The sequence below is a fragment of the Vulpes vulpes genome, chromosome 4 (assembly GCF_048418805.1).
Source record: "Vulpes vulpes isolate BD-2025 chromosome 4, VulVul3, whole genome shotgun sequence".
NCBI classification, from domain to species: Eukaryota; Metazoa; Chordata; class Mammalia; order Carnivora; family Canidae; genus Vulpes; species Vulpes vulpes.
The window spans coordinates 81,036,626-81,145,100 of record NC_132783.1 but is presented as its reverse complement, the minus strand read 5'-3'; the positions used below and the strand labels follow the sequence as shown (position 1 = coordinate 81,145,100).

The following is a 108,475-nucleotide window of genomic DNA, read 5'->3' as shown; positions in this document are numbered from 1 at the left end:
CCTCCAGAAGTTGTCCTGTGAGTCACTCAACCCATGGAAACCTCACCCCACCCTGACCTCAGGTAAGACAAAGGATGAAGACCCTGGCCGCTGGGCCCACCCACATCTCTCCCCCGATTTGTTCACCCACCCACCCTGTGGCTGCCACCTCAGGCCAGGGGGGGCTGATGTGGCCACCTGTTCTCCGCACAAAAGGGGGGACCGGAAACCATGTCCTGGGGTACGTTGTTTGGGGTCCAGAGCTGGGATGCAGGTGTGGGTAGGAAGTGGGCCAGGAGGTTGATTTCTCATGAGCTCACACTTGCTGAGGGCCAGGAGCTGTTCCAAGCACTTCACAGGTAGTAAGTCTCTCATTCTTCACAACCAATAGGGTCTACACTCTTATTATCCTCCTTTTTAGCTGAGGAAACTGAGGTATAGAGAGGCTAAAGAAGTGCACCAGGCCACACAGCTAGGGCCCAACAGAGCCGGCCCAAGCCCAGGCAGTGGGCTCCAAAGCCCCCGCGGTGAGCTCCCACGCTGCGCCACCTCTTATGTCTCACGTGTGTGGTGCCATAGATCAGAAGCAGGGGAACGGCCCTTGCGGGACTGCCCATCAAGCCCAGAACTGAATCTCAAAGTCCCCAGACCCCTGTGTTCACTCTACACGGAGCCTCACCTGTCTGTCCAGGTCCCCACGCCCCAGGGAGCTCTGCTTGTGGGATGAGACCCTGGCCCCCACAGCTTGCTTCCTGGAGGGTTGTCAGAAGGGCCGGATGAAGAGGTGAGGACAGGATGGGTGCTGGTGGGAGGGGGAGAGCAGAAGGGACCTGTGGCCACAGCAGGAGGGGCGGGACAGGAAGCAGAAGTGATATAAACAGTGGTCTGGGTGATGAGCTGGGTGGTGAGCCTGCCGGGGTGCTGACACCATTTCAGGAGCGTCTTCTGCGAAGAGAGAGCATCTGTGAAGAGCTTCTCAACACGGGACCCCAGGTAGGGAAGAAGGCGGGCGTCGGGGAAGCTGGGAGCCCCTGGGTGGGCACAGAGGGGCATGGCAGTGGGGCTGCTCCATGTCGAGAAGAGCCTGATGGAGCAGGAAGTGCTGTGACCCATGAGACTGTGCCTTGTCACTGACTCTCTGGGTGGCCTCATGCCCGCTCTGGGCCTCAGTGTCCTCATAGAGATAGTGGAGACATTATAGGGCATTGTCAGATGTGGACAGGGAAAGGCCGCTAGTAAAGCTAGAAACAGACTGCCTGGGAGATCGTATGATGAGGACCAGGTAGAGACAGCTCTGTGATTAAGGTCATGAACTGTGCTGGCCTCCCAAATGGGATGACCCTAACTGGGATGACCCCAGGGCCTTCTCCTCTCGACTTCCCCAGGGCCTGCGTGTTGCCTGGAATCCTACCACCCAGTCATTCCTTCGGGTGAGGCACAGGGTGCCCCAGCTAGAACACAGGGCTCCTGCTTTCCAGAGCCCCCCGTGCCTCAGAGAAGCTGTGATCCCTGGAAGGTGCTAGAAAGGACCAGCCTCCAAGGGGTCTGGTTTGGATAGGGGTAGAGTGTGGAGACTCCAGATGATAAACAGGTCTGGGTGAGGCTCCAGAGCCACCTCAAAATAAGGAAGAAATTTCAATTATTGTTCAACAGTAGGCCTCAGGCAGCTCGCAGGCAGTGCCAAAATTCTGCAGAGCATGGCAGAGAATGCCAGAGGAGGCGCAGGCATCAGGAGCCCTGGAGAGGGAACGTAAAGCCCTCCCCACACAGGTGCAAGGGCATAGGCACATGTCCAGCTTCCGGGCGGGAACACGGGCTGCTGTCCTCCCATGAGACTCAGAGAGCGAGCCCCAGCGGGAAGGTAGGGACCATAAGGGCAATGTGTTCTTTCTTTCCCAATTCTGCTAAGGGCTTCGTGGGAGAGAGACAGAGAATGGGAGAGGAAGGGTGGGAGAAGCATTGCTTGTTCTGGGGCTCCAGAATCCAGGCCTCTCTATGGTCGCAGATGCCTCCCTAAATGTGTGATGTCCCTCTGCTATACGCAGAGCCCTGGCCCCACCAGCAGCGTCTGTGATCCTGGGGCCAGAGCCATCTCCCTGGATCCCCATTACGCCTTAAATAATGAAATCCCAGCAACACCCGGATGACTCAGCAGTTGGGCGCCTGCCTTCAGCTCAGGTTGTGATCTCAGGATCCAGGATCGGGTCCCACGTTGGGCTCCCTGCAAGGAGCCTGCTTCTCCCTCTGCCTGTGTCTCTGCCTCTTTCTCTCTCTGTCTCTCATGAATAAATAAATAAATCTTTAAAAAAAAATCATGAAATCCCAGCAAGGGGCACCTCCTGCCTGTGTGACCCCCTTGGGCAAGTCACTCCGCCCCTTGGGCCCGTTTGCACGGGGGAGGGATGGGCCAGGTTTGTCAAGGCCAGCGCAGCTCTGACATTCGGTGACTTGGGAGATCTCCCCTTCCCTCTCCGCTCCATGTGCCACGATGGCTCAGCCTCCGCACCTCTCCTCTGCCCACAGCTTCTGGAGCCCAGACACCCCCTGTTTCCGCAGCTCCATGGGTGCCCACCTGTTCCTCCCGGGCCTCGTCCTGCTGCTGCTGCCCACGCCCACCCCAGCCCCCTGCCACACGGCCACGCGCAACGAGTGCCGGCGCAACCGCTGGTTCGTGCCCGGCTCGATGCTGGCCGGGGAGGGCATGGACGTGACCAGCCTCAAGCGCTCGGGCTCCTTCCCAGTCGACACAGAGAGCTTCCTGCGGCCCGACGGCACCTGCACCCTCTGCCGCAACACCCTACGGGGGGGTGCCCTCCAGCGCCTGCCCCTGGCACTGACCGACTGGCGCGCCCAGGGCTCCGGCTGCCAGCGCCGCGTGGTCAAGGCCAAGGCCAGCTCCACCGAGGGTGTGGCCAGGGAAGCAGCCAGCAACATTCACAACGACTGGCGCGTGGGGCTGGATGTGTCTCCCAAGCCCAACATCAATGTGCATGTGAGCATGGCCGGCTCGCACTCCAGGGTGGCCGACTTCGCTGCCCAGAAGACCCACCAGGACAGGTACAGCTTCAGCACTGACGTGGTGGAGTGTCGCTTCTACAGGTGAGTGTAGCAGGTGGGGGTGGAGGGGCTTGGGAAAAGGTGTGGGGAAACTTGGAGTGGTCTGGGAGCACTGGAATGGCAGGGTGGGGACTCAGTGCCCCAGGAGGAGACACAACCCTGGTTCTCACACACTGGGTGGGACAGTGCTCCCAGGTCTCCTTCCCGGGGTCCCTAAACAGGAAAAGCCTCACAGAGAACAGGTGAAGGAGAAGCGAGCAAGGCTGTGCTGAGATCCCCAACACGGTGCCATTCAGATCTACGGAGTGCCGAGTCCCCTCTGTCTTGTGGGCAGGTCACCTGGCAGGAGACTTCCCATCACTGGGCCTCATGCACCCATCCGCCCACGATCATGTCTGCCACGTATCAGGCTCTGTGCTGGGAATTAGGGCTACAGTGCCAGACAGCAGCATTATACCCCACCCTCAGGGATCTGGGTCTCACACCCCAGAAACACATGGTGTCCATGGAGGACCCAAGTCACCCACCCTGATTTCTTCCACAGTGAGACAGGGTAGCCAGAGCCGTCAGGATCTCAATCTAGAGGCCAGATGGACCAAGGCCTTAGGATGTAGGTTCCAAGCCTGGAAGGTCACCATCAGTGTAGCATCATCACCTTTATAACTAAAAAAGAACAGAGAAGAAAAAACTATTTTGAAATGGAAAAGGAGAGATTTGGCACACGTAGGTCACCATGGAGTGACAGACAGAATGGGTTTCCCTGGCGGCTCAGCGGCTAGAGCTTGGGCTTGGCGCCAGGCCACCTGGTTCAAGTTCTCTTTCTGTCACCTACCCGTGACCCTGGGCAATCCTGCGGGAAGGCTGATGGGGAATGCTAACCAACTGGTGTTCCTCTCCTCCTTCAGTTTCCACCTGGTACACTCTCCGCCACTGCACCCCAATTTCCAGAGGGCCCTCAGCGACCTGCCCCCCAATTTCAACACCTCCACAGAGGCTGACTACCTCAGGCTCATCTCCAACTATGGCACCCACTTCATCCGGTCCATGGAGCTGGGCGGCCGGATCCTGGCCCTCACTGCCCTGCGTACGTGTGAGCTGGCCCTGGAAGGGCTCACAGCCGATGAGGTGTCAGACTGCCTAACAGTCGAGGCCCAGGTCAGCATAAGTGACCACGCCAACCCTTCATCAGAATTCAAGGCCTGTGAGGAAAAGAAGAAGAAGCACAAGATGACAACCTCCTTCCACCAGGCCTACCAGGAACGCTTTTCCGAGATAATTGGTGGCCACCATACCTCCATGAGTGACCTGCTGTTTGGGAACCAGGCCGGGCCGGAGCAGTTCTCAGCCTGGATGGCCTCACTGCTGGACAGACCCGGCCTGGTGGACTACACCCTGGAGCCTCTGCATGTGCTCCTGGAGAGCCAGGACCCACGGCGGGAGGCGCTGAGGCAGGCTGTGAGCAAGTACGTGATGGACAGAGCCCGTTGGAAGAACTGCAGCAGGCCCTGCCCCCCGGGGCAGCAGAAGAGCCCCCACAACCCATGCCACTGTGTGTGCCACAACTCAGGGATCACCAACCAGGACTGCTGTCCCCGGCAGAGGGGCCTGGCCCACTTAGAGGTTATGAACTTCCAGGCAATGGGCCTGTGGGGAGACTACTTCACGGCCACAGATGCCTATCTGAAAGTCTTCTTTGGAGGCCAGGAGCAGAGAACCTACACGGTGTGGGACAATAATAACCCCACGTGGATGACGCGGCTGGACTTCGGGAACGTGCTCCTGTCCACGGGAGGGCCCCTGAGGGTTCAGGTCTGGGACCAAGACTATGGCTGGGATGATGACCTCCTTGGCACCTGTGACCAGAAAGCACAGTCTGGCTCACATGAGGTCAGGTGCAACCTGTCCCACGGTCACCTGAAATTCTCCTACATTGCCAAGTGTTTGCCTCACCTGACGGGGGCAACCTGCCTGGAGTATGCCCCCCATGGTCGTCTGGGAGAGCCTCCAGGAAACCGGAGTGGGCCAGTGTGGTGAGAAGAGTGGGCCTTGAGAGGACCTAGGGTGCCTAGGCCTGGACTGAATGGGGTTCTCACAGAGGGAGCCAGGGCCTATCTTCATACCCCCATTAGACAGATGGAAAACTGAGGTCTTTTTTTTTTTTCCAATGAAGTGCCTGAAAGGCCAGCCCCAAGTTTCCAGTCCAAGGTGCCTTAGCTCTCTGATACACTTGTGCCCCCGAAACGAGCTGGGGCCAGGCCACAGCCTCCAGCCCCTACTACACAGGGTCAGGAGCTGGGCAGAAGGCCAGGAGGCCTTTCCTCCTAGGCTGCCTCATGTCATTGAAGACCTTCCCTTGGGGATCCCTGGGTGGCTCAGTGGTTTAGTGTCTGCCTTCAGCCCAGGGTGTGATCCTGGAGTCCCGGGATCCAGTCCCACATGGGGCTCCCTGCATGGAGCCTGCTTCTCCTTCTGTCTGTGTCTTTGCCTCTCTCTCTCTCTGTGTGTGTGTGTGTGTGTGTTTCTCATGAATAAATAAATAAAATACTTAAAAAAAAAAAAAAAAAGACCTTCCCTTGCGGCCCTTGGTAGTACGGGCAATCCTTCACCCTCTGGAGTCTAACCCTGCCTGCCCGGATGTCTCTGCCTTCCCTGTCTTCTTTGCACCCCCCCCACCCCCCAGCTTTGCCCCTGAGCCAAAACGAGAACTGTCTGAACCTGCCTGGTGCGTGCACTGCCTGAAGGAGGACTAATAAACGCGATGTGACAGTGACGGTCATGGCATGGTTGTGGCAGAGGAGAGAATGGGGACAAAAGACGGCCCTGGAGACCAACTTCTCCATCAGCAACCCTGCACATGTGGGACAGGTGGCTCACCCCGGGGTGGGCTGGGTAATAAACAAACTGGCTTTCCCCCTTTTATTGGAAATGCGGGGACCCAAAATATTTTACCTCCCTCGTAAGTCTTGATTCAAGAAACAGCAGCACAAATTCGATGACCAAAGGCAACAGACGTTCAGCTCCCACCTGGGTGGCCACAGGGAGCGGTGGTGAGGACTACGGTGAGCTGACGGGCACGTGATTCATCTGTGCGTGTCGGGGGCGGGAGGGGGGCGGTGGGGGCTGTAGCTCTGCACCCACCGAGCATTCCCAGGCAGGAACGTTGAGTCAGGGGCTGGCAGGTCTTCTAACTTCTGCAAGTAGCCAGAAACCCCAGATCAATGTCTCTAATTGTTGGCAATGCAGTGCACTTTGCAAAAATAAACCCACGTGGGCGCAGTAAAAGCCAAAGGAGAATGTGTGTGCAGGCTACGGTCCACCCAGAGCCATCAGCTTGAGAGCTGTAATTTCAACAGAACCCGTCCGATGGGTTGAAGAGCTCTCCCCTGTCCCACGGCGTGAGGGGGGGAGGCGGTGGCTCCAACAAGGTGTGCGAGGGGGAAGGCTGTGGCTCTAACAAGGTGGCATCTGAGGCCTCCTGGCCTTGGCATGAAGTAAGCCCTGGAGCCTCGGGTTCTGAAATCAAATGAAATGGTCTTTGTTTCAAGGGCTTGGGACACAGGCCTTAGAACACAGGCCCACAGGGGGTGGGTGGCAAGATTTGGGCAGCCTCCTGGAACTGGCAGGATTTGGCCGTGCGGGGCTGCCTTCAGAGGGGCTCCGAGTTGCTGGCGTGGCTTCCTGACTCTCTTTGAAACTCCCTGCAAAGTCAAGTCAGCCTTTGGAGGTCCGCGTGGACCTGACTCTCCAACGCCCAGCAGTCACATTACACTGAGCCCGGATCCCCAAGTGGGGCGGGAGGGACTGGTTGGCTCTAAAAGCCTGGTTGCAGCCCATGTTCTTACACCTTTCCTTTCACAGCCACGCACACACCCAGGAACACAGGAAAAACATTGCAATGTCATGCTGGCCGCTGCTCCAATCAAAAATAAACATGGGTGTGGGCCGCACCCCTCTGGGAAAGCAGGGGCAGGGCGGGCCTGGCTGGGGGGCCCGCTCTGACCAAAGAGGGGAGCTTTGTTCATGTGCCCACAGGACCAGTGACCTCCAGCCATCGCTCCTTGCCCGGGGCCTTGGTTTCCCCAAAGGCTACTCTTGATTTTTCTCCCTTCTCAGGACTGTTTGGAAGGGGGGCCGTGAGCCTTTCTAGAAGGTCAGTGCTACACACGGGGTACTGAAAGGTCATCTCGTTGCCCCTCCTGGTTTGACACATAGGAAAGCTGAGGCCCAGGACATACCTGTGGCTGCAGAAGTTACCGGCAGAGCCAGGTCTTTGGGTCCCGGCGATGCCACCCGACAGCGCCATCGAGAGCCCAACAGGCTCGAGAGAAAAGGCCCCTCGGCCAAAGGGGTGTGGGATGGCCCAGGTGGAGGAACGGCCGAGGCCGTGGAGGGCGGCTCCCCCCCCCCACCCCGATGGAGACCCAGTATGACACCACCACTTCTGCCCACACTTGAGAGACTGTGAGCCCCAGACCCCTTGTTTTATTTGTTTTGTTTTGTTTTAAAGATTTTACTTATTTATTCATGAGACACACACACACACACACACACACACACAGAGAGGCAGGGACACAGGCAGAGGGAGGAGCAGACTCCATGCAAGGAGCCCGACACGGGGACTCAATCCTGGGTCTCCAGGATCACAACCTGGGCCGAAGGCGGCGCTAAACCACTGGGCCACCGGGGCTGCTCATGGTTAGTGATTTCTAATGCAATCGTGCAAACAGACCTCCCTGAAATGATTATAATTCGAATGCCTCATTGGCTTCCGTTATGGTCTGAGTGTTCGCGTACCCTCAAAATCCATATGCTGACGTCACCAGGCCCAAGGCGGTTGTATCAGGACGGGGTGCCATGGGAGGGCTGCCGAGGTAAAAGAGGCCTCAGAGACATCCGTATGAGGACTCACGGAAGAAGGTGCTCTTCAAACAGCAAACAGGCCCGCTGAGTCCACCCACACCTTGACCTGGGGCTTCCTGCCTCCGGAAGTCAGAGAAATGTATTTCTCCTATTTGTAAGCCCCCCGTCTGTGATATTTTGTCAAAGAAGCCCCAGCAGACCCACAGGGGCTCCGGTGACACACCACCTGTGAGTCCCGTGGAAAGCAGAGCCACCCTACCCACACTCAGCAGCTGAAAATGCCTGACTCTTGCTTCCCCATCGTCCCCTGCAACCAGGAAAGGACACGCGATGGGGTTGGCCCATAGGAGGCACCTGCCCCAGGTGTGGGGGTCCCTTCAGAAGCAGAGGTGAGCCCAAGATTTGAGAACAGGTGATGTATGTCACAGGCAACTCCACGAAGCCTGGCAGGGGAGAGGAGGAGTGAGCCAGGGAAGGGGTGGTGGCCCCATTCAGCAGGTCGCCACTGTAGGCCACCAGAGCCAACGAGGAACACGAACCCCGAGTTATCCCAGCTCAGCGTGGAGAGAGCTGGGTGTCAGCACACCGCCTCCCATCGGTCATTGGTTGGAGCTAAATCCTTTTTCTGCTTATTTTAAATCCAGACTTGAGGGACGCCTGGGTGGCTCAGCGGTTGGGTGCCTGCCTTTGGCTCAGGTCGTGATCCCCGGATCCGGGTTCGTGTCCTGCATCGGGCTCCCTGCGAGGAGCCTGTTTCTCCCTCTGCCTGTGTCTCTGCCTCTGCCTCTCCTCTCAATCTGTGTCTCTCATGAATAAATAAATGAATCTTTAAAATAAATAAATAAATAAATAAATAAATAAATAAATAAATAAATATAAATAAATCCAGGCTTGGCTTCTGTTTCTGGCAAAACCCTGGCTGATGACACCACCCCATCTTCTCCCTCACGGCTCAGTTGTCCCCAGCACCTGCCTCCCCCCGCCCAAGCGCATGGAGCACGGAACGGCTGGGACCCCTCACAGGTCCCACGGTTCAGCAGGTGGTTACGGAGCACCTCCTGTCAGCCACATCCCACAGATGCGCCATGCAGAGCACCTGCCCTCTTGCGGCCTGACAGACGGGGAGACAGATGTGCCCACGGACTGGGACCAGGGTGGCATTCAGGTCGGGGAGCTGGGGGATCTCGGCTGCATTGCTTTTCTCTCATCCCTTCCCCTAGGTCCAAGGGATCTCCCTCTCCTGAGACCTGGGGCTGGCACTGAGCACAGCCCAGTTTGGGGGCTTTGCTGGAGCAGCTCCTTCCCAGACCCTTCATCTCCCTTCCAACACACTGAGTGACCTCTGGGGCACGGCCCCCGCTGACGCAGAGGAAGACCCGCTGGAGAGCCAGCAGCGTGGGGGTAGGGAGAGCCCTGGGGAGGTGCCGGGGCCCTTGCAGCTTCGGGAGGCTGTGCATCCTCTCCACCATGTGCCTGATTGCCCCACGTCCGTCACCCACATCCTGCCATCTGTCCCCTTCTGCTCATAACCACAGCCTCACCCGGACAGCGACATCTCCCGGACACGTCTTCCTGTGGCTTCTTCACGGATCCCTGGCTCCTGTCTGCCTCTCGGGGTCCCTGCAGCCCACGGTCACTGTGGTGCTGGCACGCAGGCCACCTTCCCTCGGCCCACTCCCAGCCGGCCCCCACCCCCTGCCTGAGGCCCTGAGTGAGGCCCCCTCTACCTGCCCCACGGGGAAGCCAGAAGTGCCCCCGCCACCGGCCCAGAACAGCCTTCACCCAATGGCTGATGGGAGGTGGGTGGTGCAGAAACCTCCAGCCCCCTCCCCGTCATGGGGGGGAATAACTCTGAGGGACGCAGTCAACCCTGACTCCCAGGGCCCCCCACAGGGGAAGCTCCCGTGCCCACAGTGGTGACTTGCTTGCCCACACGTGCTCTCTTGGCTGGCCTGCCTCCTGGTCTCAATCCCTCCTTCCCCTACTGGTAGTTTCTGGAACCACTCCCCACATAGACTACCTGCCCGCGAATCCCTGCCTCAGGCTTTGCTTCCAGAGGAACCAGCTAAGGCACACATCTGACTGCGTCATTGCCTTGCCTAAAACTCTTCACTGGTTCCTTGTGGCTCCCAGAAGAAAGCTCAGACCCCCTAACGTGACCCACATGTCGGCTCCCTCTCAACTGTGCCCCTCAGCACGCCCTGCCTCACTGAGCCGCCCACTCCTCTGCCGGCCACGTCTCTCTCGCCCTTCCCACGGCTGCCTCCTCTTTCTGCAACTTCTCTTCAGCTTCCAGGTCTAGGTCACGGCCCACTGTCAGACCAAGGGTCATCTCTGTCTTAGTCACCGTTGCACCAACCAGCGCAGCAGTGGCCTAACTTTGATGCTTGAAAAACACTGAATGGGGCAACCCGGGTGGCTCAGTGGTTGAGCATCTGCCTTCAGCCCAGGGCCTGATCCTGGAGACCCGGGATCAAGTCCCATGTCGGGCTCCCTGCAGGGAGCCTGCTTCTCCCTCTGCCCGTGTCTCTGCCTCTCTCTCTCTCTCTCTCTCTCTCTCTCTCTGTGTCTCTCATGAATAAATAAATAAAATCTTTAAAAAGAAAAAAGAAAAACACTGGATGGGTGATTAGCTGGGAAATGGATAAATAAATGAATGGAACCCACCAAAGAGTCTTCCGGTCTATGCTTGAACTCTCCCACAGGCAGGGGACTCATTACCTACAGAAGCAGCCCTTCTACACGTGGCAGGCTCTAAGCACAAGCCATCACGTTAGCCGGAAACCTGCCTTCTTACAGTGCACAGCCCTCGTTAGTGGATCAGGGGTTCTGTGGACCTAAATCTCTGGTCCTGTCAGTGACTTAGTTGGGTGGAGGGACCAGTGCGGGCCATGGCTGCCTCTCATGCCTCCCTCTGTGAGGCCACCAGAGGGACCACACGCTGCGCAGTGGCGGTGCTGGCCCGGCCGCCACCCCTGCTCCTGCCAACAGACACGGGAGCCTCTCCTGGACGGGGATGGATGGCTCTTCAGTTACCTATGGCCTCTCATTCTTTTTAGTGGCCCCAGGCATAACCAAGTCGTTCCCAGCTGTGGCCGTCCTGTCTCTGGACACAGCTGGGGCTCACTTGGCCTAGGCAAGGTGTGATCCCAGGAGGGCAGCCCCACCCCATGGGATCCCTCTCCATGACCTGCATCCTGCTCTCGGATGAGGCCTTTCCCAGCCAAGGCTTCCATAGCCCAAGCGGGCCCCCCCAGGGACTAGGACAGACTGAGCCCCTGCCTGGCTTCATTCAGTTCAGGACGGGGCTGGGGGCTGGGGTGGGGAGTGGGTCTGGCACAGCTGAGAGTCCCACCAGGTGGCTAGGGTGAGTGTCACGCACCACAGGAGATCAACCCCATCACAGACAGGACCCTCGAGAGCAGCCGAGGACTGACATCCAAGCCAGGCCACAAATGAAATGATCCCGGCCACACATTCACCCCAGATGAGCCAGAGACAGATCATATGAACCTTGATTTTGATCTAAGGCTGAGTCCCAACCTCAATTAGTTCCCTGTAGCACACTGCAATCACACACACATACACTCCCGCCCCATCCTGGGGTTCCTGGCCATAAAACGGGGGCTAGAACACTGATGTCTACACCACCTTCCAGCTTGGGCCTCAGTGGGCATGGCCGGATGGACCCAACACCTGGACCGCCCCCGGGCACACCCCCTGAGCACCACTCTCCCCCTGCTTGGAGGAAGCCCTGCCCCGCTTGCCTGCCTCTTCCCAAAGGCCCAGACACACCACCCAGCCAGCGGGACCCAGAACAGCTGCTGTTGTTCTGCAGACTGTGCTGGAATCTGCGTACGGCCGGGCTCCCTCTGCACATCTGGGACATCTAGGACCAGCGTTAATCTGCACAACAGCTGGTCCCCAGCTTCCTCTTAAAAGGGCAGTGACGTCAGCTTGCTGGCAGGACACTGGCTTTTCCCTTGGGAAACCCAAACTCCCTGTGACACTCAACCATCCTGCTCCCCCCACCCCCGGAACACGTCCTGGCCCCCCTTTTGTCCATGTTCACAGGAATCAACACCTCTAGGACCGGGGACCTTTGCCCAAGGTCCCATCGCTGCTGGCAGAGGCGGTGACCCAGGGAGGGCATCGTACTGTCCACACCCACCGTTCTCCCAGGGGGACGGGGGACTTCGTGTGATTTCATTCTGGAAAGCATTTTTCCAAGCCACAGGAATTGAGAGACTCACTGCCTTCCCTCGCCCCTTCCCTTCCATTCCTTCCCCGTCACCAACACCACAGATGAAATGCTAACAACATTTCTGCAGCGCTGGCTGTAGCGTTTGAAGGACCAGACACGTATTGGTGCATTTAATCCCCATCTGAGAAATGATGTCCCTTCCCCCACTTGTCCTGAACCTTCTCCGCTCGTGCCACTGTCGGACTCCTGGGATGTCGAGCGCACATTTTGCACTGTCTCCCCGTCGTCGTCGTCTTCACCACCACCTCCATGCCTCAGAGTGGCTGGACGGGATGCACTTTAGGGGGATGCCCACAGGGGGATGAATGAATCTCTCTATGCCAATCGCTTTTTACAAATGTCATAAAATATACAGAGTATGGCATCTATCTTTCTAACCATCTGTGGGTGCACAGTTCAGTGGTGTTGAATACAACCACAATGTTGTGTAAGCCTATTTCTGCTTAGAACTTTTCCATTGGGGATCCCCGGGTGGCTCAGCGGTTTAGCGTCTGCCTTCGGCCCAGGACCTGATCCTGGAGACCCAGGATTGAGTCTCGTGTCGGGCTCCCTGCATGGAGCCTGCTTCTCCCTCTGCCTGTGTCTGTCTCTGTCTCTCATGAATAAATAAATATTTTTTAAAAAAAGAACTTTTCCATTATCTCCAGCAAAAACTCTGCGCCCTGTGAACCGTGAGCCCCCCTTCCCGCCACCCAGCCTCTGTAACCCCTAGTCCATTTCCTGTCTCTCTGCATTTGCCTGTTCTAGGTGCCTCGTATAAGTGGCATCACACAACGTTTGTCTTCTGTGTCTGGCTCCTCTCACTAAGCAGTGTTTCCAAGATCCATCCACGTCACAGCTCGTGGCAGGACTTTGCTCCTTTTATGGCTAAATAATATTCCACCCAACGTGTCCATCACTTCGTTTGTTCAGTCATCTGTCCATGGACACTTGGGTTGTTTCCACTTTTTGACCATTGTGAACAACGCCGCTTAGGAACCCTGGGGTATAAGTATCTGTTTGAGTCTCTGCTTTCACTTCTTTTGGTACATACCGAGGGGTGGAATTGCTGGGTCACGCAGTTGTTCTATGTTTAACCTTTGAGAAACCACCAAATTGTTTCCATAGCCGGCCACTGGCGTCTTAGCCAGTCTCTGCCCTGACCTTCCTGTGTTCGAATCAGGACTCGAACACAGATCCACCAATGGGGAGACCGTCCTCACACTCACGCAGGGGCAGGGGTAGGAACCTGAATGGGTGGGCGCCTGTTCCTGGGTGGCGGGGTTCTCTTACCCAGTATGCTAAGTCGTCCTGTCTTATCATAACTGGCTCCATAGCCCTGAGCACGGGCCTGGCATATAAGCATTGGTGAGTGAATAGATGTTGACATACATTTCTGCCCCCAAAGGACTTATGAGCCAGGAGTGGGTGAGACGGTGAACACAGGCGCCCAGCTCCTGAGAAGGCAGGCAAGGAATGCTGAGGCTGGGCTGGGCTGGAGGGAGAGCTGTGGGTTCCCCCATCCTCACCTTCTAAGGCTTCCCCTTGTAAAGGACCAGGTTCCCTGCTGTCCCATGGTGGTGTGGGGAGCTGATATACTTGGAGAAAGGAACCCCCCAGAGCCAGCCAAGGTGCCCCTGGTCACAGACATAGGTGCATAAGAGGCACAAACGTGAGGATGGGACACTAGGGGTTTCTGTTTGCTTTTACCTTCATCTACCATGACTGAAATGGCCGCTATGGGGCAGGCCCTGTGTAAATATGCATTATTTCATTTTGTTTTCCTAAAGCCTCACTTACAGATAAGGAAACTGAGGCTCAAGAAGGCATGGTAACTTCTTCACATTCCTGCATTGTTGGATGCCGGAAAGGGTGAGATTTGAACCAGAAGCTGTGCTGCCAACGGTCCAGAGTACACGTCCCGCACCAGCCCCCAGACCTTTGCAGGGCAACAGACCCCTAGCTGCTGCAGACCTGAGGCGATGCCCACCGCCCTAAATCTCTCCTTTCCTCCCAGACAGAGCTGAGGGCTCATGGGGGGCCCCTCTTTCTTCTCTGGCTCCCCACTCCTTCGGCCCAGGTCCATCCTGCACTGCAAGCCTACCCTGGCCACCCCCTCTGCTCTCCACGGCATTTGGAAATGATTCACACAGGCTGCCCACAGCTCTCCGGGGGCTAGAACTAGGGGCATCCTTGGTTCCCCACCCTGGGGCACTCAGTGAGCCATATACCCTCAGCTCCCACACTCGCTCTCTGGACCAGAAGACCATGGGGATGGCTGAATTGGGAATTCCAGAAAGCTTGAAGGAAAAGTGGGGAGCACGCATTTGCAGAGCATCTCTCTGGAGTGGCCTGCGGACACTCCTCTGTCACTCTGACCTCAGCTGGTAGGCAAAGACTCCGCAGGCAGGACAGGACAAGGGCTTGTTCAAAGCCCTGCAGACTGGCCTGGCAAGCCCACTCCCTTTCTTCCCAAGGGCCATCCCCTCCCGGACAGGAGCTGTAAAGGGAGCAGCCAGGCGCTGGAGGCAGCTCAGGGGAGGGGCCGGGACCGGACTGCAGCCTGGCCGGAACCCCACTTCCCACCCCTGATGGAGTGAGCTGGGCAGAGGAGAAGTAGAAAAGCCTGTGTTTAACTGGAGCCGGCAGTCTAAACATAAACATCTGTTTGTGATTTCAAAAACAAAACAAAAATACAGTTTGCAGAACCAATTCACGGGCAAATGAGATGGCAGGGAATTCTATGACTTTGTTAAGAACCCAAAATGCTTTCAAGTCCTTTGGAAACCATTTAAACTGTGCAAATGTGCTTATTAAGCAAACCGTGCAAATTAGCTTATAAACTCTGAGTGACTCCTTGTGACTCCTCTCTGGTACTTGAAGCAGGTGCTGCAGGGACCCCAGCCAGGGCACACTGGAGCTTATTCTTGACTAGAATCTGTAGCATATGTGAAAATAATACTAGGGCTTTCCTTGGAAACAGTTCAGTGATATAGACATCATGGTCATTTCTTCCCTAATATGTCTCCCCAACTATTAAAAAAAAAACACATTTGTTTATGGTCTTTGTTTTATCAATGAAACTGGGCAAAAGGGCCTTTATGGGTACCATCGGGAGGGAAAAGCATCCCCAAGCCCTCCCAGACCAGATGTGTATGGCAGGCTATACCCTTACTTGCTAAGTGACCTGGGACAACTGGCTTCTCCAGCAACTACCCAGCCCACTGTGCATCACCTGGACAGACTAACAGCTAAATCGCACGTGTGCTTCCATGGGAAAGGACCTAACGTGGTGGCGCCTACAAACATGCCGAGTACAGCAGCATCAGAAAGGGACCCCGCTTATGGGCGGATGCCCATACTGCCTCTGGTTCCACAGACAATTGGGGAATCCTGCTGGAGCTCAAGGAGAACATCTGGGGCAGGGGAGCGTTAGCAACTCCATTTTAGAGATGCAGAGACTGAGGCTGGGGCCATTGAAGCAATTGATCGGGCACATATTAGGTGCACAATAGCACCTGTCAGCTGAGGACTCACCCATGGAGACGCTGCACACTCATGGAGACAGAAGGACCCAGGTCCTCAGCCCACTGCTTTCCCCTCCCCTCCCAGAGACCTGTTCCCTCCTCAGCAAACCTGCCCTGGAAAAACCTCTGTAGGAAGCCAGGTCCTCAGCCAAAGAGAGAAGGGGCCTAGCAGAGGAGAACCAGCCAGTGTGCTGATGCTGACTTGACAGGGAGTCGCAGGCAGGACAGACCAGGGCCTGTCTGGACTGCAGTAGCCGCGTGCAGGAGGGAGGGAGGGACCCTGGCAACCACAAGGGAGTGGGGTCATTACACATGGCCAGCTCCTCCTCTCCCTGGAGCTTTCATAACCCCCCCAACCTCCCTCCCCAATCACGGTTTCCGTTTCCCGTCCAAGGGGGTTAGATCCAGCAGGTTGCTTGGGCCACTCAGAGCCCACGTTCTTCAGATTCTCTCCCAAAACCCTTAAGAGGAAATTGAACCCAATGCACAAGGACATAACCTCCCTCTGCGAAATGCATAAACACACCTGTGTTCGTTCCCCTCTGGAAAGCTGGGGAAACCGCCACCCCCACCCACCTTGCTAGAAACACCACCCAGGCACCCAGCAGAGCCCATGCCCAGGCCCCTCCAGCAGGTGCCTTTCAGAACTGTCTGCAGCTTCTAGGACACAAGCTCTAAGCAGCTGCTTCTTTGGGTAGATGGAGCAGAGCGAGGCTTCCAGAGGCAGGTCCACATTGACATTTTCAGTCGAGGACAAAGGAACAAAATAAGGACCTGGACAGTGTGTTACAACCCCTTTGTCTACTTGAAAACCTGTCATTAACCCCCACTCCATGAATTTGTCCTTGATTTGGGGGGTTAAAATGTCCCCAGATTTCCCTGAAGATACCTCCAGCAGGCTCAGGGAATGCATGCTGCCCCCATCTCTTACAGGTCCAGGGGTGGTTACCACTTGCCCCCATACTAGCTCCTGGCAGTCTCACTATTCCTAGCTGGTCCCCTTAACCTGCGCACACCTCTGTAAATGGTCCTTGCATTAAATTCTCATGGCAATCCAAGCTAAGGTTACCATTCATTCTCTGCCAGAACCCTGACGGCCACAGGGTCTGGCATACAGTATAAACTATTTATATTTAAAAATTAAGATTAAAAATATGCTCTGATTTTCCTTTTCCAACCCAAAGTCCTTAAGATGCCATAAATAGTATACAGTTTTAAAATTCTATGCCAGTTCTGGAGTAAGAAGAGGTCGGTTGGAAACTGTGACGAGTCCCTGAAAGATAGAAGACCCGTGAGATGGGTCAGGCAAGGGGGAGGGCAAGCCCACAGACCGTGTGGGTAAGGCCTCTGTGAGAGGATGAACCTGCTTTAAGGAAGCTTCCAGCTCAGAGATGCCAAGCCAGGAAGCAGGATGAAGCCTGGGCCCCCATTGTGGCATGGCTAGGAACATTCCGGCAGAGGCATCTGGAGAGTCTGACTCACCCTGGGCCCCCTAAGTAGCCTGGATCAAGTCAAGGTAGCAGTGGAGGTTACCCCATGTAGTAGCAGGGAGCAAGGCACGGAGGGCAGCACCCTGGAGTACACCTAGCACAAGGGGGCATCCCTGCCAGAAGGGCAGCCACTGGCCCGCACTGGTATCAGCATGTCCCATCCCTCCCCTGGAGTTGCCAGTTCAGGCTGTGCTAAGTAGGCATGGATCTTACAATCAGGCTAGTCTGAAATCTCAAGACAAAGATGAGCGCACAACCAAAATTCACCAGCCGCTGGGGACAACCAACAACACGAAAGACAAGCGCCCCACTCACTGAAGAACGAACACCCAAGGAACCAGGACTAACCAAATCAGCCTTCAGATAACAAGATCTTCAAAGAGATGAGGCTTTATCCAACCCCAAAAAAGAATGAACTAGAAATGTTATACATTTAAAATGTGACCAGAGGGCGGGGATGGGACTAGATCCACCACATACCTCTCAGAACGGCTAACGTTACAGATACAGATGATACCAAGTGTTGGTAAAGATGTAGAGGTACTAGAACCCTCACACTCTGTTGGTGGAGATGAAACTGCTCATGAGCGTGGCAATCTCTTAAAAGGTCTAACACACACCTGGCGTGTGTGTCACTCTCCTCCTAGTTATCTAACCAAGAGAAATGAGAGCATATGCCCAGGGTGTGCCTGGGTGGCTCAGTCAGTTAAGCATCTACCTTTAGCTCAGGTTATGATCTCAGGGTCCTGGGATCAAGGCCTGCATCAGGCTCCCTGCTCAGCAGGAAACCTGCTTCTCCCTCTCCTTCCACCCCTTCCCTGACCTGTGCTCTCTCCCTCACAAACATATAAATAAAATATTTTTAAAATAAAATAGTGACTAAGACCAGATAGACTGGGTGAAAGAACTTGCTGTACATCTAGCCAACTACCTATCTATGAACTAAATAGATCATATTAAACATTTATACCTATTAATCTTTTTTAAAAGATTTTGTTCATTTATTCATGAGACACAGAGAGAGAGAGAGGCAGAGACACAGGCAGAGGGAGAAGCAGGCTCCTCGCAGGGAGGGCGATGTGGGACTCATCCTTGGACCTCAGGACCACACCCCAGAGCTGAAGGCAGATGCTGAACCGCTAAGCCACCCAGGTGTCCCTAGGCCTATTAACCTAAGAAAGACAACCTGATAGAAAAATAAACCCATAAGAGAATAAATTCAAAGGGCCAATAAACATATGAAAAGACATTCCAATCTCAATAGTAATTGGAAAAGTCACATTAACATAAAAATAAGACTACTTTTTTCCTCATCAGATTGGCAAAAGTTAAAAAGATGGGTGACCTCAAATGTCAGAGTAAGGAGGGGGAAGTGGGTATTGTCATAAACCGGTGGTATTTAATTCAGCCCAGAAGACGGCCTCACGTAGTTCAAAGAGAATGACAGTTCCTTCAGGAGGGTGTAGACATGCTGTCCCATAGGCTCTGTGCATGGGTGACGTGAGCAGATGGTAGGAAAAGGAAGGAATCCACTAAGAGGAGATATGAAGTCAGACTTAAAAGGCCCAAGTCTTAGAAAATCTGTCACTGTGACTCATAGGAAACAAGCATTTCTTGTGGGCGTTGAGGGGAACCTCTTGAAAGAACATACGGGTTTGAACAACATCGAGTCCGAGAACCACAAGACCTTGAGGGAGGGTTTTCAGAGAAATCATCTGTCCCCCACAATGCCTGCCCCACCCAACCAGAGAGAGCTAGGGCTGTCCTCCAGAAGGATTCCAATCCTTGAAAATGTCAAAGAGGATTCCACTACCAAAGAGAATCCCAATATTGCTAGCTCCGACACCCACCTCTGAAATGAGCTGGGCCTGGAATCAGACACTCTCTGGGCCTCAGTATCCCTATCTGTCAAATGGGAATCCTAAAACTACCTTGGGGTCTTGTTGGAGTATCAAATGGGACGTGACTATAAACAAAGCCAAATATAGCACCTGACTAAGTCATAGAGAACCTAATAAAATAAGCAAAGGTCATTGATCTAAGAACCAATAGGCTGAGGGCATAGAAGGACGAAGGGGACAGGCTCTAAGAGAATGCATGTGTCTGATGACATTGTGAGGCTAAAAATAATGAAACATATATGGGAAAGCAAGCGTTACCATCTTTATAAATCAAGAAGGAAAAGACAAACGCCCCAAAGAAAAAGTCAGCAAAAGACACAGACAATTCATAAAAAACACAAGTGGCCAATACACACGAAATTAAGTTCCTATTAAAAGAAACACAAAAGTGAACAAAATTATGAGATTCTATTTTGAGCCACAAAATGGCAAGAACTTTTTAAAAGTGTAGAAAGCAGTGCTAGCAAGAGTGGGAAACAGCATGCTCACGTAGGACAGCAAAAAGGACCTTTCTAGAGCACACACGGGAGGTGCATATTGAAAACCTTTAAAATGGGGTATTCCCTTTATTTAGAAATAATCAGAGGTTTGCACTGCCACATGCAGATTTGGGGGTATCGACTCCTTCTGTCCTCGTCTCTTCTCCACCCCTCTTATCCACAAGGCAGACAGAGCAGCGGTGTCCTGGCCACAGTCCATACGACCTGTGGCCCCTCCTGGAGAAGGGAGGGCAGGGCAATTTTCTGGAAGCCGGGTTGTCTGCCCTCATCCAACTGCCAACAAATTTAAGAAACACTCTCTGGTCAGTTCACCCAGGGATCCGCCCTGACGCCGGCTCCCTCTGGGCCAGGCTGCCCCACACCTGCGCTGGTTGTTAGAGACGTCAGCATGGCTTCCCTAACAGCCACCTGAGACACTGAGGAGTGCCTTCGTCCCCTCTAACTGGCTCCTCCGGGAGGGAAGGAGCCCTGGGGGGAGCTCGGCCTCCCGGGGAGCTGGGGGCACCCATGGGCCTCTGGCTCCCCAGCATTACCCGCCTACTGGCTCAAGCTTCCCCGACTTCCAGGGAGTCTCCCATGTCCACGTCACTACTGTGGTGTCACCTCAGCCGGACTCCTTTGCTCCGGGTCTCATATTAACAAACTCGGCAGAGACCATTCCTGCAGGAACTCCCCTGCACTAAGGCACGGCACTGGGCCCCTACATCAGGTTTGATCTTCCCCTACAGAATAAGTATTTTAATCTCACTTACAGTGGGGATGCTTGAGACTCAGAGAGACAAGGTGACTCACCCACAATCTCAAATGTCAGGGTACACAGGCTGAAAGCATTCTGGCTGCCGGAGCAGAGAGGGGTGTGCTTCTACAGCCAGAGGGTAGAGCGGGGGTGGGGGCTGGGGGGATAAAGAGACTGGTTGAATTTTCCTAACTGGCTGCTGACCATGCCTTACTTATGTGAGAAACAGATAAACAGCCTATTGTAAGGTAAAACCAATGTGAAGATCTGATGGTGCGGGTTCTGCTGGGGGTGAGGCTGGGGGACCCGAGGTTGGACCTCGCAAGGAAGACCTGTCAGGTAACATCTGGGTGGGCGCTCCATTTTTCCAGCTCATCCTAAACTGGTTCTTGGGATGAGCAGAGAAGCCAAAGGCCCTCTGAGGGGTCCCCCTTCCACAGAATATGGCCAATTCCTGGAGTCTGGTCCAGGCAGGGAGAGTAAGCAGGGTCAGAAAGAACGCTGATCATTTGTGCTGTGGGGGTTCTGGGTGAGGTGGCCTGACTCCAGGCCCCAAGTTCCATGCCCTTGGTGTTTTTTCTTTGTTCTAGAAGTTATGTCAGACAACAGCAATGGAAGCCAGGACCCCGGGCTGAACTCTGACCTTGAACTATACTCACTGCTCTGTGTACGGGCAGCCTGGGCTATCTCAGTTCTCACCATACCCAGTGTGGATGACTTGTTGACTGGCTTCCCCGAAATACCACAGGCCCTGGAAGGCGGGGCTGTCCTTGTCACAGCCCAGTTGAATCACTGCCCACAGCCCACCTACGTGCCGTCTCCAACCTACACCCTTAGATACAGAAGGCTGCATGTGCTCATTAGCACCCACAGGTATGCCCCTAAGTCGGGTAGGGTCCCAGGGAAGGCCCATCTGGTCTGGGCCCAGGGGCAAACTGATGTGGCAAGGTCCCCAGAAGATTCAGAAGCCTTTGGGAAAGAACACAGGGTAAGAGAGTGGCAGTGGGCACATCGAGGCTGCTGGCCTAGGTGCTGGGCCCTCAGGGGGCTGGGGGAGGATAGGGTGACAGCTCAGCCAAGGGACCTAGGCAGGTTCCTCAACTACAAGTAAACGCAGACCCCAGGCCCTGTCCCACATGACACCGCCTAACCTGGGCACTTGAGCAGGGGAGGGCTTCAGTGATGTCTGAAGTTCCGGAAGCAGTAGGGATGCCCCCACAGCGATGACCAGACACAGGATAAGTGAGAGACTACTCCTGAGCACCCCAAAAGGATCTGCAGGGAGACTTTGCAAAGTTGGCTAAAACTGACTGCAAGCTTACGGCATGTCAGGGGCTGTTCTAAGGTCTCACGTGTATTCACTCATTTAGTTATTATTTTTTGTATTCACTCATTTAACAGAGGCTTCCGATGCCCTGGACCACAAGAGCTACGGGCATGGGATCCAGTACTGCCACCTACCTGCCAGATGCCCTCCCACGGGCTGGACAGGCCCAGGGAGCCTGAGGGAACACACCCGTGAACACAGCATACGCTCTGCTATATCCCTACCCAGACCCTCTGACCCTGGGCCAAGAAGCGTCCCCTCCAACACCACGCACACCTACGCACACACGCCGGTATGCATGTCTCTGCGTTCCCATTCAGAAGCCACGTGGAGCATCCTTGGGCTCTGTCGTGCTGGGAAATAACCCCAGGAGGCCTCCCCTCCCAAGCTGGGAAGATCACCAACCCTAGCACATGGAGCTCTGGGTTCCATTCTGACCACCTCCAGCTGACCGTGGAAATACAACCCAGGGGGTCTTATTCCCCTAACACTGGGAGAGCATGGAGAGGAGCCTGGGGTCGGTGCTCTCTGCCTCTTTACACACCAACCTCTCGATGCCATTGTGTCCAAGCATTTGGGGGCTAAAAGAGGCCAAGCAAAGCCTGCAAGAGTGAGAGGAGGGAGTAGAGCCTGAGGTTCACCCTCCGTCACAGCCCCTGAATTTTCATGTTGCTCCATGTCCCTGAACAACACGACAGTCCTTCACACTTCAGCATGAATTAGCCTGTTACATGGCTTTCTTCAAGGAGAGGTTCAGCCCTGGGCATCCAGAGTGAGACAGTCATGAAGGATGTGAAGAAAAAGAGGGATGTCTGGAAAAACCTACCTTCTCTGAAAACTGGTGCTTTCAACTCACCTTGCCCACCCATTACTCTGAAGGAGCATCAGTTCTAAAACGTACTACAGACATTAGAGCAGACGGGCACACTTCACATTTAGCCATTTTTAATGCTCAAAAGCTCTGTACAAAAAAAAAAATCACAAATGAATCCTCACAACACCCCTGTGAGGTAGGTAGGCAAGTATTATTCTCCCATTTTACAAACGGGGAAACTGAGGCAAAGAGGCGCAGCAACCGGCCAGTGGTCCCAGCACCGCTGAAAGTCAGGGCCACCCGTGAGAACACAGAGGATCCCTCCCAGTTCAGCCTAATCTCTGACCCCTCATCTAGACCTTGTCTGCAAAGAAATGAAAACTCTCTAATAGATGCAAAAATAAAAACAAAAACAAATGGGAAAAGGTAGTGAACAAACATACAGTAGTTTTGCAGAAGACTTCAGCCAAGAAGGCCAAATGTTTTCCAATAGTAGGTAGATGTGAACAACTCTGGCCTCTTCTCCCATGACCAGAGACACGTCCACCCACCTGTTTTTCTGCAGAAGTGCACGCACCCACCCAGGGAGGGCTTCCGGGCCGCCACGAGCCAGGCCAGGAGGGCGGCCTCTGCACCGGCCACAGCCCCCCCAGGGCTTTGGCGGACAGTGGGCCCCAGAGGAAGAAGCGCAAGACTCAAGGCCCAGCAGCCTTCCCACCGTGGGGACAGAGCTGCTCCCAAGGCTTCCCGCTCACCATGCCTCGGCCCCTCTGCTCCCTCTGGAGTGAAGCTCAGGGGTCCTCAGCAGGAATGGCCTGGAACTTCCCTTGGCCTGGAGACTCACATACTCCACTGTTCACTCGGGGTCACCCAGCAGTCCTCGGGGCTCCTGCTGCAGCAGCGGGGGACCTGGGGCCCAGCGGGGCTCCAGGGCAGGGAAGACGTGCACAGGGACCTGCCTCTGGGGGCTTGGGCTCTCTCTGCACCTCCCGCCCTGGCTCCCAGGGAAGTGGAGCAGGCCTCTTCCACGGGGCTGCATCCACCTAGAAGGGCCCTCCCCCTGAGAGGGACTCCTCCCTTCTAGCTCCTTGGGGACCTCCATGGTCCCGCCGGCCCCAGGGGAGGGACAGGGGGAAGGGAACGAGAGGCAGAGCCTCTGCCAGACCCAGCAGGACAGTAGTTGTGCTTCTTGGAATCTCCAGGTTGGAGACAGGGCACGAGAGGCAAGAAAACTGGTACAGCTGCCAGTGAGGTGACAAATCCACCACAGCCTGTCCACTCACTGGGGAGCCAGGGGCCCCTGAGGCAGCAAGTGGGGAGAGGCCGAGCGGGGAGGGCAGCAAGAGAACACAAGATGGGGAAAGCAGCTCTGCACCCGAGGCTGTGAGGACCTCACTGAGTCGGGAGAGGAGGGCGTGCATGGACATGGCGAGAGCTTTGGCTGGCACTGAGCTCCTTGGAAACCGTCTGCAGCCTGCAAGGCACACACGAGGCCTTCCCAGAGGTCCACGCGGCTGCTGTTTACAAGTATAACTGTGCGCTACTTGTCCTATAAAAAGCTGGTTTTAATAAAGGGTTCCCACCCCACCCCAGGCTCTCTGGGAAGCTGAGGAATGGGCTCCTCGGGACCGCTCCCCCTGAAGAGCACCTGGTGTGCCCCCAGCCTGCACGGGGCCCTGTAAGAGGGGGCGGCAGGGCCTGGGGCAGCACGTCCTACAGGAAGTCTCCGGCAGTCGAGGGCTCGGGGCTGCGGCTCTGCTCCTGCCACCTGCAGCGCAGTCTGGAGAAGGGCTGGGCCTGCACGCTCTCCAGCTCCGGGAAGCCCAGCTGATTGAGGATCTCGTAGACACCGGCCTTTGATGCCACCTGGGGGAAGGCAGCAGAGATGGGCGCGGTACTCTCGGAGGAAGGTCACCCTGCCCCCTGCCACGTCACCACACCCTCCTCCCCTCATCAGGCTGCAGAACACACAGGTGAGCCTGGGGCCCCGCACGGCCTTCCACCAGCTCTGCGACCTGAGCAAGTTTGCCTTTTGGTGACCAGGAGCTTCAGCTTCTTTATAACGGGGACAACAGTGTCTATGCCCCAGGACGATGATGGAGGGCTCCAGAAGCCCAGAAAGCACCCAGTAGACAGTAAGGAAGAAGAAGAGTGGTACAGGAGGCCAAGTACCCCTGTGCCCATGAAGCCCGGGTATTCCCACTGAGATGCTCAGGGTCGCAGGCCCGGCTGCTCTGGGCATTACAGCCAGGACCCCACAGAGGGCTAGCGAAGGCGGCATGGGCGTGGGAGCCAGCAAGAGCCCTGTGGCTGGCAGTTGCAGTTGGGGACCAGGCAGGCAGGCTGGGGCTCCCTGGACATTCTCCATCAGCCCTGTTGCCCGGTGGCCCCAGGCCTGGCACTAGATGCAACCCATTCAACAATCAGTCCCCTTCTCTCTCCAGCATCCTAGAAGATGGGGAGGATGTGCTCCACTCAGATCAGAGGTCCCAAGGCAACCCTCACCCCCACCCTCCATTCATCTCCGGGAGGGAGGGACTGAGAGCCCCTGAGGCTGGAGCCCATGCTCCTGGCTGACAAAGCTCTCTCCTTCCTTGACATCCCCCAACATGCACCACCCAGGCTCAGCTGGGGAGGGTATCGCACTCCTGCCCAGCCTCTGGTTCCCCCAATTTCCACTCTCCAAACAGAACCCAAGCATAAGTGTCCTAAGCTCCCAATACCCAGGGGTCCAAAGAGGAAGCTGAGCCCAGGCCTGCCCAAGAGGATGGCCCTGATGTGGCTTTGGTGGGATCCAGCCCCTAACAGGCCTCCTGACTCTACACTCATCTGCCCAGGGACAACCCTCAAGGCTGGTCCTCAGTATAAACCACCACCCACTGCAGTGGCCCCCCGCCCCGCCTCTGTTCCCTGGCAGCTCTGACCCCACCCACACACTGCCTAGGCCCAGTGCCCCTCCTTACCCACTCTGGCTGGGGTCACCAGTCCCACCCTCCCACCCACCTGCCCCACAGGAGCTAACTCCGGCCTTGAGTGCAGATTAGAACTATCAGGACAGGCTGGCAAGGCCAGGAGACGCCAGCATCCTGGTGGAGGGGCAATTATAGGCCGCTCTGCCAAGGGGGGAAGGAGGCCTGTCTCCTGACCTGGAGGTGCCAAGGCAGCAGCTCTGCCCCTGTAACCACCAGCTGAGCCAGAGAAGAACTAGAAGAACCAGGAGGCAACGTGGGGTGGGGATGGAACAAAAGGCCACATCTCAGGCCACACGTGGTGGGCTCGGAGCTGAGTGCCTAGCTCTGCTGCTGACCGAGGACAAGTACCTCACTGGTCTGTGCTCAGTCTCCTCCACATGAGGCAGACCTGCTCACACGGGGCCTGGCAGACGGCCCCCCACGTATCTCATGGAATCCCCATCACGTCACTCGGAGGTGGCGCTGACAGAGTCAAGAGGATCTCCCCCCTAGCGCTGAGGGTCAGCTGATCCAAGGTCACAGCTGGAAGGCAGCAGGGGCCAGGCCACCATGCCACCTTGCGCCTCGCAGGGCACAGTGAGGGGTGAACACAGCGATCACAGGAAGCACCCAGAGAACGTCAGTCCCGGGGTGGGGGTGCCCAGAGCAGGACCCAGCCTGACGCCCTGCCCTGTGCTGCTCCCCACAACCCCCCTCTCCCTTTGTCCACTCATCCCACTTTGCTCAGCCACCGGCCAGGTGCAGACGCCGGGCTGGACACCCACAGCTGAACGAGACAAGACCTCGTCGGGGAGCCTCCTGTGGAGAGAAACGATCGCCCCGGCCACCGGGAGCCTGCGCCTCTCACCTCCCGCATCCACGAGCTGAAGGGCCTCTGCCAGGAGTCCGTCTTCTCCAGGTGGAGGTAAGCGTTGAAGAGCACCAGGTACACGTAACGCTCCAGGTACTGCAGACTCCGCAGCTGCAGCCTCCTGGCCTCCTGCTCCGATTTGGCCGCTCTCGCCTGCAGGACGGCATGGGGTGGGAGTCGGGGGGGGTCCTCCCCACCCAACACGCAAGGACACACCACACACGCTCTACACACCGACACACTCACACCCCCACCGCCCTCAGCACGAGGCCGGGACAGGAGGCAGGGATTGGGACAGCACAGTCAAGGGCATCGCCCTGGCTCAGGTTACAGGGGAGCCCAGCGGATGGCAAGGCGAAGCCATCGGGGCTCCGACTGTGGGCACAGCACGGCCTCCCCACCACCCCCGCGGCCTGGGCTCCCAGGCTTCCAGCTGCTCACAGGCAGGGCGGTGTGTCTCTGCCAGGAAGGGGACCCCCATCTTGGCCTCTGACCCCGACTGGTCCTTCACTGACTTCATTGCCCTTTTCTCAAATGGCTCAAGGGCAGGGGCAGGAGGGGGTGAATGAATACAGCCCTCCGGCCCTGGCCCTCTTCCCCCAAGGCTGGAATAGATCCTAGAAAGGTCACCAGGGCAGGGGATCAATAAGAGATACAGTGGCTGAGGAAGAAAGAGAGGGGGGTGTGTTGGGGTGAGGAGGGAGGCATCGATCTTTTTAACAAGCCATCTTGGGCACCTTCTAGGAGACTGGTGCCAGGTGACACACTAGAGAGATAAAGGACTGCCACATGATTAAAGACAGGCTTCCCAGAGAGGGTGGGATTTGGCGGGGCAGTGTGGGCCCGGGGTTTGGGGGCAGAGAGCAAGCAGCCCATGGGCCAGTGCAGACATGAGGACGGTGCCCAGCAGGCGGGGACCTGGAAGGGGCTGGCCTGGCCAGAACGAGGCTGGGAAGAGACAAGAAAGGGGCCTGGGCTGGCAGCCAGCTAAGGAAGCCCACCCTCTGCCCTAGCCCGGCTTCCCACCCCGGCACACAGATGCCAGGCCCCAGCCCAAACCAATCAGAGGGGAGCCCGTGAGACACGGGATGCTCCTGGGGAGACTGTGTGCAGCCTGGGGTGACTCTGTGCAGCCAGAGTGCAGCAGCATGGCATTAGCTTCCAAGAACCATTGAAGGTTTAGGGGTAGGAGTGACCAGTTAATAGAAGGCTCACAGGAAGCTAATACTCAAGAGGAAAGGGATTTAGATGGGGTCCTCTTGGGGCTTTCTCAGTGTGGACATCACAGGCACCCCAAGACGCACAGAGTCAGCTTCCCCGCTGCACGGGTGTCCCTGCACCATGCCCGAGATGCTCCTCTGACCCAACACAGACGTGCAGCTCACCCAGACGGGGAGCCCAGGAAAAGGAACGCCACACTTCACCTCACACTCGCCCCTTCTCACCGCACACCCTCCAGGCCTCCATCCGGGCCCCCAGCAGCTCTCTGTACTCCAGGAAGAAGACGGAGCACAGGGGCTGCTCCCTCGGGCACCCGGAACATCCTCAGGAGGGCTAACAGCCAGCCCTGGGCCTCCCAGAACCAGGAAGGACCCCACTCTTGCCCCCACCCCAAGCTAGGCAGCAGCTGAAAGCCTGCCTGGATGGGCACACCTCAGCCCAGTGCATGTCCTCTGGGCCACTGCCCCCGACATGACACGACCCACAGCCGCAAGAGCCAGGAGCCGTACTGGGACTGTCTGCAGGGCCCGTGGTCCCCCCTCTGTCTTCTGCCTCAGGTAAGAGCCTTCCTGGGGTTTGAGTAAGTGCATGGGAACCTGCACAGCCGGTCTACCCACACCATCCAGAAGGGGCTCTGGGGCACTGGGGATGGGGCGGGGGTGGAAGATGGGCAGCGATGGGGCCCAGTCGGAGGGCTCCCTGACTGGGCTCTGGGCCTGGTTCTGCCATTTAAACTCTCAGCTCCCGTGTTCCCGGAGGTAGGACTGCTCAGGTGCAGAAGGTACGAGGAAGCACCTGTAAACCACGAAGAGTCACAGCAAGCCACGGAACAGCAGGGAGAGCTACAACACAAGGACAAAGAGGGCACAGGCCCCATGTCCATGGGATGTTTCTTGAGCGCTAATTGAAAGTAGTTTAAAATGGCTCTTTCCTGGCCAAACTGTGGGGGAGATTCCCTCCTTCTTTCAAGAAAAATGTTCAATAAGCTCCAGGGATGGAGACTGTTCAATAAGCGGGCAGTGGAAGAGAAGGGGGTGGAAGGGCCTCGTGCAGGGCAGCACTGGCCTCCTTAGGGATAGCGGAGCGGTGGTGTACTGGCCATACTTTGTCTCTCAGTAAAACCTTTTGTTTTTATCCATTGCCTAATTTCTAAACAAAAAAAATTTTTTTTGAGCACCTGGTTGGTTGATCCTTAAGACAAGAGGCACCTGGCCATGCTCCAGTCATCTCCTGCAGCAGCCATGGGGCCATTGCCACCCTCATCTCTGCCAGAAGCCCTCACTGGCCCCTTTGTCTGTAGGATCAGGGCCTCGCTTGCCTTCCATACCCTGTCCGGGCCCCGGTCTCCCCCTGATTGCCTCCTCCTCTGTGCCCCCTCTCCTGTCAGTCTACCTTGGATACACCCACTCTTGGCCCCTTCCTCCCCTCCTCAGATCACCTTTCTGCCCCCTCCCTCTTCCCACCCCACCTCAAATACCACCGCCTCTTTGATGCCCATCCTGGTCTGGTTACCCCCCCGTCTCAATCCCCTGGCCTGGCTACTCTGGGTGCTCTGCAGTTGTCCTCTGCGCCACCCCCCTCCCCCAGCCCATGAGGGTCGCAGCAGGTGAGGGCTCTGGGGCTGGCCCAAGAGCACAACCACCTCAGCCTTGTCCTCTCCAAGCTCCAGCTCTCATGGGGACAGGGGCCTGCTCCTCCCAGAGACACCAGAGAGGACTGGGTCTGAGGAATATTCAGGGCAGAGAGGCTGGGTGATTCCTTCAGAGCCCTACCGGCAAGGTAGGATAGAATTATCTCTAAATTCGGACCCCGAGTAAAGGTGACACCTGACACCCCCTAGAACGTTCCATGGACACATCCTGCACGATCATAGTCTGTGATTTGAGATGATGGCCCATCTTCCTATTAAGGCCCTGGTTTCCTTAAAATCACCCCATGTGGGCACTGTCTGGGGAGGAGGCTAGGCCAACCTCCTCCTGTTGATAAAAATAGTGGAGCTGTTTTTAAATGGCCTGGCAGGCTAGGCTGTCATTAGCTGTGGTGGAGCTGGACAAGCCTTGCTCATCCATTGGGACTGGGCCCTAAAATAGAAGGGGCCTAGGAAAGGTGACCAGGGTGCTGGGCATTTCAGCTTGAGAAGCCTGCGGTCAGCCGGTGTCAACGTGGGCCGAGCATCGCCGGCGGTGGCTCTCCGGAAGCGCTGCTCTTTCTTGGCCACACGGAAGAGACCCACTGAGGCAGGGCTGATGCACCTCCCCAGGTGTGTCCAGGGCCTAGCGCATGCCACGTGCCAGAGTGAGCATGTCACATCCAGGACTGACTGTTAGATCCCAACATGCTCTCCTGGCAACCCTATGCAGAAGAGGGACACCCAGTTTGCAGATGAGGCTAGACAAGGTTAAGTTACTGCCCGGTGTCAGAGTCCCCAGGTGAGACACAAATTCCAAGTGCCCAGCTTGCTGACCACCCTGAGCCCCTTCGCCGCGGTCAAGCTCAACCACACCCTGCCTCACTCTTGCCTCTATACCCTTCCCCCCAGCCCTCCTCCTGCCTGGAAAGCCCTTCCCCTCCACCAGGTCGGGCTCTGCTCCACTTGTCCCTCCAGACCCAGGCCAAGCCCCGGCTTTCCTGAAGCCTGCTCTGAGTGCTCCAGCCTCTTCTCGGCCTCTTCTGCTCAAGAAGGAGTGATCAGTCTTGAAAATAAGCCTGGGGTCAGGCCCAGATTATAAGGAGGTTTACATCTTCCCTCCTCCCCACCACCCCAATGTCAGCGCCAGGGCGCAGACTAGGTATGCGGCAGGCACCCGGCTGGTGGATGAGCACGGACCCCCCAGGCTGGGAGGATCTCATGCTTCTCATGCTTCCAATGCCATCTGGAATCTAGATTCCAGATGGGACACTGGGGACCCCACATGGTACCTCTACCCCTGGGGAATCCAGACTATGATGTGCTACTGCCTGCCTAAGGGCTCCCGGTAGGTATCAATCCAGCTCCTCAAACTCACAAAACACGTCCCAGGAGAACCTCCTGAACTCTCCCCAAACCTGCCCAACCCCATGTCTGCCCATTTGAATGTCCCTCCTTCCCATTGCTCAGGCCAAAATCCGGCCCTCCTCCCTGACTTTGCCCTTCATCAGCCCCACAGCCAACCAGTCAGGGCATCTCGTCAACCACTTCAAACATTCCCAGAGGCCGCTCACCTCTTACCACCTCAGGCCAAGCCACCTCACCTCAGTGACAGCCCCTGGCTGGCCTCCCAGGCCACCCTCATCCCCAATTCGTGCAGCCTATTCTCAACAGAGCCCCAGAGGGAGCCTGCTAGAACCTGGCTCCTCTGCTCAACCCGCTGCACAGGCCCCCACTGGCACTCAGAGTAGAAGCCACGTCTGTGAAATCATCCGGGCAATCCCAGACCGGGCCCCATCCCGCCTGCCTGACCCCTGACCTATGTAGCCTCTGACCTCCTCTCCTGCCTCTCCCTGCCCCTCAAACATACTGGGAAGCCCGCCCACCCCCATCTTAGGGCCTTTGCACATGCTGTATCCCTCTATCTGGATGTGAGCATGGCTCCCCCATTCGCCTCCTCAGGTCCGTGTTCAAATGCTACCTTTTCACCAAGCCCCTTCCTGACCCAGACCATTTGTAAAACTGCAATCTCGCTATCCCCACAGATGTATCTCGATGTGACACGACATGACTTTGACTTCTGTATTGTTCCTTGTGTGTCTCCCTCACTGCAGTGAGGGATCCATGGGGGCAGGAACTTCCCTGTTCCGCTCATGAGGCATCTCCAGAACTAGCACAGTGCCTGGCACTTAGGAGGGACACGGTAAATATTAGCCAAATACTTCTGTCTCCCATTTCTGTTAAACCCTGCATCACAGACTGCCTGGGGTTACTCAGATCAACCCTCTGCTTTCCAGAAGGGGAGACTGAAGTCAAAGAGGTGAGCCAACCCACCAGGGTCCCATGGAGAGCTGGACGCAGCACAGGCTGTGCGGAAAGAGAACCCAAGGAGAGAAACAAGAAGAGCAGGTGAGGCCAGGCTCAGGGCATGAGTCCGTCCAAGCCAGACGACACCCCCATTACTGGAGCCTGCCTGCTGCCCTCTCCCTGACCCGCTCAGTAGGAAGGAGCAGGGCCCGGCGGTCTCTGCCATCCAGCTGGGGAGGCAGCTGACAGCCCTCGGAGATGGCCAGTCTCTAGGGGTGAGGGGCCAATCTCTAGGGCCAGTCTCTGGAGCACCGACCTCAGCATCCTTCCCAAAGTGCAGTGCCACCCCCTCCTTGTCAGACCCAACCAATCAGTACCAGCTGCTTCCAGGGGCTTCCTACAAGTCCCCGCAAACCCTGTCCTGGGTCCTGTCCTGGGGCCTCCAGCACAAGGAAGCTTTCTGTACCTCATCCCCAGAGGAGAGAAAATGGCCCTTGGCCCATAGAAAAGTAACCGGTTTTCCAAAGAACACATCTCATTCAGTACTTTCAAAGCACGAAGGGACTAAGGCTGGCACCACGGGCTTCTCTGTGTCCCATTCATCCAACAAACGTTGTTTACCCGTAGGCCAGGCTCTGGGATTCAGTGCCAAGACATGGGCCTCAGGAGCCCACTGCCCTGCACATAACCCGGTGAGCCAGCCAGGTGTCCCAGCGCCCCAGCCCACCGCACCGACACCCACTCCCACCTCACCTGGTGCCCAGGCTGTGCTCACCACCACCCTTCAAGCCAGGTGGAGAGCATCAGTGACCCCAGGTGCTAGATGGGCAAGAAGAGGCCCACGCAGGCCAAAGCAATTCGCCCAGGGTTGTGGGGGGAGTCAGTTACTAGCAGAGCCAAGGCTAGAACGCGGGGTTTCCACCCCAGAACCTGGGTATTTTTGGTTGCTGGACAAGAGCGCCCTCTCCTGGCAGACCAACAACGTGGCTGAAGAACAAAAAGGCCTAAGGAAGGTAGGAGTCAGTTTTCCTGTTTCATCACATGGTGACTTATTCAACCTTCTGTCCATTCATCCACTCACCAGACAGACGTCTGTAGAGCCCTACTTGTGCCAGGCAGGACCTGGGAGTCAGGGTCCCAGAGAGGAGCCCTTGCACAGCAGAAGAGAGACGAGCAGCAGACAGAGGCACCCCCGGTGACAACCACAACCCTAACAAGGTCAGCAGTGAGCACACAGGCAGGGTCTCGCTGATGGGCGGTGTGCCGCGGCAGAGATCTATACCCCTCCCCAACCACTGAGACTCCCAAGCCTGATGCTGCACACTTAGAAACAAGCCTGGCCCACTGCAGGTGCTCAGTGGATGTCTGCTGTGGAATAAACCAGAAGGTCCCCCTGGGGTGTGGAAATTGTTTCAGCTCAGCCACACAAAGGGAAGGAGAGGAAAGCAAGACGTCTCAGCCACTGACAACATGTGCTCTACACACAGATGCGTGCACACACACATATGCATGCACAAGCATGCATACAACATACGCACACACATGCGTGCACACAACGTGCACATGCATGCACACATATGCATGGACGTGCATGAGCACAACACAGGCACACAACATACACACATGTGTGCATATATGCATGCACACAACACACACACACACACACACACACACACACACTGTTCTGACAGCCACTCGTCCACCCACTAGCTCTATTTTGGGCTGGGTGTGAAAGAGCCTCGGGAAGCAACCCTTTCCTCCCATCATATTTTATGTGACAGCTCACAGAGCCCCAGGGCTGCTCTAATTGCATGACGCAGGCCCTGGAGACACATTACCTACTGGAATGAGGTCTCCAGGGAATGACTTTGGCCCAGCCAGAGCTGTGGAGAGACTGACAGGGACCCCGCCTGGGGCTCAGAGCCAGCGCTGTCTCACTCTATATTTTTCTTAAAATAATAACCTTAGCCTTTGGGGGCACCGAGCTGAATCTCTGACCTTTGGCAACTCTGCACCAAGCCAGACCGGCGTGAGCAGTAGAGGCCCCCTGGCTTCCTCACTGGCCCCTTCCTTTTTCCACCACAACAAAACTGGCCCCCTGGGTCGTGGCCATCAGAGAGAAAAGGAACATGGGCCGAGGAGCTGGGAGGGAAGTTCTGGTCCTGCCTCAAGCTGGTCATGATGTCATTGGGCCTCTGCGTCTTCCTCAGTAAAATGGTCTGGTAAAGCCCACCAACATCTCCTTACCAGCCACTCTGAGGACCAGAGGAGACTAAAACTCTAAAAGCACTGCTCAAAGTTCAAGATTGTCTAGGAAAAAATCTCCATTTGAGACCAAAGGACATTTCATTTCTCTCGGTGTGGCTACGTTTATCTCAGTTTTGCTTCAAACACTTTCTGAAGGGACAGACGGGAGACCCATCAGACTGTTTTAAACACAGAACGCTAAGGATGAGCGTCACCAGCCAAGGCTAAGGGAAAGGCTCCTGGCATTAATGACTCTAGCAGGCCTTCCTCCAGGAGCTCTGACCTTGGTTTGTGTCACAAATATTTTCCCCCTCCAGGCCCAGCAGGAAACAACTAATCCACCAGATGGTGTCACCACTGTGGGCTGGTGGCCATCCCAGATTCTCCTCAGCCTGGGGCCCAACCTTGTCACCTCTATCACAACCTCACCGAGTGGCTTAGTTCAAAGAGCTTTCTCTTTCTTTTTCCCTTTTGAGGTGGTTTTTTTAAATGCTCTGAGCATGCTGGCGCCCTCGCACATGCAGGGTTGATCAGGTCCTGGCCCAGTCTCACTGACGCTCCAGAGAGTGGAGGACACAACCCTGGGCTGCAGCTCACAGAGGCCAGGCAGCCTGGGACGGGCCCAGGCAGACAGAGGAGCCAAGACTGTCCTACCAGGGAAGGCCTGTCTCCGTGGAAGACGTGTGTGCACGTTGGGTCCCATCTCCCCATCTCTACCTATGACTTGAGTCTGGGATGTGCTCTTGACCTCTGGCCTCCTCAGGCTGGGAAGACAAGAGGCACAGATCGTGGCTTCTAGTTCTCATTTTCTCCCACAGCAGCAAGGGCTCGAGGTGGGAGGGCAGTGAAACTGCCTCCTCTATCCGGGGAAGCACAGAGGGCCTGATCTGGGTATCACACTCTGGAGTCCCGCTCTCCTTCTGCCCTCCACCAGCTGTGGGCTGTTGGGCAAACCCAGCGCCTCCCCTTCCTCAAATGCAAAAATGATGTCACAACCTGCCCTTCACCGGGGGCAGGTACGGAGTAAGGATGGAGCCAGACCAGGGATGTGAAAATGCAGTCAGCCTGCTGGGGGCATCTCCCATGCTGGTTCTGAGTTAGGGCTGGGTGTGGGGGCTGGGTCCCCTGGCCTCCAGCACTGGCTGCCAGCAAGTCCCAGCTTCCCCTCGGGAGCCCCTATGTCCTCCTTCCCCCAGCCCACCCTGGTCACCCAGACCCGCCTCACAGACCCCAAGTCCATCCAAGTCTGGAGGAGACGTGGGGCTCACCACATCAAACACGCTCCCCCTGGGCTTTAGAGAAGCACCTCCCACACCTCCTTTGAACATGAGCAAGTCAAATGAAAAACCAAGCCCTGCGCCTGCCTTCCTTCCTCCATCACACCTCGGGGAAGTACCTTTCTGGAATTAATGGAGAGGGAATGAGAGCGCCAACATATCACCATTTATGCAAACCCTCAATGAAATAAAGGATCCAGGGGAGGGACGCCAGCAGCTGCGAGATTGCAGGGCCTTCTGTACCCCTGTGGCAGCACACAGCATCACCGTGTCTATACCAGCCAAATACCAAGCTGGATCTGATCAAGCCTCTGGCTCTACCCATTGACAGGAAACACAGGAGCTGTGGCACAGCGCAGTTAAACCCAGGGATGTGGGATGCCACAATGGATGAGTGCCTGGCTTTGGCTCGGGTCGTGATCCTGGCATCCCGGGATCGAGTCCCACGTCGGGCTCCCTGCATGGAGTCTGCTTCTCCCTCTGCCTGTGTCTCTGTCTCTCTCTGTGCCTCTCATGAATAAATAAATAAATAAATACAATCTTTAAAAAAAACTCAGGGGTGCAATTAGCCGGTCCAGACTATAGGATGCCTAGTGAGCAACCCGATCACCTCAGGGGCTATGCGTCAGGAGAAGACCTGTTCTAGACTCCACAGGCCACACCAGCCAAATGTGATCTGTGGCTCTTGTTTGGATCCTGATCCAACTGCAAAGACTTTGTGAGACCACTGAGAAAATCTAAACACTGCCCAGGTATTGAGTGGTAAGAAATAACTTCTAGGTTTTAGGGACAATAATGGCTGATAATGCTCTTTTTTTAAAAAGGTTTCCTCCACCTTAAGGTATGTACTGAAATACTGACAGAGGAAGGAACTGAGGCCTGGAACTTGCTTCAAAATGATCCGGAGGTTGGGGCTGGGGGCTGGATAGGCTTTAGATGAACTAAGTCTAGCTCTGATTGGTCATTCCAGAAGCTGGGAGGCAGGCACACAAAGGTTCGTGAAATTATTCTCCCAAGTTTGAAGGCTTCTGTTCGAAATTTTCCAAAATAATTTAAAAGAAAAGTAAGATCTGACCTTTCAACGTTGTCAATAATCCTAATTCCACGCATCAGCCTACAGAAATTGTCTGCACCAGAGACAGAGCAACACGCAGTATGATGCTCACCACGCATCACCTGGCCAGAGAATGACAGTGAGCCATTGGGCCGCCTCTGTAGGAACAGCACGTGGCCACGGGCACTTCTGCTCGGCAGACGCCATGACCGGTAAATAGGATGATGGAAGGCTCTTTGGCAAACAGGATAAAGTGTCCCTGAGCTGAAACTATGGTCTGATGTTGTCTTTATAACAACCAACAAGCTCAAAACAGCCCCCAACCTCACCATGCAAGCCCACAGGCACAGAGGCTCCTGCACTCCGAGCCCTCCTTTCTCTTCCACAACAGGGAAGGGACCTCAAATGCTCCCACTCTTCTCTGCCAGGGACCCTGAAATCATTTTATTGCTGGAAGAAGCACACACGTCGAGTTCCAAGAACTGTTTGCTTAACTGCTAATTATTAAAGTTTAAGTTCCCCGCTGGACCTGGCAGGGGCCAGGGAAGGGAAATTCAGTATTTGGGGAGCCTGGGGGGTTGCGGGCCAGGAATCTGAGGTACCACATACTGACGAGGGTTTCAGAATCCCATGGCTGTGGACTCCCAGGAGGAAAACTTCAGATGGGCAGAATGTGGACAGGACCTAGAATGTTCCCAAGCAAACAGAGCCGATGTGGGTGATAAATCCCTGCCCGGCCTGCTCTGGGCAGACAGCTACAGGCTCCATTGGGCACCGAGTGGAGACTTCCAGCCCTCTGGTTAGAGGGCAGGGGTTTAAATAAATAGTCAGGTACCAAGGGCGAGAAACAGCTGACAATTTCAAGAGAAGTCAGTTCACTGGAGGGAAAGCAGGTGCCTTTCTGGAGCCTCAGGAAATGAGGCCCACAACCCACCAGACGACAGGGATCAAGACCCTCAGGTAAAGGGTGACATGGTCAGGGAAGAGGTTTGGGGCTGGGAGTGAGGATCGTTGCCTCTCATCCCTGCTCTGAGAGCAACCCACATGGGACTTAAGACAACCAGCTCTCTGGCTCCTCTGTAAACAGAGGGGACAAATGCCCAGTAAGCCCTTGAGCACCAAAATCTGAGGGTCTCTACGGAGAACATCACAGAACACCCTGGCCCTACAGTGACCCTCAGAGCTCTCCCATTAGTTTAACATGTGTCATAGGCCAGCCCCATGCTTCCTGTCCCTCATGTCCTTCCCACACACAGCCCTGCCCGGGAGCAGTACTGGTCTAGCCTAGCAGGTGGGGACATGGGCAGTCAGAGAGGATGAAGGCTGCTGTCCGAACCCAGGCTCCTCCAACTCCCACATCCGCATTCCTTCTGCTTGTCAGCCCACAACAATCCAACCATTCCCAGAGTCCACACACCCACACCAAGCAGGCCAGTAGTTGGGATTAGAAACATTAACCTACTCAAGGACTCTACCCTGAGATAATGTCCATTCTACTTTTCTGGTACTAAGATATCCTTTCTTTTATTTATTATTTATTCATGAGAGACACAGAGAGAAAAGCAAAGACACAGGCAGAGGGAGAAGCAGGCTCCCTCTGGGGAGCCCGATGTGGAACTTGATCCCAGGACCCCAGGATCACACCCTGAGCCAAAGGCAGACGCTCAACCGCTGAGCCACCCAGGTGTCCTAGTAGTGAGGTGTTTGAATGTTTGCTTCTTTCTTTCCTTCTTTCCTTCCTTTCTCTAAAATGGACACACTGAACAAGGTTATACACTAGCAATGCTAGGAAGGTCCTTCCCCTTTTTAAAAACTGGCCTGTGACATCCCAACTACTGGGCTTAAGGTTGCTTTTACCTCTTTCTTTGTTTTCTATCAGCAGTTCCAAGACTTCTAAGATTAGTGTCCTTAGAAGAAAAGATACCAGAGGGCCCCTTCCTTCCTTCTCTCCCTCTCCACTATCTGTCCACATACAGGCACTGAGGAAAGGCCCTGAGAGGACACAGTGAGAAGGTGGCCATATGCAAGCAGGATGACAGCACTCACTAGAAACCAAGCCAGTCAGAACATTTGCCTTGGACTTTCCAGCCCCCACTATATGAGAAAATAAATTTCTGCTGTTTAAGCTATGCGGTGGCGGTATTTTGTTGTGGTAGCCCGAGCTGACTATTGCACTTAATGATGACCTCTCTCCTCTCGAGGTTTTGGTTTCATCTGCAAAAAAGTGAGCCAGTCACATTCTGTGAGGCCAGCAAGACCCTAACACCAAACCAAAGATATCAAAGAAAAAAGAGAACTACAGACCAGGGCAAGGTCTCCTAAGAATCCGATGTAAAAATCCTCCAACAAACTGAATCTAGCAATGTAAAAAATACACACCATGACCAAGTAGGATTTATCCCACTTGGATAAATGCAAGGTTGGTTTAACACCCAAAATTCAGGGACGCCTGGGTGGCTCAAGTGGTTGAGTGTCTGCCTTTGGCTCAGGATGTGATCCCAGGGTTCTGGGATCGAGTCCCACATCAGGCTCCCTACATGGACCCTGCTTCTCCCTCTGCCTGTGTCTCTGCCTCTCTGTCTCTGTCTCTCTTGAATAAACTAATAAAATCTTTAAAAAAATAAAACACCCAAAATTCAATGAAAGTAATACACCATATCAATAGAATAACGGACAAAAACCATATGATCATCTCAACAGACATGAAGAGGCATTTGGCAATATTCAGCATATCCTCACAGAAAAAAAAAATTCAATAAACTAAAAATGGAAAGGAACTTTCTCAAGCTGACAAAGAACATCTAGCCACAGTTAATATCATACTTAATGTGAAAGGCTGAAGGCTTTGCCTCTAAGATCAGGAACAAGTCAAGGATATCTGTGCTAGCTACTTTTACTTAACATTCCACTAGAGGATCTAGCTAGGGTGATTAAGCAAGAAAATTAAATAAAAGGCATCCAAATTAGAGAGGAAACAGCAAAACTATCTCTATTTGCATATGACATGATCTTGTAAATAGGAAATTCTAAGAAAATCACTAAAGAAAGTATTAAAACTAATGAATTAATATCACAAGGTTGCAAGATAGAAAATCAATATGTAAATATCAATTGTATCTCTCTATGGTAACAATGAACAAACTAAAAAATTAAATTGAGAAATCAACTCTATTTACAACAGCACAAAAGCAGTAAGCTGCTTACGAATAAATTTAACATAAGAAATATAAAACTTACACTCTGGCAACTTTCAAATATCTTGTAAAAAAGTAAAGAAGAGGGGATCCCTGGGTGGCTCAGTGGTTTAGTGCCTGCCTTTGGCCCAGGGCGTGATCCTGGAGTCCCGGGATCGAGTCCTGCATCAAGCTCCCGGCATGGAGCCTGCTTCTCCCTCTGCCTGTGTCTCTGCTTCTCTCTCTCTCTCTCTCTTTCTCTCTCTCTCTCATTCTGTCTCTCATGAATAAATAAATAAAATCTAAAAAAAAAAAAAAGTAAAGAAGACCTACAGAAATGTCAAGACATCTCATGTTCATGGATCAAAAGAGTAACTATTGTAAAAAAAAAAAAAAAAAAAGAGTAACTATTGTTAAGATGGCAACACTCCCTAAATTGATCTGCATAGTCAATGTAATACCTATCAACTCTCAGCTGGGTTTTTTTTTCTTTCAGAAATTAGCAAGCTAATCCTAAATTTCATATGGAAACACAAGGGACCCAGGATAGCCAAAATAAATTCTGAAAAAGAAATAGTTGGGAGAACTCATTTCCTAATTTCAAAATTCACTACAATATCACAGTAATTAAGACAGTATTCTTCTGGCCTAGAATAGACAAATAGATCAATGGAACAGGATTGAGATCTCAGAAACAAACCCTCACATTTACAGTCAATGGATTTTTTTAGAGGTGTCAAAACAACTCCATGAGGAAAGAACAGTCTTCTCAACACATGTGCTGGGACAACTGGATATCTACATGCAAGAGAATGAAGTCGGATCTCTACCTCACACCATATATAAAAATTAACTCAAGATGAATCAAAAACTAAATGCAAGAGTTACACTATAAAACTCTTAGAAGAAAACTACTTACTTTTTAGAGGTAAATTCTCAGGACCTTAGATGAGGCACGACATCAAAACCAGAAAGTGATATAGCCATGTAACAGGTCATAAAAAGGAGTGAAATAATAATCCCTGCTAGAACACAGATGTAACTTGAAAACATCACACTGAGGTAAAAGAAGCTGATCACAAGGACCATATATTGTATGATTCCATTTTTATGAAATGTCCAGAATAGGCAATTCCATAGAGGCAGAAAGTAGATGCACGGTTGCCTAGGGCTGGGGGAGGGGGAAACGGGGTGATGAAAATGTTCTGTATCTGGCTGTGGTGACGGCCACACAGCTCTGTGAATGTACTAAAAACCACTGACTTGCATACCTTAAATAACTGGATTGTAAGGTATGTGAATTCTATTTGCATAAAGCTGTTATTAAGAAGACAGCAAGAGGGTGAGACAGGACTGCACAGATCCCCCAGTAGGGCCCCCCACCAGGAGCACCCGTGTCATCTAAGAGCTCACCCAACATCCAGACCTATGGAATCAGAAACTCAGACCTGGAGCCCAGCAACGGGGCCCTCCAGGTGACCTTGAAATTCACCACAGCTGGGGACTCCTGCTTAGACTAGATGGTTCTCAACTTTGACACTGCATTGCAATCACCTAGGGAACTTTTAAAAAAAGACCCACACCTTAGCCCCCAAGTAACCTACTAAGTCAAAGTCTTTAGGGATAGAACTCAGGCATGGTTATGTTTCAAAGCTCCTGTGTGAAACTAGGGTGCCACCCGGGTTAAAAAGGCAGAGAGAGTGAAGGCCTTCTGCTCTTCAGCCTCTTTGAGAGTTTGGCCCAGGCCCAGCTCACTAAGGCCACCTGGTGGCCATACTGAGGAATGACTGTATTTTGCTTTTGCTCCACCCCCACCCCACCTGCCACCCCCACCACGAAGGAGAGCTGGACCCACAGGGTTCAGGGATCCCTCTCCTCCCACCCCTGAGGTCAGCAACATCCTGGCCTCTGGAATGGGGGCGGGTGAACTTTTCCCAGAAGGTCATATCACGGGGCCAGGAGGGCTGTGTATGACAGTGCTCTGCTGACAACTAACAGAAAGGCACATTTTTTTTCCTACACAGGATGAAATTCTCGATTTTTACATAAAACTTGTACTTTTATGGAAACCTTTTAATGTTTATAACTGAATGAGTTATCCAAACACAATTTTTAACTGAAGAGGTCAATCTGGGGGCCAGCGCCAGCCCCCAGGCAGCATAGACATACGTGTAGGTCCTGAGTGGTAGGCATGGATCAATCATCAGCCATTAAAACACTGAACGGCCATTAAACAGCCACCTGCCAAGACCTTGGAGTGGCCAAGGCCAATATGACTCCTGCCAGGGACCCTCAGCACCCCCACGACCCAGAAACTGAAGGGTTAACACAGGGCAGCACTGGAGTCTAGGACAGGGTGTTCATTCTGACTGGCCACATGGCTGGCCAGTCCCAGGGCTGCCACAGCTGTCAAACACTCTGAACATCACTGTCACCAGAGCATGCAGCTCGTCAAGCACTCCCAAATCAAGCCAGGATGAGTTGGGGATGGGCGTGTTTCCATTTCACAGATCACTTCCAGAAGGTGCAGAAGTAACAGAACCGATGAGTGACCCCTGGCCACCTCACATCCAGTCAGCCACAAGCTAGCTGTGCACTAGGGGAGGGGCACCTGGGTCGGGGCAAGGCTCACCTGGCGGTAGGTGCAGATGATGATTTCACGCAGGTGGTAGTGCATGGGCGTCATGGTCTCACTGACTGTGTCCAGGGCTGCATCTACCTCCTTCTTCACACGGTGCCCATCGGGCAGTAGCTGCACCACCTTCATCACCACCTGGGGCCCAAGGAGCACAGAGAAAAGTGGGGGGTAGGTTGGACCCCCAATCCCAGCAACAGGCTCACCCCACACTAAAGGCCACCTCAAGGCCCATTTCAACAAGTGGTGCTGGGAAAACTGGATCTTCACATACAAATTTAACTCAAACCAGATCAAAGACCTAAACACAGAGCTAAAACCATAGAACTTACAGAAGAAAATAGAGGGAAACCTTATGACATTGCATTTGGCAACGACTTCTTGGATATGACATCAGAAAGGTAACAAGAGAAAGGACACCATCCACAGTGTAAAAAGGCAACCAACAGAAGGAATGGAATTATTTGCAAATCACATTATCTAGTAAGGCATCAATTTCCAGAATATATTTAAAAATTTCCATAACTCAACAACAAAAAACTGAATCAAAACTGGGCAAAGAACTTGAACAGAAAACATAATAATAATATTTTAAAATTTTGGGATCCCTGGGTGGCTCAGCAGTTTAGTGCCCGCCTTCAGCCCAGGGCGTGATCCCGCAGTCCAGGGATCGAGTCCCACATCGGGCTCCCTGTGTGGAGCCTGCTTCTCCCTCTGCCTTTGTCTCTGCCTCTCTCTCTCTCTCTCTCTCTGCGTCTCTCATGAATAAATAAATAAAATCTTTTTTAAAAAATGAAGCAGATTATCATATGATCCAGCAGTTCCACTTCCAAAAGTGCAAGGAGATATTTGAACAGGCATGTGTACTCCCGTGTTCACAGCAGCATGATTCACAATCGCCAGGAGGCGACAATAACCCAAGTGTCCACTGGCAGATGAGTGGATAAACAAAATGTGGTATGTCCAACACAACAGAGTCTTACTCAGCCTTCCAAAGGAGTGAACTCTAATAGACATTCAACATGGATGAATCCTGAGGACATGATGTTGAGTGAAATAAACCAGACACAGAAGGACAAATACTATATGATTCTACTTATATGAGGTATGTGGAACGGTCAAGCCCATAGTGGCAGATAATAGAACCATGGTCACCAGCGACTGGGGGCAGGGAGGGATAAGGAGTTACTGTTTCATGGGTATGGTCAGTTTGCAATGAAGAGAAAGTTCTGGAGGGCTGGAGGGTGGTAACGGTTGCACGACAAAGTGAATGTACTCAATGCCACAGAACCATACACTTAAAAAATGGTTAAAATGGTAAATTACATGGTATGCGTATTTTACCACAATTTAAAAAATAAAAATCTAAGAATCAGCCAATCAGCAGGGATTAGGAAGAGAGGAGTTTCAGGGGAGGGAAGAGCATATGCGAAGGCCAAGAAGCCGAGGAAGCTTGGCAAGGTTGAGGGAGAGTGCAGAGGCCAGGGTGATAGGACGGCAGGGACAGCAGGGGAAGGGAATGTGATGAGGCCAGCCAACTGGGGCAGGAGCCGACCACGGCCTCGACACCAGAGAGCCACATGCCAGCTCTGAGCTCCACATCCCCCGGCCGTAGGACAGGGTCCCTGCCGCCCACTTGCAGGGTGTCTGGGATGATGGCATGTGGCAGGCGCATAGTACAGGAAGTGTCAGTGGCCGTCCATCCAGTGCCCTGGACTGAAATGAGGGTGGAGTGGGACATGCCACGGCCCCACATCAAGGTCACCAGCCACAGCTGGGGCCCAGGCACCTGTTGGGCAGTCGTCAGCGTTACCCAGACAAAACGTGGCCAGAGGCCTCCTCCAGGGCAAGGGGCAGCCAAGGGCAGGGCCAGGCAGGGGGGTCAGTCGAGTCCCCCCTTCTCCAATAGCCATCTGCCAGGGCCCAGGGCCACGCTCACCTGGCTGCGGTGTGCTCATCTGTGAAATGGGAGCAGGGGAGCACTCAGAGGACAAGGAGGAAGATGGTGATACGAGTAAGAAGAGCTCTGAAGACCCCCCAGACCTGCAGCAACACTTGCCCTCTCCCCTCACCCAGCTATCCCCGCAGGGCCCCAAGGGGCACGCTCACCTCAAACTCGCCCTTGGTGAACTTGGCATCGGGCACACTCACGAGCTCCTCCTCGCCCACCTCGGGGAAGCCCTGAGGGAGGACAGCGGCTGGGACCGGGAGCACCTCCGTCCAGGTCGCGCCCTCCCCCGTGCACCACCTCTGTCCCAGCGGCGTCCCGGGCCCGGGTGCCCCCTGCCCTGTCCACACACACCTGGATGTGCCAGAAGGCAAGCACGGCCACCACCATGGCTGTCGTGGTCCGGCCCTGGCCGCTGAGGCAGCTGAACACGAAGCCGGTGCCCGCGTCCAGGGCGAGGGCGGCCCGCAGAGCCTCGAGCAGTCGGTCAAAATCCTGGGTGGGGAGACCAGGGTGTGAGTCGGGCAGCGGGCGCCCCGGGCGGCCCCCACGCACCTGCCGCTCCCAACGGCAACCCCAGCGCAGCTGTCCTGGGCCGGCCAGGGCCCCGGCTGGGTCACGCTCACGGCCCAAGTCCGCAGGTCATGCCAGACCCCGTGCTTATAAAGTCACACGCCTGTGGACTGTCACCCGCCCCCAGGCCCCGGTCACACACGTGAGCGCGCACGCACACACGCTGACACCCTCCACCGGGCAGGACACAAAACGTGCGTATGCCACTCCCATGTGCGGTGTCCCCAGGGGACCCCTGGCGGCGATGGTGCCTGCGAGGGACCCAAGGCCACACACACACACACACACACACACACACACACACACACGCACACGCACACACACAGCCGATCACTACAGCACAGGTCCACCAGGGGGCGACAAACAACCGGCAACCAGAGGATCATACCCTGCACCTCCAAATCCCCGCACAGAACCACACCCGCGTAGACACACCACCCAAACAACCGGGGCATCACACAGGCACACAGCGACCCACGTGCCGTAAGTGAGGACACACACACCACGGACGTATCCATGGACCTTGAGACACCCAAACAGCCCAGACTCCCACAGAGGCACGGGCCTCCAGAGACCACACACATAACACACAAACGACCTTGGTCATACGCAAGCACTCCACGGCTCCCTCCACACACACACACCACACGGTTCCCCAGCCACGCACCTTTCCCCTGGTAAAGACAAGACGTGCATCACAGACTCCACACCAGTACACCCACCACACACGTACACGCTCCACAGGGACCCCACACACCCTCCAAACATGCTTCCCCAACAAATACACATTCACACAAACACCAGGGACGTGCTTCCCCCACACACACACACCTACCACATGTAATGAACACACAGGTGCATACGTGCCCTGCAGACACGAAGCTAGGAGTGCTGTGAATTACCCACTCGGTCGAATCGGAAGGTTCGTGGAACAGGCTCCCAGTCCCTCGGGGGAGCTGCGCCCAGGACCAGGGCCCAGGCAAGAGCAGGGGACGGCAGGAGAAGGCCTCCTCCCCCTCCCCAGAGGCCCGGCCTGCACAGCCCCCTCACCTTCTCACAGGGGGCACAGAAGTCTGGCACGGGGATGCGGTGGTACGTGAGGCCGGGGTAGGTCCCCCGGTGCTGGCTGAAGACCTCCTGCATGGTCAGGCATGTCTGGAACCTGCGGGTCGGTGGACCGCCCGTGCCTGAGAGAGGTGTGCTCAGGTGGGCCTTCAGCTGGGACTCCAGGTGCTAGAGGAGGGTGGGACAGAGGGCTCAGGCCACTGAGGTAGCTGCCAGGCTGACATGAGCCTGACATGACCAGGACCAGTCTTGGCTACTGGGTGCACCCCTGCCCCTTCCTGAGCCTCAGGGATCCAACTGAGAGCAAGGGAGACAGCTAAAGTGGGAGTCCTGATTCAGTCACTCCCTGAGTCTGCTCCTCTTGCGGCCTCAGTTTCTCCAACTTACAAGAGGGGCATGGGGCTTCTGAAGATCCTCCCAGGCCAGTTTCCCAGAAGGCCTCCGAGGCAGGCATGTGCAGAAGGCAGAGGGGGGATGCCTCACCTCAAGCTGGTCGGAGGCCATGGGGGGCCCAGGACACCGCAGGCTGTGGGTGTGCCCATCACACTCCAGCACGGCCTCCTCCCTCAGGTTGACCCACACAACATGCCGTAGCTTCCTCTTGGCATCAGTCAGGTAGGCCAGGACACTCCCCAGGGCCTGGGGGGACAAGAGGGCCATCAGTGAGTGACAGGGCTCACTCAGGCTCAACCTTCCCCCCCAGCCCTACCCCGACCCTATGAGTGGACCTAGGGCCCCTAGGGTGGTCACCTTGGCGCTGGGCTGGGCCATGCCATAGATAGGCATGCGGGGCACCCGTCGAAAGTTGGCCACATCCATCTCTCTGATGGTGCTGAGTGCATCCGGGGAGACAAGGTCGTCTGCCACCTGTGGGGAGAGCAGCTGACTGAGGTTCAAAGCCTGGCCCAAGGTGGGGCAGAGGAGGCGCTTTACAGTTTACAAAGTTACGCTTGCACTCTTGCAACTTCATCACTGCGCTGGCGAGGAGAAAAGCGACAGCGCCCACTCTCCAGATGAGGAACCTGACGCTCAAAAATGAGAGGCTGGTGACAAAAACATCAGAACCAGGACTCCCAGGGCACCTGGGTGGCTCTGCGGTTGAGCGTCTGCCTTGGGCTCAGGTCACAACCCCAGGGTGTCGGGATCGATTCTCACATCGGGCTCCCTGCATGGAGCCTGCTTCTCCCTCTGCCTGTGTCTCTGCCTCCCTCTCTCTCTGTCTTTCATGAATAAATAAAAATAAAACCTTTACAAAAAAAAAAAAAAAAAACAGAACCAGGCTTCCCGCCTCCTTGCCCAGAGCACACGGGTTTGAGAATGAGGAGAGCGACTACACCAGTGGCCAAAGCTACAAATGCTCCTGGGGGCCTGAGATCAACTCCACATCACTCACAGGAAGATCCTGCCGCCCCAAAGGCCATCGCCCCTTTGCCTTCTGTGAAGGAGGGCAATGCCTAACCCGACCCATCAGGCGTCAAGGGCCCGCCAGCCCCGGGCCCACACCCATTCCCACTCCCCCAGCCAGCCAGCCACACTCACCAGAGAGCCCTTCGTGATGAGGTCCCCTGGGGCCACGGGGCCCGCGGAGTTCAGCGTCACAGGCAGGCGGTACAGCTCAGGATGGGCACACAGCCAGCGGCTGAAACTGAGGGCAAAGGCCAGCGGGTACTGCAGCCCGAGGCAGAGAGACGTGAGTTCAGGGGCACGAGGCCATCCCAAACTCTCCCAGCCTGCCCTGTGGCGGGGGAGCCCCCAGAGACACCCATCACAGTCCAGGGCAGGGATGAGGAAAGAGGGCCAGGAGGTCTGAAGCAAGATCCTTCCAGGCCCCAAAGCCCCGGCAAAGGGTACAGAGCTTGGGGCCAGGGGAGAGAGAGCTGGGTGCTCCCTCGGCCCGACCCACGGCTCTGGGACCACCACTCTAACTGGGTCTCTCCACGCGCCCCCCACACCCACCTTCCTCTGGAACCAACACAGATGTCCCCACTCCCCTCCCCAGCTCCACGGGGGACCCCGGCAGCCCCATGCCAGTCACCACGGGGGACAAGGCCGGAAGGACCCCAGGAGGATGGCTGTGGCCCTCCCCTTCCCCCAGCCCCACCTGTTCATGCAGATAGTAATTAAACAGGATCAGGTAAAAGTATTGCTCCAGGCTCTGCAGTGCCCTCTGCCGGACACCATGCTGGCTGCTGCGGCCCTGCGAGGAGGTGACAGGGAGGGACACCGGTGGTAAAGGGCTCCTGGCACCACCCCATCCCCATCCCGTCCCCGTGCCCATCCCCGGACGGGCAGGAGGTAAGCCTCAGAAATCCCCCGGAACACAGTCTACCCCTCCTTCATAACACAGTCCTGCGAGGTTGGAAATTCTCCCAAGTGGCTCACTCTATCCCCTTGGCTGTGATTAGTCTGTGGCACAGCGAAAGCGTTGGTGGCTACCCCAGCACTACTGCTATCGGATTGGGGACCGCCTCGCCCACAGGTTCTGAGCCCAGAGATAGGCTGGGACCCCCTCACCTCCACGCCCACTCTGTGCACCAAGTCGTGGGCTTGTATAATCAAGGTGAGCAAGCAAGTCTATAAACACCCACCTCTGAGCCAGAGGCCCCCCCCCCAGAACTGTGACCCCACCACAAGGAAGACCCTCCTCACGGTGCTCCAAGGGGGCCATTATTTTCACCCTCACTTCTGAGAAATGAAGTGACTTGCTCAATCAGGCCGCTGATGGCAAGGAGAGCTGGGTCCCCAGACAAATGTCCTAACCCCAGCCCAGTGTGCTCTGCGGGTAAGGAGCCATCAGAGAGGATCCCAAGCTCCCTCTCTCCACCTTCGCATCTCAGGGTTCTCCTGTGGGGTCACAACCACCTTCTGGAGGGCAAGTGAGGCTCATACAGGCCTGAAAGGAAGGTTATGCTCTTTGATTACATTTAACCCCATCGTTGGGAATCCAGGCTAGAGCTCAGCAAACTTCTACTTCTTTCAAAGGCCAGGTAGTAAATATTCCAGGGTTTCTGCTGTACCTGCCTCACTCTGCCACTGCAGCCTGAGAGAGCCACAGACGGGACTGAAATGAATGGGCAAGGCCATGTTCTAGGAAAACTTCTTTACGAAAACAAGGTGGCCGGGCTGGATTTGGGTCACAGTTTGCCAACCTCTAATCTAGCTAAGAGAAAAAAAAATCCTAAATATAAAACAGCTTTGCTTTCATGAAATTATCTTGAGGCAAAGGAATTTACACAGACGAGAAACTGGAAGCAACTCAACTGTCCAAGGCCCATCCAAGGGAACATGATTAGTGAGTGAATCATGGCAGGTGACATTCCAAGGACACCTGCTCTGTGCCAGGCTCCCATCGAAGGGCTTCATGGCTCATATCTCAGCTGATCCTCACAACAATTCTACAGGGTGGCAACTGTTACTGGCCCTGTTTTACAAGTGGGGAAACTGAGGCACGGAGCCGTGAAGCAGGTTGCCCACGTCCACTCACCTATATAGGTGGCAGAGGCAGGACCAGACCCCAGGTGGTCAGGCCAGAGCCCATGCTCTTAACCTAGCAGGCCAACGACAGCTGACGTCACAGAGCCAGCAAGCATGGCCATGACGAAAGCAGGGGTGGCACGGGAAGCTGAAGAGAAGGGCTACCAGCAGGCCGCAAACGTGCCCTGGAGCACCCGACACAAGATCGTCACAAAGCACGTGGGAAGAAGCCAGCCCCGGATGCTCACAGCAGCTACGCTGGCATTATGGGTGACTTTCTTCCCTCTCCAATTTCTCATTTTTCCATACCAGACTACTGCTTTTCAAAGTTATTTTTTTTAAGTGTTAAAGAAGAAAAAGTCTCTGCCGGCCTTAGATTCCTTCCATGCACTGTCATGCGCAAACACTGTCAAGACAACTGCCTCTCCCCAGAGCGCAGGGACAGGGCGCTGAGACAGCCCAGAGCCCATCACTCTTCCAGACGCAGCGGGCTGGACCAAACCCCAGCCGACCCAAAGCAACAGCAAAGCACTAATTGGCAGGAGGAGGGGAGCCAGGAGCGATCTGGGAAGTCTCTGGACCCAGAGGCCCCCCAGCACCCCTGCCAGCAGCCCCTTCCTCCATCCTGTTTATTCTGCAGCGAGGGGACTGGGCCAGGGAAAGTAAACTTCCCCTCTTCCCTGTCCTGTCCTTCCTGCAGGCCTCGCTCCTGCATCTCCCCTTCCTCTGAACACCTCTCTCCTCCGGGAGAAGCAGCAACCAGAAGAGTCGGTCGGACAGAAAGCAGCCAGCAGGCCTCACGGAATGAGGTCGCAGGACTCAGCAGCCGCAGACCATCCGGGCCTCACCTGGGCTGGGCCCTCTGGCCGGGTGCCTTCCAGCTTCTTCTGGCGTTCCAAGACTACCTCCTTCAGGTCATGCAGCTCCGCGCAGGCGGTGAGGGCTCTGTCCACCTGGCGCCCCACCAGGGCAGGAGGGCAGCAGGGAGGGAGCAGGGCCGGGTGAGGATGGTGGGAGGTGGAAGGGAAGAAAGGTTTGTCAAGAAGCGGCAGCAACGGGGAGGAAGCAAAGCCCACCGAGGACCCCCACCCCCAGACCCCTGGCTCACCTCCTCCACCATCTTCCTCCCCTGAGGCACCATGTGGAGAAAGCTCTGGATCACCTGGAGCTGCTCCAGGGGCAGTGGCTTGGTCTGCAGGGGGACAGCCCTGACAAGGAAGGGGTCAGTAGCATAGGCAATGCCCCCAAAGGCCTCTACCTCTGTCCCCCTACCACGCTGACGCTCCCATTCTCATGGCTGCCGAGAAGCCCTGGACTACAGGGTCCAAGTCTTCCTTCCCATTCAGGTTGGGGGAAGCAAAGGGCATGCTCCCCACTGGGGAAACTGAGGCCCAGAGAGGTCAAGTGACTTTTTCCACGTTACTCAGCAAGTCTGTGGCAACCCAGGAGATGAACACCACCTGCCCCACCCCCAGTGCCAGCCCTGGGCTCCTGCCATGTCCCCAGACTCCTTCCAGCCCTGCCCGCTCCGCTCCTCATCCCCACACTCACTCGGGCCTCGAGGCAGCCCCACTGTGGTGAAACAGGACGAGGGTACCCAGGGTCATTCCCAGGTTGGTCCTGCCCACTCCCGTCTGGCAGCTGAAGAGGAGAGCAGGGGGGGGGCCGTGGGCATCTCGGAGCAGCAGCAGGCTGGGGGTTTCCTGGGAAAGACCAGAACCATCAGCAACAGCATGACCTGGAAACCCCTCTGCTGGGACCAAGCCGGGGAGGTTGGGGGGATCACGACGTGGGCCTACCTGTGCCCTGCAGTCTTTGGCAAGGATGGGGGGTGGGGTGCCTAGACAGGTGGCTCAGCCTCTCTTACCAAACTTCAAAGCCTAATCTGCCCTATCCGCCCCAAGGAGCACAGCCCTGCCTCCTTCCCAGGCCCTGGCAGAGCTCAAGGAGTTGGTCTGAGAAGTAAGATTGCTCAGAGGGGACAGGCTTGTATTTAACAACCCCCAAGCCCTGAAATACAAATTAAATAAGGTGGCTCTTTTGCAGGAGATGGGAAAGAAACACCACCCGCACTCAGGAAACACCAGCCCCGGGGTCTACGCATAAGAATTCTTTAGCTCCAGTAACTTGGTGTCTAGACAGGTGATTTGTCCAAAGATCACACAGCAAGTTAACAACTGAGCCTGCCCAGAACGCAGGCCTTCAGACCGTCAGCGCTGGGCTCTGGCAGCGGAGAATGTACAAATACACACTCCCACAGAGATACGGACATTCCACCTCCTACACAACACTTTGCTCTGAGGAAAGCCAGAGGCCACACTTGCCCTGAGCTTCACCATGGAGACAGGGCCCAGACCCAGACCCGCTCTGCAGGCACCTGTCCCTACTCTGTGCTCCCACCAGCCCCTCCTGCCCTGACTTACCCGGAGGACACTCACAAAGGCATCAAACTGGGCTTCCAGGGGGGCCCCTTGCTCTGGCAGGGGCAGGCGGTGGTACCTGCCAGGCAAGGGGGAGAGACCCATCAGGCACAGCCCAGGCATCCCCCCTCACCCCTGCATTCCTGTGGGGAACTAGTCCACCCTGCACACAGTGAAACTGAGGCCACAGCTGGAGAGCAGGGCCAGAGAGCACCCATGCCCAGCACACTGGCATCCCGTGTGGCCCAAGTCACCTGGTGACCCCGGGTGGGACTGGCGCTCAGTACCTGTAGGTGGGCTGCAGGAAGAGGGGCCGCTGGAACACCTCCTTGGTCACAAGCACGTCGTCCTCACCCCGGATGGTGACAGCATGAGGCTCCCCCAGCAGGTCCTCAATGTTGTGGTAGACGTGATACGTGTTCTCACTCAGCTGGGCAAAGTCGTGGATCTATAGGAGGAGTTGGGGTGAGGGGCCATGACTGACCTTCAGGCCCCTCCTGGCCTTCCTGGCTGAGCTCTAGAGGGACTGGACCCCACAGAGGCCACCGGTGGGCCGCTCTGCCTCTAGGGGAAAGCACCTGGCCACAGGGAAGTACTCTGTGCCCTGGGAGTCCTGACAGGACAGAGGTGGCCCATGGCCTGAGGGCAGCCACCCATGTACAAAATGACATGGCCCACACTGGGGCCACGGAGGAAGTGCCCCGCCCTGTGGACAGCAGGAGCCAGCTAAGCCATCAGACCAAAGGACAGGGGAAGCTCCTTCATCTGGGCACCAGAGGAGACAAAGGAGGTTCCTGCCCGGGGAGTCTCTGGGGGCCCCGTGACCACACACTCCAGGTACACACCCCCACGGTGTGTCAACGGCCTCAGGAACTTGGCAGGCCTCCCATGTTGTGGAGGAGGAGAAGAGAGGCACCTCAGAAACAGAGGCCCATCGGGAGCAGTGGCGGCTCATAGAGGGCTGACCCTTAGTGTTGGGGCTCCTCGTCTGATGCTACTTCCACTCCCTCCTAGACAAGGGTGCTGAGTGTGAAGGAGGTATGCAGGGGGGGAAAGGGGCAGAGGCAAATAGAGCTGGGCCAAACAGAGGCAAAAAAAGTCCTTCCTGGGGTGCTGGGTGGCTTGGTCGGTTAAGCTCAGGTCATGATCCCGGGGTCCTGGGATCGACCCCCATGTTGGGCTCCCTGCTCAGAGGGGAGCCTGCTTCTATCTCTGCCTCTGCCACGACCCCCTGCTTATACTTCCCTGTCAAATAAATAAATAAAATCTTAAAAAAAAAAAAGTCCTTCCTCTGGCTTCCCATGAGCTGGCCTTCCAGCCAGCTGCTCGCCCAAGCCAGGGAGGGATGTGAGTGGGCATGGGCCAGTGAGGGCTGATGAGCTGCCCGCGGCCTGCCAGCAAAGGGGGGCCCCCCCACCCACATCAGTGACCCTCACCTCTTTCCGGATGGCCAGCTCTAAGCTCTCTACTTGGATCCCGGGTCCAAGGCCCTGGAGGTTCTCGTGAAGATTCTGCTTATCTCGGGGTGTGTAGGGCACGAAGTCCTCGTCGGCGCGCAGAAAGAGCACGGGCTCCTCCCGCACACAGAAGATGATGCACCCCTGCCAGGAGCCCAAGGCGGAAGAAGCTGTCACCACTGTCCAGCACGGACGCTCGACCTTCTTAGCTCTGGGCCTTTGTTCAGGCTGCTCCCCCCTCGTTGAGTGCCTGTCACCCCGCCCGGTCCCTGCAACATGAATCCTGCCCGATAAGCAAAGCTCAGTTCAAATGCCACCTGCCCCCGACTCTCCCTCTTCTCGGGGCCAACAGCCCTTTGTCCGAAGCTCATGGTGGTAACTCCTGCTTCATACTAACATGATCAGTGAGTACATCTCCCTTCATGGACTACAGGTTCCTTACACATCCCACTAGTCCTAGCACGAAACGCTGGATCAATCAAGTGCTTGACAGACACCAGGTGAAGAAATGAATGTCCACCACCATGATGCAATCATTCATTCACTGAGCACCTTACACCCAAAGAGGTATGTGGGCAGACCCTTCCCTGTGGAACTTGCTGTCGGGCTGAGAAGATGGGACCTGCACAGAGCTAACACCCCACCCCACTCTGGTTCACTTGAGAACTCTCCAGCTAAACCTCAGGTCAAATCAGGTGTGGGCTGTCCACACTGAGCCTGCAATCACAGCGGGCCCTCAGCCTCCACCCTGCAAACACTCAAAACTCCACCTCAGCATCAGGCAGGAAAGAGCAGACATTAAAAGTAGGCATTTAGGGATGCCCGGGGGGCTCAGTGGTTGAGCGTTTGCCTTTGGCTCAGGGCTCAGGGCATGATCCTGCGGTCCTGGGATGGAGTCCCACATCGGGCTCCCCACAGGGATCCTGTTTCTCCCTCTGCCTATGTCTCTGCCTCTCTCTCTGTCTCTCTCATGAATAAATAAAATTTTTTAAAAAATATGCATTTAGAGTCCAGATGCCTAGTTTGGGTCTTGGGACACCATTCATAAGCTGGGCCTCATAAGCTGACACCACTCATTCATCCTTTCTGGGCCTACATTCTTCCTCTGAAATGGGAGGAACTGCCCTGCCTTCATAGGGTTGACACAAGCCTATGTCAGCTCTGGTCATCATGCTGTGGCTCTCTCGTTATCACCTGTCCCCTCTTGTCACTGTCACCTTTCTGACTTCTCCGAGGTTCTCAAAGTTAGGTGTATAAGGGCTCCTGACCTTAGGGCCCCCATAGCCACAAATGACATGGCAATAAATATTGGCCCAGAATCTCAACCATGCCAACCACAATGATCATCATGGCATTCAATGCCCAGCAGAGCCCAGTCTGCGTCCCCAGCCACCCTCCCTATCATGTGGCCAGGGCCCTCCCGGAAGCCCCTGTCCAGATTTGGGGGGCCGGATCCTGCCTGGAAGCGGCGCTACTTACCCTGTGTCCATCCTTCTGGAGTTTCTGGAGAATCTGCCTGAATCCAGAGAGGCTGGGTTGTCCCATGCCAAACACGGCGAGCCCACCCCGCACTTGCCGAAAGTTGGGGGCCCCACAGCCCCGCAGAGTGCCCAGCACATCCATCTTCTCAGCAACATCCCGCACCAGGAAGTAGCGTCCCTGGCAGGGGGAGAGCCACAGGGGGTTACTCAGATGGCTCAGGGACATCTTCCGTAGGTGGAGTTCTATCCCAGGCCCCAGAGGATGGGGAGCAGAGAGATGGGGCAGGGGACATGCTCTTCAAACTGTCTGTAGGCTTTTCAAAAAAAACAAACAAAATACATGACCATCTGTGATCCCAAGAAAGGTGTCATTTAGCATGGGAAAGGGAGAAACAATTCCTCCGGGTGGGGAAATCAGAGAAGGCTTCACACAGGAGGCAGCATCAGAGCCAGGCCTTGAGGAGAGACCAGGGAGAGGCACTCCAGAGGAAGGAGACTGAGGCTGGCCCTAGGGTGGGGCCCGAAGCTCTCCACGAAGAAGGCAAATGTCTCCCTTGGCCAGAGAAAGGGCTTGGAGAAAGGGCCACGTAGGGATCACAACTGGGGCCCCAGGAATCAGCTAGAGGAATCCTGCACTAGCCCCTTCCTAAGGCCCTGGAGCTCTGACGAGGGACGGGGCTCCTCCCTCCCCAGCTGGTGTGGATGGATGCACTGACCACAGAGTAAAAGTCATCTGTGCTTGGAGACCTCACTTTCTAGGGTAGAGGTGAGGGGAAAAAACAGCTAAGCCAGAGAAGTTCTGGGACTCAGAGACTGGGATGGAGATCCCCAGGCTGGGGGGAGCAGGCTGGGACCCTGTCTCTGTTCTTCCTGCTGCTCAGAGGGTGTGGTGGGGGCAGGCTGGGGCCAGGCAGGGTCCTGCCAGAAGAGAAGAGCCAGGGGCTTCACGGGGCAGGGGGAGCGGCCCCCAGAAACCATGGTGTGGGAGGAAGTGGATAGGGGCCCCAGAGGGTGGGGTGAGGGCAGAAGCAGAGAAGGGAGGAGCCAGGGGGGAAAGCAGGAGGGAGGGACCCTGGGAGGCAGGAGGATGGGAAGGGGTGGGAGAGGCTGAAGGGGGAGGGCCCGGGCTGACCTCACCTGCACCAGGTAGTGCTCAGGAGTGGCGTCTGACAGGCGGCCCAGCGTGTAATGGGCCTTGAGCAGCTCATCATGGATCTGGAACTCCTCCTTGCAATTATACCTGCCAGGGCAGAACAGAGCCCAAGTCAGGAAACCTTCACGATCTGACTATCCCCCATCCTCACCAGACCCCACAACAGGGCCACCCCACCCTTCCCAGGCCCTGGGCCACCCCTCTGTGGCAGAGATGGCCTGCTGTCCTCAACATCCACCCTCTCCTTCAAGAACAGAACCCTGCAATTGTGACTGGGCCATCCAGTGGGGAACTATATTCCCCAGCCTCCCTTGCAGCTATAGGATGGTCATATGGTTACGTTTTGGCCAATGGAGGGACACCTGGGTGGCTCAGTGAGTTAAGCATCTGCCTTGGGCTCAGGTCATGATCTCAGGGTCCTGGAATCAAGCCCCTACAGGGCTCTCCGCTCAGCAGAATGTCTGCTTCTCCCTCTCCCTCTGTATACCCTTCCTCTCTCTCTCTCTCTCTCTCTCTCTCTCTTTTTCTCTCTCTCCCTCTCCCTCTATTGCTCTCTCTCAAATATATTAAAATCTCTAAAAAGAAAAAAGTTCTAGCCAATGGGATATGAGGAAAAGTGCTATGTGTACAACTTTTGAGCCATTCGCTAAAGAAAAGGTGGGTGCCTTCTCTCCTTCTCCCTGGCTAGCACCCAGAAGTGATGGCGAGAAGTAGATGCTGATGGTGGTGGGGAGACAAGAGAGGAGGGGCCTGGCTGACCCAGAGCCACCATTCCAGGCTGGAGCACCTCCTGGACTCTAGTGTAGAGAGAAGCTTTGGTCTTGTTCAAGGCCTCCTATTCAAGCGTTACTTGGGTCCCAGGTGACCCTTCCATCAGACTGTCTCTCAGAACAACACCACACTGACAATCCCACAGCACAGTGAGGTGGCTCAGGACACAGGCTTTGGGGGTGTGTGACCTGGGCACGAACCCAGCTCCACCGCTCAGCAACCCTGTGGCTTTGGAGTTACTCAACTCTCTGTGGCTCCGTTTCCAGTAATCCTCACCTCCCAGGGCGGCTGTGAGAATTCAAGGCACGGCTGAACGTAAGCGCTTAGCCAAGGGCCTTGGGCACAGGGTTTATTAATAGAATTACTTTTACTAGTAGCAATGCTACCTCTACACAGGGCCATTTCAAACAAAACTAAGAGGTACAAAACTAGAGTTATGCAGATGCTAAACCAGGGTGGGTCTGTGCGCTCTAGACACAAGCTTCCGTGCCGATTATAACAAATGGATAAGACGCTCGCGCCTCTCTGGTGTCTGCTCCTCTGCTCCCTGTGTCTAGGGAAGGCCGGGAGGTGGAATGAGTGGGACAGGGGAGCACTAGGCGAGGAGTCAAGAGACTTGGGGTCCCGCTACCAGCTCTGCCTCCATCTCGCCATGTGGTGCGCAAATCCCTCTACCCCCAGGAGTTCCAGTTTGTGCGCTTAGATCCAGTTTTCACATCTGATCTAAAACGTATAAGATGAGGAGTCAGCAAACCTTTGATAACAAGAACTGGATAGTAAATAATTTTGGCTGGGGAGCCATACAGTTTCTGTTGCAACTACAAGTCTGCTACTGAGGTGTTAAGTACCCACGGATAGCATATAAGTGAATAGGACTGGCAGTGTCCCAATAAAACTTTATTTACAAAAACAGATGCCAGGCTGGATTGGGTCTGTAGGATACAGTTTGCCAAACCCCATGTTGGGTGATCTCTAAGGTCTCTTGCCCCCACCCATGCTGCAACCCCAGGGGTACTGCACTCATGCTGGATCCAGGAGACACACACAGTCCCACTGTGGCAGATTTCTTCAGCAGCCCCGTGACTGTTCTGAGCCACAGCAGTTGGTTAAATATCTTGCATGTCATCCCCACATAATCTGCTAAGAAAAATGAGACCCAGAGAGGGAAGAGGATTTGCCCCAGGTCACAAAGCAAGGCCCAGGACCAGTGTCTTCAACACTGCTCTCGGGGGGCCAAACCTAGATGTGTCATCCCTGGGAGAGGGAATACATATCAGGTCTCTTCTCTTCCCCTTATCAGGAGCACAGTAATGGATTAGGACTCTAATTTTCCTGTCAGGCCTCAAAGCCAAAAGGCGGATTTATCATTCCCGGCCCTCAGGTCTCCTTAAACAGAAATTCCCATCTACTAGGTCTCTGCCAAACTTCCATGTGTGGAACACAGTTCATTCTTAGCTCACTGTGTCCTACTTCCTGCGTCCAGGAGGGGCCCAGAGGCAGATTCAACAGAAGATAAGGCTTCTCCATTCACCAGGAGACACAGCCAATGCTTCTTTTGTCCTCCTGGCCTCTGGCTCCCAGCAGCCCCTCCTTGACTGACCCCATAAGGGCAGACAGGGTTGCAGAGCCCCCTTCCGGACCCCTTTCCTCTGGGTGCATGTAGTGCACTGTCTCAAATACAGTGTCAGAACAAACCCTCAGCCTCCTCCGGGAATGTCCCTCAAGGACTTAATTAAGAGAGGTGACCAACAGCTTCCAGCTTTTTCAGCTCACAGCTCTCTAACGACCTGGTATTAACCTCACTTTCGAGCCATAATTACTGGTTGTGAAAAATAAAAATCTAAGCTTTATACATCCAAGTATATAAACTCCCTTTGAAAATGTTGGGCCAGGGAATCTCTGGGTGGCTCAGCAGTTGGGTGCCTGCCTTTGGCCCAGGGTGTGATCCTGGAGACCGGGATCGAGTCCCACATCGGGCTCCCTGCAGGGAGCCTGCTTCTCCCTCTGCCTGTGTCTCTGCCCCTCTCTCTCTCTCTCTCTCTCTCTCTCTCTCTGTCTCTCATGAATAAATAAAATCTTTTAAAAAAAAAAAAAAAAGAAGAAAATGTTGGGCCAAAAATTATTTTCAAAAGGGCGTCCCCCCACCAGCCACTCCTCCCTCTCCATGCCTCATGTCCTCATGCCCATAAGTAACATGAGCCTAGAGACCCACTCAGCCACTCGCTTGCTGCGTTACTCCAGACAAACTGCTTAACCTCTCTGGGCCTCAGGATCTTCATCTAGGAAAGCGGTTTGCAGACTAAGTGCTGGGTGCCACCCCTCCTCCAGGCCGCTGCCCCAACCCTGTCTTCTAGGGACATGGTCACAGCCCTGCCCCACCCCTGCCACTCACGTGATCACGACGGGGGCCACTTTGTTGGGGATGATGGACTTGGCCTTACTGTTGTGCAAGCCTGTGCTCTGGAAGGAGTGGACGCTGAGTGAGTGCGGACCGTCCATCGTGCTTCCGCCCTGGAGGCCCTCAAAGGGGGCGCCCGCCGAAACTGTCTGCTGGGCAGTACTGGCCGTTGTACCCATAGTCTGCTGGCAGCCTCAGGACCCCAAACCTGTGGAACAAGAAGCATGTGGTAGAGGAAGGGGTAGGAAAATCCAGGGCAGGAAGGGACCTGGCCCCCTCCACCTCCACTGCACAGATACCAAGTCTGAGACCCAGAAAGGGCCAGCTGACCTGTAGCTGGACACAGGGCAGGTATGTGGCCTACCACGTGTTCATGAGGGCCTGCTATGGGCCTGGCCCTTTGCTGCTGTTTTTGGAGGGTCATGGATATGAAGAGACACAAAGACACAGCCCCTGACCCCTTACAGTCATACTCCCCTGGCAAAAATATGACTGTCAGAAAGGGGTTAACCCTCCACACCTGGTCAGGACCTAGGGCTGTAAGTGACTGGGTCAGGCCACCCAGAAGCCAAACCCCGCTGACGGGGAGGAGTGCAAAGACCTAGGGCAGGTGCAAAGGGAAGTCAGGCTTGGCTCTGAGGAGTGTGGATGTGGGGTGCCTGGGTGGCTCAGGTGGTTAAGTGTCCGACTCGATTTCAAACTCAGGTCATGATTTCAGGGTCATGAGATTGAGTCCAGGGTCAGACTCTGCACTCAGCAGGGAGTCTGCTTCAGATCCTTGCTCTCCTCTCCCTCTGCCTATTGCCTCTCTCTCTTGCTCTAAAATAAATAAATCTTCAAAAAAAGAGAGAGAGAATGTGGATGGGAACAGGATGCTGGAGGACATGCTAGCCACAAATCTCACGAAATGAGGCCAGAGACATCCAAGGGTTCAGTGAAAGCACCAGGGCCCCGAATTTGCCATCACCATCATCAATATCACCAACAGCCGAACCTTCCACCCATGTGAGGCAGGCTGGGCACCCTGGTGGACGCAGTGATCCCCACCCCACAGTGGTCTCCCCTCCCAGAGAAATACTTAAGGATGCACGCAGAAATCAGGCTTCCAGGGCGTGTGGTTGCTGGAAGTGTTATTTAGGATGGCAAAACCCCGGGAACAACCTCCAGCCAACAACAGGGGCTTTGCTGAATAAAGGAGGGGGCATCACTAAGGTGAAAGGCTAAACAGCCATTAAAATTACCACAGTGATGGATTTGAAAAGACCTCGAGGACACAGGGCTAGAAGGAACAGGTTGCAAGGCAAGAAGAGGCTACAGTCCCTTTTTAATTCATGGAAACGTATCAGAGAAAAGTCTGGGGGACACAATAGGCTAATGTGAGTTATCACCATGTGAAGAGTGCACTTCTAACTTCTCCTTTTGCTTTTTCTCCCCTGAACACTGGGTAATAAAGTTAAAACCTACTGAGGACAAATAAGAGAACATCTGGGGAAATAGCCAGAGACCAGTGAGGAGCTGCTGGAGGGCGTGAGGAGGACTGGCCGGGGTCGGAGGACCAGCCCTGGGGAGGAGGGAAGGGGCTGGGAGTTCCTCGGGGCCCAAGGGAAGGGTGACGACGGGCAGAGACAGGCTCCAGGGCTCTGAGGGTCCAGTAGCCCTTGTCCCCAGTCAACCCCGATGATCTAGGATCAGGACAGGAGGGGGCCACCCGGCCCGCCCATCCCCAGCTCCATCTGCACCCTGACATCTCTGCACTGCAGAAGCACCAGAACCATCCCTCAGTGGCCACTGACCCGGTGTCAGCTGCTCCGTGTGCTGGGGACAGTCTGCTCCAGCCACGCTCCCCAGCCCTCCCTCTCCACACCAGCAGCGGCACCTTGGGAAGTGGGTGGCAGAGGCAGGGTCAGCATGTTAGTGTGAAGGCTGAGCACACTGTGCCTTCTCTCCCCCAGGCCCTGAGGACTGGGGCTCCCCCTCCCCAGAGCCGCTGAGACAGATGACTAGACTCACCCACCCCTCCTCGAACCTTCCCCAGCCACCACCTGTCCCTGTCCTTCTCCGGTCTGGAAACGGCTCCCTCTCTCCCTCCAGCCCTGCCTCATCATCCTTGAGATCTCCCAGCAGCCATGTGACAGCTCTGTCAACATGCACACCTTGTGTTTATAAGAGCCCCACCATAGCCCATCCAATTTCTCCCTCCCTCCCCCTCTCCATCTCTGACAAAGGTGAAGGGAATGAGCCTCTGTTCCCAAACAGAAACACAGGCTGCTCGGAGAGCACGAAGGGCTCCACAGTGGGCCCCAGCCTGCCACAGCAGAGCCAGAAACTTTTCTCCACTTCACTGGCTTTGGCGGGCTCCCAACACAGCTCACCAAAGTTCCCCAGACCCCTCTCAGCAGCCTGGCCCAAGGAGGAATGGACGAGTACAGTCTCCTCCATGAACAGGAGCACGGGAAGCCACCCCAAGTGAGGGTAGGAAGGACAGGATGTGGGAAGGGGCTACAGAAGGCAGCAGTTGATCACAGCTGCCCAGCCCTGGCCACGTCCTGCCCCCCACCAGTTCGAGCTGCGGCTGACACCCCCACAGCTCCAGCCCCAGCCACCCCCATTTCTCACGGGCTCCACAGGCGACAACAGGCCCCAGCTGGGCCCTGTAAGGACAGCTGGGAGACAATACACATGTGCACAGCTGCAGGCTACAGGGGTGGGGGAAGGACAATCTCCTTTGAAAGTTGACCAGCTTCCAAACTGTCTAGAGGGTGAAGCCCCAGGATCCCCAGGCCTCCCACTCTGCAGATCTCCCCCCATCCTGAAAACCTCTCTCCACCCTGCCTGGAGTGAACCTCGCCAGCACAGGGGCCTCATCCTCCCCACATATGCAGCCGTAAAATGGCAGTAGGGATGGGACGGTCCAACAGCTTCTTCCAGATTCAATCGGATCTGACTCCTAAGACTAGAGGTCCTGGCGGTCAATGCCCACTACCAGGGAAGGTGGTCAGCAAGGAGGGGTGTTGTTAGTGGGGTCCCTAGTGCTCAAACCTCTGCTTGAGGGGAGAGTGGGGAGGGCGGGGTGGGAGATGGGGAGACTGAAAGAAGGGGTCCATGGAACCTGGATGGTTTGTAAGCAATTATGCTGGTCCAGAACTTCCTTCAATCACAAGTGAAGGCCATCATCCCCATTGCACCCCAGGGCCTGGGACATGGTCCCTAGAGCTCACAGGCCCTTTTTCACACTGCTATTGTGCAGATGTCTGGAAACATGGCTTGCACACATCCCTCCTCTGAAACCACAGGGACCCGGGGCCCTGCCCACAGGCACTGGGGTGACATGACTGACCAACTTTGGGCAACTGTGTGCCCGGTGGTCCTGAGCCCCCAGGCTCTCACAAGTGACCTTACGAGCCGGTGAATTTCGAGGACATGAGAACAAAGCATAACCTCACTGTGCAAAGCTAGCTATAAAGATGCTGCTGTGCCATTTGCAAACTGGGGTTCTCGACACCAGAGACCAAAAGGACAATCAGGACTGGCTGGGTGTCCATGGTGCGGACGGGTGCCCATCAAAGGCACACTCCAGCTCAATGCCACCATCCAAGCAGAGCGACAGCAGCCCTGTCACTGTTGTGTCTTTACAAAATAAAATTTAACCTCGGGTCTGGAAAGGGCTCCCTCTCTCCCTCCAGCCCTGCCTCATCATCCTTGAGATCTCCCTAACAAGGTCATAGGTTATCTTGTTAAAATAATAACCGGCGACACGTGTTACTACACCACCAACTTGTTTTGTAGTGTTTCAGCTCTCCGAATACGACTCACTTCCTCTGTAATCCCATAGTTTGTGCACCTGAAAACATTCTGGAAAGGCACTCCATAAGTTTCTGCCAGAGTGTGAGAGTGGCTCTTGGAAGAAAACTAAAAAAGAAAACCCTAATTTGAGGGAAGAATATTCCCCACCAAACATAGGTCCTCTTTCACCTTCTCCTTTGCTGCTGCTTGTTAACATTTCAAAGCACCCCGAGGCAGTAGGCACCCAACAAGCCCCTGAGATCCAGGCCCAGGGCAGCCCGGGGGGCTCAGCGGTTTAGTGCTGCCTTCGGCCCAGCGCGTGATCCTGGAGACCTGGGATCGAGTCTCCCGTCGGGCTCCCTGCATGGAGCCTGCTTCTCCCTCTGCCTGTGTCTCTGCCTCTCTCTCTGTCTCTGTATGTCTCTCATGAATAAATAAAATCTTACAAAAAAAAAAAAAAAAGATCCAGGCCTTACTGCGTCCATTTCCAGGGAGGATGGTTGACCTCTGCTAAGTGGCAGCAGTTGACATGTGCTCCTCATCAGTTTGCCTTCCTGCCTCTTCACAGCTGCCCTGAGAGCCAGAGCATGCCCCACGCTCTCCCTCCCTTGCTCTTGGATCCCCGTTCATCCACTCCACTCTCTGCCAGAGCATCCCAGACACGGCCTCCCAGACGGGGAGAGAGATGCACGGTTTCCCACGGAGGGATCAAGGACTCCAGGCCCCATTTCCCCGACAGAGACCCTCAGTGATCAGCTAGGAAGCCACAGAATCATCTGGACTACACTACCATGGCATGTGAGAAAGGCCGATGGACGGACACGCATCCTGCTGCCTCCACAAGCAGTCATTCCTGAGACAAAAGAAACTGCGCTATGGAATTGGTGGCAGAGAGGTGACCTTGTTTCCCCAGGAACAATTCAACTTCAGGAGCTGGAACATTAGCTCTAGCTCATCCACTAAATGCCTGATGCCACAGCACAAGTGCCCGGGCTGCAGAGGGATGAGCTTTCTCGTCAATGGCAGCATTCAAGCCGAGGAGGTGCTGGCGTTATGGGGGACAGACAAGAGGTTCAAGAGCAGACTCCTAAGGTCTTGGCCCCCAAACACCTTGTGAGTCGAAGTCCATTTTTTAAAAAAGATTTTATTTATTTATTCATGAGAAAGAGAAAGAGAGAGAGACAGAGACAGAGAGAGGCAGAGACACAGGCAGAGGGAGAAGCAGGCTCCATGCGGGGAGCCCGACGGAGGACCCAATCCCACGTCTCCAGGATCACGCCCTGGACCGAAGGCGGCGCTAAACCGCTGAGCCACCCAGGCTGCCCAAGTCCGTTTATTTTCAGGCGGTTCTTGGTAGGACTGAACTGTCTCCATTCTGGCCTCAGTTTCCCCATCTGTAATCAAAGCTCACAAGTCCCCTACCTTCTTTGTCCCTGTCGTGGTGCAGCAGCCATGACCTCCGGGCCTGGCAAATCCCGTGGGCTTTTCCAAAGCAGTCTGGCTCTTGAAACTGAAGTGGAGAGCTGCCCATCCCCATTCCTTCCTCTGCCCTCCCTGCCCACCGGGATGGACCCCAGGCCCTGTCGCAAAATCCCAAGTCCCACCTCGGGGAAAGATGTGACTACAGGTCACAGCTGTCACCACGGGCCCCCAGCAGCAGATTCAGAGCTGGCTACGCCGCTGGAGGCCAGCGAGTCCAGCCCTCTGCCTCCACAGGTGAGGAAACAGAGGCCCAGAGAGGGAGAGCGATGTGCTCGGGTCACAAGGACAAGGCCGAAGCCGAGAGCAGCTGCCTCCCAAGCAGAGGCTCCTGGGCTGGGCCATGCCCACTCCGACCCAAGCAAAGGGGGAGAATCTGCTGTGAGCACAGGGAGACGGTGCCGAGCTGATACTGACCAAGTGTGTAATGACACTAGCCAAAGCACGGGTGTGCTCCAGAGTGTGTGAGTCCCGTGCCTGCATTTGGGGGGCAAGGGGAGGGTCTCAACGGTGACCCTGACTGCAGAGAGGGGGTGTCAGGAGGGCCGATGGGCAGATCTCTGCGTGCAGAGCACTCGACATAGAACATCTCATCTAAGGGGATCCCTGGGTGGCTCAGCAGTTTGGCGCCTGCCTTTGGCCCAGGGCATGATCCTGGAGACCTGGGATCAAGTCCCACATCGGGCTCCCAGCATGGGGCCTGCTTCTCCCTCTGCCTGTGTCTCTGCCTCTCTCTCTCCCCGCCCCCTCTCTCTCTCTCATGAATAAATAAATAAATCTTAAAAAAAAAAAAAGAATATCTTATCTAAGCCTGACCAAAAGAGGCTCCAACTCTTACAACATGGTCCCAAGTTAACAAGAAAGCCAATGAAAAATGAACAAAAGATGGGGCATCTGGCTGGCTCAGCAGGTGGAGTATATGACTCTTGATCTCGGGGTTGTAGTTTTGAGCCTCACACTGGGTACAGAGATTACTTAAAAATAAAATCTTTGGAGGCACCTGGGTGGCTCAGTTGGTTAAGCATCTGCCTGTGGCTCAGGTCATGATCTCGGGGTCCTGGGATCAAGCCCCAGGTCAGGCTCCCTGCTCAGGGAGGCATCTGCTTCTCCCTCTCTCTCTGATCCTCCCCCTGCTTTTTCTCTCTCTCTCTCTCTCTCTCTCTCTCTCAAATGAATAAAATCTTTTAAGAATAAAATAAAATCTTTTTTTTTTTAACAGGCGAAAGATTTGACAGTATATGCGGGAGCCAAATAAGTCCATAAACACAGACCTAGCATCATTCATCATCAGGGAAATATATTAGAGTAACAAATACTAAAAGACCAACACCAGGGCAGCCCAGGTGGCCCAGCGGTTTAGCGCTGCCTTCAGACCAGGGCGTGATCCTTGAGTCCCGGGATCGAGTCCCACGTCGGGCTCCCTGCATGGAGCCTGCTTCTCCCTCCGCCTGTGTCTCTGCCTCTCTCTCTCTCTCTCTCATGAATAAATAAATAAAATCTTTGAAAAAAAAAAAAAGACCAACACCATTAAGCACTGGTGAGGATGTGGAACAAAGTGGATCCCAGACATGGCTGCTGGAGTGTACAATAGTGCAGCCTCTCTGGAAGACAGCTTTACAGTCTCTCGCGGTCCAGCAATTTCAGTGGGATGTGCTGCAGGTGTAAATGTGCGCATTTCAAGGAATTCGTACAAAAAAAAAAAAGGGAATCCCGTTAACAATGTAATGTATTGTGTTGAGTCATGTCAAAATGATAATATGGGCTGATATATTGGGTTAAGCAATGCCATTAAAATTACATTCATCTATTTCCTCTCACATTCTTAACGTGACCATTTAGAATGAGGCAGGTGGTCCAGGTGACATCTGACTGGACGGTGCTGCAGAGTCTCAGTGCTCCACGGTCCGGGGGGCACCCCGCGGCCTGCTGTGGGGGGTCAGTCAGGGTTAACCCCCAACCCTTGCCGTGGGTGAGAACTGAAGAAGCCTGTGCCAGGCCCGAGGACTCCCGGGAACCAGCGCCAGCATTCCCAGGATGCTGGAGACTCACGGAAGCTGTCGGTGACTCTCTGATGGCCTGGCACCCAGTAGGGGACACAGTGGCTCCGACTCCGGGAAGCACGGGCTCGGGGGCCCAAGTCCGGCTGACTCGCGTCTCCACCACTCCTCGGGGCCCCTGGGTGTGTGACTTACCTTCTCTGGGTGTCAGTTTCCCCTCTAAACGGAGGAGCGTCCCTATGCCACCTGGGTTGGGTAGCCTAAGTGTGCAGAAAGCAAGGGCTAGCCAGCCTGACACCCAGCAGGGGCTCCGACCCCTCAGCCCCTCTTCCCCTCCCAGGAGCCCCCTCCCCATGCACTTCCCTCCCTCTCCTCCCTTCCCACGTCCCCTCCCTGCCAGGGTTGGATGGGAACCTCCCTGAAGGGGCTGGGGCCTGACCCAGACAAGGCCTCTGGAGGGAAGTGTCGGGAGGAATGAGCGGGCTCGGGCAAGCACCAGAGCAGAGCGGGCGAGGCCACAGCAGCTGCCCTACCTGGGTACCACAGGTACAGCTCCCTATTTCGCTCGGTCTGCTGGGCCACCCAGGGAGGTTGCCATCCGCTCCTGGCCCAAACCAAGAACCAGGAGAGCCCTGCTCCAAGTGGCCCCGGGCAAGCCCTCTGCCCGTTCCAGAACTCTCCCCACAGAAGACTGGGGTGTCCCCTCCAACCTCCTCCAACCTCTGCCACCACCCAGTCCAGGCCACCAGCTCCTCACGAGGCCAACTGCAGCAGCCCCCAGCAGGCCTCTCCTTCCCCCCACCTGGGCCTCCCCACGCCATGCGACAGCCAGAGGATCTTTAAAACCCTGAATCAGGTCACATGACCTCCTTATCTGGTCACACCGCAACCTCCAGCCCCTGTGCCGAGGAGGCCACACCTCCCTGACCTCACTCACCCCGCATGACCTGGCCTCCATGCTCCGGCCACTGGCCACAGGCCCCTCCTGCTTCCAGCGCCCCAGGCCCACTCCTCCTCACCAAGGCTGCGCACCTACCGCCCCTCGGCCTGGAACATTCTTCGGCTTATTCACAGGGCTGCCCCTTCTTGCAGTCTTGGCTCAAATGTCCCTCCTCTCTGAGCCGCCGGTGACGCTGTCTGCCCACAGCACCCCCCACCACAGCCTCTGTCCATCCACGAGCCCTTTCATTTCCCGGCTGCCTCACTATGGGGTTGTCCCTGTCACCTCAGTCTCCCCCAGTCCCTCAACAAGCTGGGACAGTGCCTGACTGATCCACACCGCGGCCCCAGAATCAGGACAGCGCCCGGCAGATGCTCAGGAAATATTAATGAGATGAACATATGACCAGCCTCAGGCACCTGCAGCTTCTAAAGATGCACAGAGGAGCGGGCACCTGGCCCCAAGGAGCAGGTCTCAATCCTTCACAAGACGGGGAGGGGGAAGCTGCTCCCATCCAATCCTCCTCTTGCCCCGGACTGCCCTCCTCCCTCCAGCCTCCCACATTCCACCCTCCCCTAGCGGTTAAAGCCCAGCTCCTCCAGGAAGCCCTCCCAGACTACACACCCACCCGCGCCTCTCCACACACACGGCCCATTGTGATCACCACAAGATGGGACACTCCATTCCCTTCCACAGCACGCTTTTCCTGGCGGAGGCCATCCTGTGTCCTTCCTGGCTCCCGTCAGCTGCCTGGCTCAGGGGAGGAGCTGCACACATAATCACAGAACAAATCAGCTCCATCTCTACCTCCCCACCCTGCCGGGCTCCCCACGGATGGGAACAGGGGTGGCACTCAGCAACACGTAGGCACAAAAGAACAGGAAGGATGTTTACTTAAACACTGTGGTACTTAATCCTGAGTGGGAGGGACAGAGAGAGGTATTTACTTTCCTTTTGCTCATCGTCACTTCTCAGTCTCCTACAATGGATGTGATTACTCCGGGAACCTTTTTTTTTTTTTTCAGTATAGTTATTTGTAATAGTTTCAAAGTTGGACAAAGGTCCCAGCTCCTCACCTAGGGTGCCCCCGAAGCCCCAACAATGCTCCTCTAGCTCTGTATCCACCACCCCCCATGCCCTCTGCCCACTGCCATCCACGTTTCCATAATCAATCCATGCACAGCCTGGTGGGATATTTCATGTCTTTGTGAGGTTTTTCTTCTTTGCTAATGTCAACAACCTTAAGAGGAGGTGAGACAAGGTTTATGACCCCCACTTTATAGAAGAGCCTCCAGCTAAGCAGAGCCAAAGACATGAATTCCTCCCAGGTTCCACTGCTGGGTTGGAAGCAGAGTCACATGGTTCCGGCCATGTGCGTCTCTGAGGGTCACCCAACCCCATCCCTCCACAACCTCCAACCCTCAAGCCTCCTTCTTTTGAAAACTGGAAGATTCAAATATGAAATAAAGCCACCAGGGCTGGGACGCCGGGTGGCTCAGTGGTTGAGCATCTGCCTTTGGCTCAGGGTGGGATCCCAGGGTCCCAGGATTCAGTCCCACATCAGGCCCCCCGCGGGGAGCCTGCTTCTCCCTCTGCCTGTGTCTCTGCCTCTCTCTCTCTGTCTCTCTCATGAATAAATAAATAAAATCTTTTTAAAATAATAAAAAATAAAAATAAAGCCACCAGGACTCTGGAATCGCAGGAAATCTTCATCTGCTAAACTGTATGTTTCTGAAATGTCTTCTAAATTGAAGAAGAAAAAAAAAGATCTGAAAGTTGGGCAGCCTGGGTGGCTCAGCGGTTTAACGCTGCCTTCAGTCCAGGCCGTGATCCTGGAGACCGGGGATCGAGTCCCACGTCAGGCTCCCTGTGTGGAGCCTGCTTCTCCCTCTGCCTGTGTCTCTGCCTCTCTCTGTGTGTCTCTATGAATAAATAGATAAAATCTTTAAAAAAAAAAAAAAAAAAAAAAGATAGATCTGAAAGTTAAAACCAGAAGGTGGAGGAATGTTTGGAAATATTACCACATACTCAGCAGGCGGACAGCCACTGTGGAATGAGCCTGGAGGTCTGGCCTTCAGCCTGCAAACTACAGGGAGCCTTTGAGGATCCCAGTTCTGGCAGGGACAAGTCATCCTTGTCACCCCCTGAGATGATGTGTTGGGGTGGCCTTGGAGCCAGGAGTGGACAGAGTGGGCATAGTGCGTGAGGGGCCAGCCAAGGAGCTGTGGCAAGGGGGGGCCAGCAAGGGGCAGCAGGTCCCACCGAGGATGGAGCACCCAGGCTGGGAGAAGCTGTAGGGGGAGCGCCAGCCTCTGCCTTTGGCGAAGGGGAGAACACGCCTCCAGTTCAGCTCCCCTAACAGGTGGAGGACAGAGAAGGAGCCCCCATCTGCTCTTCCTCCAGCCAAGACCTTGGCACTTGTCACCACATGCTCCTGCATGGCCCCCGAGGCTCCTGGAATTTGGAACCCTCAGGAAGGAAAAGGGTCCCTTCCAGCACCCTTAGGTGCCTGCCTCCATCCTGGGGAGCCCCCCACCTCTGATGCTCCCCTGCAGGTTAGCTCTGCTTGACCAAAAGCTCTGTCTCAGGGTGCCTAGGTGGTTCACTCAGTTGAGCATCTGCCTTTGGCCCCACTGCTTGTGCACAAGCACGGGCGCACTCACTCGCTCTCTCTCTCTCTCTCTTTCTCTGTCAAATAAATAAATAAAATCTTTTTTAATAAAAGGAAAGAAAGAAAGTTCTGTCTCTACAGGAGCTTGGATTGGGGAAGGGGGAAAGATTAGAATGAATTTGGGGACAGGTGGGAAATTTTGAATACGGACTACGTGCTGGATCAGTACGTTAACTCCTGGGGTGTGATGATGTTGTGCATACCGTGTTCCTGGGAGATCCAGGCTGAAGTGTCTAGAGATGAGATGAGACACCTTGATGTCTGTCACTTGCAGATGGCCGAGAGACAGAGTCACAGAGACACAGAGGGCACAAGCAAATGGAGCAAACGTCAGCCACTGGTGAGCTCAGACACTAACTATATTCTCCCCCCAACTCTTCTGGAGGCTTGAAAGTTTTCCAAACAAAAAACCGAGGATGAGAGACACCTGGTTGGCTCATCAGTTGAGCATCTGCCTTTGGCTCAGGGTGTGATCCCAAGATCCGGGATCAAGTCCCGCATCAGGCTCCTTGCAGGGAGCCTGCTTCTCCCACTGCCTGTGTCTCTGCCTCTCTCCGTGTGTCTCTCATGAACAAATGAATAAAATATTTTTAAAAAACTGCAGATGAAAATATGTTTAAAATAAAAATTTTAAGAAGGTAAGCTGCCCTACGAGAAGCTGGTCTTCCACACACTGACCCCCTCACCCCAGTTCTCCCCTCTGAAGAAGACGAAGGAAGCATCTCATCTAGAGGGAAGAGGTCTGTAGGACCCCTGCAGTTCTGTTATTTTCCACTCTAATTAGCAGCAAGTACTGAAGATTCAAGGGGTTTCGAATAAAAGTGCAGATCTCTGGTTTTCTCTTGAAGGCACCGAGGCAGGGAGGCAGTCCTGGGGCCTCGAGGGGGAGGGCGAGGTTCCCAGGGGCAGCCCTGCAATCGCTGCATCCTGTCTGCCTCTGTCACAGCACCTGCAGCCCTTCTGGGAGTCCCCTGGCCTCGCGGCCACCCTCCAGTGGCAGAGCTTGTCCTTTCCCCTGGTCCCAGCAGCCCGGACTCTGAGCCCCTCCAGAGAGGCTGGCCCACCTCCCTTGTTCTGACCACTGGGTGCCTCCTAACCCTACACAGCTTCTCTGCATCCTCTGGCTGGTGTGGGACATGTGGCTTTCTGGTCCCTGGATAAAACTGACCTCCGTGTCGGGGAGACTTCCCGGTCCCCAAAGTGCTGGTCCAACTTCTTAGCCTGGGGGCATCCTCAGTTTGACCAAAGTGCCCCCCAGGCCTCCAGCCCCTCCCTCCCTGCCATGTGTATTAATAAGCCAGTTGAGGGGGGCAGGAACACACCCCCTTCCTTCCCTGCAGCTACCTGTGACCAGACCCAGCTAATGGAACATGAGGGGCAGTGTCGCACGGCAAGTTCCAGAATCTTCCCTACGAGCCCTCCCTCTCCCCCCCTTCCTCCACCCTGCTGTCTGGAACACAGATGGGATGACTAAAGTTCACAGCCATCTTGAACCACGAGCACATGAAGCCACACCCTCGGAATGGTAGAGGTCAAGTTCCCCAAGGAATCCGTGGCGTGGAACCACCGCGCCAGGCGTGGGCTGCGAGGCTCTGGGTTTGGACAGGACATAGAAATAAACTTCCATCTTGTATAAACCACTGCTGTTTGGCTTGTCCTATTACTCGCAGCCAAATCTAATCCTGACTAATGCACTCCATTATTTTTAGGTTTGACCCTCAGTGACCGACAGGCCACATGGCAACAAGACAGAACTTACTTCTTTCCCTTCTTGCAGGAGAATGTCAAGTTTCCCTGCTGGTAAGAGTCAGGCAGAGCGACACCAGGATCCTGTGAGCCCAGCCCACGCGGGGGTGTGGGGGTTCACAGAATATAGAAGACATTGTCTCCGGCCCCCAGGGCCCACGGGGTCGCTAAGGAAACGCACGCAGGACATGATTACAGCACCAGCCACTGCTAGATGGTGTGGTCCAGCAGCTCCCCCCGTCAGCCGCAGAGGTCTAGAAAGTTCCAAGTAGCTAAATGTCTGTTCCATGCTATAGAGAGAGGCTTGGCCTCCATTGCTCCAAAAACGCAGAGAGAGACTACAAGTGTTTCCCCACCACCGGGAGTCTCTCTGTGGCCCTCTTGGCCATTCTGGAAAACAAGAAGGTGTTATCTGGATAGGAAGGGCCCTGCTGGTTGGATTTTTCAGGGAGGAGCAAGAGGAGGGGATGTAGCACTTCCCAGGGAGGGCCCAGTCTGCTCTGGGAGGCAGTCATCCTGCTCCTGAAAGAGTCTGAGGCACCGTCCATCTCCAGGATCCATGCACCAGCGACTGGGAGAGGGGAGGTCAAAACTCAGGGGGGAGGACCCTGGGGAGGAAACCTAGAGTTTCCTGAGACCCCACTCAGGGCCCTGGGCCTGCTGATACTCATCTGACTGCTTCCTGGAACTAGGCCCCAAAGGGCCAATGAGAACTTAGGCTGGACCCCACTTCTGACCTCCAGTAACGTCATGGGGGCAAGAGGCTTCCTTTCAAAGAGCCTGGAAAATCCATGGCCTAAGGACACCTGGGTGGCTCAGTGATTGAGGGTCTGTCTGCCTTTGGCAGGGCGTGATCCCAGGGTCCGGGATCAAGTCCCACATCAGGCTCCTTGTGGGGAGCTTGCTTCTCCCTCTGCCTGTCTCTGCCTCTCTCTGTGTCTCTCGTGAATAAATAAATAAATTTTAAAGATTTATTTATTTATTCACGAGAGACACACAGAGAAAGAGAGAGGCAGAGACACAGGCAGAGGGAGAAGCAGGCTCCATGCAGGGAGCCCGATGTGGGACTTGATCCTGGGACTCCAGGATCGTGCCCTGGGCCGAAGGCAGGTGCTAAACCGCCAAGATACTCAGGGATCCCAAATAAAATTTTTAAAAGAGAAAAAAAGGAAAATCCACAGCCCACTTCTGGGGTCTGTCCCCATCCTTCCACTTCTGTGGTTTCCAGTCTAGACTCTCCTGCCTGGCACTCAAGAACCCCCTTCCCGTCTTCAGCACCCCCACTGCCTTCCACATCCCCAACATTCCAGGCAAGCCCTGGTCCCAGATACCCTATGGTACAGAGCAGAAAAAGCTCCAGTAAGTGTTTCTCGCCAGCATGGGCTTTCGGACAGGTCTCAAGTTCAGCATATCCCTCCCTGGGCCACACTTTATTGCCATCTGGAAAGTGAAGGGGCTGGACAGGATGGGAGGCTTTCAAACATTTTAGCAGCTGAGCGCTTTCAATCCTTGATGAAAGCCAATGTGTAATGCAGCCCGATGTGCAATACAGCCAGCCGCAGAGCCACTCCGCTGGCTGCCAGCTTAGGAAGGGAGATGCAGCGTGTCCTGCCCCAGCCCCACCCGGGGCCTGCTCCCAGGGACGAATAGCTCCAAGGCCACTGGCCAGAGATGCTCAAAGCCCTCCCTTGCTCCAATCTCCCAGGACACATCCAACCCTTCCCTGTCCCCGTGCATCTGTCCTCCCTGGTCCCATAACCAGGAACACCACCCCTCACCCCCTCACTCCCTCCTCCTCCAGGGTTTGCAGCACGCAGCCTGTGCCCCACACAACCCCAGCCTGAGCTCACTGGCCTGGTGTTTGGTAAGTACATGCTCCATCTCCCTACCCTGGATCCAGCACTCCTCCAGAGCCCCCACAGAGCAGAACCCACAAATGTCATTTCCCTAAACAAATTTCATGCTCACGACCTCATTTCTGCTTCGGAACAATCCTCTGAGAGAGCCAGAAGCCCAGGCCACTGTGCCATTCTGCAGATGGAAACACTGAGGCCTCTGAGAGTTCACTGGGTGACATAACAACAGAAGCCGGCCTCTGGTTCCACAGCCTGGTTCTACTGCATCATCACCCACGCACCCTCTCCCATTCCTCCTGACGCGACTCTCACTTTCCCAAGACACGATGGGAAGGTTAAACCAGGGACCTGGCAGGAGGCACAGAACAAGTTGGTCCCAGAAAAGAGGACCCCTTCCAGGGCCACGGGCTCTCATGCACCCCAGGCAGCCAGATGCCCGGGGCGGGTAACAATGGAGCTAAAAATAGGGCAGGAGGCTAAGTGGCCAGCTGCCGGAAACATCTGCCTCTGCTGCAGAACAAACATGAGGGAAGTCACCATGCTGCAGGGTCTCTACCGTGGGGCGGGGGACAGCTGGGTGCGGGGGAGGGGAAAGTCAAACCTTCAGGTCTGCACCCTGGGCAGGGGCTCAGACCAGCCCCCACCCGCCCTGGGCCCCATACCTCCCCACACAAGCTACAGACACACACTTACACCTTGTGCACCAACATGTATCTCCGAGTCAGAGTCAGATGCGTCTTTGAGACCCCAGTCTGTTCCTCTCATTTTACAGAAGAGGAAACTGAGGTCCAGAATAGACCAAACAACTGCCCACAGTCATGGAGACAGTGGACACCAGGGTGAGGAGCCAGGGTTCCATACCCCTCTCCTCTGCAACTCCCTGGCCATCTGTTTCCCAGAGCACGTCCGTCCAGGGCCAGGAAAGACCCTGACCAGGAAGGGCCTTCCCGCTCCGCAGAATGAAGCACACCAAGCACAGGAGACAGATTAGCACAAAAGACTTCAGCTCAGGGGCGCCCGGGCGGCTCAGTGGTTGAGCACCTGCCTTTGGCTCAGGTCATGATCCAGGGTCCTGGGATCGAGTCCCACATCAGGCACTCCATGGGGAGCCTGCTTCTCCCTCTGCCTGTGTCTCTGCCTCTTTCTCTGTGTCTCTCATGAGTAAATAAATAAATCTTTTTTAAAAAAATCTTAATATAACCCGTAAAGGACAAGGCTGGGCCATCTCTCAATTGGTCCAATAGTTTTCCTCCAGCGAGCGGCAAATGAGGTTGGAGAGCCACGCACCGGCCTCTGCTCATCTGCTGCACATCTTCCTGCCCCACTTGCTCCCTCTGCCTAGCTGACTCCCATCCCCTGAACCAGGAACCTCCTCCACGTCCCCCAGGCCACATTGCACCATGGCCGTAGCCTCCCTGAAGCCCACTGGGCTGGGGCTGGGGCTGGCCTTCGATGGCATCTCAGTGTTTGGCACAAAGTAGCCACTTGAATGAGCAAAATTGGACAGATTTTTAAACAAAAAAACCGATGAGCTCTGTGGGTGTCCATGCTGTGAGCACAAATTAGACAAAACAGGTGGGTTTTAGCCCGGGGCCCAGAACACAAAAGGCACTCTATAAATGCAGCCCTGTTTCAAGTGCGGTAAGAAAATGGGGCTGGGGTGGGGGGAGACACTGACCCCTGGGTCCCATCTGGCAGAGAAGGTTAATGAGGAAGGGACGTGAAGGCCAGAGGCTGTGGAAGCCCCTTCCGGCCAGGAAAGGGCGAAGGTAACTCTGAGGGCCCTGTTTGAGAAACAGACCCTCCCCTGTAGAATTGCCTCGCTGAGACCCCTGATCTCTCGCGTTGACTCAGACTCCCAGGGGGACAAGAAAAATGCGGCACCTAAAAAGTCCCCTGGGCTCCTCACTCACTCCTGAGGATTAAACACATTAGTAGCATGACCAGGATTTAAAATCACAAATGAGGGCAGCCCTGGTGGCTCAGCAATTTAGCGCTGCCTTCAGCCCAGGGCCTGATCCTGGGGTCCCGGGATCAAGTCCCGTGTTGGGCTCCCTGCATGGAGCCTGCTTCTCCCTCTGCCTGTGTCTCTGCCTCTGTGTGTGTGTGTGTGTGTGTGTGTGTGTGTGTGTCTTACAAATAAATAAAGAAAATCTTAAAAAAAAATAAAATCACAAATGATGAACTTCTAACCCCAAAGGGCTTACAGCCCCACCCCCTCACCCCAAGTTGCACTTCCAGGTATGCGTAGCGGGCTGGAGCCCTAGGGAGGCTACCACTCCATCACAGTTCCAACGGCACTCTCCGCAGAGCCCAGGTCCCCAGTGCCTTCCAGTGTCCACAAGGTCCAGACTATTCTCAGGACAGTACCAAGTATCACTGCCTTCTCGCCACTAAGTAGCATGCTGATGGAGCAAAGCCACAGCAGTGGGGGACACTCAGCAAGAGGCATGGCACTGGCCCCCAACAAAGCTACCCGTCACTCATGTAACAAAAGATGCCACTATCAATTAAGAAGGTCTTTGATGAGGGGCACCTGGGTGGCTCAGTGGTTGAGCATCTGCCTTTGGCTTGGGTCATGATCCCGGGGTCCTGGGATCGAGTCCCACATCGGGCTCCCTGCGTGGAGCCTACTTCTCCCTCTGCCTGTGTGTCTACCTCTCTCTCTCTGTATGTCTCTTGTGAATAAATAAATAAAATCTTAAAAAAGAAAAAAAAAAGGCCTTTGATGAGGGCACCAGGCTGGCTCAATCAATAGAGCACACAACTCTCCATCTCAGAGTTATGAGTTCAAGACCCACATTGGGTATAGAGATTACTTAAAAATAAAATCGCTTTTAAAAAGTCTTTAATGAATCAGTAAAATTAATTTCACTGAAGCAAAGACCTAGAGTATGCATCTTTTTACTACTCTGTGAGATGACCGGGCGTGTACCTGGGCAGGTGTCTGAGGGAAAGGCACCTGTGAGCCAGGCTGAGCTGTCAGCTCAACTAGCATCTTTGTTCACAGAAAGAACAGCCAGCAGACAGACAAACACCAGTTACTCAAAATTGGGTAGCTGGCAGACATTTTCTCAAAAATGAACAAGGTGAGCCTGTCCTTTCAAGGAAAACAACTGACATTTGTTGCCAATGATCAAGTTTGAGCTTTAAGGGAAACATCAGAACTCTGGAAAACTGGCATCAGCCGTTGTGAGTCTGACCACTTCCCCAAACATAAAGACTTTGCAATGATACGGGTGATGATGTTAACATACGTAATTTCTGGATATTGCTGAAATGAAATGTGTCCACATTTGGAAGACCTGTGTAATTCCATGAACCAGCATCTTACCGATGACCAATATATAAATGTTACAAAATTACACCTGTGTCAAAGATCCATCCAGGCAGGACCGTCTGATGGATTTTAATGCAACAAACTATGAAAAATTCATTAATATGTTTGCAGATTCTACATTTCAAATGGCCTTTAAGAAACTATCACATGTTGAATTTTTATGTAGTCTCAAAAGAAAATATCCAGAGGCTAATAAAATATTCCTCCCTTTTCCAATCACTTATCTGGGTAAAGCTAGATTTTCTTGGGGATCCCTGGGTGGCTCGGCAGTTTAGCACCTGCCTTCGGCCCAGGACGTGATCATGGGGTCTCAGGATCGAGTCCCACGTTGGGACCCCTGCATGGAGCCTGCTTCTCCCTCTGCCTGTGTCTCTGCCTCTGTGTGTGTGTGTGTCTCTCATGAATAAATAAATAAATTTTTTAAAAAATCTTAAAAAACAAAAAAGCTAGATTTTCTTCATATACTTCAATCAAAACAACATATCACAACAATTGAATACAGGAGTAGATAGGAGAACCCAAGTGTCTGTTATTAAACCAGACATTAAAGTGATCTGCAGAGGCACCAGGCTGGCTCAGTCAGCAGAGCATGCAACTCTTGATCCAGGAGCATGAGTTTGAGCTCCGCCTTGGTGGGGAGATTACTTCAAAAAAAAATTTTTTTTGAATCTTTATAGTGATTTGTAAACTGCAAAACAATGCCACTCTTTCCAATGTAGTTTATTTGGGAAAACAGCTCAGTTTTCAGAAAAAAAAAAATTGTTTATGTTAACATGTAATGGGTTTGCTATTATTTTTTAAGTAAATGTATACATATATGTTTTAAAATATATTCAGTTTTCATTTCTAATATGGTAAATATCAATTTATGTATATAACCCACATAAACAGAAATGCTTTGGAGTCTTCAAATTTTAAGAGTGTAAAGGAAGGAGTCCTGAAACTAAGAAGTTTCCAAATAGCTATGATTTAACTCCCACAGTAACCCTTTGGTGATCATGTATGAGCTGGTCCCATCTTGTAAGTACAGACCCTGAGGCACAGAGAGTCTGGGTGACCTCCCAAGGGCACACAGGTGGCAGAGAGCTTCCAAGTACGTGCTTTCACCCTCCAAATTATCCCTCCCCTAATACCATGCTCCCAAAGGAAGTGTAGAAGGATGAATAATGACTTACTAAAAAAAAAAAAAAAAAAAAAAAAAAAAACCACATAAGTGAAAGAAGACAATTTGGGGCAGAAAAGAACTTTCTGTACAAAATGCTAGGGAAGACATACAGGTAAACATCAGTAGATCAGACTACATAAAACGTGGTCAGCTTTGGGGTGCCTGGCTGGCTCAGTCAGTGGAGCTCTTGATCTCAAGGTTGTAAGTTCAAGCCCCACGTTGATTACTGGAAAAATAAAAATCTTTTTTAAAATGACCAGCTTTTAACCAACACAGAAAAACTACGAAGCTGAAAGGCAAATGGCAAACTGGATAAAGATATTTTTGACAGTTTTTTATTATTTATCATATTCAATACAGCTTTTTTTCCAAACCAGAAACCAAGTATATCTTGAGACTGTAACCGACCCAAGAAACCCCAAAAGCCCAATTCAGAAATACAAATGGACAATGAATGTCAGAAAAAGATGTTCAACCTTACTTGTAATTTGAAAACTGGAAACGACGAAACGCCACGTCTTGCCTATCATGGTGTCACAGGTACAACAGCAGGACACACCCTGTGTCAGCATGGGTGCCAGGATGGGCTCTCCCTGAAGCACCAGGCAGGATGCAACCTGGCACTGCTCTCTAGCAGCTAATCTGGCAATAATTCTAAAATACCTTAAGAGCACGCAACTCTTTGATCCAGCCAAGTTTCCTATCCGTTGAGTCAATGCAAATAATCAGAGATATGGCCACAAAAATGTTCGACACAGCTCTGCCTAGTTTAGTCAAAGACTGAGAACATCTTTCACATGAACAGTGGTCAAAGTCCAATGTATCGCAGACGTCATCACGCAGTCATTAAAATGGATAGAGTGTCAGATGGCCGTCACTTAACAGAATGTGGAGGGAAAGAAGCCAACATCAACAAACACTGTCTGATTCCCTTCATCTAAAACTCAAACAGGCCGAACTAATCTATGGTGTTGGAAGTCAGACAAGATGTCCCATCTGGAGCAGGAAGGAAGGGACGGCGATGAGGTGTGGGGATCCAGGGTTCTGGAACACTTCTGTCCCTTGACTTGGGGGGAGGCTCTGAAGGCTGTGCTCATTTTGTGTAATCAGGGTGTGTACTTGCGATGGGCGTCCTTTTCTGGGCATGTGAAACTCCAACTTAGAAGTTTCAAAAATAAGAAGTAACAGTTTACTTACATAGGAAAATGTCTATTGTATGTTTAGTCACCAAAAAAAGGCGAAGTATACACACACACACACACACACACACACAGGAAAAATCTCCAGAAAGACACATCTCAAAACGTGCATGGTGAACTGTCCATGGTGAGCTGTGGTTATCGCTGCAAAGTGGAGTCACAGATGGTTCTTCGAATCTTCCTGCATATCTTTATTTTCTCTGACGTTTCTTTTTTTTTTAAGATTTATTTATTTATTTATTTATTTATTTATTTATTTATTTGAGAGAGAGTGTCAACCAGACCCCCCCACTGAGCATGGAGCCTACCACAGGTCTTAATCTCAGGACCCAAGATCATGACCTGAGCTAAAACCAAGAGTCGGATGCTTGACTGACTGTGGCATTCAGGAACCCCTCTCTGATGTTTCTATGATGAATGAACATATACTATTAATAGAAAAAAAGAAGGAATGGGGCACCTGGGTGGCTCAGTCAGTTAAGCATCTGCCTTCAGCTCAGGTCATGATCCTGGAGTCCTGAGACTGAGTCCCATGTCCATTGGGCTCCCTGCCCAGCAGGGGGTCTGCTTCTCTCTCTGCCTCTACTTGCCACTGCCCTTATTTGTGTTCTCTCTCTCTCTCTCTCTCTGTCAAATAAATAAATAATATCTTAAAAAATTAAAATCTTTAAAAAAAGAAAAAAGAGACAAGCCCAAGAACTGCACAGTATGGCCACTGACAACAGCAATCCTGTTTGTGTGTCAACCCAAACAGCTTGAAGAGCCCCTGACCCCACTGGAAAAGCTCAGGCGACTGAGGGTGGTCCCGAATTGCCGCCAACGGCTTTTGCTAAACACTTGCCCATGGAAATCATTCGGATATAGGAATCAGAAAGCCCCGGGTAGACCCCAGCCCTGTCCCCCTACCAGAGGCCTGGGCCACCTCCTTAGCCTCAGTTTCCCTGTAGTGGAAAAAGGGTTAAATGAGGTTACAGATGTCCCAGCCTGACCCAGTCAGGGCCCAGAGCACATCTGACACACAGGTTCTCCCAGTTTCCACAGAAGAAGAAATGGGGGCCCAGGAGGCTGAGTGACAGCCCTGGGAGACGCCCAGAGAGCCTCCCCGGCCATCAGTGCCCCCACCGGACGGTGCGCGCCGCACACTGGATTTGACCTTGGGTAGCCTCCCTTGGAACCCACACCCATCATCCCCATGAAACCTCCACGTGGAAGGCCACGGCAGGAAAGGTGGGTGGCGGATCCAGACAGGAAGTGACCTCGCCGGATGAATGACAGGCCAACATTCCACCAGGAGCCCCACCTGCTGGGGACCTTCGGGGTCATGGGAGCCAGGAGTGGGTGGGCACACGGAGGCCAAGGAGGAAACAGGATTTACCGCAGAAGGCCAGCCACATGGCACACTTCCCCAGGCAGGGAAGTGACTTCATTGCACAGTCTGTCGCCCTCACTTCCGTCCCTCACGTGGCAAGGAGTTAACCCTGAGAGGGCCATGCTTCCCTGGGCTCTTGCCAACTCCACACGAGCCAGGGCAGGAGAATCCAGGCTTTCTCCTCTCCCCTACTCCTGGTATCCCCAATCCACAGATGAGGAAACTGAGGCTCAGAGAGGCTGTCCATGAGACAGGGACTCCAGGACCTTCCCCACTACACTGAGCTGCACGGAGAAGGGAGGTGTTAATTCAAGGTCAGGAACTCAGGGAAGACTTCCTGGAAGAGGAGACCACTGAGCTGCAACTTAAAAGAGGAGCAACATTTGACGGACAAGAAAAGCATTCTGCAGGGAGGAAACCGCATAGAGAAAAAGAGATGCTTGGCGCTGTACAGAGTATTAAGTCCAAGTATTATGGTACTTGTGAGGCCAGAATACAGGATGGGGTGGGGTTGGGCTGAACCCCAACTGCCTTGGAAACTGTGCCAGAGAGTCAGGATATTGCTCTGTGGGGTGAGATGTGCTGTGCAGACTGGGCATGAGAAGAGCTGCACGATGGTGCCCGTGTGTCAGCCTAAGAGGGCTGCACGGAAGAGGCAACACCCAGGGAACCACCTCAGCAAGGGCTTGTTATTACTCTGGGACCCCTGAGGCCCACAGCTCAGCAGGCCTCACCGTGCCCCCCACCTCCACCCAGGATCCCCAACTACACTGGGCTTCTCCGTAAAGGAGAGGGAAGGAAATCCATAGTACCCACACACTGCGAGCCGAGGTGTGCATCGCATGCCAGACCGTGACACAGCAGGGCGCCGACGACACCGAAGGCGCCAGCCTCAGCGCCACGACCACCGGCTGCGTGATCTTGACAGAAACACTTCACCTCTCTGTGCCTCCGCATCCATCGGATGCAGACGGTGTGTCACGGCCACGCTGACCCACAGGCAGGAGGAGTGAGCTGGCCTGGGTCACATGGCAAAGCAGCAGCAGAGCCAGGTTTCAAACTCGGGCCCACCTGGCCCTCACACCCAGGCTTTTCCCAGCCCTTCAAGCAAAACAAAACCTGAAACCCAAAAGCTGGGGCTCTCCAGGCCTCTGGGCGGCTTCTGGCGGGGGAAGAGTCTTCCCACCCCAAACCTCCAGGAACCAAGGGCAGGGCAGGGCGAAAACAGTAGGGCACGGCAGGGGAAGAAAAATATTTTCAAGTTTCTCCCTCTTCCTGTTTATCTATCCTCTTGATCCAGAAGCTTCTGGTAGCTGTTTGTCCAGGGAAAGTCCTGCCAAGAGTGACATCCTGCCATCCGCCACCCTGGGCCCAGCAGCCCCTGCCCGGCCTGCACTGGGGGCAGCAGGGACCACTTCCCTGCAGACTCTGCCTCGCCAGGGGGGCTGCTGCAGAGCCAGGCTCTCGACCAATGCTGGGGCCCAGGACCAAGGACCCGGCCAGGGAGGGGGGCCGCTGCCACCGCCTGCTCAGCCCCAGCTGGCACCAATCAGCTCCACACTCAGCTGCAGAGAGGTGATGAGAAGGATTCAAGGAAATGAGGCTGAGCCTGGCCTGGGCGCTGCAACGGGGGAGGGAATGCAGAGCACAGGTTGTGCAGCCAGGCTGACCTGGTGTCTGATCCTGGCTGACCCCCGACTTGCTGTGTGACCTTGCCCAAGGTACCAAACTTCTCGGAGCCTAACCCCCTGATGTGTAAAATGAGGATAATATTGGAACCTGCTTCATAAGGATGTACTGAGGATTACAGGAGACAATGTGGGGAAAGGGCTGGCACCTGGGAAATGTGAACAAATATTATCAATTCCCACTCCTACCATCAAGCTGACCCCCTCGCTCAGTCCTGAAGCTCCGAGCTATGTTTCAAATAAGCTCAGGGGTACCTGGGTGGCTCAGCAGATTAAAAGCTCCGAGGTATGTTTCAAATAAACTCAGGGGTACCTGGATGGCTTCAGTTCCGGTCATGATCTCAGGATCTCAGGATCAAGCCCCACCCTGGGCTCCCTGCTCATTGTAGGGAGTCTGCTTCTCCCTCTCCCTCTGCCCCAGCCCACTCCCCCACCTGCTTGTGCTCTCTCTCAAATAAATCAATAAAATATTTTTTAAATAAAATTAAATAAATGAGCTCAAAAGAACAATTATAGCCTCAAAAAAAAAAAGAATGAAATTCTGACACATGCTACAACACAGATGAGCCTTGAAGATATTATGCTAAATGTTTAAATAAGCCAGACACGAAAGGACAAACATTGTATAATTCCACCTACATGAGGGACCTAGCATAGTCAAAGCACAGAGATAGAAAGTTAGAAGGGTGGCTGCCAGGGGTCGGGGTAGGGAGGGTGATGGGAAGTTAGTGTTTAGAAGCCACAAAGTTTCAGCTTCAGAAGAGGAAAAAGTTCTGGACATGACGATAATGGTTATACAACGGCGTGAATGTATGTAATGCTATTGATCTGTACAATTAAAAATGATTAAAGGGGTATTTAAAAAGGGCTCATTCCAAAAAAAAAGGGGGGGTGGTTGTGATGCCCATATTAAGGTTTGTCCCTGTCCTTGGATAGTCCAGGGTCAAGAGGCAGAACAGGCATGCAAAAAGCAGAAGGTGCCACCTCCCAGGGAGCTGGTGCCATCAGAGACCCGAGTGATGGGTGCTGAGGAAAGAGGGGCATGCATTGCCTCCTGGACCCGGCCTGGCTGAGCCCACTCAGCCAGGCTCCTCCCAGGACATGATGGGGTCTGGGCGAGGCAGCCCCAGGCTCCTGCACCCACCAGGAGCACAGTGAGTGTGAGAGATGCAGGGCCCCTCTCACACCTCGTGCCTGTGTGTGCACACACTGGCACACACACACACACTCCCAAGGCCAAAGACACCAGAGCAGCCCTCACAGGCCAATCCCACCTGTGTCTGGCCAGCCTAGGCACCAACGTCCAGTAACAATGGCTCCTATGAACCCCAGCACCCATCATCCTGGAAGGTAAACTGCAGCCTGCCCACCATCTCCATGGGGAAGGAGGTGTGTGAACAAGAACTGCTTACTGGACACACCCGTGTAAGGAGACCTAGAAATATGGCCCTCCAGAAGCCCCCTGACCTCTGCCTGACAACCCTACTCATAGGGCTTGGGTGAGAAGCAGGCCACCTCTAGGGGGTAGGAGATGGGTAAGAACAGGAGTGAGAGGGCCAGTGGGGGGAGGGGTAGACTGGCTGAGGTCCATCGTGAGTCACTGTGTGACCCTGGGCAAGCCACTTCCTCTCTGGGTCTTTTGAAGACTCCTTAGCTTCCTTCTTGGTAGAATGAGCCTCTATCCCACCACCCAATGGCCATACATCCTACAGAAGTGTGAGCATCCACCACAAGACGAGCAGGAGTGTTCAGCAGCTTTTCTCGCCATCACTAGAAGCTGGAAACACACTGAAAGTCCATCTACAGGGAAAAACCAATGTGAGGTAGTAACACCTCTAAAACGGAACACTACAGAGCAATGGAAAGGGACAACCCGCCGAGGCCTACAGCATCATAGATGAATCTTACAGAGTTGATGCCAACAGAAAGAAGCCAGAAAAATCCAGATAAAAACAGTTCACATTCTGGGGCAGCTGGGTGGCTCAGCGGTTGAGCGTCTGCCTTTGGCTCAGGGTGTGATCCTGGGGTCCCAGGATCGAGTCCCACATCGGGCTCCCTGCATGGAACCTGCTTCTCCCTCTGCCTGTGTCTCTGCCTCTCTCTGTGTGTCTCTGATGAATAAATAAATAAAATCTTTTTAACAAAAAACAGCTCATTTTCTCTGGTGCCATTTACAGAAAGTTCAAGAGCAAGTAAGACTAACCCTTGGTAGGCGCTCCAAAGCACGGACACTTGAGAGTGGGGCTCAGGTAACGGACTGGGAAGAGGCCCCAGGGAACCTTCCAGGGCACTGAAAACGTTCTCTATCTTGGTCAGGGTAGGGGTCACACAGGTGAGATACACCTGCATCCTTCTCAAACTGTGCCCGATTTACCGTCTGTAAATGAGACCTCAATTTAAAATAAAATGCCTAAATAAATAAATAAATAAATAGCCAACAGCAATAACTCCTACTCTGTCTTCCTCTGAGGACCACAGTGAGGCTCTGCTGAGTGCGCATGTGGACAGGGTTGGGTGGCGATAAGAACATGGGCTGTGAGACAGAAGGACCAGGGTTCAAATCCTAAGGCTCCCTCTGACCGGGTCCATTTTTTTTTCCTTGTTCGGTTTATTTTTGGTGGTGTTGGCCAGATTTTTTATTACGGGAGTATTTGTATTTACTGTCCAAACCAGGTGAAGACGCATAAAGAAAAGGTTTATGCCCTTCCCATCCTCCTTGAGGCCACCTCTTAAAAACTTCCTCCTACAACAAGGCTTCTCAAACCCTTAAGTAGACAACACGAACACCCCTCCGGTTCATACACAGACCTCCCACCCTGTCTGCTGACAGGGCAGGCCACTGACTGCGGTACTGCTCATTCAAGTAACAGCTACTAAGCATCGACCATGTCAATCAGCCAGACGCAGTCCTGCCCCTTCACGGAACCAACATTCCAACAACAGAGAGAAAAGAGAGGGCGAGAGGGATGGAAGGACAAAGGAGTCAACCAAGAAATACAATGATGACACATGTATACGTTATATGCATTGCAACGTGGACACCAAGGGACTGAGAAGCTCAGATGGAAAATGAGGGAAAGGACCACGGTCACGGAAGGTCTATGCTATGAGATCCGAAGACAGGGAAGGTTCCAGCCACAGGGCCAAGCACTCCAGGCAGACAGAACAGCAAGGGCAAATGCCCTGGGGCAGGGGGAACTCGGAACTGAAAGGAAGAGCATGTGGTCTCCAGCGAACTGCTGCAAAATCCCCGTGCACACGGCCTTCCATCCTGATAGTGCACATCTGTAGCACAGGCCACCGAAACTCATACTGCTGAGATAGAAAGGCCTGTGCATTTAAAAGCACAGTAGGAGGATCCCTGGGTGGCTCAGCAGTTTAGCGCCTGCCTTCGGCCCAGGGCGTGATCCTGGAGTCCTGGGTTTGAGTCCTGCATTGGGCTCCTTGCATGGAGCTTGCTCCTCCCTCTGCCTGTGTCTCTGCCTCTCTCTCTCTCTCTCTCTCTCTCTCTCTGTCTCTCATGAATAAATAAAATCTTTAAAAAATAAAAATAAAAAAATAAAACCACAGTAGACTCTGTAGTCTTATTTTTCCAAAAGGCAGTAGCATTTTGCCCAGCAGCCAGCACGGCTGAAAAGGGCCGGTTTCCTCCCATCTTCACCAGTTCAAGAAGTCATCGATCTTTGTCCTTTCCGACCATATAAAATCTCTCCACGTCCTTGTCTGTGGAGTGGGGTCGATGACAGTGCCCCCGCTCCCGGCCTCAGGATGCTACTGTGAGATTTAAGAGAGAAATAAATTCACCTAATTTGCTAAGCTCAGTTTGCACAGAGGGAGCACTCAACAAGCGGGGACAGCCTGTTACCACCATTTCTGCACAAATGCCAGGAGACACACGTGTCACCTCCATAATCACCATACCAATCAGGTCAACTTGCTAAGGGGAGCTGTGAAGGGTCAACCCCCGTGGTGTGGCCTGGCGTTCCCTGGAAACAGGGACAGAGGGAGAAGGAGGCTGAAATCATGGCTCAGCATACAGCAGTGAACTGGCTGGGTGGGAGTCAAGAGACTAGTCAGGGCAACCTGAGACTCAGCTTCCTCATCTATAAAATGGACTAACTCATACGTGCTTCCTGCAGACATTCGACGGATGTCCCTGGAGCACCTACCATGCGGGAGGAATTATTCTAGGAGTGGAGGATGCAGAACAAAATCCTGCAGCAGGCCCTGGAGACCCATGAAGAAGGACGAACTGGTCGTAAGGCCAATGTGGAGAAGCCAGCACAGCATGCCTACAAGCTTCACTGCCCACAGAGCCTAGGCCACGGCCAAGGTGGGAAAACTGAGAGAAGCAGGTTCTACAGTGGACACCTGTCGTTTAGACGCCAGAAAGACACGGAATGAGCTAAAGAGGAGGGCGGGTGGGAAGCTAGCCCATTTGGTTCCTGTAGTTCCCACCTACCACCCCAAGCAAGGACCATGGGGCTCAGGTCCCACATCTGCACCATGCAGGAAGTCTGCAGGACCCACGAGGCAATGCAGGGCTGTGGGTTTTCAGGCATTGGCAACACAACTCAATCCAGACTCCACGATGTGTGCTCTAGGATCTGTGAGCTCTCTCTCTCTCTCTCTCTCTTTTTTTTTTTTTTAATCGGGATTTAATTCACATACCATAAAATTCACCCTTTTGAAGTACAATTTGGTGGCATTTCATACATTCACAAAATGTTGCACAACCATCACCGCTGTCTGACTGCAAATATCAAACCCAAAAAGTTAAACACACGGTTACCATATGACCCAGAAATGCCATTCGAGGTATATACCCAAGAGAACTGAAAAGAGGTATCCAAACAAATGCTTGCACACCCATGTTCACAGAAGCCCCATTCACAGCTGGCGAAAGGTGGAAACAATCCAAATGTCCCTGAACTGATACGTGGATAAACAAAATGTGGTCTCTCCATACAATGGCTTTCTTATTCAGCTATAAAAAAAAAAAAAAAAAAAAAAAAAGGAAGCACGGCTACATGCTATAGCACATGTGCACCTTGCTTGATAACATGATTCCAAGGGAAAGAAGCCAGACACAAAAAGTCACATATTATATAATCCAACAGGTGAACCCACAGAGGCAAAATGCAGATTAGTGGTTACCAGAAGCTGGGAAGAGGGGTGGAGGGCAGGGTGATCCCCAGTGACTGCTTCCGAGACAGGGGGTTTCCTTTTGGGGCAAAGACAATGTTTTAGATGTTTGACATCATCAATCAAGGAAATACATATCAAAACTACCTCACGTCCGTCAGGACAGCTATTATTTAAAAAAAAAAAAAAACCATAAGTGTTATTAGCAGGATTAAGAGAAACTGGAATCCTCGCACATGGTCAGCAGGGATGTAAAATGATGCAGCCGCTCTGGAAAAGGGTACCGAAGTCCCTCAAAAAATTTAAGTAGAATTTACCATAGGATCCAACAATCACACTTCTGTGGACATTTACCCAAAAGAATTAAAACCAGGATCGCAAAGAGATATTCACATACCCACGTTCACTGTGGACAATTCACAATAGCCAAGAGGTGGAAGCAACCCAGATGCCCACTGACGGATGAATGGATAAAGATGTGGTCTGTACGTACAACAGAGTATCATTCAGTCTTAAGAAAGAAGGAAATTCTGCAATGTGCCACAAGGTAGATGAACCTTGAGAACATTATGCAAAGTAAAATAAGCCAGTCACAGACAGACGAATGCTACAGATTCCATTTATATGAGGTACCTAAAGTAGACAAATTCATACACTCGCAGAGTGGAATGGTGGTACCAGGGGCCAGCGGCAGGGGAAACGGGGCTAGTCATCCACAGGCATAAAGTTTCAGTGAAGCAAAGATGAGTAAGTCTAGAGATCTGCTGAACAACATTGTCTCTATAGTCATCCTGTATTGTACACTTAAATTTTTATTAAGAAGGTAGATCGCATGGTAAGTGCTCTTACCACAAGAAAATAAAATTGTGAGAAATGTTTTGGACTTAACACAGAGGTGACGGTTGGTTGCACAACATTGTGAATGTACAAAATGCCACTGATTTAACTCCGCACTTTAAAACAGTTAATTTGGGATCCCTGGGTGGTGTAGCGGTTTGGCGTCTGCCTTTGGCCCAGGGCGCGATCCTGGAGACCCAGGATCGAATCCCACATCAGGCTCCCGGTGCATGGAGCCTGCTTCTCCCTCCGCCTGTGTCTCTGCCTCTCTCTCTCTCTGTGACTATCATAAATAAATTTTAAAAAAAAAAATAAAAAAAAATAAATAAAAAAATAAAACAGTTAATTTGGGGGCAGCCCGGGCGGCTCAGTGGTTTAGCGCCGCCTGCAGTCCAGGGCGTGATCCTGGAGACCGGGGATAGAGTCCCACGTCGGGCTCTCTGCATGGAGCCTGCTTCTCCCTCTGCCTGTGTCTCTGCCCTCTCTCTCTCTGTGTCTCTCATGAAAAAATGAATAAATTTTTTTTAAAGTTTATAAAACAGTTAATTTGGGCTAATGTGAATTTTACTTCAATTTGTAAAAAAAAAAAAAGAGCACATCCCCTGGGTTGTCTAAATGACCTCATAAGCAAGCACCACCATGCAATTTGGGGCTGAAGTTGGTCCCCGTGTTTACAATCGAGTTCCTTTTCTGTGAAGGCCAAATGACATCATTGCACATGGTACAAACAAAGGTGGTGGTCCAAACAGAGGAGGGGTGGGGTGGAGGCTGAGCCACCCGGTAGCTAGCCCATGGAAGCCTGGATGTGGCCAGTTCAAAGGCCCTCCTCTCAGGAGTCAGGACCATGTTCATGTTGACAGCATCTGCGTGAACTGAGCAAAGACCACCTCTGTCTATGCCAAATGCCTGATTCCCACAGGAAGCGGGTTTAAGAGCCACTAGATGCAGAGTTCCATAACACCACTATTCCGCTCTTATCTTCCAACAAGCCAGCTTCCCAGATACCAAGTGGGGCACTACCGAAACATTAGTCACTGGCAGGCTGGGCTCTAACGTGAGTGATCAGAATTCACTCCAAACCATCCAACCAGCCAACATCATTAATGTCACTCTGTACAGCAAGCTCAGGTGACAGAAGCAGGGAAAGAGACCCAGCTCTTTACCATCAACCCAACATTGGCAATTCGGGTGCCGCTTACATCCTTCCAAAACAGTAACATTGTTCCTTTGCAATGGGTTGGCTTTCTCCTTTTATTGGTATTTCACATTTATTTCATGGTTATGGAGAAACTACGTAACTCTAAGGCATTTACATCTAGTTTTATATTTGTACACATTTCAGTTATTCTAATAAGAAAACTTAAATCAACAAGTGAGGTTTTTTACTTTTTTTTTTTTTTTAAGATTTTATTTGAGAGCGTGCGAACGAGAAAGCATAGAGGGAGAAGGAGAGGGAGAAGCAGACTCCCCCGCTGAGCAGGGAGTCCGAGGCAGGACTTGATCCCAGGACCCGGGATCATGACCTGAGCCAAAGGCAAATACTTAACTGACTGAGCCAGGGTCTTGGGATCCTGGCTCAGGTCCCCAAAAAGGGATTCCCTTTTTTTTTTCTTTTAAAAAAGAGTGCACAAGGGACACTTGGGTGGCTCGGTGGGTTAAGCATCTGCCTTTGTTTGACTCAGGTCATGATCCAGGGCTCCGGGGATGGAGCCCAGAGTGAAGTTGGGCTCCCTGCTCAGTGGGGAGTCTGCTTCTCCCTCTCTCCACCCCTCCCCTCATCATGCTTGCTCTCTTTCTCAAATGGATAGATAAAATCTTTCAAAAAATAAATAAAATAATAAAATAATAAAAACTTTAAAAGGGAGGCCACAAAAAAAACCCACACACTGTATGATTCCATGCAAAATGTCCAGAAGAAGCAATTCTACAGACACAGAAAGCAGACCAGTGGGCTGGGGGTGTGGAGTGGCAACGTACACAGAATATCTTTCTGGGGTCCATGAAAATATAATCAGACAGCGGTGACTGAGGCAGGACTCTGAATATACTAAAAGCTACTAAATTCTGTGGGTTTTAAGATTTATTCATGAGAGACAACAGAGAGAGAAGCAGAGACACAGGCAGAGGGAGAAGCAGGCTCCCTGTGGGGAGCCTGATGTGGGACTCAATCCCAGGACCCCAGGATCATGATGTGAGCCGAAGGCAGATGCTCAACCACTGAGCCACCCAGGCGTCCCAAATCCTGTGCTTTAAATCCGTGAATTGTATGGCATGTGAATTGTATCTCAAAACACTATTTTAATTTTTTAAAGATTTTATTTATTTGAGAGAGAAAGCAAGAGAGCACAAATGGTGGGGAGCAGCAGAGGAAGAGGAGGAAGCAGGCTCCCCACTGAGCAGAGAGCCCAATGTAAGGACTTGATCCCAAGACCGTGAGATCATGACCTGAGCTAAAGGCAGATGCTTAATCAACAGAGCCACTCCAAGCACCCCTCAAAAAGCTATTTTTACAAGGGGAAGGGTCCACATGTTACCCAGGTTTGAGCAACACTAAGCTGGAGAAATCACAGGGAAATCAGGAAACCCACCTGTTGCTAGCTTCCCTCCCAGGCTCACTCCCCTCTCCCTCCTCCTAAACCATCCCCAAGGGCTCAGAGAAACCCCCAGAGACTGACATGAAACCTTTAGTCACAAGACAAGCCCATCATGGAACACAACTCCCATCTCATGGAGCTCACCTCATACAACAACAGTAAGACCCTATTTTGAATTATTAAACTAGGAAAAACTTTAAAATGATTAAAACAATCTATGTTAGTGAGTATGCACAGAAAGTCAATCATTTATATGCAGATGACAAGAGGCAAGGAAAGAAGCAGGACAACACAGATGCAGAGCCTCCATGACCCAATCTGGGGGGGCGGGGGGGGTCATAGAGCCAGGCTCATGCAAATGTGGGCACAGGAGGCCACTCTTCCTCAGGAGGCCACAGACATCCCCACCCTGTACCCGCACACCCAAGGGCTCCTGTCACCTCAACACGGTGCATTTTCACCACAAGAAGAAGGGAGGTCTCCGGGTCCCTTTTTGGTCGTCCAACAAATCACCCTCTCCTTGGGCCTACTCCTTCCAGCGATACGCCACGGAGCCAGGAAAAGGGAGCCCCTGCAGCCTCCCCCAGTGGGAGGTGGTAGTGATGGCAGCAGGAACGCACACCCACCCAGATGCCCAGGTACCCACACACCCACCCCAGGACAGTCTGATCTCTTGTGTCCCAATGCCTCCCTCCTCCAGAAACCTGATCTGAATGGACCACCTGCAGGAAGCCTGCATCCTGTCTCCCCAAAGCCTGGCTGAGCCCCAGCCAGAGCCAGAGGGCAGGGACACCTGCTCCCGTGGCCCAGGCCCCCATCTCTGGGCCCTCGGCTCTCAGGGTACGGCAACCAGGGAGGGTACGTGAAGTACCATTGGCAGTGCTGGGACCCTCCCTAAGAGCAATGGCTAAGGAGTGAAAAAGCAGGCCCCAGGGTCATGGACCAGTGTGACTGACACCCCCAAATCAACACTACACAAAGTCACAGAGGCACGGAAGCAAAGTGGATGGATACTCAGCAAACTGCTGACGGTGTTATCTCCAGCGAAGAGAGGAAGTGGGGCAGGGGTGGGGTCCGTTTTACTCTCTCTGTGCGAAGCTGCTACTTGAATCTTTCATAAATTACTTTGTATTCTTTTTTATTTGAAAGCATTTTCAGGGATGCCTGGGTGGCTCAGCGGTTGAGCATCTGTCTTCAGCCCAGGGATTGGTCCTAAGGTCTCAGGATCGGGTCCCCGCTTCGGGGTCCCTGCGGGGAGCCTGCCTCTCCCTCTGCCTGCGTCTCTGCCCCTCTCTCTGTGTCCTCTTATGAATAAATAAATAAAATCTTAAAAAAAAATTTTTCAAAAGCAGGGCAGGCAGGCATCCCCTGGGAACCTGATAAGCAGTCCCCCCACACCCAGAAATTCGACTCGGCAGTCAAAAACGCAGGCACAGCCGAAACGTCCAGCAATGTGGGCACATCTCAACACCACGTGGAGCAAAGACGTCAGACAGGAGACTAACCTATGATGTGAGTCGATTTACGTGACAATCTAAAAAAAGCAAAACCAGAGGGACAGAAAGGATATAAGTGGGCCCAGTGCCAGGGGTGGGAGTGGACTGGCTGCAGCAGAGCTCGAGGAACCTTCCAGATGGTGACGTGCTCTCAGACTTGACCAAGGTGGTAGCTGCATGTCCCTGGCACTTACCAGCACTCATGCATCTGTGCACTGAGAATGCATGAATTTTATGGTTCATATGCTTCCATATAACTTTTTTAGGGGCACCTGGGTGGCTCAGGCCATGATCTCAGGGTCCTGGGATCAAGCCCCACATCGGGATCCCTGCTCAGCCCGATGTCTGCTTCTCCCTCTCCTTCGGCCCCTCCATGAGCAAGCTCATGCTCTTGCTTGCTCTCTCTCTCTCTTTCTCTCCAATAAGTAAATAAAATCTTTTTTAAAAATGTTTTAAGGTAAGGCAAGAGGTTGGAATGGAAATGAGCTCCTCATTGGGTCCGGGCTTTCCTTTGCCGTGATGAGTATGTTTTAGACCTTGGCAGAGGCGGTGGTTGAATGACATGTAAATGCACAGTCCACTGAAATGTACAATTGAAAATGATTAATTTTATATCAAGTCAATGTCACCTCAAAAAAAAATTTTTAAGATCTTATTTATTTATTTATTCATGAGAGAGACAGAAAGAGAGGCAGAGACACAGGCAGAGAGAGAAGCAGGCTCCATGCAGGAAGCCCGATGTGGGACTCGATCTTGGGACTCCAGGATCAGGCCCTGGGCCGAAAGGCAGATGCTGGACCACTGAGCCACCCAGGTGTCCCCCCAAAAAAAATTCTTTTAAGGTAGGGAGGGGAAAACATTATTATGCTCATTTTGCAGATGAGGAAATTGGGCTCCAAGGCAGCGGTGAAATGCCAGTCCAGGGCTTATCCACCTCAGGCCCAACTCAGGGCCTGGGAGAAGAGAGACCTGCACTGCACCTCCCTGCACCTCGGGGGGTGGGGGGGCCCGTCTCCAGGGAGGGCCCTTCTCTCTGGGACATCTGGAAACCAGAGCTTCCCAACAGGCCTTGGGGTGAGCCAGCAGAGCGGCCCCTGCAGGAGACCTCCAAAGCCCATGAGATTCCATGCAAAGGCAGGGCTGCCAAGCAGGTGCTCACATGGAGGCTGAACCGCTAGGCCAGGATGCAGGTGGGGAGGGGCGGTCATCAGATCCAGCCTGGATGAGGTCTTCCAGGCCCTGGATGGCAGGGCCCTGACGGAGGGCTGCCCCCAAGAGTTAAGAGGTCAGCACCCACGTCAGGGACCCCAGGAGGCAGGACTCAGTAACCACAGGGCAGCAGTCAAAGGGGACATGTCTGGCAGTCACTTTGGAAGTTTTTTGTTGTCACTGTTGTTTTTAAGATTTTATTTATTTGAGAGACAGAGAGTGAGTGACAGAGAAGGAGCAAGGAGAGGGGCAGAGGAAGAGGGAGAAGCAGACTCCCCACCGAGCAGGGAGCCCAACACAGGGCTTGATCATAGGACCCCAGGATCATGACCTGCGCTGAAGCCAGATGCTCAACTGACTGAGCCACCCAGGCACCCCTGGCAGTCACTTTGTGACCAGCAGGAAAGGGTTAACTTCTTCAATGGGATCCACAGTTCCCGGAAAAGGAAAAGGAAAAGAAAAGATGAGGAAACTCCCCTCTGTGCTTTCTAAACATCCAACAATCTTCAAAACATCCAAGAGTCCCTGTCCTGCACTCTGGAGAAGGCCTGGACAGAGGCCACACAGCCTGCAGACAGGCAGTGCCTGGGGCTCGGCAGGCAGCAGAGGCTGGCAAGGCCAAGGTCAGCCAGGGGCATCCACCTCTCTCCTCCTGCATGGGGCCAGCGCAGGCTCTTGGCAGTGGGGCTGCTCCTCAGGGGCGAGGGCTGGAGGCCCAGCAGCAGGCCCAGCAGCAGACCCACAGCCCTCCGAGCACCACACCCTCCCTGGAGTTTCCAAAAGCCCTAGCTCTCTGGGAGCCCACAGGGTCAGCATGACACACCCAGTTCCCAGATGCTCCCTGCTGCCTGCCTCAGACATGTAGGTAACCCCAGAGGCCCCGTGCCTCTCTCACTGGAGTACCCTAGCCAAGAAGGGACACCCCTTGGAGCTAAAGCCAGTCCACACATCAGTTACATATATATAATATTATTTATATAAAATTATATAAATAACATATATGTATATAATATATATATAACTCATATATATTATATACATATATATATAAATGCTTCCTGAGGTCCCAGAATTCAACCATTAGACATTCACTCCCTAGGAAAAGCTAAGGAGTTTTCAAAGGCTTCAGTTCATTCCCAAGATGGGAGACCTATTAACCCATGGGTTTCTTAACTAGGAGCAAAAAACAGGCATGTTCCTGGGGCAGGAGCAGTCTGGAGCCCCAGCTCAAGAACAAGGGCCCCTGGAGAGGGCTGGCAGGCACTTCAAGAGGCAGGAGGGTCTCTGGAGAATGAGGGTACAGCAAATGGGATTCCTAAAAGGGAAGTGAGAGGCTCAGAATTCTGGTGGGCCTCCAGCTTGTGTCCTAACAGGGAAACCAGGGTTGTCTCCAAGCCCAGAGTGGGAGGGACAAGGGTTTTCTTGACAGGGTGAGGGGCTAAGTGTGGGTCCCCTCTCTAGGGGCATAGACCAAGCTGTCACACATCTGCACAGGCCTCTCGTTCTGCTTGGGGAGGCTTCCCTCACCCTTGCAAACTCTGGTCCATCCTTAAGCATCGCCCCACCCCCAGGCAGGCCATCCCCTCCCTCCAGCTGCGATCACAGCTAGCACAGGCCCTGGGAAGGTGCCAGTCGGGTGTGGTACAATGTATGTAGGTGTCCCCGTCACCCAGCAGGGACTCAATCTCACTCACCTTTGGTCCCCCGCACCTCTTACTGAACCCAGAGCCAGGAGCCCCAATCGGGAGGCATGCCAGGGCTTTCCAGCCATGAGGCACTGTGCAAGCACCCAGGCCTCACACAATCTCTCCCTCTTGGAGAAAGTAGTAATCGTGGAAATAACAGCAGCACTCGGTGTTTAGTGAGCACTTACTATGAGCCTCATGCTACCCCAAGGGCTCTCCACGCACCACCTCCTTTCATCATTGCAACGTCCCTATAAGGGAGTTACGGTCATTAACCCTGTTACACAAGGAATCAGGCACAGAGAGGGTACGTGAGCTGCCCAGGGGCACACAGCTAATGAGACCAGGACCCGGGATTCAGACTCTAGTGGTATGGTTCCAGAACCGGTGTTCTTAGCCACTACAGATCCCCTGGTGGGGAGGAAGATGGTCGGGAGCAGCCCACAAGCTCTGAGTGGAAGAGAACTCAGAGATTTTAATGACCAGTGCCTCCCAGGCCTTCTCTCTCTCCAGGCCCCAGCCAACAACCCAAGAAGAGCTGCAGAGCCTCTTCCCAGACTGAGCCCGCTGCTCCAGGCCCATCCCTGTGCTGAGTGCCAGTCGTAAGAAACGTTAAAGGCCCCGCAAGCACCTTGGCCCACACCAGGGAGGCACACGGCTGCCTGCTGGGAGGCAGAGCCATGATTTGGGGCTATTCTTAGCAAACCACTGGCTCCCCTCCCAGAGGCCTGGCAGGCAGCAGGCCTAAGCTTCCCAACGCCCCGCCTGCCACTTCCTGACCCTGCATGTGGAGCCCCGCAGGACTAAGGAGCAGAGTGGCGGGTGGGCGAGGGGTGAGGACAAAGCCCTCCAGCTTTCAAACGAGAGGTGTCTACTTGCCCAGCCTTCCCAAGGCCAGGCAGCTGGCCGCTGGAACAGCTCTGGGGGGTCCTGGCCACAGGGGAAGGCTCGTAATCAAAGATCCACTGGCCGCACTCACTCTGTGCCATACCCTGGGCCGTACGCCTTCTTCTTATTTTCTCCCATTTAGCCCTCAAAACACCCTCAAGGACTAGGGACTTACTGGTCCCATTTTAAAGATGAGGAGTTTCATGCTAAAGGTAAATCAATTTGGATATTAAGAAACCTGCCCAGGGTCACGCAGTGAGTTAGTGTCAGGCTGTGTCTAGACTCTGGGTTGGCTCCAATCTCCAGGCTGGACAGAACAGAAGTGACCACAGCCAGAAGGTGGGGGGGCCCCCTTCCCTGTCCAAGCCCAGGGTTTCAGGGAGGGGCAGTCCATACCTGAGGGCAACAGTCTCAACAAAGACACCCCCCCGGCCCCCCTGCTGCCACAAGTCTGACTTTTCTCTTCCCTAAGAAGGGTCCCTTCCTGGGGCACCTGGCTGGCTCAGCCTGTGACTCTTGATCTCAGGGTCAGGAGTTCAAGCCCCACGTTGAGTGTAGAGATTACTAAAAACAAACAAATAAATAAATAAACGTATTTTAAAAAAAAAAAAAAGAATGATCCCTTCCCCACTGGAGAGCCTCAGGCTTGGGCTCCGAAGGAGAGTCCCCGGCCAGGTTCCTTCCCTACCCAGGCCATACAGCCTCACTTCAGGAAACTTCTGGAAACCCAGGATAGATGAGACTTTAAGGTTCAAGGAGCCCCTGCTGGTGCTGAGGGCACGCACCCAGCCATGTAACTTAGGAAGTAGGGAGGTCAAATGACGCTCAGAGTAAAACAAAGAGCAAGCCCTGTGGGGTCTTCAAACCCCAGTGGGAGCCTAGAAACAAAGCCACATCACAGATCACCTGTACTACCACCACCACCCAAAATGGGACAACTTTCTGCTGCCACACGGAGTCACAAGGGCAACTGAGCAGTGCACACTGCAGGCTACACTTTGGAACCCACCTGACCATGTCCTGGCCTGATGTGTATGTGTCCACTTCCCTCAGGAGCCCACGGCCAACTCCACATCTGGCTCCAGGTACTTGAGCCCCTTCCATGTGACTCCAGGCCCCGAGTCTGTGGATGTCAGCTCACATCCATGCCCATCATCCCTATGCCTGCCCATGACACATATGCCTCTTGTATGGGGAGGCTCAAGTCCCCACCAAGGTGTAATCCACCTCATGTCTGTGGCCCATGTGTGGTCCACGCTTAGGTGTCCACATGGTCACCTGCACACATCTGTACCCTTGGGTTGCCTGGTCCACCTCTGCTGCCTTCCTGCATCTGTCTTCATTCTTGTCTGCATCCAGTTCCCCTCTGCCTCTGTCCACACAGCCGTAAACCCCAGCATGCGCAACAGTATCCCCCACCTGTGCCCGGGTGCCCCTGCATGTGCCGACTCTTTGGAAGCGGGTGGTGTATTCACACAAGTGCTCACAATGCCAGCCATGGGCTGTGGGGCGAGCTCGGCAACCCCCTCTCCCAGAACAGTGCCCAAGGCCATGAGCTCAAGCACAATGCCACCTCCACCAAGTGTTCCAGAAAAGCAGAAACCTGCCAGGGACGATGGGGGAGGGAGCAGACCCCAGACACAGCAGAACTTCAGAGTGAGGTCAGTGCTGGCCTGGGACCACCCACATCAAGCCAGCCCAGTCCTTCGGCACCCCCAATTCCATCAATACCCACACCAATACCTGATGGCCAGGAAAGGGGAGAGCGCCCGTCTGTACTCACAGGAAACTCTGGCTCAGGGCCTCTAGCCTTCCAGCCTCATCCCGAGCGCCGGGCAATAGAGGCTCTTCAGAAATGAAGTGAGGACTTCCTCCCTGCTGGCCTCTGAACCTCCTATAGGGTTGGACCCAGACCTTAAACCTCAGAGGCCCCAGGGAAGCTGGGAGAGTCCCGAGCTCGGCCTGACTCCAAAAACCAAATGGGTTTCTATAGAAATCTACCGGGGGGGGGGGGGGGGGCGCTGAGAGTGGGGCTGGGGACACATACACTGGGATGGGGGCACATACACGCAAGAGAATCCCTCCTGCTGCTCCCTGTCCACGGAGGTGGAGAGGTCCTCACTACCAGCAGGGTAACAGGGAGGGATGGGTATGGTATAGATTTAAACATACATATGATTGCCTGAGAAGGGATCCCAGGACCCCTGCCCCACTGCGCCCCCCCCCCCATTGATGGCAGCCTACATCACTCATTTAGCAATTAATCACATGTAGCCTCTTGGCACTTCCACTGTTATTAGTCTGCGACTGGTATGGAAAGCCTCTATCAGCAAACTTTCTGTATGTGAGTCTTGCACTCTCCACAGGCCTGAGCCACCTGAGGACAGCGCTGGGAGTCTGCCCACACTCCCACCCTCCCCAGCAGAGGCCGGGGCCAGGCACTTAAGAGGTGCTAGGTCACTGGGTCCAGCTGCTCTGTGCAAAGCCAAGGAGTTGGTGCCTAGACCTTTGGTTGGAAGAGTCAAGAATCCCAGAAGCTTCCTGAAGCCATGAAGCTTTCTTCCATTTCTCAGTCCCCAAGGGATAAGAACAGGTTCCAACCGTCCTGGCCACTACAGTGGCAGGTGCAGCCGGCCTCCCACACCCCACTCTGCTTTCTGACAAGTCCCTGGCTCTTCAGGAGAAACCTCTGGTGATGAAAAGGGATCCTCCTGGGAGACCCAGGTCTGCAGAGGGACAGGGCCAGAGGAGCTCAGAATCAAAGCTGGAGCCCACTGGGCCCTCGTTCCATGGGCCTCAAGTCCTTTAAAGATGCGCCCGGAGACCCCCCACGTGCGGATCAGGAGCCGGCTCCCCCCTCCGACGCGCGCGGGGAACCTGGCTCAAGGCAGTGCCCCCGGCCTGGCCCAAGGGTGCAAGTGCTGCCCGCCCACGTTCACCCCAGTGCGAGGGAAGCCTTGGGGCAGGACCCAGCCCGGGACCGGCGAACCGCTCCACAACCGCCCGCGCTTTACCCAGGTCCCGCTCCTCCCTCGGGCGCTAATCCCGGGCGGGTTTGGAGGCGAGCCCAGGAGGCGTGCGCTCCCGGGGCCGGCGGGGGTGGTCCGAGCAGCCCCGCGCACGGCCGGGGGTGCCCGGGGACTCCGGGCCTGCCCTCCCGTCGCCAGCCCCGGTCCGGCCGCGTGGGTACCTGCCAGCCCGCGGCTCCGGGGGGCATCCGCGCTCCTGCGGCTGGCGCGCTGCGCCCGGACTGCGGGCGCCAAGTCGGGCGGCGGCTGGGCGCGCCCCGCGCGGGCTCGGGCTCGGGCTCGGGCTCGGGCTCGGGCTCGCTCCTCCCCGCTTCCCCAGCCCATCCGTGGGCACAGGCGGCTCCGGGGCCGGGCAGGCCGGGCGCAGCCGGGCGACGCCGGGGGAACCGCAGCCCGCGCGCCGGGCGGGAGATGCGCGCCCCGACCCCCGCGGCCGCGCGCCGCGCCGCGCCCGAGCCCCCCACGCCGAGGGGCGGACCCTGCCGGGCCGCCAATCCCCGCGCCCGCCCCCGGCCCGCCGGAGCCCCCCCCCCCCCCCCGGCCCGGCCGCCGAGGGGGCGGGGGGCGCGGATTTAAAGACACACTCACCCGGCCGCGTCCGGATCGGCCTCCCGGGGCCGGGGCCGCGGGGCGGGGAGCGCACGGCTGGCCCCACCCTCTCCGCCCCGCTTCCTCCCTCCGCCCGCCCACCCTCCGCGGGGAGGAAAAGTTTGGGGCGGGGGAGCCTGCCTGCGAAGCCAGTTCCTCTTCCCTTGTCATTAGTTCGGCTTGTTCTGGAAGATGCCCAAACCCTGCATCCAGCCTCCCGGGCCGCTTCGGCGCCACCCCCAGGCGCCGCTCCCCGGGAGCTCGGCGGCCGCGGCTCCCCCGCGCGCTCCGCTCTCTGAAGCCGGGCCGGGCCGGGCCTCGGCGGGGCGCAGGCGAGCATGGGGAGCCCGGAAATGCCGCCCTGTGCTGTGCGCCCTGTGCTGTGCGCCCTGTGCTGTGCGCCCTGAGCTTAGGCGACGGCCCTCTCTGGGCCGCGGCCGCTCCGACGGGCACGGGGCGGACTGTCCGCTCGTCGCGGGCCCTCCCCAGCCCTGGACGCCCCGCGGCCCGAGGCTTAAAGCAAAGAGCGCGGCAGACACTTGGGAAAGCGAGGGGACCCCCGGCCCCCGGCCCCCGGCCCCCGCCCCCGCGGTGACACTCGCGACCCCGCCCCTTCGGCGCCCTGCGGCCCACGCGGGCCCGTGGCTCCCCCCGCCCCCGCCGCCCGCACCCACGTGCGCTCACTCTCGCCGCCGCCTCCTCTCCCCAGCCCGGCTTTGTTGTGGTTAGTGAGTCACTTCCTCCCTCTCTCCGCGCTCGGGAAATCCTTCTTCCTCACCTGTCACTACCTGTCTCGCCCCCGCGCGGGCCGGAGGGGGCCCTGGTGGAGCCGGCTCTCCCCAGGACGGTGGCCTCACCTCCTTCCAACGTCAGGCCGGAGGGCGCTGGGCTGGGAGGGGGTACCCAGCTCCCGCATTACCCCCCCCCCCCCTTAGCCCTGGGAATAAATGAAGACAAAAGGAACTGTTGTCCTTGGTGGTTCTCTCACCAGGTCTCCAGCACCCACGTTTCAAGTGCTTCATTCACCTGGAATGATTTTGTGAACTAACTACTGTCACTGACCCTATTTTAGTGGATGAGGAAACTGAGGCCCCCGGAAGGCCTGCCCTCAGCTGCAGGCCCGCCTCTGCCCACCCAAGATGTGCCAGGAGTGGCCAGAGAAACACACCCGACAGCCTTCAGAATCGGGCAGAGCTAGGCTCAAACAGGCCCACAGTCTACAGGCTGTGTGGTCTGGGATGCGTGATACAAGCTCTCTGATCTCCAGGTTCCTCATCCATAAGCCGGCCTGGCTTCCTTCCAGGGGGTGCTGAGAAGCCCAGAGCTGGGGTGCCTAATGCCTAGGGTAGCATGCTGCACATGGTAGGCTCCATCCTTGGGCCATTCCCCTCCTTCCTCCTGTTGCCACAACCACATAACTCACCCCACCCCCTGCCAGATTCCCCAGGATATCCCTGCCTGCCATCCTGAGGATGCTGCATTCCTGGACAATGCCCCCTTGAGGCAGGACTAAAGTAAGGGTGTACCCTGCACGAGCATGAGCACGTGCACACAGGTGCATGCACACATACATGCATGCACGTGCATACAAATACACACATGTGCATACATGCTGCTCCCTCTCCCTCACTCTCCAGCAGATGCTGGGGCTGCGTCTGCATCCGTCTGTTTCTCTAGACTGAGCCCCTGGAAGACAAATTTCTGACTCTGACCTGTCTTTTGGTCTCCAGCGCAGTGCCACTCACTCATTTGTTTTCACCATGGACACAGTAGGTGTGCACCTACTATTCTTGTTGAATCAAGCAGAAAAGCCCAGGGCAGAGGTGTCCCCAGGACAGCCAGCAATCACAGCCCTTCTAGCTCCAACAGACAGCCTCGAGGCTCAGCGGGTAGACCCAGAGGTAAAGGACCGGAGGCCTGAAGCTATTTCAGGGTCACATCCCAGACTCCATCCAGACCACAGTGCTCAGCCTCACCAGCCCACCCCCAGCTCCTGAGGTTCCACCAAGTCCCCGCGGGTCATGGGGCTGAGGGTCCTCCCAACCACAAGAAAGGCCCAGGACCAGATGGGCCCACCCTGGACCTGGGAGGAAGAGAGCAAGGAAGGGACACGGAGCAACTCCTAGGTATGCCCAAGGGAAGGCACTCTGCTCCCTCCCCTGCCTGAAGCAGGAGGCAAGAATCCCTACGCCAATACTTTGAGCCTAAATTGCCCCCAGAAGCTTCTGAGACATCTGGAAGCTTGGAGCAGAAGCCCAAAGGTCCCTGGGAAAGGATCAATGGTCCCAGAACAGGATTTCAAACACTAGAGGGCTCAGGACCTATGCCCACTCTGCCGGCACCCCCACCAGCTAGTTCTACCACCACCCCACATTCTACATGCATAAGCACCCAAGACATCACCCTAACATAAGCACCCAAGACATCACCCTATCATCTAAAGAATGCCAGGAAAAAAAAAAAATGCCAGGGCCCCATGGGTGGGCACTTGTGTGTGCATACATACATGCTTGTGTTGCTCATGTATGAGCTCATGTTTGCAGAGATGTGAATAAGGGGTATACATGTGTGCACAAATGTCCAATGGGCGTGAGTGTGGACATACAAATGAGCCTGTGTGTGTGTGCAACAAACCAACCTACTGCAGCCCAGAGCTGCAGAGAGTAGCCAATAGGCCCACTACTCACACTTCCAGAATTGCCAGTGGCCTCCACAGCCCCCTTGGCCCAAGCAGGCAAGGTGCTGGTGCTCTTGGAAGAGAACTCTCATGTTCAGTCCCCGCACAGAAACACAAACTGTGGGAACCCCAATTGCCTCATGGGAACACTCAAGCCAAGAATTATTTCCTGACAGGCACACAAATGCCTCGCCGGAAGGCAGAGGAGCTGAGTTCAAACAGCAAAGATGAGACTTGGCGGAAGATGAGAAACAGGCCCTCCTGTGCTTCTCAGCTCCTTGCTCCCGGCTAAGCCCACCACAAACTGCAGGAGGTTGGGCTGGAGGAAGGGACAGAGTCAGGGCAGGGAGCTGACCCAGCCTCGCTCCCCATGGCATTGCTCTGGTGGGCCCACCAGGGTGGGGGGGGTGTCTTGGAGCCTGCGGTCTTCCCCTTGAGCCAGATGGCCCCTGAGCCTCCCTATCACACACCTGCTGTCTGAGTCCCAACACAGACCAATTCCCACCTGCCCTGGCTGCCTGAGGTGCCTGTCTGGCCCTCCAGACCCACTGCCCCATCTCCAGGACTCAGCACCCCTCTTCGGTTCAAGCCCCTTCCGTGTACGGCCTGGGGCTTATAGACATGGACTCTGAGCAGAGCTCTGGATCTAGCCTCCCTAACGTTACCACCATGAGATCCCTACCCTAAAAGTCCCCACATTTTTCAAGTTTCCTTTTCTTCATTTGTAAAATGATGTGAGTGGCTCCTGCCTCCCAGGAATGTCTGGAGGATTGAAGGGGTGCCTGGCACTCAGCTGGAGCTCACTGATGGCACCTATGGCTAGCGTTACTATTATTGCCACCCGAGCTTGCACTCTGACCCAGCCCTGAACCTGCCAGGGCAGAGGTGTTCTTCAAAGGCTGCATTCACACTTTACCTCCTCCAAGCAGTCTTCCCTGCTGACAGGATCTCTGTCTCTCTGGACTCTTTCCCCCTCACCTCTGCACAGGGCCCTGGACCTGAGCACTCCTACCAGGCACGGGATACATGTTCAACAATTGGCATCATAGTCATCAGCAGGATCATTAATGTTATTGGTTGTACCCTCTTTTGGGTCTGGGTTCAGGGATGACATCTCCTGTGACTGAAATTCACACACCTGGTTCCAACTTTTTTGACCAAGACTCCAGGTAAGAAATAGGTTTAACATCGGGACCACCAGAAGTGAGATCATTCCGAAGGGACTCATGCTATGAAGTAAGTAACACAAGAGAATAGTAAGGAAGAGCGTACTACAGGGCTACTTGAGAAATGATGGAGGCCTCTGAGCCTCCGGGCACGCATCTATAAAAGGATGACAGTGACACCTGGGCAGGTGAGTGTCACCCTTAAATGGGGTGATGAATTCACCACCCCGCGGCACCACCCTGGCACAGAGCAGCCTTTATCACCACCATGTTTAGGTGGATACCAAGGCCCGATTTGAAGGCAGGCCGTGATGAGCTGCACAAGGCAGTGCAGTGGGGCTCAGAGGAGGATGAGGGGACAGTGCCAGCTGCAGCACAAGCCCAGGATCTATGCATGTATATATTTTTTTTAAGATTTTATTTATCCATTCATGAGAGACAGAGAGAGAAAGAGACAGAGGCAGAGACACAGGCAGAGGGAGAAGCAGGCTCCATGCAGGGAGCCCAGCGTGGGACTTGATCCCAGGTCTCCAGGATCAGGCCCTGGGCCGAAGGCGGCGCTAAACTGCTAAGCCACCCGGGCTGCCCTGACCTATGCATGTATTGACTTGTCCCTCTACACACCCGCCTGGCTCTGGCTCGTCCCTCCCCATTCCACCCCCACTGCTCTATTCCAACCCTCCTCACCACGATCCACCCTAGCTCAGTTTGCGTTGTCCTCTCTCGAAAAGCTAGGGCACTGAGGAGTTAACTTCCTTCTAGTGGGGCGTCCCAGACCATGCAAAGCCAGATACCCTGTGCTCCCATACCCAGCAGCCCTCACGGCTCTACCCTGTGCTTTGAAGGGCTCCCAGCTGATCAGACCACACCTGCCCAGGAACATGGGTGCCGGATCTCAGCAAGACAGCCAGAGGGTGCAGATCTGAAACCCAGCCCCAGGGAAATGCCGAAGGGCCCAGGTCTATCCAGCTGGGGCAGAGAAAGCTCCAGGGGAGGACACCATCCTTTCGGCCCTGCAGGGCTATCAGGGTGACCATGAGGACCCTGTCTCAGGGAGAGCTGCTCAAGCACCCCAGCTCCATGTGACAATGTTCTCTAAGCACCTACATACAATACACCTGACCCTGGGCTCAGGGCACAGAGGTAAACAAGACCTCACCCCGCCCTAGGTGCTCACAGACCTGTGGGAGAGGCCGACAAAGAAACTGATAGTTTCCCAGCCGGGTGTTTCCTGCGCAGGGAGTGGGGATGGGGGGCACCCAGCACGACCTTCCAGGTCAGCTCAGGATGCAAGTGGGTGCGCTGCAAGGGCCCTGCCAACTCTAACCACGTGCAGTGCTTCATTCCAGCTTGGGCATCAGATGGACCTGAGTTTTAATTCAGTCGCTGCCACTTGTTAGCTGTGTGACCTCAGGCGAGGCTCTGAGCCCCTCTGAGTCTCTTTTTCCATATCTATAAATTGAAAATAGTCACGGGGCACCTGGGTGGCTCACTAGTTGGGCATCTGCCTTCGGCTCAGGTCATGAACGTGCAGTCGCAGGATCGAGGCCCTCATCAGGCTCCCTGTAGGGAGCCTGCTTCTCCCTCTGCCTGTGTCTCTGCCTCACTCTGTCTCTCATGAATAAATTTAAAAAAAAAAAAAGGGAGAGAATAGACACATCTACCTCAACTGGGTAATTAAAGCTCTTAAAAATGCATTGTCTGAGAGGAAGCTCAATACATAGTAGTAGCTGTGGCTACCATCATCATCAGAAGAGCCCCTCCGAGGCCTGTTCCTCGCCTTAACGTCCTCCCTCCTCTGCCTCCCCCAGCCAGCACTTGTCCAGTGCCTCCCCAGGACCTGCAGCGAATCCGCCGCCCCCACTATCAGAAAGGTGCTCCCAGTGGCCTTCTGCTGGGTCTCCCTGCAGAATCCCAGGCCCTGGACACTGGGAATAATGAGGCAGGAGGTGGGGGGAGCTTGAGACAGGGTCTGCCAAACCCTGGGGCAGGGAGATCGTCCACTCCTGAATAAACAGGCTGTCACCCCTTCCCTCCCTCCCTCTCCCTCCTTTAAATAACCCAGATCTGTTGCCCAGTTGTCTCCAAGCAACACCACTCGGGCTCCCAAGGATGCCTCGCTGTGACAGAGCCGTTTATGAAGATGCTGTGGGGAAGGTGGGGGCAGGGCAGGGGCAAAGGGAGCTACAGAGGCTGGACACCGCGTCTTCCCAGGGCCTCCGTGTGACAAGCTCCTGGGCTGATCCCTCACCAGGCCAGTGGGCGGTGCTTGCTTACCAGACACATTCCAGGAGAGATGGAGGCCTTCAGACTTACAGGGAAGGTCCCAGGCCCCAAGCAGCTCGGGACACACAGGAGCCAGCCAAGTGCCTTGCAAAGATCGCCAGCCCAGGCTCAGCCTCCTGGGCTCTGGTCTCGGTGTCAGCACTCACTAGCTGTGTCATCCCAGCCCGGTCACTCACCCTCTCTGAGCCTCCAAGAACCGTAGCGCTAGAAGACAGCTTCAGTGGGGGGCACAAAAGGAGCGCTGTCACACTTTCCAACAACGTCTATCCAAATGACAAATGTACAGACTCCGCTTCAGCAGCTCCACCTCCGGGAGTTTCGCCTACATGTGTACACACGCACAGATTGACGACTGCACAAGGCTAGTCACGCTTTGCAATGGTGAAAGATCGGGAGAAGGAGAGATGGTTAGATGGCTAGATCAACTCCGGAGCATCCAGAATCGGGAAATACCACGCAGAGGTCTTAACACACGAGGCAGGTGTATGTGGGCTGATGGAAAAGGATGTCTAGAGCCGGGAGCAAAGTCTAGACGTGGACGAGGCCACGGATGGTCAGGGAAGCGTTGTCTGGGACGGTGCAGTGATGGAGGCAGCCTCAGGGCCCATCTCCACAAGAGTGGCTGAGTCACATGGACCCCAACCAGGGAATCCTGTGCAAGCTCCACCCAACCATCCAGGTGTACACACAGAAATGGGGAGTGAGGGTGAAAATGCAGTGTTCTGGGACAAACTAATAAACAGAACTCGATCGGCCACATAATACCATGGATAGGAAGGAACGACGTTTATCTATAGAAAAATACCAAAGTCCTTTGAAGTCAGGATGTGTACATTATGTGAAAACATTTGTCAAACACAGTGCCATGGGTGCTTGTGAGAAAGAAGAATGAGGGACGCCTGGGTGGCTCAGCAGTTGAGCGTCTGCCTTTGGTCAGGGCGTGATGCTGGGGTCCTGGGATCGAGTCCTGCAGCGGGCTCCCTGCAAGGAGCTTGCTTCTCCCTCTGACTGTGTCTCTGCCTCTGTGATTTGTTATCTCTTAAAATATGTCTTAAAATAATGGGGGAAAAAAGTGAACTCATAGGTCTGTATATACACATTCGGTGTCCGGCAGGGCTGCGGAGGATGCTGGGAAGGGGGCTCAGCCCCCACAGGGGACATGGGCCCCAGGAACGGCAGCCAACTTGCCTTCCACTCACTGTCCTTTGGTGCCGTAGACTCCTTTACCCCGTGCATCTAGGACACGTTCTGTTAACTAAGTCATTTTTAGTTTTTATTCTGCACATTTTCTATGCGCACAAAAATAGACACCAGTACACTTGATTCTATGTACCCATCACCCGGACACGACAACTATCATGATCTTGCCGTGCCTGCTTCACCTGCTATTGTCTCTTTTTCTCTTTGGGTTTCCTCGCTGAAGTATGTTAAGGCAATCCCTCGACATCACACCGTTTTGCCCCCACCCACATCAGGATGCATACAATGGATGTAATAAATGCAGTTTAAAGGAACAAAGGCTGAGAGGGCGAGTCCATGCACTTCGCCAGGCATAGAAGGATTCCCTGTATGAAACCCCTGCCTCTGCTTGACTGTTCCCAGAGACCAGGAGCTCACTAACTGACCCAGTCTCTTTTTTGTCCCTAATGGCCTAGAACTAGGCCTCTCAGAAAGGACAGACACCACCCCAGTGTCCCTTTGCTGTCTTAGAGGCACCCAGCAGTGGGCCTAGGCCGCTCCAAGCCACAGGGAAACAGGCCAGCTCATTAGTGGCTGTTCCTCTCCAAAACAAACTCAGAAGCAAAATGGCACGCCATGCATATTCACAGAAACTGGAGGCCACTGAAGCTCTGCTGGCTTGGAGGGCCCGGCCTGCACCCCCCAGGCCATCTGAGACAGGCATTCACTGTGCTGGCAGTCAGGGCCAAATCCTGGGCCAGGACTGGAGAGTTGGTCTCTGGCTTGCCTGTGTGTGCATTTGAATCACCGTAGAGAAAGGTTCAACCTCAGACCCCTAGGCTCCACTCCAGTCCTCCCACGCCAAGATCCCCAGGGCCGGAGACTGGGAAAGCCCCCCTGGCTGGCTGGTGCTAAGGCTGTAGTCATGTCTGGTGTTTGGGAACCACTGAGCCAGTAACTCCGAGGCGCTTTTCCAGCTGCAACTGGCCATGCCAACTCTAGCACCTGCCCTTGTACGAGGATGCTGGCCTCCCCCACCCATCAGCACCGATGCAACATTCCCACCTGCAGCTGATACGGCCCATGGTGATGCCAGTTCCTCTTAAGAGTGTGCAGGCCAAGGCTCAGAGGAGCCCATGCCGCGCCCCAAATCCAGAGTGCTTTCTGGAGCTAGAGGCAACAGATTCAGAGATGGCATCCTGCTCCCTCCTCTGCACAGTCTTCTCTCCTCCAGGAAAGGACAGACACTGAGCATTCACTCTGTGTCACGGTTCGTGTGCATTAACTCACTGAAGGCTTGCCTCCATACCATGATGCAGGAGTCTCCTTGGTCTCCTTTAGCAGACGAGGAAACTGAGGCTTGAGGAAGTGAATTAACCTGCCTGGGGTACACAGCTGGAAAGGGGCAGAGCTGAGAATCTCACCAGGCCACCTGACTTCAAAGTTCACCTTTCTCTCCCCATAACACTTGGCTGCCCTCTTACTCCAGCAATCGAGTGGGACATCTGAGGTCCCCTCCGGCCTGCCACCAAAAGCAGCGCCACTTTATACCATGTGTCAGTAATGACCCACAGGAAAGCAGACAGTAAGGCAGAGTGAGCTGTGCAAGAGCCTTACTGGGGAGAATGCATGTGAGAGACTGGGGAGAGGCAGGAGTAGGAGGGAGAGCATTCGGAATGCACTGCAGGCCTGACATCTATGAATGGGTTGTGGGGGGGATCAGGCAGGAAGGAGGATGGGAAGGAAGAGCCAAGACCTGGCACAGCCCTGAATGCATCACTGCCAGGCCCAGAGGGTGGCCAAGGCAAAGATTGCCCAGTAAAGCAGTCCTCATCTGGCAAATGTGGCCCTGCTAGTACCTTGGCTGGGCTCAGCCACTGGCCAGGAGCAGCCTAGGGAGATGGTGCCCCGCGTGTGAATGCAGCA

At 54.4% G+C, this 108,475-nt stretch overlaps 2 protein-coding genes across 7 annotated transcripts; one reads left to right on the top strand and one right to left on the bottom strand.

Annotated features, from left to right (window-relative positions):
* The first annotated feature begins 843 nt into the window (after window positions 1-843).
* Window positions 844-5,600, top strand: PRF1 (perforin 1). The gene is made up of 3 exons (XM_026009978.2): window positions 844-972; window positions 2,503-3,078; window positions 3,942-5,600. Exons 2-3 carry the CDS (start codon window positions 2,540-2,542, stop codon window positions 5,068-5,070), a joined length of 1,668 nt encoding a protein of 555 aa, XP_025865763.1. The 5' UTR covers window positions 844-972; window positions 2,503-2,539; the 3' UTR covers window positions 5,071-5,600.
* A 16,948-nt stretch (window positions 5,601-22,548) lies between these two features.
* Window positions 22,549-105,941, bottom strand: PALD1 (phosphatase domain containing paladin 1). Of its 6 annotated transcripts, none has more exons than XM_072756228.1 (20): window positions 105,547-105,941; window positions 58,532-58,745; window positions 55,353-55,455; window positions 54,214-54,393; window positions 52,714-52,878; window positions 51,565-51,725; window positions 51,281-51,356; window positions 50,409-50,560; window positions 49,966-50,065; window positions 49,706-49,810; window positions 47,485-47,580; window positions 46,923-47,051; window positions 46,134-46,250; window positions 45,867-46,022; window positions 45,369-45,551; window positions 44,100-44,240; window positions 43,907-43,978; window positions 41,795-41,935; window positions 26,254-26,409; window positions 22,549-24,300 (listed from the first exon to the last, which is right to left on the bottom strand). In XM_072756228.1, exons 2-20 carry the CDS (start codon window positions 58,714-58,716, stop codon window positions 24,148-24,150), a joined length of 2,571 nt encoding a protein of 856 aa, XP_072612329.1. In that variant the 5' UTR covers window positions 58,717-58,745; window positions 105,547-105,941; the 3' UTR covers window positions 22,549-24,147. The 6 variants fall into 6 exon arrangements, with proteins under 6 accessions (XP_072612329.1, XP_072612330.1, XP_025859759.2 ...); XM_072756229.1 differs by lacking the exon at window positions 105,547-105,941 and adding an exon at window positions 99,383-99,513; XM_026003974.2 differs by lacking the exon at window positions 105,547-105,941 and adding an exon at window positions 99,242-99,328.
* Between the last annotated feature and the right edge of the window lie 2,534 nt (window positions 105,942-108,475).

Bases quoted from the DNA above. Each gene is read 5' to 3' on its own strand.
- PRF1 (XM_026009978.2), top strand. From the start codon at position 2,540: ATGGGTGCCCACCTGTTCCTCCCGGGCCTCGTCCTGCTGCTGCTGCCC. The intron at 3,079-3,941 runs GTGAGTGTAGCA...CTCCTCCTTCAG, and splicing joins GTGGAGTGTCGCTTCTACAG to TTTCCACCTGGTACACTCTC.
- PALD1 (XM_072756228.1), bottom strand. From the start codon at position 58,716: ATGGGTACAACGGCCAGTACTGCCCAGCAGACAGTTTCGGCGGGCGCC. The intron at 54,394-55,352 runs GTGAGGTCAGCC...TCCCCCTGCCAG, and splicing joins CTGAGCACTACCTGGTGCAG to GGACGCTACTTCCTGGTGCG. The intron at 51,726-52,713 runs GTGAGGGTCACT...CTCCTCCTATAG, and splicing joins AGCTGGCCATCCGGAAAGAG to ATCCACGACTTTGCCCAGCT.